The sequence below is a fragment of the Sinohyriopsis cumingii genome, chromosome 1, assembly GCF_028554795.1.
Source record: "Sinohyriopsis cumingii isolate HCF-2022 chromosome 1, ASM2855479v2, whole genome shotgun sequence".
NCBI classification, from domain to species: domain Eukaryota; kingdom Metazoa; phylum Mollusca; class Bivalvia; order Unionida; family Unionidae; genus Sinohyriopsis; species Sinohyriopsis cumingii.
Genome location: NC_142961.1, coordinates 145909108 through 146043343, shown reverse-complemented (window position 1 = coordinate 146043343; position 134236 = coordinate 145909108). Strand labels below are relative to the sequence as shown.

General features: G+C 35.4%; 1 protein-coding gene across 4 annotated transcripts; it reads left to right on the top strand.

Moving 5' to 3' along the window:
- Positions 1 to 38329: 38329 nt before the first annotated feature.
- LOC149808098 (zinc-regulated GTPase metalloprotein activator 1-like) lies at positions 38330 to 130141 on the top strand. Of its 4 annotated transcripts, none has more exons than XM_089973469.1 (15): positions 38330 to 38407; positions 39543 to 39635; positions 43438 to 43524; positions 49621 to 49717; positions 51298 to 51389; positions 54337 to 54396; positions 59299 to 59336; positions 60764 to 60810; positions 66043 to 66129; positions 78722 to 78766; positions 93967 to 94035; positions 103068 to 103131; positions 119377 to 119511; positions 123562 to 123688; positions 130055 to 130141. In XM_089973469.1, exons 2-15 carry the CDS (start codon positions 39548 to 39550, stop codon positions 130120 to 130122), a joined length of 1104 nt encoding a protein of 367 aa, XP_089829595.1. In that variant the 5' UTR covers positions 38330 to 38407; positions 39543 to 39547; the 3' UTR covers positions 130123 to 130141. The 4 variants fall into 4 exon arrangements, with proteins under 4 accessions (XP_089829595.1, XP_089829594.1, XP_089829596.1 ...); XM_089973468.1 differs by lacking the exon at positions 38330 to 38407 and adding an exon at positions 38414 to 38620; XM_089973470.1 differs by lacking the exon at positions 38330 to 38407 and adding an exon at positions 38637 to 39063.
- The last annotated feature ends 4095 nt before the right edge of the window (positions 130142 to 134236 follow it).

Genomic DNA, 134236 nt, shown 5'->3' with positions numbered 1-134236 from the left:
GTCTGAATACAAGTGTTTTTCTTTCATTTTGGCATTTTGTAGTTAGTCAAGACATCATATCTGTTGGATAAGTCCAGGAGTCCAGGATATATGACAGATTCCAGAGGCCAGCTTTGTATATAAGAAGTTTGTAGAATCTAAGAATGTGTTCCAAGCAGCTTATAAAATTTGTTTTGCTGTCTTCAAATAAATTGCTAAATGTTTAGATTTTTGATACTGGTACACTGTACTACTTTTGACAAAATTGTATTTGACTAAACATGCTTGAAAGCTAAGAAAACAAGTATATATAACACATAAGCACTGTTTAGGGTATCATTGTGTTTCATGAGAAGTATCTGCACCAAATCCTCACACTTATGAATTTGTTGGAGACAACAAAAATGATGAATTGGTTCAAGTACATTCTTATAGCTCTAAAATTTAATTAATATTTACAAAGAGACATGTCCATCTAACATGGACAGCAGAATATTTGGTTTGTATTCTTGATCTCACACATGTGAAAGGTCCCTCATGTTTCACTCCTAATATTGTGTGGTGCATTATATTGTTGCCATTGCCAACTCAGGTAAGAGATAGCTGTAGTTGCAGCTTAAAATCTCTGTGAACTTTTCCCAAGTTGCCAACAAAGTTCAGCTCTTTGTGGATTTTTTGTTCTTTGTGAAGTTAATTGCTGAAATTTCTGTAACCCTAATCTCATTTTGTTTTATATTTTTGCCGTCTTCCCTTTAATACAAATGAATATTGTTAAGTTACTTATTTAATTCCAGATGAATAAAGACCCATTTCAAGATGACAGGATATCACTTTCAGTACTGAGGTTATTGTTGGTTTCAGATGCAGTTATAAAAATAAAAATAGACTCCAAAATATGTCCTCTGTATGGAGCATTCAAAGACGACTTCACAGAGTTTTACAGAAGCTGCAGCTATTGTACAACTTGCAACAAAAGAGAGCTCAAAAACATTGGCATGGAGAAAATGTACTACTGAAAGAGTAAATGGAAATAAATGAAGAGATAAAGTAGATTGCACTGATACTTTAGAAATGCCAGTGAAAATTTCAGAATAATTAGCAAGACAATTTTATCCCCTCTGATAAAAAACTGACTGTTACTGTAGATGGCAAACTTCCAAGAATCTGAAGATGTCCGTGAAAGTGAATGAGACGTTAGTCATGTAATTCTGTGTGCCTTGTTTGATCACTCCTAACCGAGGTATGCAACATGTACAGTGAAAATAATAAAACATGATAAAATGGCAGCTGGTAAAGAGATTGATAAAATGTAACCCAGCAATTCAAGATGGCCAACTTCATTGCTGATGAGATTTTTTGGACAGTATTGTTTAATTTTTTTCTCTATAAACATCCTTAAATAGTAAAAAGCTACTACTGTAATGGCAACTGATGTATGTGGTTAAATGAAGCAATATCAGTAAAAAAATAACTTGTACATGTTAACAATTTTTCTAAATCTTATTTCTCAGTGTTTTTTTATATCATCTTCTTGAAATTTACATATTTTAACATTATCACACTAGTACTAGAACAGACAGAAGCATGGCTAGCTTAAATAACAAAGATACAATGAAATATCCAATTTTGTTTGAAATCATGTAGTCATCCGACAGTTCATTTTATAAAATTTCCAGGTTGTCATTGGCAGAATTTTACCATCAAGTGATGTCACAGTGTAAATTGCAATATCTAAAAATCATTAGAGCTTTTTGCATTGACAAATATTTAATACATCTTTATTAAAACTCTTTTCTCTTACATGTTTTCCAACTATTATTAGTCAAGCTTTCACTGCTTTTCTCGTTATATGTTAAATTTGCAACATGTATGTTCAGTTCTTGTTTGTTCTCATGTTTATGTTCAGGCAAAATTTCAGGACAAATAGATCTAATTTTACTTTTCATAAAACAGGAAGCATCACCTGAGGTGAATCCCAGTTCATTTTCCAACCATGACATCCGTTTTCTTGTTATTTAGAACAAAATAAATGGCTGCAGGTGGTAATGAAAGAACTTGAAAATCCTGAATATGAAGATGATGAGATGGTAGATACGCAGAATCGAACAGGAATTATTGAAACTGTAAATATTGTTTGAGACTTTGAAAACTAATATAGTGTAAATGTTAATCCTATAATAAAAAGCAAAAACAATTCATTTTGAAGTGACAATAAGGAAATTAAAGCTAAAATGTTTCATTGGTATATTTAACTATTTTTATTTCTACAGATAGTAATGGTGAACATTATTTAAATTTCATGGCAAAGTGGAGAACTTCCACCTGCAAAGAAAAGAGAATTAAGATGTGTGACCACTTTACAAGTTGTCTAATTAAAAATTAAGTTCACAATAAGGCAATATTGAAACATAAAAAAAGTGTATTAAAGAGCTAACAAACAATGAAATTAGCTAGGAAATAGATCCAAGCAAACAATCTGTTATCCATGAAAAGTTAAACTGTTCAAAGTAAACAAACCCATATAGTTAGACATATAACTGAGTTGGAGTGACATTTTAGAGAAACGATCAGAAAGCTCAAGTTTGAATAAGAAGGGGATTGTCAATGGGTGAAAGGCTGGAGCAATGTTTTAAAGAAAGGATGTAACAAGAGCAGCATTTGTTATAATGCTTGCAATGGCAATATCAACTGTTGCTCAATCTACAGCAGAAATTTGGCAAATTGTATTATTGTTCCTAATCCAGCTATCAAAACCACTGATTCCAAGGCATTTACTTTTTTAAATAATCAAAATAGGCTTGCAAAATGTAGCTAATTCTTTTGTTTGATTGAACCAAAAGTGCAGCATCAACGTTCCCTGAAATCATTGGCAGTAGTGATATACAGCTTGCATAGGAGTACTTGACATTTTGCTTCATTCCTTTCTGAACATATGATGTTACATGTCTTACCATTAAGTGGTTGCTTAATTTCATTATTGGTTAGCAGTATAAACATAATGACTAGGAGAATTAAAGATTCATAGCCTATTTCAAAATGCAAACCACAACAGTAAGTATCGAACTAAATGATCATTTATTTAATGGTTGCTGATGTGTGGGGAATTGTTTTCCTTTCTTTTGAGCATCAGATAATCAGACAGAGTTATCAAACATGATCAACAATGCCACAAACAATGCCACAAACAATGCCACAAGCAATGCCTTTTCAAGAAAGACCATCATCTTGCTTCTCTACAAAATTTTACTCATTTATCTTTGTGTTTGTCCTTTACAGTGTTCTTGCCGTTCTGTTTCTGGTTATAAAACAGCCATTGCAATACCACTTTTGGTTATCTCTATAGTAATAGTAGTGTATAAGCCCAGTTTAAAAGAGTCAATGGATTTATATAAATCATAACATTTAACTGTACTATTTTCATAACCATATCACTTGGTTACAAAACGATACTGCCATCTCCAAAAACATAGTCCAATTTACCATTTTGAATCTATTATGTACTGTTGGAATTCTACCATAAATGTTTTTATCTGTGTTGAAACCTTACTGTCCTCGAATTAGCAGCAGCATCAACTTTGTAACACTGTATAATAATGTTGAACCAGACTGTATATTAGGTGGTCAGTTTTGATCGATGGACGCAACATGCAGATTATGTTTGCTATGTTAGTTTGATTCAATCTAGATATTCTCTCATCTCTCAGTTTGTTACCATTTTCTTTTCCTGCCACATAATTAATTTCATCAACTGGCAATGTTCTCCAGTATTCAACAGTTCTGGCTCCATAGTCGTATTCACATTTTTAAGATGCTAACACAACAGCTGATATAGGTTTTCCAAAACCTTGGCGTATAGTTTTAAGTCCTGTGTCCAAGTATCAATTAAGTATCTCCAGTCATATCATGATGGAAATTTTAAATTGTTGCAAATTATTTGTCGTCTGGAATAAAAGAGAACTTGCTATCTGATTTGGTCAGATTTTTGTAGTATCTTTATATGTTTGTTGTTTTAAATCCTACAATCTGTTGTTGCCATACACACTGCCCAGTTTAGTTGACCCTGCCAACATTTCATATCAGACTGATTTTTTTTTCTTGTTACATATTTTCAAAATATCCTGGTTCATTGGAGAGTCAAACTGAGTTGCGGGACAAAGGTAAGGTGCTGTAATTGGTATTTTTAATAATTTTTTTGTTGTCTATTTTTGTTTTGCTTTTTGTTTTAAGCTGATGCCCATTATATAATAACAAGAAATTAGTGTCAAATTAGTTTATCTTGTAGAAATAAATCAATCTTCACATGTAATTCTGTTGTATTTTGATCATTTCCTCCAATTCGATATCACATTAACCTAGTTTGGTTTCCTTAATGGCAGCATTTCTGAAAAACTGTATTTTGTTGTTCCATTTCCCCCGCCAACTTTCTCTGTGTGATGTTTGTATCAAGTTACCAGTGTTGGTGCATTTGATTATTCTATTCATTTAAATGGCTAAATTTATGTTGTTTGAAATGTACAGGGCTTCTACAATTTATGTTAACTGAATAATGCTTCCTGTCTGCTCCCAACTATTATATGAACCATAAGCTCATCTCCATGTCCTAAATTCCTTTCCTTTCGTTCTTTTAGTCTTAAAAATCTGTTAAAGTTTGTACACGTCATGCTGTTTGTCATACATAAATAATTCTTGCTTATAAAATGTGCCCTCAGGATCCTCTCCCTTCAGGTCTTCCAGTTTGTAAACAACTAGATCGCCTTGCATTACTTACTTAATTCTGTATATACCCTTGGTGGATTAAGAAGGTAGCCCATTGCAAATATTGTTTTATATTTAGAAATTATGTTTCATCAAGTTTTAAATTTTAGATTTGCATATGCACTAGTTTTCTAATAAACAAACAGATTGATCCATACTTTTGATCTGTTTGTTTTTATGGTTTTTAATCCTCGCTTACTTCAAGTGGAGTCATATCTATTGGGGTGGCATGATTTATCCAAATACACCCAAATACTACCCAGATACACCCAAATACTACCAAATCACCAAATACAACCAAATATATCCAAATACTCGGGTTTCCCTGTGGTGGATGCAAATCTAACTGTTCAAATGACTGTGACCACTCCGGTGGCCTAGTAGTTAGAGCGTCCTCCTCGGATGCGGGAGGTCATGGGTTCGATCCCTGGCCAAGTCATACCAAAGACTTACAAAAAGGGAAAATAAATTTTGCCAGACTTAGACAATACCGGCTTCTGAAAGTGCAATGAATGAATTACCTAATAGATAAAATGTAAGAAAAGTTATTGGCTCTTTTTTTATACAATTTACCTCTGATGTTCAGGAAGTGAAAATGACCAAGCGGAGCTAGCACTTTTTTGAAAGGTGCACATGTGGAGTAAGGCCAAGCTGTATACTCTATAACCCATATTACACCCATCAATCAACCGCTCCGGTGGCCTAGTGGTTAGAGCGTCCGCCTCGGAAGCGGGAGGTCGTGGGTTCGAACCACGGCCGAGTCATGCCAAAGACTTACAAAAATGGTACTAACAACTGCCTCGCTTGGCGCTCAGCATTAAGAGGTTAGCGTTAGGTCGGCCTGGTGTCAGGATAATGTCACTGGGTGGGACATCATGCTACATGTCTGCGGCATGATGCCCCAGTGCTAGACAACACTATTAACTGCCACACTGCAGACATTGTAGCAATATGACTGAAATTGTTTTTTTAAAGCTACGTTGAAAAATTTAAATCACACACACACACACACACACTTAAATGAATGTGTTAATAGTTCATTGTGTACAAACTGATATCATTGCAAATGTCAAGAAATTTCAGATGATGAATAGAAAATGTGGGGAAACATTGATCTGGAATAAGTGTGTTCAGTGTTGTACATTGGATGGTAAAGAGTTTGACTACCTGACTGCCATGCATCATCTGCAGAATGTAAGTATCAGCATTTACTTTAAGATTTGTAAATAAATATATTACTTAGGGTAGCACACTCAAAGACTACTTTCTTTATTCAAAGCCTTTTTGGTATAGACCTCTAATTATATATGTATTTCTCTCATGGATTTTAGAACCGATTCAATGACCATTATTATCTAAGAAAAAATGCAGCCGATGCACAAATTTAAATTATTTAATCTTGAATTTATATATATTACTTTTCTTTATTTTTAACAATGTGTTGCTTTATACTTTGCATTTTAATTGATTATATCTTTTAACATTTACGCATAGAAATAGAACGAAAAAAGATAAAAGAGATTCTTTCTATCTAAATACAATACATATGCAACTTATATACAAACCAGTCCACAAATGTGCGCTGCGCCGTCCTAAGGATTTGGGAGTTAACATCATAACTTTTGAACGAGTCTTTTGGTTAGGCTTTATAGCAAGACGATTTTGCCAACTAAACAGCATGAGACAACTTAAAATTGACATATTTGTAGTTGATATCATTTGAAACTGTCTTTGTAGCACCGCGATGTTAACTGAGATAACGCGTATGTACTCGACCACTTGTGATTGTAACACGCGATGACACGTGTCAATCTGATTACAGTTTACTATCCTATACCTTAAATGTTGTATCAACAGTAAATATTTTGTATTGATATAAATTAGATATCTTTGCGTGTCCTATTTATTCACTCAACACTTAACTAGATATGTTTAGAATGTTACATGAGGACATTTCATGGTCAATAAGACAAAAGGAGAGAGAAGTAATTTTCACATTTTAAAATATTTAAATAAGCAAAGAAAAGAACCATAACGATCAACATTATAAATAAATCAAACATTTCTAAGTCTTAATTTTATATCAACTGTAAATATTTTCTAGTATCATAAGTATATAACATCTTTGCACCCTCTTTGCGCATTTAGTATTTCTAGTACTTACCGTATGTATATATAAAATAAATACGCATGAGGAACTTTCTGCAGTTGTTTTAAATGATATAAAATACTTTACAAATAATGGTGATCTTCCATTGTTTTGACGAACTGCTTCGTTGAATAGTTGACATAATTCATTACAACGATGGATGTAAATATGTGTTTAAAGAAAACAGCGAATATATTATGTCAGTTTAAATTTTCTGTGTAGTCTTTGCCTGTCTTTTTGCGTTATTCATGACCTAATTTGTATGTTACCAATGCTTGAACAAACTCAAAATCTGCATTAATTCCGGTATTTATCAACCATTTTAATGTCGTTTTCTTTTCTCTCCAGGTGGCTGTATCAAAGAACTTGGACAAACTAAAGGAGGCTGTTCGGTTAGAGCTATGTTCAAAGTGAAATTACCAATTCCAGAATAGCCAACATCTTATTTGCCAGACGTTGATCCAGTCGCTCCTAAGGTGATGAACAGTTACGTCGACACCATAACTGGAAACCCCCTGATGACAAGCAGTGATGGAGACTGCCTTTTCAACGCCGTCTCTGTCTTGATTTGTGGTAACGAAACCATGTCAGTGAAAGTAAGGTACCACACGTGTATGAAACTTGTTAGCAACTGGGAACAATACATGTTGCATCCAAAGAGACATAGAATACAATTGCTTTCTAGTAATTACGCAGTCTTGTCTGGACTCTGCCATCATCGGAAAATTCTCTAATGCGTGAACCATTATAGCTTTGGCAGATGCGGTTAACATGAAAATAAGAGTGATATAATAATAATAATAATAATAATAATAATGAGGACTTTGTATAGCGCCCAATCTGTAGAAGCTTTAAGCGCTTTACAACATTAGACAACACCTATAAGATAAAAACATATATAATGATATGATTACAAAAACAAACACCATGAAATTAGAAAACATTAAAAAACATGCTGAGAATATTTAAGGTAGGAAACATTATTAGGTCTTTAAGTTTGTTCTTGCAGTAGAAATAAGTGAATTTTGAGAGCACTCTTGAATGGGATCACTGTGTCTTTGTGTCTAAGTTGAGTGGGCAATTCGTTCCAAGTTACTAGGCCCTGGTATGCAAAAGAACGCTGTCCATATGACTTTGTTTTCATAGTGGGAATAATGAGTATACGATTGTCAGAAGAGGAGCGTAAGTATCTTGCTGGTGATACGCATGGGTGAGGTTGGATAGGTATGTTGGACTAGAGTCCGACAGTGAAACGTAGCACAGAGAACAAATTTTGTGTTTGATTCTGGATCGAATGGATAGCCAGTGTAGGGTACAGAGCAGCGGAGAGGTGTGCTCTGATCGTCAGATTGTTACATACTCAAACGGGAAAAACTATATCGCCTACAAAACTTTGAACACCGAACTCCAACCATCAACAGATTCTGAGAACGGACGGCAGCTATCAATCTTTTGGTACAAGAGTGGAGACGTACCAACACCAGGACCGGGAAAATGATACGCGATCAACCATTTCGTAGCCGTTATTGATGTGGTTCATATGGTAACTCTCCATCAACGGGTGACAATACTGTTGAATATGGTGCTATTCACAAACGCAGACTTTCCCCTTCCACTTCAGTGGCTTCTACATGAGTTTAGCCCCTAAGAAGCGTTGCTCTAATGTATCCTTAATGTCACTGGAAAGATAATTGTCGTCATCGAACTATTTCGATATTCTTCAAGAGGTAATTGGTGCGGACAGTAATAATGAGGCAGATATCTCTTTTACCAAAGAAAAAGACCAGTCCATTGCCCTTGTACCTCTAAGTATCGAGCGCTAACAAATTAAGGAAAATCCAGGAAACATGATCTTTCTGGATAATGGCGAACTATTTAAAACGTTTTTAAGAGAAGATGCGCCAGCAGAAAGAGTACATTTGGGACCCAGAAGCAATGTTCACGTTGTAGTGAGGCATCAACAGATTGAAAGGGGAAAATACAACGACTTTCCCGATGACTGGAGGCATGGGACTCAAACTCAGACACCGCTGTAAACCAGGTATTAAACGTAACTAAGGACAACAAGTTTTTAAAAAAAGTTTTAAAGAAAAATGGTTGCTTTTGCATGAAAATGATCGTGGAAAAAAGGTAACATATGTTTCAATGGATCCTCAACCCACATATATATTAACTCTTCATCACTACTACACTAAGCTAAAAGATGACGAGAGCTACAGGAAGAGAGTTACTACTGTAACTGAAGCACCTGAATGGCATAGCCATTTAAAAACCCTCGCAATGATTGAGTATGTAGGTGTAAAGAATTAGAATTCAAATCATCCGCATGGAAACTCAAAAAGTGGTAAATCGTACACAAGAACGGATCAACGTATCCTCCACATGGCATACGAAAAGATGGGGATGAAGAAGGTGACAGAAGTCGTCAGCAGGATGTCTGATAGTTTCATGGCTCCTAAATCAAGCCGCCAACTACAGGATAAAATTTACACTGAAAACAAGAAGAAAATACCTCAGAGGGTGCCTGGAAACAATATTGCGGACAAGATATTGACAATAATTGGAGAGCTACATGACAACCCTTTCGTCCAGGGAGTTATCATGACAAAGCGAAACAACCAATTATAATTTTGTACACTGAAAAATCAAATATTAGACTTGAAGAAAAATTGTTTAGGGGAGGAAGGTTGTGTGATTGGCATCGACAGAACTTTTAATCTTGGTAAAGTGTTTGTAACAAAAATGTGTTATAAGAAGAGAAGTGTGATTAGCAGAAAATCTAACCAGCATGCAATTTTTCTAGGACCTCTTTGTCTTCACTGAGATGATGAGCAGCGTACTTATCAAAATTTCCTTTCATATATTACAGAAAAACTAGACTCACAAAATTTGACATTTGAAACCGATGATGAGAAAGCAATCAGAATTATTTAACAATTTCCCCAAAGCAAATTATCTGCTGTGTACCAAGAAAATCTGAAAGATAACATTAGGCATTTTCTTCAAACAACTGGTTCTGATGATAAAGAGAGGGAGAAGATTAAAAATATAATCTTCAGTGAAGACAAAGACGGCTTAGCTTTTAGTAAGGACAACATCGAGTTTTCAAAGTGAGAAGACAATCTCGCTGTATATTTCGATAAATATCCGAGATTTAAAATGTTTTATGAAACATATTTTAAAAGTAAAATGTTAAAACATGTTTACCAACCATTAAAAGCAAAAATCATTTATACGTTATGGACCAATAACAATGCAGAGTCCATGAACAATCACTTAAGACAAGCCACATAGTGGAAACAGCCACATAGTGGAAACAGCTAAAATTCCCAGTACTTGTTCACAGATGTCTTCCTTTCCAAAAACACAGTTCATAGACCTAAGCCGAGCCACAGGAGTCTGACGTTTTATCAATAAAAGTACGATGAAATCTCTTAAAACACGAATCACCATATCGGTACTATGAATTAAAATGAAATTAGTCGAACTTTGAATGGTGCTGGCAACTACATGCTTTTGGTCAGTCGCTTTTATTACTTTTGGACAAACAAACCTGGCACTCAAAGAGTGTAACGGAGAAAGAAAAACATTTCAAGAAATTTCTTGCTGCTCCAATCGCCACAGTAGCTGCGTCCAGCTATGTCCATTCATCAGATGGAACGAATAATTGCAAGCGACCGAAACAAACTGCCGGACGAAAACCGGGCCAACGGAAAAACCAAGAGCCGAACCGACAACAGATATAAAGCACCGTTAGTTCTTAAACATTTTCTTACATGTATATATACCTAATTAATTAATGCATTGTTAAAATAAAGTATAAAAGGTTGTAACTGTTTGTATTGCTAGCTGTATGACAGATAAATCTATATTTGGGAAATAATTGATATTTTAATGTATTTCGCTCCTTTATTAAAAGATAAAACATAACATTTTTAATTCTAATTTGAGCTTTACATTTGAACCTGTACATGAATGTAATCGCCTCTACAATGTCAAAATTTACCAAAAAGGCACAGTATTGTGCTTTAATAATACAATTACTTATCCGTCACGACATAAAACTTGAAAACACCAAGGATGATGTCATCAACTCCGCCTATGACTGTCAATTATCAGATAATGACTTCACATGACGATTTGAACAACATAAAGGTTTGATAATTCCACCCCTTGATCAATCAAGTTAACGATTTTTTCAGGTATTAGAAATGGACAACATTAATGTTTAACATGCAATAATTAGCACGAATTAAAGTTATTTAAATTGTCTGATATTTCATTAAATACATGGATCGTCAGAGTATATATCTGTTTTAAGAGAAATAAACATCAAATAACTAAAATAAACAATTTGACCACACAAAGGCCAGGCTAGACACAAAAACAGTAGAGCAAACAAAACATTATAGCATCTACATAGCAAACATGAACAGTAGGAAGCTCGTTGGCCACGATCACTGGAAATAGGGATCATGTTATGTAATTATCCACAGACAAATATGTCAATGGGTGATAGTACAAAACATATAACAAGTTATTAATTTTATAGAATAAAACTATCAAGTATTGGAAGAGGAGGAAATAAGGGGCCTGAATATACAGGAACCTCAGAGTACGACTCCTCCAAAAATGTAGAAAATTAAGAGAAACCCCGCAAGAAAAACGATCCTTTAATTACATTTTTTCTCTCGAACTTCTTTGATTTTTTTTACGGAAACAACATCATATAAATATCTAATGGTGGGAAGACGAACATATCAAAGCCTTTGAATGTTTCGAACAAAGAGTCGTGAGGGTGGACACACTCGAGGCCAATAGCTAATCATAGCTAAAGATCGAAGGTGTGCCCACAAATAAAAAATAACATTCTTCTAGAATATAGATATCTGCAATTATTTATGCAAATTAAAGACATATCTATTGTCCTGGACTCTGTCGATAATTTGCGAGCAAATGGTAATTGGAGATGTTCGTTGTGTTTCGTAGAAAGAATTTATAATTGCTTTTGTAATTGAACGTATTTCATTTTACCCAGAACTTGACTTTGCAATGTATTCAAAAATTTATTTAGTTATAAATGTATTACCTGCTTGTTTCTGGACATTATTTGGGAGCAATTAGGTGTATTTGGGTAAATCATGCCGCCATATCTATTGATGGTTGGTAGTTGTTATTGTATCTCTTAACTAGTTCCGCTGAAAGATTAACCCATTTTCTTCTTTCGTTTTGTGTGAATTACTTCCACATTCAGAGTTCTGTTCATTCTTTTAACTATTGATACTTTTTGGTCTGCGTAGGCTGAACAGTAGTCGCAGTTGACCTTGTCCAACAAATCTTTGACTATGTTATTGTAAAACTCTTTTCCCTAATCAAACTGTACCTTTTCAGACTCTGTTTGAAGATATCCTTAAAAAAAATCGTGTATGTCATCCCGCATTTTTGTTTTTGCTCTCTGAATCCCTGCGTATTTTATGATTTTTCTGTCGTTGTCAACATGTATTTGTAGCCATCCTTGCGTGTTTGATTTGCTTGCATGTCAGTAATATCTCCTTGCCACTGGTCATCCAGGTGACTAACATCAAAAATATGGGGAAAATCTTTTTCTTCTTGACTGTTCAATGTGCATGTGGGATGTTTGGTGACCCATTCTTTCAATTCAGCGTATATTTGTTTTCTTTTTGTCATGTTTAGTTTGTTATCACAACTGACCGATGGTTATGCAAACAAGTCCAATTTCAAGAGCATAGCAGAGTGCCTTAAATACAACCATTCTCATCCATTTTGAAGATATAATGATATCCTGACTGTATTTGCAGTATTAGTAAAGTTCGTATGATATCGAATACAGTTTGTACGATATCGAATACAGTTTGTACGATATCGAATACAGTTTGTACGATATCGAATACAGTTTGTACGATATCTTATTCATTATATAGTTCAAATGTTATGGTTTTTAAGAGATATCATAAAGCTTATGAGATATCTATTTTTTTAGGAATAAATATATATCACGATTCAATGGTCATTTGGATAGAATGGTCAAATTACATGTACATATACATCTAGTACAATTTTAAATTTAAGTAAAATTTAAAAATGTGCATTAAAGAATTAAGCCAAGATAATTAAATCAGAATTTTTGCTGGTTACAGTTTGTAATCAGATTTAAGATGTTGTACAGAGACAGAGACCACTTTTATTTATGGTCGGAATTTCATTTTCATATTTAGAAACATTAGCTCATTGAAGCCATTTTAGAGACTATGAACAACAGTATAACAATTGCCTGAAACAATCAGGCCTACTTGCATGAAAAGTTCTTAGTTTTGTAACTAGTTATTAAAATCACGTTTCTATGCTAAATATCCATGCCCACCCACTCCACCACCACACCAACAAAAATTATAATTTAAAACAAATTACATCAAGAGACATCAGTTCACATGAATATATTCTACTCTACAATTAAACTATACATGCGAAATTATTGTCCAATACACACTAGTAGTATCAAACAAGAGGGTTTGCCCCACTGGCCCAACCTTTCTTCCCGCCCTCCTTTGGCAATGCTGGAATCAAAGCAGACATTGTTCTTAGTGCCTCTATGGTTATGCCACTTAGTCGTGACAAGGATGGATTTAAAACTACTATAATGTGGATTCATAGTGGTGCTCGTTTGATCCTGAACCGCAAAGACATTAGCGTTATATAAGATGAAATTGGTAGAGGCATTCAAAAGATTCTCGAAACGCTGGATAAACACATCAATGCAGGTTTGGGATGGACTCTCGAAAGATGTGAACTGGTCGAGATACATCTGTCACCGTATCACCTGTTTCATTGAACTAGTGACATAGCAACACCAAACTGAATCCCACCAAGGTCAGTTGTCACCGTGAAGAATTTTGACAACATATGTTTTGAATGAGCAATTTTGTCTGTGCTATATCCGGCTGATGATCACCAAGATATGCCTCGAAAATATCAGTAACATCTGGGTGAACTCGGTTTTGGTGATATCCATTTTCCAGTCTAAGTGACCAAGGCCACCATAAATAAATTTGAAACATTTAACCCAGGTATCGCTATCAATCTGTTCAATTATGATAACGGATAAACGTTTGGTCAAGCCAAATCACGATTGATTGATATCCATAGATATCCGCTAGTGCAAGGCATCAACGTTCCAACACATATCCTGGTAACAGTTCCGTATGTTCTGGAACGACTTGTAATGTCTCTCGCACAATGCACGGCTGGCGACCAGGTGATGACGGCCCCAAACGGTAACGTGTTGGTTGTCCTGGAGTATCATTCCTTTCATAAACCGTGGATACATCCACGATCCATACTGGGTCAGTTGCACCACATTGTTGTCCACCTTTACACTCTTTAGGTGCATACAAATACCGAACAAACTTGTCTCCGAGTGGTTGTAACGGTACTGGATGTGAAATCACTTTCTGATTAACAGTGATGGTCCTTTGTCGAATCGCAGTGGCTTGTTTTAATCCAGTCTCGGATGTGACTTCATTACTCAAAGCTATTATGACGAATGAAAGTATGTTTACCCATTTCTGAGACCGTTCTGGTGTCATCAACAATTCCACTGCGTACTGATGACCGAACAACCGTTCTACAAGAGTGCGATTAAATCGTCCCATTTTAGTTTGGTCACGATGTACACTAACATGCCCTACACGATTTGCCTATGGAGTTTGGCCAGCATCACAGCCAAAGATCTGAGAAATTCCTGCCAGGATCCACTTGTAATAATCGTGGCTATATGAGCGGACCGCGTGCCTAAATACGCTCGAGTGCACCCACAACACCTTCAGAACCGTTTGATATCAACTACTCCGCTTCTTTATATCTGCTAACCACATCGAGTGAGCATTTATTTGTAGGTGCGTAATCGGCCTTATTGATCACGACACGATCGTGAGGAAGAAATAGCAAATCCGACTGACGAACGTCATTCGGTGCTAGGACATCAAACCAACACCGTGATATAGGTTCTAGTACTTGTAAATAAATTTGCCACAGGGCTTGTTTGGCCAATCATGTTCGAGCAATCACATGAGTGACCTTTTCTGCGCTGGCTATTTTGGATAATGTTTGGCTTTTTGTGTCCTCTGTTTGTATGTTTATTACTGGTATAATTTTTACTTCTAGTGAGTGCGACTCAGGGCAATCTTGGCTTTCATACCTACTATGACGACCCCTCGTGCAATTCGTTCTCCAAGTGTTGTATTAGTTGCATTCAAGTCATGCATCATATCCACATCATTAGATGCTCGGTATGCAAGATCATGTTGGTAGCACGCAACATGGACGCGATTGATAGGTGCTTCACCAGACCTTGTTTGGTTGTTAGAATCAAGCCGTGTACCAAGTCTACGATAATTATAGCCAGAAAGGTGCTTTTCAGCCTGATATTTATTCCATGGTGTCCAAGGTAACTTTGTTAATGCAATCGGGATATCACTGCCGCCGGTGAGATTTTTAACCGTTTGTAGCTTTCCTACTAAATGTAACTTCTTCGCTCGACATCAAGCACAGGTACCAGTAAGCGCTTTTCGTCCATTATGTGTTTGATCTTGATTTGGATATCTGGTACGTTTTTTCTTTTCGCGTTACATCTCACACACTATGAAGTTGTGGTTGTATTATACGACATAAAATTACTCAATGGAAGCATGAAAAGAAAATTCGAAGATTCACTTGGCAAGAGCAAAGACTTTTGCGTCAGCGATTTATCCGCACAATCAGCACCGAAAACCGTCCAAGCACGGTGACGAAACCATGTTTCCAAACTTAGTTCGTGCACGAATCATTGGCCTTGCTGGATCCGGAAAAAAAACCCACAACTGTTGCTGAATATTCTTTTGCTATGGTTAACCTGGGATCGTTTGTACGTGATTGCACCATCGGCCGATGATCAACCGTGCTATACTGTTTAAAAGATTTTCAAAAAGACTTGAGTAGCAAAAGTTCGTTGAGAAGTGGCAACTACGCTAAGACAACTTTGTCAACCACGGAAGTGGAGCTTCCGTCGATTTCGTTTCCACTATTGACGAAGCTCCTACCATTAACGAGTTTGGTGCAAACAGGAACAATATGGTCGTGTACAATGATGTAATACTTGAAAATCAAGTCAGTCCCGTACAAATATTTTCACAATCTAGCAACGAAAACACTGACGTTATCTATTTGACGCAACGATACACCCATTTGTCAAACGTGATTTCGCGACAACTGTAATATGCTGCTGTATTTCGTGGCGTTGACGCGCATTGTCTTGGGAATTTTCATTGGACGTAGTGTGTCATTTCGTGACACTAGAGCGTTCATCAGTCCTGCAAACACTTCTTGATTTAACATTAAAGTGCATGTGATATTATACAACAATGTGTATTAACACTGACGAACGTTACTCAGCTCGACAACACGGTGTTGATGTGGATCTGAGCCGATATGCCACTAAAGTGGATTTTACTGAGTTGCCAGTAAGCTTGCTGATGTCCATCCGGGTGACCTTGTGATTTTTGAAGATCACAACGGCAAACTGAAGACGTCTATCGTGGACATTCAACATATTATTGCCAAGTTCAAAGGCGGCTTTTGTGGTAAAGAATTTGGTTGAGTTCATTGACAACGGTGGAATCAGAAACAGTGGTGTGTCGGTTGACTTTATTAAAAAGTATGTTGATGATAAGTAATGCAGCAACAAAATCACGCGTGGATCAACAAATCGCCTACCACCACCACGTGTAATAACTTCATAGCGCCAATTTCGTGGAATACTAGTCAAGGAAGGACAAGAACAAACTTATGTTTTTACCTTAGCATGTGGTCGACTTATGTTCACTTTTGATAGAAGTGGTTTTGATGGGCCTAAGAGTAGCATCTTCAATATGCGCTAGTGTGGATCATACATGTTCATCATAACTGGGACAAAAGTAGATGGGGTTTGATGACAATGTTGATAAATGATCAGCTGCATATTGATTATGATTTTTTGCCAGGAGTAATATTTTATAATCCAAACAGTAACAATAGAATTTTGTACACAGATCCATTATCAACATCATTAGTTACCGGAGATGAAACACAATTCGAAGCTCTCAACGTTTACCCTCACGGGTACTTAACAGTCTATGGTGTTTGTGTTTATTATTAGATTTTATAATTATTATATAAGTAATGGAATCTGGCCGCGGTGATGGGATTGCAGAATTTACCTACGAGGTACTGGTTTACCTAACAAAGGATGTAAACATCGATGCTGGTTTCGTTTCATTTGTAAATGAATATCTACGTCTAAGCGGTGTTAGCAGATCTATTAAGCACTAAAATATAGTTTTGTTAAGGGTCAAATAGAAATCATCTATTGGAACCACCCAGATATACATAACCAACTCGAGGCCAGCTTGGAATCGTCGCCTAGGCAAACGCCCAAAAATTAACTACAGCAGCAGAATGTAAAACCTCTCCGGGATTGCTTCTACAATGGTGGAGTAGCATGTACTGATGTATCCACCCCAGAAAAGAAAGGTCTCGACTTTTATTCAACAAGGACGCACTTGTATGGGTAACAGTTACTGGGAAAAGACGATCATTAGATGTAAAAGGTTCGGGCGTAATCGATGTGTTAAACCACCAGAACGCAAAATTGCTGTAGATATTTTTTGTTTCTTACTTAATAATTGTAACTGTGTTTAACAATTGTGCCAGTAAAATAGAGGGTAATTGGATTGAAGTGCGTCTGCGTATTGCGCATGCGTGTGGTGATTAGATTGGACAAGGTCTACCTTTTGTACAATTAAAATGCATGATTGTATTAAGAACTATGACGGACACTCAGTTTTACCTGAGTGAAAAAATAATCGAAGCGGAACAACATATGCGTCATGAAATTACCAACAGAACCCCGCTTCTCACGAAATACAAACGCTCATGTTTGGTCGTAGGTGCGATTTGGGTTCTTGTGGAAACAGCAACTGTCGGTCTTGGTGTGACTGAATCACGACAACATTGACTATTGTAGGTGCACCAAATGGTATTATTATCGGAGTTTATCGATGGTAACTGTTTTCTCTGGTGTGAATTAATTTCAATGCAACTACATTCACGAACACGCGTCTATTCCGAATTACTTTCAGCTGCACAGTGCTATCTCAATAAGATCAGTAGGTTATTCTCGGTAGAAATCGAAGATAAAATAAACAGTGCGGCCGAGTTTGAAACTATACTGGCAGGAATGGAAAATGACAGTCACGAGCACAAATAAGAAACAGCGTAGATCTACAGTAAAAACAAGTCAAATAAAAAAAGCAATCTTCATGCAGTGCGTATATTAACCGCTATTATAAGCTTGCCTGTTTGAGTAATTCCCTCTGCAGGGTTTTCTTTCATTTATATAATCCCTGCAGACTAGAATAAGTAGTATTAAAGGCCAGTGTTTGTCCCCACTGGACCACTTTGTGGACACTTAAGTTCCGAATGAAATTATACCTACCATGTCTTAATATCGTGGGTGCTTGTGTGTGTATAGTCAAAATTAAAAGTGAAGAAGAGACGATGCTCACATAGGGGCTGAAATGTCATGGTGGGTATAGACGAGGATGGATGGAAAGGCCACAAAGTGGGCCAGTGGGGCGAAACCCGTAGTTTCATACTATTACTCTTTCAGCGTTTACTGATCGTGTGACGATGGATGTAGTTGTCAAATGAAATATAGTTCAAACATGCAGTTGAATCTGTGTGCACTGATTTCACAACTTAATAACTTTTTCTATTTTTTTTTTGCATGCTAATAATTAAGATCATCTTTATGTTTATCAATATTCATTTCATTACACACTTGCATCAAAGTTGTATTGTTGTGATGTGTGTATGCATGTTTATCAAGTATTTTCTTAGCCAAGTGTTAAGATTCCTGGACTTCTCGGCCCTTAGCAGAGTCTGCCCATTAACATTCTCGGTCTCTCTAAAACTACCACCATTAAGAATAAAGAGTCACAAGTAGAAATTAAGATTTCACTAGGTAAGGTAAGGTTGGCATCCACTAGTCTCCAGAGACGATGAAAGTGCGCTCATGAGAGATGTCCCGGTTGGTGGTAGTGCAGTGTCTGTTATGGCGATTTAGCCCAACACGGGAGTGGCAGTCCTTGCTGTACTTCCTGCACTTGGCGGTTGAGTCTGGTGTGGGTTGGTGCTGCTTCGTCTTCCTCTGCGATCGCTTTTCATCGGCTAGCAAACGTAGCTTGTCCTCACCGGCCTTCATACCGGTGATCAGAGCATGTCGCCAGCTGAACCTGTCTGGAGCAAGCTTTTCTCAGGTGCTGATATCGATGTCATGGGCTTTCATGTCGCGCTTACAGACATCCCTGAAGCGGAGATGTGGCCGTCCGATCGACCTTTTGCCAGAGGCAAGTTTCGAATAAAGAATATCTTTGGGGATCCGTCCGTCATCCATCCGACGTACATGGCCCAGTCATCTGATGCGATGTAGGCGGAGGAGTGTGACCATGCTGGGAATCTTGGCATGTTCAAGAACCTCATTGTAAAGGGCTTTCATGTCGCGCTTGCAGACATCCCTCAAGCGGAGATGTGGCCGTCCGATTGGCCTTTTGCCAGAGGCAAGTTCCGAACAAAGAATGTCTTTGGGGATCCGTCCGTCATCCATCCGACGCACATGGCCCAGCCATATGATGCGTCGTAGGAGGAGGAGTGCCATCATTCACGTTGGCATGTTCAAGCACCTCGTGGTTTGTTACTCGATCTCCCCAGGTGATCCCGAGTATGCGTCGGAGGCATCGCATGTAAAAGGCGCTCAGTCTTTTCTCTTGTGAGGCGTACAAGAATCCAGGTTTCACTGGTGTACTCGAGAGTGCTTAGCACGCAGGCACGGTACACAGAGGTCTTAGTGTTCAGGGTTAGCATGCTGTTTTTCCTTACTCTCTGCAACAACCTGGAGAGAGTTGTTGATGCCTTTCCAATCCGCTTATTGAACTCAGCATCGAGCGAGAAGTTGTTGGTGATGGTAGAACCGAGGTACGTGAACTGACTGACTACCTCAAGTTCGTAGTTGTTGATGATGATGCTTGGGGAGTCTGCGTCCTGAGCCATCACGTTTGTTTTCTTTAGGCTGATGGTCAGCCCAAACTCATCGCATGCTTTAGCAAAGCGGTCCATCAGGAACTGTAGCTCAGCTTTTGTGTGAGTGGCTAGAGTAGCATCGTCTGCGAAGAGCATGTTCCTGATGGTAGCTTCACTCACTTTGCTCTTTTCATTCAGTCGTGCCAGGTTGAACAGTCTAATCGCGTAAGCAGGTAGATCCCTGCTGTGGACGTCCCAAAGACGTGCTTGAGTAGGACAGCGAAGAAGAAGCTAAAGAGTGTGGGGGCAAGGACGCAGCCCTGTTTCACTCCGCTGCGGATGTCAAAGGGGTCTGACGTTGAGCCATCATACTGCACTGTGCCTTTCATGTCATCACGGAAGGATTGGGTCATGCTTAGCAGCTTTGGATGACATCCAATATTCGCCAGGATTATGAAGAGTCCGTCTCTGCTGACCTTATCGAACGCATTGGTGAGGTCTATAAAGGTCAGGAAGAGGGTCTGTGTTGTTCTCTGCATTTCTTCTGCAGTTGCCTGATGGAGAAGATCATGTCGATTGTGGACCTCTCTGTGCGGAACCCGCACTGCGACTGTGGATACACCCTGTCAGCAAACGTCTGCAGTCTTTTCAGGATGATGTGTACGAAGACTTTACTCACGATGCTGAGAAGGGTTATGCCCCTGTAATTCTTGCAGTTGCTTCTGTTGCCATTGATCTTGTACAGGGTTACGAGGCTGGCGTCTCTCACGTCATGAGGCACTGCACCCTCATCGCAGCACTGACAGAGGAGGTCGTGCAGGTGTGTGATCAGCACGCTGTAGCCGCACTTGATGACTTCTGCCAGGATGTCATCCTTCCCTGGGGCTTTACCTAAGGACAGTTTCCCTAAGGCCTTCTTTAGTTCGGTTACAGTAGGTTTCTCGTTCAGTTCAGCCATGAGAGGGAGGTTTTCAATGGCGTTGAGGACATTGTTGGTCATATGGTTCTCTCTGGAGTACAGTTTAGAGTAGTACTCCACCCAACGCTCAATCAGCTTGTGGAAGGTATCGCCTGCGGCCGACTTCAGTGGTGCTGTCACTTTCTTCGTTGGACCCATTGCTTTCTTTATGCCATCGTACATGCCTCTGATGTTACCGATATCTGCTACTGACTAGATGCTCTGACAGAGCTGAAACCATCATTTATTGGCACACTGCCTTGCTAACTTCTGCACTTTGCTTCTGGTAGACCTATATTCCTGTAGCGTCTTCTGGCGGGGGGCGTTTGTATTCCAGGTGAGCACTGCGACGCTCTTCTATGGGTGGCATGAGTGTGACGACGTTTGCCTCAAACCAGTCATTGTTCTTTGACTGCTTCTTACCAAAGATCCGTGTTCTTCAGCCTTGTCTGGATATTACATTTTGCTCACATGAATGCGTGGTTTACCCTCTTGCCTGGAGCTGTGGATCTTCTTTGGCTAAAGCTTCATTTTGCAGCACACCAGCGAGTGGTTGGTTTCTCAGTCAGCGCTGTGGAAGGTACGGGTAAGAAGCACACACTTCATGGAAGACCGTCTCGTAATGATCAAGTTTAGCTGGTGGCAGTGTTTGGACCGGGGATGCCTCCAATACACTTGATGCTGTGACTTTTTCTGAAAGAAATAATTGGTGATGCTGAGGTCGTGGTACGAGCACATCTCTAGGAGACGCTGTCCGTCCTCATTCAGCTTCTCAAACTTGTCGGCACCTGCTCTTGAAGTTCTCTTCCTGATGAATTTTGTTGATGAGCGAGTCTAACTCGTCGTAGAACTCATCCTTGGTATCTGTGGTGGCGCTTAGTGTGGGAACGTAAACGCTGATCAAGTTGACAGACCCGGTTGTGGTGTAGAGGCGGAGGGATAGTAATCTTCCGTTTCCTTGTTGGCAGGGTTCTTTCATCCCCTGCAGAGTGTTCCTGATGACGAATCCAAATCAACCTCTTTGGCTTCGTCGGATCTCTTTCCTTGCCAGAAGATCGTGTAGTTCTTTTCTCTTAGGGACCCGGAATCTAGAAGCCGTGTCTCCTGTAGTGAGGCGATGTCGACCTGGAATCTTGTTAGTTCGTTGTTGATGACTGAAGTCTTTCGAACGTCGCTGATTGTCTGGAGATCACCTGAGAGCCTAATCAGCATGATACGGACATTCCAGGAACCTAGCCTATGGATTGGAGGTTTCCTTGTTGGTTTTCTTTTGTTATTGCTGTGTGAACTGATTTCACAACTTAGTACCTTTTTCTACTTTTCTACATGTTAATAATTAATATCTTCTTTATGTTCATCAATATTCATTTCATTTCACAATGGCATCAAAGTTGTATTGTTTTGTGTGTGTGTGTGTGTGTGTGTGTGTGTGTGTGTATTTGTCAAGTACTTTCTTAGCCAAGTGTTTTAAAAGATTCCTGGACTACTCGGCCCTTAGCAGAGTCTGCCCATTAACATTCTCTATCTCTCCAGAATTATTTTTGCTAATTATTACAAAAACTTTATAACTACCACCATTAAGAATAAAGAGTCACAAGTAGAAATTAAGATTTCACTAAGACTACTGTAATAATCATTACAAAAATGTTCCATGAAAGTTTGGGTATTCACCCAAACAACTACCTCTTAATTCAATTAACTATAGAAATATGTCATTAATTGTATAATGAACAGATGTCCAAAATAGCGTGAAGTCAACTTATTTCCTTAGACATGTACTCATAACTAAGAACATATGATTCGCGAATATTTTTTTTTTTGTTTTTGTGTTTTTATTTCTGTAATTTTAATGATGCTTTAAGCAGCAGGGAGGGCGAACAGACCGAAACTAAAAGTAGAATAAATAGATAAAAACAGTTTCACAAATACAGGAGGGCCAAACACACAAAAAACAGTTCCCTGGCGATGCTAGCATCGCTCGCGGGGTCCGTCATTGAAAAATCCATGATCGGTCCCCCCCCCCCCGCTGTGAGAAGTGCTTCGACGCCAAGGAAAAACATTTTTATGTTAACGGAATTAAATCATTGATAAATAAATAATGGCAAATATCGGAGAAGCACTCACAACTAGATTGGCACGACAACGACTAGCCGCGATTAAAAAATTTCTTCCGGTTCGTGATTCCGTCAAAGAAAAATTAAAAGCAAGACAAGAAGCGCGAGTTGAGTTTGCAACATCTGCGGAGGAATTATTTAAGCCTATTACAGCAGCTACTGGTGAGGTTAAAACTGCAATTGTAGGAAAACCTGATCCTGCTGACCCTACCAAATCAAAACGAGGGCTACTTCAAGCAATAGAAGAACTTAAACAGCAACAGGCAGATGCAGGTGCCGCAGCTGATCCAGGTGCCGCCGGAGTAGTGACAGTTGCTAAGGAAACATTTATTAATAAATTTACCGAAGATGGTATTACTGAAATAAAAAATATTCCGCTTACTAACGTAGATGAACTTAGGGAATTTTCTACTTGGATTGTCTTAAATTATCCTAACCGGCAAGATTTTCTAAAACCAGGAGCTGCCTCGGGTATGACTCAAGGTGAGTGGCGGGATTATGTTTACAAAATAAACCGAGACATTCCTCGAATAGCTAACAATGATGATACCTATAATTTTATAAAAACTGGGGTAATCGGGGTTAATAAGGAACTAAGAGACCAAAAAAAGGAGGCAAAGGAAAAGGAAAAGCAGGCAAAAATACAGGAAAGAGAAATGAAAAAGCAGGCAAAAATACAGGAAATGGAAATGAAAAAGCAGGCAAAAATACCGGCGAAGAAAACACAAGCTCTAAAACAGACCCCGCAAATGACACTGCCCGATCCAGTGTCTGAATTTTTATCGCCTGAACAAATGGGCGCTAGTGCTCCCGATGATGATGATGATTTTACCACTCCTGTTTCGTCGCTCATTCCGCCGCCCGAACAAATAGGAGAATTAATCATGAAAAAAGATAAACTGATAAGGGAACAGTTCGATCTTTTAATAAATAAACAAAAAACAGAGAAACTGGACCAAAGCAATCCGAAAAATAAGGCTAAGCACGAAGCCGCAATTGCTGCATATGATAGAAATAAAAAAGAAGTTAACATAATATACAAAAAAATTGCTGAATTAAAACAACAAGAAAAAGAGAAAACAGGCAGCGGATACGACCACATCTGTCCTGATAGCGTCGTCAACGATGTGTCCAGACTAGAAGTTCTCATCGGAGGAAGACGTGCCGGAAACAACTCTCCGGAAATAATAAACGAAGCCGCAGATATCTGTCAACGACTATTTCAGCGTGGCATCATGGATATCAGCATCTACCGGGGGCTCATTGATGAACTCACGGATGGTTACTACAGCGACTAGTAAATTTAGTTAGAGAAACAATAATTAAATAAAATGATACTACACGATTCTTTTCGCAGACCAAGAAGTGTCAGAGTAGTAAACTCACGATTACCAGTATACGAGGTTGTTTACGGAGATGGAGTCGGTGATGTTGTTAGGGATTTAGTCACAAGAATCGCTCCGAAAGCTGGACCGTTAGCAAAACAATTCGCGATGAAAGCCGCTGATGTTGTCAAGGATAAAGCCATTGGCACTGTTGGTAGTCTTGCCGGAAAAGCATTTCAATCAATCAAGGATCGACTAGCACAGCTGATACAAAAAAAAACCCCAGTCAAGAGGTTGGCGCCAGTAAAACTACCATCCACTGAAGCTATGCCGGCAAATGTTAGTAGCGTAGTAAATAAGGCCGTAAATCAGAAATTAGCTGAGATCGCAACAGCGGGAATTACCTCCAAAGCGTTGCAAGATAGTGTAACTGCTAATTTGATAGCTGGTAGTGGTTTCCGGTGACGATAACATTTTAATTAGACCATCACGAATAATAATAATGTTTGTACGAAAATCCAATGACGCGTTTGATATGTCCAAACCAGTACTTAAAGATGATTCTGTACGTGATTTTCAATATTATTCTTATGAAGCACGTAATCCTAACCAACGGGGAAGAATTGAACTACAGGTCCAGGATACAAGTAGATACTTCTTGCCCGCTGAGGCCTTCATCGAAGTTGAAGGTAGGCTTTTAAAGAATGATAACACTAACTACGGAATCGGCGACCGAGTTGGATTTGTTAACAACGGCATCATGGCGTTATTTAAATCCGCTATTTATATGATAGATGGAAAAGAAATTGAAACAATTCATGATAACGTCGACGTTGCCACAACAATTCTCGGGTTGGCGAGATACTCGGATGATTACACCAGATCAGCCGGACCATCAATGATGTTTGCAAAGGATATAACCGACAGCCCCGAGAACAGGAATGTAACAATGAATGCTGGCGGTGACGCAGTTGCATCGATGAACGAAAATTTTAATTTGGGTTTTGCAACACGTAGATCGATGTTAAGTGGAGATGAAGAGTTCTCAGGTGTGATTCCATTGTCTCACATCTTTGGATTTTGCAGAGATGTCCACAAGGTCATATTCGGTGCCAAACACACAGTTGTACTTGTGCGAAAACCTGATGATAATGACGCTATCTGGCGAGATGCTGCTGTTGCCGCTGGTCAAATAATACTAACTAAACTGTGGTTGTGGATGCCAGTGTTGTCTCCGTCAATCACCGAAGAACAACGACTGTTGTCTTTTATGGACACGGGCGGTAAATCACTGCTATCCTGGAAAACAACAACCACAGACGTTATTCAAGGTGATCACGGCGGGTTGTTTACATGGCATATATCATCGCAACAAGGAGTATCAGCACCACGACATATTTTCATTGCATTTCAATACCGTGCTAGAATAGATAATCAGGAAAGAAATCCAATGGTATTTGATACACTTGGAGTTTCTGAAGTTTCGTTGAGAATAAATGGGCATCAGGAGCCATCTGAGGATATATTAATAGATTTCGAACATCATCGTGTCGCACGCGCGTATCATCGTCTGATGTCATTTATGGGGCGCGACCTTAATGTAGACACTGGCCTGCAAATATCACAGCGAGACTTTATGAGTTTATATCCGATTTATTACTTTTCGCTGGAACATCTTGATCTGGTTAAACAATCTGTTGTCGACCTACATTTCCGAGCTCGTGTAGGTGCTCCTGCTGGTGGTTACAGAGCGATTGCGGTTATACTCTCCGATAAAGCAATGCTGCTTGAAGGTGTTGGCGGACGAATGAGAGTTATTGACGCTCCAGTAGAAAACATGTGATGTTTTCCAAAAACATGTAACAATTAGATTAGTTTCTGAAATATAATGTCATACAGTCACGTTAACGTCACCTTGACTTCCGGTCAAGCAAAGAAATTGCAATCAAAGAACGCAAGCACGTGCGGGACATCAATAACACTAAAACGAGATCAACTTGTTGGTGGTCCAGACAAGCTGTCGTTGACTAATACTCAGATTAAACATTTTAATAAGGCACTAACAGCAAAAACCGGTGTCCGACTTAATTTCTCTGCTGCAGCTATCAAGGACATGACTAAAACCGGTGGAATATTTCCTCTTCTCGCAGCAATACCGGCGTTGATTGCCGCGGCAGCACCAGCCGTAGCAAAAGCCGCAGCACTCGGTGCAGTTGGAACAGCGGCCGGAATGGCACTAAAGAAAGCAACCGGACACGGGTACAAAAAAAAGGGGAGATCCGCTCGCGGATCAGGGCTAAGACTACCAGGAACTCCGGCATCATGGTACCCAAAACGGGTTTAAAAACGCTTCGTGAGACGCAGTCTCCAATGAGCAATTTTGATTTATTAGATGCTGTTAAAAAATTGCGTATAAAACATTTCAGAGGTGTATTTATGCGAGATCAATTACCGCAACGACCAAATAATCCAGAAACTGGCATTATCAATCTCGACAACAAAGACGGTCCTGGAACTCACTGGGTTGCTTACGCGATCGATCCACGTGGAATTATCTATTTTGATTCGTACGGTTTAGCACCGCCAGTTGAGTTTCTCAGGTATGTCCGCGGAGTGCCTCGCACTCTCAACAGCAGATTTTATAATGTTCCAGTGTGGCAGTCGACGTTACCAACACAAACATTAGTTGATCCGCCCATTTGCGGAAACGAGGTTTTAAATGTTCTTGATGCAATCTCAAAAAATCTGGCAACGTCTCCGCATCGAGTAGTGCATGAATATACCGCATCGAGAAACGCTAGCGTTTCCAATGCTAGGCATTTTCATGCTCGCATTTGAAAAACAGCAATAAGAATAATGGTGGATATTTACGGAAGACCTTTCACAAGAAAAGTCAAACCAAGCACAGATGCTGATCTCTCAAAATATGCGACCCGAGATGAAGTCGATAATCTTTTGAATATAGCTGGAGTTGACCCAGATGAAGTTGCTATTTTCCAAGACAGGCAAGGAAAACTAAGAACGAGCAACATTAAGTGGAATGATATAATTCGCAGAGTTCTTGGAGCTACCAAGGATAACTTCGTCGCATTTAGTGATGGCGGCCGGATCAAGGACTCGAATATATCAATCGCAAGCATCAAAGACAGTATTGATAAAGGTGTTGACAAGTGCGTGAAAAAAGACGGTGACACGATGACAAGAGAACTCAGCATGAATGGAAACAAAATAACCGTACTCAGAGATCCAGCCTCGAACGACGATGCAGCAACAAACAGTATGTGGACACAGCCGACAGCGTCATAGATACCAAATTATCCACGTTACGAGCTGAGTATGATGTTCATGTGACCCAGTTTGGAAGACTTCGCAGAAACGTTCTTAACACCGTAGATGAGTTCTTCGGGAAACCTAATGCCGTCAGTATGAAACTCACCGAAATTAAGGAAACATTAGATAACGTAGTAAATGGAATTCCGCAGATAATGGAAAAATTTAATTTAATTAAAATTCCTGCCGGAGTAACCCCAAAAAACCTTGTGTGTACGATAAAATCAGGAAGGGAAACATGGTCACAACAAAACAAGACTATTACACATACTGCAGATGTTACTGGAATATACAGACTGACAGTACTCTCTGCTGTAGAATTTAAGATATCTACCAGACATGATTTAACTAGCAAGTTTTCCCGAGTTGCGTCTGTGGTGATAAACAAAAGAACCGAAGAAACTTTTACGCTGGAAGCCGAAAATCCGGAAGGATTAGCCACAGTCAATTACTGGTATTGTCTGGAATTTGTCACCGAAACACCTTAATTGGTCACCGGGTAAAGTAATAATGGAAGCATCCGCGTATAGATACAATCAAGTCCGTGAGTGGCAATCTGAGTTAAAAACTGTCATCGAAGTAACCAGTCAAAAAGTAAAAAAATACCGCAGACGCTTAACAGTGTTAGACGTTATGGTTTATTCAGTATCCGCCGTTGTTGCATCCGCGGGAGTAATACTATCAGCGGTCACTCCGGTAACAGCAGTAGTCGCTGCCACGATCTGTGTTTGTACGACCACTACCGCGGCAGGAGTTTTCGGCATCATAGCAAAAAAAATATCCTCGTGTGCTAACACAAAATTACACGATTACACGACAAAATTAAATACAGCCACGACCGCATATCAGAAATTATCATCGCTGATATCATCATCGTTAGACGTGCAAAGTAGCGATGCTGCGTTGATATCAGATTCTGAATTTAAACTAATGTCAGATGCGTACAATGACTATTTGAAAACTAAACAAATAAATAATGTCAGCGGAACTTCTTCAACAAATAGTCACAAACACAACACCGGTAAGGACCACAATGATCTCAGCGTCCTCGACTAAACCAGAATTTGGTATTAATTTTCGAACTCCAATTCGTGTGAACGAAATCGCGTTGGCAAAGCTTAGTGTGTATCACAGCTGGCCCAATATCAGGTCGGAATCATTTGGCGGTTTGCAGCCGAATAATTCGTTTGTGTTCGGGAGACCCAGCGCGGACCCACAACAACGTGAACTTGAATGGGATACAATTACGCTACCCACTGGGAGTTATCAGATCGAAGAAATCAACAATGAGATACAACGCCAAATAAAACGAATCACCGGCAAGGAAGCCAAAATATCTGTGACCGCGCACGAACCAACGCTGTCTGCGGTCATTGAAATCTCAACACCGGGATACGCCGTGGATATTTATAAAAGCTCAATCAGGTCCGTATTAGGATGGCCACGAGAACGACCCGAGGTCGAACCGGATCTACCAAAACCTGAAAAATCGGATTTCGAGACCACGAAGGAAGGACTACACGACCTCGTGTACAGCAATTATTTATTTCCAGATCAATTACAATCAGGAGAAGCCTGGTTTATAACAAGACCCCCCGTGGATATAATACCCCTGGAAATAATAGAGGTAGCTTTCAGCGGCGGGGAATACCGTCTTTACTCTCCAGAAGATATAGAAGCTCATTTTTTTTAATCCGATCAAACAAGCACATAAACAACAGCTAGAACTGTTGCGAGTATATTTTCAAGATTATATTTCTGATATAACAAGACCACGCGGGGACATTATCACAACCATAGAAAAACTAAACAAACTCGCATCCGCGATGGAAATTATAAATCAAAAATTAGTTCAGAATCTACTGGATTACAAAGGCGATTATGGAGACAAAAAAAGATCGAATTTTGCATCCCGATTTGGTATTTCCGAGGCGGGTATTCCAGATTTTAAATTTCCTGGATATAACGCGCGCACGCTACGAAAATCAGTCCAGGATCTCATCGATGAATCTTTCGAAGATATTTCTGCCACGTACACGCGAACAAAACCGCAGCCGGTTATTCTCAAGCACGACAACAGTACATCCGCCGATGGCAGACACATCTCACCCGGGATCGTAAATATCACAGATGTTATCGCGGTCAATCTTGTATGTGACGTCATCGACGGTAGCTACAGCGCTGGCAGCGCTAGCGCTGACACTACGGCGACGCAGGGGTTTATCCTGTATACGTTCACACCAAAAGATCCGCCCGGGTTTCTGATTGTGCAAGAACCAATCAATCCCGTCTATCTACGGTGTAATAATCCGTGGTTGTCAACGATAAATTTCAAACTCACCGACCAACGGGGCAATTTGTTGGACCTGCGTGGCGAGACTGTCTCCGTGAACTTACTGGTGAAATCCTGAAAATGCGCAAAGCACATTTTGGAAATGCTCCCCGAGCGTGGAAACTCAAAGAGTTTCTCATGCTAGCATCGCCAGGTGGTTATCATCGTTGGAAACTCAAAGAGTTTCTCCTCGAAGAGTTTCTCGCACGCATTTAAAAAAAAACGGTTGTATATAATGTATCAATGTGAATACATTCACGCACGAGTTCATATTCATGATAAGCAAATTCTTTACGAGGCAATAAAAACCGCATTTGGAAACTCAAAGAGTCAGCCCCGGGAACAGTATTTCCCCGTTAAAATAATCGTTGACGTGTATGGCAACGAAGACTTCTTGTTAACTCCGTCACAATTAACAGAGCTACAGCAAAATCATATGATCACAGCTTGGTGTCAACGAGAACAGATTATGAACTATTCTCATTGTTGTATTGATGCGCCCGCGCTCGAGCAAATCCTGAAAATGTAAAACATTTCGAAAACTCTTTGAGTTTCACACTCTGAAATTGGAAACGCTAGCGTTTCTCTGGCGATGCTAGCATCGCTCACGCAAAAAAAAAATAATACACTTTTTTTTTACCCGGGAAATGTCAAGTACGCTGTCACTTTCACACTTCTTCGGGGTCACAAATACTAGCAGGCATTTCCGCGTCCTTTATATAACCTCGCAACAGTCTCACCCTGGTGTTAATTAATTTTCGAGTCTCATACTCGTGTGACAATTCAAGACGAATCTTCTCAACTGCACGACATAGTGGAATAAATTCAGATACCTGATTGGACGTTATCGTGGCAAGTGATTTGTAAATGCGATCTTGCAAACCCTTAATGAACCTATATCTGGCAGGGAGATTGTTCTTCCCGGACCGTGATAGCTCATTCAGGGATTCAAAATCTGACATAATTGTTTCAGTGTCTAGTAAAATATTAAAACCACGATGTTGTAATTTTTTAATTTCAACAAGTATGGTATTTATATTTTCGTGATTCATATTATTATATATTTTCATATTTTTAAATGCGTGAAAACGCTAGCGTTTCTCAGGAAATTCTTTGCATGAGCGATGCTTTGCATTTCCAGAGAGAAACTTTAACGTTTCTGGCGATGTCAACATCGCTCATGCTTTTGTTTTTTTTTGTAAACTCGAAGAGTTCTATCTGGGTTACAACATCGGCGGAGTTATATAACAGAATGAAATCTTCTGTTTGAGCTTCTTGGAAAATGCTGTTTTGTAGATCCCATCTGCGACATGCTGTACAGCAGGTGGACAAATATCGAAATGCTTACTGGCGGCGTTTATTGACTGGAATTCATTTTCTTCACCTGTAATTGTGTTTGTGGATTTGATAGCTCTTCTTGCAACTGTTTTACAACGCCCTGTGTTACCCAGTAGGCAGTTCCTTCTCTGAGTGACCACGCGAAGATCGTTTATAGAGTTATCAAGTATATTACCGTTAATGTGATCAATGACAAAACCCTTAGGGATCACTCCAAAGAAACATTCATAGACGAAACGATGACATAAATACCTCTTTGAGCACGTGACAGTAAATCTTAGATAACCACAATTATCAGCTCCACCAACTGGTCGTCTTCGCGTGCAGTGTCGCACCGTGCCATCTCGTGACGCTTCATAATTTGGAATAGTTGGATGTGGAACAAATTCTTGTTCGGGGACGAATTCTTGATTCATTATAATATAAGCAAAATTATTTGTCTAATTCATAATTTGCCTGAAAACTTATTTATGTAATCATACTCGGAGAGAGTGTTATCACAGTTTGGATATTTTTTATCATAATACCGTTTTAGTTCTCGATAGCGTTTTCCACCACACGCTGAACATAATTGCGTTTTTCCTCGTACTCCAATGCCGCATCTGATACACGGCATCGGTCCTAGACTCCCACCGCGGACCTGTTGAGCATGTTGTCCACAGTATTCGTGTCTGCATGGTTTGCTACACGGCGCTGATGAATTTAGTTTGATCCACTTGCACTGGTTCATTATATATAATATTTTTGCCTATTTAAATACTTGTCTTAATTATAATATGGAGGAATTTGAAAGACTATCCAGAATAAAACCCGTATCAGGTTCTCGATTCGATCTTGACCGGTTAACCGCTGATCCACGACGAAGAAGGTTAAAGGAACTGCTTGGTGTTATCAAGAACGCCAAGGAAGAGTTTCGTCGTGATGGTGCCGCACACACGTGGTCTTCGTATAAAATTATCCCCGAAACTCAAGGAGTTTTTGGCGATGCTAGCATCGCTCGTGGCCGTATCATTGATGCTACCATGAACGATACAATCGCGCGTAACATAATTGGGTATCTCGACGATAGAAGATATTTCATACAGATAAAATTTATTGTTAAAGACGACGAAACGTGGATTATCAGAGACAAACTAGACCCTGTTCTTGATGCCAGGCGGGGGAAAACCGTTCTGTTAAGTAAAGACTCAAACCCGGGAGTACTTGTTGGGATTGATATACCATATTATGCCAGAGCGTATCCTGTGACCGCAGTCATTTATGGAATTTATCCGATGAAGAAACCACGCGTTGATAAACTCAAACCGATGAAGGTGTCAGAGTCAAGGATGAATTGTGTAGCTGAGCGAGTAATAGAACATTTTAAAAATGCAATGCGAGGAAACGGCCTAACACCGCTAAGACAAACTAAAATAACAGCGTGGGCGACACGAGTAGCGGATAAAGGAGCGTCAATAAATGATGTTGCTGAGCTAGAGCGATTACTAAAATTTCCTATAACGGTTTCATCGTTAACCGGTGAGGTATTGTATGCGTGTAAATATGATTCCCGTGGAGCACCAATAACTATTATCGATCATAACAGTCACGCCTGGACTGACTCGGTTAGGATATTCCCGCGAGACCGTGTTGTGAAGTATTATCCGGAATTGCAAAACGGAACCGCTAACGGTTCTATGTTTGATTTTATTTATCAGATAAGTAAAACCGATCCGGTGTCTGTGTGGTTATTCAGAAGTAGCGAAGATGGAGAATATGATCAGTTTGTGAGACCCGACGGGGAAATATACAGAACAATGGCGTTACAGCACGAAATGAAAAAACTCGCAGAAAAATATCATGCGACGGACATTGATACGTTACTGACACACTGTTTTACTGTCCCCGGTGTTGCCGCACATGTAGCCCGGGAACGAAATTCATGGAGACCAACTCCGAAAAGTTTTCTTGGGGATATCCAACAGAGCTGTGTCGAATACGGACACGGCGGTTTGTGGAATACTCGATATGATTACCGCGGTATGATATCCGTGGACATGACGGCGTGTTATCCAGGAAGTTTCCTTGGGCGTGGAGAATGCAGCGAATATTTTAAACGGTTTGGCCACGTTACAAACTCGATGACAAGAGTTGCTGTAAACGGACCATTGCCTGATTTTGACCTGACCGGATTTGCTTGTGTGTCGTCGTTTAAATTCGCTAAGGATTTACATCCTGTGTGTTATGTTTGGTTTGGCAGACATTTCGTTGAGAAGCGATGGGCACCGATAGTGTTATTGCGATACATGCTTGACAGTCGAATACTGTTGTCGCTGACGGTCAGCGAAGCGATTATATGTTATTGTCGTCAAACCGAAGTTTGGTTGCCAACTCCAACGCGGGTTACGTTAGAAGAAGTCATCGAAGATTGGTCACGAGAACATCCAGAAACTTCTATCGACGCTATCATCAAGAAAGCTCCTGAAGTACTTAAAAGCAAACTCAGAAATGACGAAAGCACAGCAAAAGATCTAGGACGAAGAATAATAGGGAAATTCACTCAAGGTGGAGCGTATGATCATAAACAACATCACAGTCGATTAATCATGGACAAGGCTGAATTGGATCTTGTTGTCGCTGATGCAGCCACGAACAACATACTCTGTAACCGCGAAGATGTGTTTCTGTCAAACGGGGAAAAATTAGGGACTGTTTTTAGTTATATCGACGGAGAATCATCTCAGTACACACATTTGAGATCTTCGATGCTAGCTTATGTATCCATAAATTTGTTGTCGATGATTAATAGATTCCCTGTTATCGCAGTGAGAGTTGCAACGGATTCATTTTATATCGATAAAAAACACTTAGCGGTGTTGGATAATGTTATATCGGATGATCCATCGTGGGGCTCGTGGAGAATAAAGAATGAAATGTTACAAGGATATTGTGAATCAGCTGACGTTGAAATCAAGGATGAGTATCGCAGCGCAGAAATGTCTTCGACGGTTTCGTTGTCTCCGCCGGTGCACGATCCTGTTACAAGACACAAAACAGTTTATCTGAACGGGCCTGGTGGTTCTGGTAAGACAACTCGGGCGATTGAATTATTTCGCGGTTCTGACCTGGTCGTGCTGACTCCCACACACAGACTTGCCAGGGAGATGAGGCAACGGGATGTTAACGCGTGCACGTATCACAGTTTTTTCAAATACAGCGGCGGCACGTGGACACCTGAACGAATGGGTACGAAATATATTCCCGAGAAAATAATCTGGGATGAGATAGACACTGTGCCGTTAGATATATTAAAACAGTTTCTGGATTGGTTGCTAAAGAAAAATACCGCAGTGGTGATGTGCGGCGATCATGGTCAACCACCGCCATTTACAGGTGAATCTCCACACACGTGGCTGAAAACTTTTGTAGATTATTATGAGGAAATAACTAACGATCACAGATCACTCGATGAAACGCTGAAAGAGTTTAAGGCGTTGATCAGGCTACAAACCAATAAAGTCCAGTGTGAGATAATGCGTGAAATAATTTCAGAGACTTCGCTGAGCGACTTTTGGGAAACGTGGAAACCAGGTGATTTAATTGTGGCAAGTAGAAAGATAGTCAGGGACACACTTCAGCAGCGGTTATTTCAGTTACATCAGAAGAAATTTCCCATGCTGGCAGTGCCGTTGTGTTATAGACCAGCTGATACGCGATTGCAGAATATTGATGTTGATATTCCAGGGCGCCTGACTGCGTCGGGGGTGGAGAAACAGAATTTAGTATTGAATGATATTGTCACAGTTGATGTTGATGCTGTCGAACAGGCACTGAAAATGAGCAAATCCCCGTGGACGCTAGGATACGCTATGACCATCCACAGTTCGCAGGGACTAACTATTTCAGATACAACAGTTTGGATTGTTGATGATCGCATCGAGTGGTCAAATTTAGTTTATTTAGCCGTGTCAAGAGTAAGAAGGATAGCTCAGTTACAAAGAATTGTATTAGATGATGTTGTCAACGACAGCATCAACAGATCAATCGCTGATGATACAATAAGAAAGAAATTAGCCGGTTACAAACAGAGCGACAAAAAAAATGGTAGAGAGTTTGATCTCGACGAAACACTCATTATACAATTACAACAACAGCAGAATAATCACTGTGCGAGTTGTAATTGTTTATTGCTGTGGCAGTATTCGAAAAACGACCCAAGACAATTTACCGTAGATAGAATAGATAGCAGTCGTGGTCATACACGTGAAAATGTGATGTTGACCTGTCTTGAGTGTAACCGACGCAGAGGTGTTGCTGCAGTTATTTAAGTGATCGGGGTGGTAATTGTGTATCCGTGGGAATCACCTGAAGTTGCTCGCGTGTGAATCCACGCTGAGGAGCAGTCGAATCTAATCTGTAGATTGCGTTTCTCCCAGTTGATCTTGTTATGCTGGATATCTTATGTGTAGTAACACTCCATGTGGGATCGGTTGCTCTTTTTTTTCCTCCTTCTAGTTCGCCTGGTTCGTATAAATACCTAACGGTGACATTACCCAGCAACGGGGACGCTAGCGTCCGTGGCTGCGTTGAAATATGTCCACGTTCGACGCCGGGTATATATTTTTTTGTGATTGCATTTACAGGTCTCATGTTTGTTGTTCTGGTAATTTCATTATTCAGCGCGGCTATCACGTTTGGCAGTCTTGCAACCCATTCACGAGATCTCGTATCGTAAATGAATTCCCTCGCGTACTGGTATCCGAATAATCTCTCAGCGAGTGTTCTATTAAATCGCTCAACAATTGCCTGATCCCGATGAATTTCAGTATGCCCTCGTCGTATGGTAACTTTATGCTGCTTTGTCAGTGATGATACCGCGCCCTGAAATTCTTTACCAGGATCAACTTGTAATAATCGGGGCCAGCTTAGAGGTCCTCGCTGATAAATTCGTTTAAACGCAGAGGCGACTTCGGACGCTGTTTTAGTCGCTAACGGTTCTGCTTCTTTGTATCTACTAGCAACATCAACTACTGTTAGCGCGTATTTGTATGTTTTTCTACGGACAGTATCATGAGGCAGGAATAGTATGTCAGCCTGATGAACTTCATTGGGGGTACTAACATCAAAATGTGCAAAATTGATTTGTCGAGGTGGTGGTAGGTAGATTTGCCATATTGCTTGTTTTGATAGCCAATTTTTGGCAACCTTGCGTGTTACTTTTGCTGCGCTGGCGAGTTTATTAATTGCTGAGTTACCTCTCCAGTATCCGGCCGGGGAATAATAAATCGCTTCCATTGTTATTAATTATCCAGCACCTAATGCTAATTTAGATTTCATCGCTGATCTTATTAACCAGTTGGCGAGTGACTCCTTAAATGATTTATTTTTTATGGCGCTTAGTGCATGAATTAATTTCACATCCGCGATATGCCTGTCTTGTAGATCTTTACTTCGATAAGCAACATCATGTATGTGACACGCTGCGTCGATAGCGTTTATCGGATACTCTCCCGGTTTTGGTTTAGATTGTTCATCAAGTCTGATATCTAGTCGGGTCCCTGGACCGCAGTAATTGTATCCCGGAAGATGTTTTTCTCCGGGATATTTAGCCCAAGGGGTACCTGGAAGTCGTCCGAGGGTTGCTGCGATGTCACCTCCGCTGACTTTGTCAGGCTTTTTTTTTGAAATCTAAATTTTTTTGTGCCACATCGCGTACACGTACCAGAGAGTGCTTGTCTGTTATTTTTTGTTGTAATGGTTGTTATGTCGTTTGTAGGGGTTCGTGCCTTACACTTTACACAATATAAATCCATAATTATTATTCCTTATATACAAATGGAAATTACAGATTTTTCTGCGACGCGAAGGAAAGAACCAGTCAAGCATAATTCCGTGCTACCAAATTCTATCAGAATGATCATCATAGGACCGTCAGGATCAGGTAAAACGCAACTGCTACTGAACATGATAATGAAGTGGATGAAATGGGACAAACTATACTTGATAGCTCCGTCTGTGGATGATCAACGTTGTTATGATGTTATAAAAGATTTTAATGAGAGTGCAAAAGCGCTGAGTGAAGACGGCGAGGATGTAGTTGAATTTATCACTGATATTGAAGAAGCTCCGTCCGTGGAAGACCTTAACGGGGAAATAAATAACCTAGTAGTGTATGATGATGTGATGCTGGACAAGCAAAAAAATCCTGCAAGAATATTTTCACGAGGTCGTCATAAAAACACTGATGTGATTTATGTTACTCAGCGTTATACACAAATACCAAAAGTAATCAGGGATAACTGTAATCTTCTTGCGGTGTTTAATGGAGTTGATGTTCACACGCTGAGAAACATTCATCAGACATGGTGTAGCGGCGATATGGATATTAATAAGTTTAAGAATTTCTTTAGTCGCGCTCAAAGAACCCCGCACGGATTTGTGACAATAAATTTACACGACCCGCGGACACGATACCGTATCGGACTTGATACATTGTATGGTTAACATAAAAATGTTTCCTTGGCGTCGAAGCATTTCTCACAGCGGGGGCCGGACCGATCATGGATTTTTCAATGACGGACCCCGCGAGCGATGCTAGCATCGCCAGGGAACTGTTTTTTGTGTGTTTGGCCCTCCTGTATTTGTGAAACTGTTTTTATCTATTTATTCTACTTTTAGTTTCGGTCTGTTCGCCCTCCCTGCTGCTCTTTAACATAACTTCATCAAAAGAAAAAAGAAAATTCAATCAAAACGTGCATTAAGATGTCATTATTATTCTTATTGCTGACCTTATGTTGGTTTTGGGGGTGGGCTGGTTTATTAATTGTTTTGTTTTTCTTTCTACGCTGTCCCTGTACGATATTCAAGGATCATCCCAACAAAGAGCCGGAAAATATAGCCTGTGTATTTTCGGAAGATTCCGGATTAGAGCTGGTGTGCTTCCTTCTATGTTAGATAACGGAGCTGGTTAAGTTTGTAGATATAATACTTAAGTTCCTGTATGACTTGGAGCTGGAATTTGTGAACTTTTTTTTAACCGTTCGTGACCTTTTTAAAAACAAAACAAAAACAAACCACAAAAAAAATCAACTAATTTAAATATAATAGCTTTACATGTATTTTGAACGTATATGGGAGTTAACACAATAGGAAATGTATAATTTGTATTTATGTCACAAGGATTTGTAAATGTCGGTATATTCCAGCTCTTAATTATGGTTAAGTGTGAAGAAACATTTCTGTAACAAGCGAGTAATTATTAATATTGTATCCACAAAAAATTGATTATATTTACGCAATCGTATCTGTGTTTATTAGTGTTGTAGTTACTCAGAATTATTTTTTTTAGATAGTAGATTAGATTGCACTATACCCTATTTTCAACAGGTAGGATGTGTAACTTCCTCCGTTATCATGGACTATACATTCTTAGGAAAACATGCAGTGCCACAAAAAAGCTATTTCTAACACTGTTGTGTATTATTTTTCTTTTTAAAATCCAGCCGTGAATGGCGAAATAAGCTAGTGCCCGAAGATCTTTTCTCACTAAATTGTTTACTTGATTTATGAACATTGCAAAATTGTCAGGTACTTATTTATGTAAGCAGTAGGACAGACTGACAGAAGGAATTTAAAGAAGAGAAATTATAGTCAAATCAAAGGTTCCAGCTAACCATTCAGATGATATTGCTCTGGTGTGGCCCACTGATTTTGTGACCACATATTTGGATTTTTCCAAATTATGCAAAATGTTTTTATTATGTTTGTGAAAATGAATGCATTTGGATAATTCGAAAGTGTAGTTTAAAAAAATTGATATAACGTTGTGTAAATTTCATATTTCTTTCAAAATCTTGAATATATGACAATGTTTTAAAATATTTCAGTAATCAAAACAAGTCCTAGTTGAGATGAAATTCTGAAAAATACCATAAAAAGTGAATAATATATTGATTGTTTCAGCTATTTCTGCTGTGTTCCTTGTAATTTTCTAGAAATATCAATTGTCTTCCATAACTTAAAAGTGTGAATGTTTACAAAATAAATGTTGTGAGCCTCCCTCGTCTGACAGATTTACTGAACATTTTTGTCCTCCAGATTTTTCTATACTTTAAGACACATGGTTTTACGTCAAAACTGTTATTTTCCTAGCTTTTGGTGTTTTTTTTTACAGTCAGTATGTCAGATGAAGAAGATGTGGACCAAATTCCAGACTTGGTTCCAGCCAACAAAAAAGTTCCCATTACCATCATTACTGGTTTCCTTGGTAAGATATCTTAGATATTATGGTAAGATCTATTAAGTCTCAGAACTTAAAGATAAACTATATTTAAAACATTTAGATATTCTTATATTTTAAACACTTATTCTGTTGGAGTATGTTCAGTTTCTATGAGATTTGTTTCCTTTGTCAAATTCATCTCCTTTGTTAAAAATATGACATGCATAAAACAGGGTCGCAACAGGTACCAATTTCAGAATTCTATCAAGGTGGCTTTTTGCACCATTCAGTATTTTTGTGCAGTTGGTGCAGAAATGTAATTGATGGCCTACTCATTTATGAAAGACACATACACATGGTGCAGTGTCAAAATAATCAGTGCAAACTTTGTGTCTTCCCACCTGCCATGTTACAGGTTGTAAATTCTGGTCTATACACCCTGTAGATGAACATTTGACTTTCAGGGTCTAATGGGGGAGGAAGGGTAGCCAGACTTGTTTCCTTGTTACCAACTTCATATTTAACAAAAGAGTTCTCACCAAGAATTTATGATAACATCTAGATAAGCGTACTACAGCAAAAGAAAATCTTTTAAAATGTGCATTATCAGCATAAAAGTATAAAATAAAATGAAATATACAAGAAAGTAAACATATTTACATAATATTCTTTTTTCTCAAGATAATAATGTGTTCATCCCCAAACATGTGACAGTCTTTGAATTTATTTAATATCTATCTTTTCTTCACTTACCCATACCAGTTTTTGCTGCCACTTCTTCCATTCAGTGTTGAACCATTCCATTACTTTTGTTTGTTTGGATCTCTCTTTTCCTACATGGGAAAAATCCTGCCTTTTGATTCTGAATCCCCAAATTCTACAAACTAATCTTATTAGCCAGGTCAACATGGGGCTAGCCAAGCAATGGGTACTTTTGATGTTTTTTATGGTGGTGTGACCATGTTACTTAATGAGCACTAATGATTTATGATGATGGCGAGAACATTGTCAGAGTCAGAATTTGTATCTGTCTCATGAAGATGTGCTTTACAGACCTAATTGGATGGAACAGTTGGTTTGTTTAAAGTAATTCAATTACTTATGAGATAACTATTATAAATTGGAGTGAAAGCTTTTAAATAGCACATTAATGAACCGAAGAAGTAACAAGGCTTGATAAATATTTAGACTTCAGTGAGATTTGGAACCACTGACTGCTCAGAAAGTATGAATGTTGTTGAGGCAGGGTGAAATTGTTCATGGAGATGCAGAAATGTTAAGACACTGATATTTAAGACGGTGGATAAAACTGCTATAAAAAAAAAGAGTTGTCCACAAAATGTATATGATTAATAAATCACAATCACTCCCAACCACAAAGCAATGATTATCCTAAAAACTCCAGTATATCCATCTGTCTTATATAAAATATTACTGCTGAAAATGTTTACATGTAAAAAGCTGAACACTCTAATTCTGTCTTTGTGAAACATACTTCCACTTTTTGACATCCACATCAAATGTTGGCCTCTTGGGTAGGCCTCAGAAGGTGAAGTGTGTTCCAAGGACTAAAATTAATATATGCGCATTTGTCTTATGTTCAGTAAGTATGTAAATGGCTTTCAAGCTTTGACCCAAGGGCTAAATCCTCGGAAGGGGAAGATTATCCCCAATGTCAGATGCATTTTTAAATTATTCTTTTAATTCCCAGTACATGTATATAGTTTTCAGGTTCTGAACCAAGATCTAACTCCATGAAGGGGTAGCGTTGGACCCTTTGATCAATATTATTTGCATATGTAAATTTGTCTTTTGATACCCATGCTTATAAGGTCAGGATTTGAAAAGTTTCCAAGTTATGATCCAGGAGCTAAGCCCCTGGGGTTAGGGATAAACCCCAGGGTCAATATCAGTTATATTTATTAGTTTTCTTTTTATGCCCAAAATGTTTATGTATGGTTATTATGTGGGAATCTCAATGGTTTCTATGTTATGACCTGGGGCTAAGGCCATTGGGTTTGGGAAGGACACCAGAGCATCTGCAGTGGGGTCACAGTCTGACATTTTTGACAGTTGGGTCATTGATCACACATATCAAGTCTCAAACATGTGAGTTATTGTAAATTTTCACAAAATCACCTCTATTCCCACCCTCAAGAGCATGTCGATCTGTATTCCAAATATGTTGATGCAACCTTCACCCATAGAACTATCATTGACCCACATTTCATGTGTCTAACTTTGATGTTTGGAAGAACATTACTGTAACACACACACACACACCTCTGTATATAGTTATGGATTGATGGAGTATATCACAGCATCCCTCTGTGTGGATAATAAACAGTTTTAATTTTAAGTTAGTTTTGTTGGTTATGGTATAAAAATAAGTATCTCTCAGTCGATTGATCTGGGAGATGGTACTTACAGGTTCAAAAAAGGGAATGTCCAAATTCCTACCTAAAGGAATGTCCAAATTCCTACCTAAGGGAATGTCCAAATTCCTACCTAAGAAGTCCTGGCATCCAGTTTTTGAAAATTATTGGGAGCTTTGCTTATTCCACGTTTGCTTCTTGATAGAGGTCCGTTGACAACATGTCTATGCTCTTATGTAAAACTATTCTTAGAAATTCCGCTCATGATAGACAGGATGAATTGACATAAGATTTGTTTCAAAGATTTATTTCATTTTCCAAGGTTATGTCCAATTTCCAAGACTGTCTGTTACCAGTGATGTTTAACATTCCTAATAAGAAGTGTTTCACTTAGACTTTGGTTCTGCAAGATGAGCTGTTGAAATGTTTCCTATTACTATGTGAAGTCTTGATGCATTTGAGCTAGTGTGTATGTGCTTTATTTTTTCAAAAATATTTTTGTTTCAGTTAAAATCTTGAAGTGGCATTCATTAGTTACAGCATTCATGTGGCTTTACTTGAATAATGTACATGATATACTTTTACTTTAGGTAAAATCTCAAGACCAGCGATAAGAAAAGGAATGTCATTTGTGGTTTTGTTTAATTTGCTGTGAAGTTTGAAATAATCTTTTGAAGCATTGCTGATATATTACTTTACAAAAAGTTTCATTGAATGTATTTGGCCACAAAAGCAATATAATTAACACCTTATTACATGATCGTGATGACTAACTTTATAATTGCCACCTTATTACGTAATCATGATGACTAACTTTATAATTAACACCTTATTACATGATGGTGATGACTAACTTTATAATTAACACCTTATTACATGATGGTGATGACTAACTTTATAATTAACACCTTATTACATGATGGTGATGACTAACTTTATAATTGCCACCTTATTACATGATGGTGATGACTAACTTTATAATTAACACCTTATTACATGATGGTGATGACTAACTTTATAATTGCCACCTTATTACATGATGGTGATGACTAACTTTATAATTGCCACCTTATTACATGATGGTGATGACTAACTTTATAATTGCCACCTTATTACATGATGGTGACGACTAACTTTATAATTGCCACCTTATTACATGATGGTGATGACTAACTTTATAATTAACACCTTATTACATGATGGTGACGACTAACTTTATAATTGCCACCTTATTACATGATGGTGATGACTAACTTTAAAATTAACACCTTATTGCATGATGGTGATGACTAACTTTATAATTAACACCTTATTACATGATGGTGATGACTAACTTTATAATTAACACCTTATTAATTCTGAAACTAAGGTCAGTTGATGTGCATGTCAGATTCATATTCAAATTGTCAGCAAGAGTACTGTACCCAAATGTATTGATACATGTACAAGGGATTTAACATTTTCTTACACAGGATCAGGGAAGACAACTCTTCTGAACTACATCTTGTCAAAGCAGCATGGGAAAAGGATTGCCGTTATCATGAATGAGTTTGGAGAAGGTATGATACATGAATGTTATGGATGTTAAGAAAAATTGTTCCTGTCCTTAGTTCTTAATTGCATTTCTATTATGGTTATAATTTGGGATAAAGACACTACATCCTAAAAGTATGGAAATTAAAACGATATGTGGTGTAGTTTATTTGGTATCCATACTTTGTATGTATTTAAGAAAAATACTTTTTATTTTAGAAAAGTTGGTTGCATGACTCAAACATTCGGTTCTGCCATGCTGCCGGGTACCATATTTTTCTGCCCTTGGTGTAATGATTCATGTTTTAAGCAATAGATTTTATGCTGTATGATTCAATCCTTCAAGTACTGACTCTCTGGTTGAGATAAAAGTTTTTGGAAGGTGCTAAGGTTTTTTCTTTCTTTTCTTTTCTAAAAGAGACTTCATCCACAATCATTTGGCCCAAGAAGAATAAAAGTTTGATTTCCTGTAATTGATTGTTCTCTAAAAGTTACAAAATTATTCCTTTTTAAAATCATTAAAAGTGAGTGGCTAAGAAGTTAAAGTATTAAAACTTTGCCAAAATAATATTTTACTTGACCCAAACCAAAATATATGTTTACTTGACTCTCTTCAATATGTTCGTTAATGAAAGCTCCCAAAGCTTTATATCTTCATTTCTATTCCAAAATATGACCACTCCAGTGGCCTAAGTGGTTAGAGTTTCTGCCTCGGAAGTGGGAGGTTGCGGGTTTAAGCACTGGCCAAGTCATACCAAAGACTTTTAAAAAATAGTACTAGCAGCTGCCTCACTTAGCACTCAACATTATAAGGTTAGTGTTAGGACTGGTTGGCCTGGTTTCAGGATAATGTGACTGGGTGAGACATGATGCTACATGTCTGTGGCATGATGGCCCAGTGCAAGACATCTAAATAAACTACCACACTGCATACATCATAGCGATATGACTGGAAAATTGTTAACACTACGTTCAAAATCCAAACCACACACACACACACAGACACACACACACACACTTTTCCAAAACACCATCATTAACACAAATTTAATTATGCCCACTATACTATGGTTTGATATATTATGCTATTCTCAGAATATTGTTCTGTACATATTGTGTCTCAGTATAATAATGCTTTGCAGATCACTCACACATAGCATTGCTGTCCACAAAAATATGAGTTTTAGCTCACCCAACATGGGTGTCCGAGAAAATTTTGCCAGTGGGTTAGTAGCTTCCTTTGGGTTAGTAGCTTCCTGTTGGTTAGTAGCTTCCAGTAAGTTAGTAGCTTCGTGCAGGTTAGTAGCTTCCAGTACATTAGTAGCTTCCTGCAGGTCAGTAGCTTCCCGTAGGTTAGTAGCTTCCTGTGGGTTAGTAGCTTCCTATGGGTCAGTAGCTTCCAGTGGGTTAGTAGCTTCCAGTAGATTAGTAGCTTCCTGTGGATTAGTAGCTGCCAGTGGGTTAGTAGCTTCCCGTGGGTTAGTAGCTTCCTGTAGGTTAGTTGCTTCCAGTAGGTTAGTAGCTTCCAGTAGATTAGTAGCTTCCTGTGGATTAGTAGCTGCCAGTGGGTTAGTAGCTTCCCGTGGGTTAGTAGCTTCCTGTAGGTTAGTAGCTTCCTGTGGGTTACTAACTTCCCGTGGGTTAGTAGCTTCCTGCAGGTTAGTAGCTTCCTGTGGGTTAGTAGCTTCCTGTAGGTTAGTAGCTTCCTGTGGGTTAGTAGCTTCCAGTAGATTAGTAGATTCTTGTAGGTTAGTAGCTTCCAGTAGGTTAGTAGATTCTTGTGGGTTAGTAGCTTCCCGTGGGTTAGTAGCTTCCTGCAGGTTAGTAGCTTCCAGCTGGTTAGTAGCTTCCTGTCAGCTAGTAGCTTCCTGTGGGATTGTGGTTCTGGGGTTCTTCCTCCACTAAATATACTGGATGATATGCATAGCCTGTCATGTACTGAAATCTGGCATTAAACCCCACAAAACCAAACCAACCTTTTGTATACTGATGAAAGTTGATATCATTTTTGGCATAAAATTACTATCACAGGTATATCACACAAGGTCACACATGGGAATCATCAAAAGCAATATTATAGTAACATTTCTAAGGATCAAATTGAGTCTTTACATAGTCTAATGAATGACGATACTATTATGATTAAAAAGCTGATAAATCAAACTCTATTATTATTATGAATCAGGAAGATTATGTTAAGGAAGTTGAACGTCAATTCAATGATGACAAATACTTCAAACAAATTAACAGAGACCTGTCATTATAAATTAAATCAAAAATTTCCACATGCATTAATGGGATCGCAAAAAATAATAATTCTGTATATAAAGAAATTGATACTTTCCCTCTTAAAATATGCACACCTCAATTCTAAATATTACCCAAACTCATAAAAAGTATGACTATAATTTACCTTTAAATTATCTAGGATGACCCATCATATCAGGTTGTAATTCATATACTGAAAACCTATCCAAATTGAGGGCCCCGAGTGGCCGAGTGGTCTAAAGTGCTCTCCTTTACAGATCACTGCCATCTCACCTCAGCGTGGGTTCGAGTCTAGGATTCGGCCAATGTGGGTATGTGAGAAAGCTTGCCAGTAGCTTCTTGTGGGTCGGTGGTTCTTCCCGGTGTTTTCCCGGGTTCTTCCTACACCATTTATACTGGCTGCCATGCATAGCCTATTGTGTGCTGAAAAATTGTGTTAAACCCAACAACAACCTATCCAAATGTATTGATAGTGTTTTAGAACCTTTAATGAAATCACTTCCTTCATACATTAAAGGTACTACTGATTTCATTAAAAAGTTGAAGTCTATTCCACAGCTATCTGATAATTCAGTCCTGGTATCATTAGATGTAACATCACTGTATACCAGCATTCTGCATACAGATGGTATTGAAGCATGTAAATATTTTCTTGATAACAATCCTAATAATATCACACTATCTAGTGAAAGATATTTGTAAAATAATAAAACTTATCTTGGAAAATAATTATTTCCAATTTAGTAATCCAAATTAAATAAATAATGGGTATGGCAATGGGTAGTCCTATGGTTCCTTCATATGCTTCTTTTTCATGGGTAAATTAGAAGAAAAACATAATCCAGCTGTTTGGTTTACATTTTTAGATGATGTATTTATGATCTGGAACCATTCAGAAGAAGAACTGAAAAAATTCATTGATTGCCTAATTCGTTTTCACTCGATGGGATGTAAATGCAATAAAAATATTGAAGATACTATCTCTACAAATGTTCATATCAAGGAAACTAATACCCACCAACTTGTGGAATATTCATATTGATGATACTGTCTCTACAAATGTTCATATCAAGGAAATGGAATATTCTTATTGATGATACTGTCTCTACAAATGTTCATATCAAGGAAACTAATACCCACCAATCTGTGGAATATTCTTATTGATGATACTGTCTCTACAAATGTTCATATCAAGGAAACTAATACCCACCAATTTGTGGAATATTCATATTGATGATACTGTCTCTACAAATGTTCATATCAAGGAAACTAATACCCACCAGTTTGTGGAATATTCATATTGATGATACTGTCTCTACAAATGTTCATATCAAGGAAACTAATACCCACCAATATGTGGAATATTCATATTGATGATACTGTCTCTACAAATGTTCCTATCAAGGAAACTAATACCCACCAATATGTGGAATATTCATATTGATGATACTGTCTCTACAAATGTTCCTATCAAGGAAACTAATACCCACCAATTTGTGGAATATTCTTATTGATGATACTGTCTCTACAAATGTTCATATCAAGGAAACTAATACCCACCAATTTGTGGAATATTCATATTGATGATACTGTCTCTACAAATGTTCATATCAAGGAAACTAATACCCACCAATATGTGGAATATTCATATTGATGATACTGTCTCTACAAATGTTCCTATCAAGGAAACTAATACCCACCAATATGTGGAATATTCTTATTGATGATACTGTCTCTACAAATGTTCCTATCAAGGAAACTAATACCCACCAATTTGTGGAATATTCTTATTGATGATACTGTCTCTACAAATGTTCCTATCAAGGAAACTAATACCCACCAATTTGTGGAATATTCATATTGATGATACTGTCTCAACAAATGTTCATATCAAGGAAACTAATACCCACCGATATGTGGAATATTCATATTGATGATACTGTCTCTGCAAATGTTCATATCAAGGAAACTAATACCCACCGATATGTGGAATATTCATATTGATGATACTGTCTCTGCAAATGTTCATATCAAGGAAACTAATACCCACCGTAATGTGGAATATTCTTATTGATGATACTGTCTCTGCAAATGTTCATATCAAGGAAACTAATACCCACCGATATGTGGAATATTCTTATTGATGATACTGTCTCTGCAAATGTTCATATCAAGGAAACTAATACCCACCAATTTGTGGAATATTCTTATTGATGATACTGTCTCTACAAATGTTCATATCAAGGAAACTAATACCCACCAATTTGTGGAATATTCTTATTGATGATACTGTCTCTACAAATGTTCATATTAAGGAAACTAATACCCACCAATTTGTGGAATATTCTTATTGATGATACTGTCTCTACAAATGTTCATATTAAGGAAACTAATACCCACCAATTTGTGGAATATTCTTATTGATGATACTGTCTCTACAAATGTTCATATCAAGGAAACTAATACCCACCAATTTGTGGAATATTCTTATTGATGATACTGTCTCTACAAATGTTCATATTAAGGAAACTAATACCCACCAATATGTGGAATATTCTTCATATCATATCATATCACCAGGCCAAAAGATACCAACAGATTGTTACAAATGATTGTCAATTACAAAATTCATTGAATGAATTAAAAACGTATTTACAGAATAGAAAATCATCCTGCACATATAAATGATTCTTTGCTGAACAAAACCCAAATTTTACTCAGCATGAAGCTTTAAACACTACAAAATATACAGTAGTGAAAAATTTAATTCCTTTCACAATGCAATATAATCCTTCACTACCTAATGAAGGCCTTGTAATTATAAAATATTGGAATCTCCTTAATTTATCAAATAAAAACAGTGTAAAAACACATTTCAAAAATAAACCAGTTCTGGCTTAGAGAAGACCCAAGAATTTGCAATATTTATTATTAGAACTATACTGGTAGAAAATAAAAAAATATATTTTTCATCATCTAAGTGTAACAGACATCAGTGCTCTCAAAGTACAACTATAAGAGAAAGTACTTATTTTAGTAGCTCCAGTACAAAAGAAGTATTCTCTCTGTGTTATAACACTAACTGCATATCAACTGACGTGATTTATTTGATAACCAGTGAAAAATGTAACATGCAATATGTTGGACAAACACTTCAACAAGTTTCTAAAGGAATGAATAATCATCACTTTGTGTAAAAAAATTTATAGAGATCTTCAGTTCTCCTCTAATATTTCAATACTTTTTAGTACCAATAATCACTCTCGATCTTTCTTTCAAGCCAATAGATATAGTGCATGGAGACATGAATAAACTGATAAAGGAAAGTTATTGGATTCATAAAGTAGATACTTTGTATCATAATGGCCTTGATACCAAGTTGATATGTTGTATATCCTTTATAAATATATAATTGTATGTTTGTCTCTGTTTTATTATTTTACTGATTCAGTTTTCCTTATCTTTAAAATTGTTATGATGAGAGATATCATTTATGTCAATGACGTAATTGTTATTTTAAAATGTAAAAGACATCATTCGTTTTTTTCAAAACATTTTGTGCCTGAAGAAGCATACAGAAAATGCAAAACTAGTTGCACAAAATGATGAGCATTTTTTATTATCCCTATTCAAATGTCACAGGTATAAATATACATAGACTTTTTCACTGCAATTTTTTAAAATTTTCATAATAGATCTTTGAAATTATTAAAAGATCAGGCTGTTATCATAAGGGTTACTTTTTGGCACAAACAATTGTGAGTACTTCTTGTTTAAACTGATTTTTATATTGGATGACATTTAAGTAAGATGCAACAAATGGTTGGTTACTGTAACCTATATATTTGTTCCAGGTGACTCAGTTGAGAAGTCCATGTCTGTGGGGTCAGCTGGAGAGCTCTTTGAGGAATGGCTGGAACTCAGGAACGGCTGTCTCTGCTGTTCCGTCAAGTAAGATGAAGATGTCCTTATCACCACATGCACCCACTTGGACAGCTCCAAATAAAATTACTTTAGTATAATACTTTTTAATCATATCTGCTTTATTGACAACCTACTGATAACAACCACCTGTGTATTAAGATCTAATACAAAGGTCCCATTTATATAATAAGCCTAGTTTATCAAGATGCAGTAAGAACCTACCTGTTTTTAATGATTGCTTAGGCTGGTCCCCATCATTAGATGTTTTACGGGTTCAACTGACATCCATTGATTTGTAAATTTGAATTAGGTAAAACAATACTTTAGCACCATGGTTCTTAACCCGTGGGTTGTGACCCAAAATTTGATTGCAGTGCTGTTTTGAGTGGTTCAACAACAGTAACTGAAATAATTTGAAATTTCCTACCCAAGCGTTTTTTTGGCATTTGATAGGTGGCAGGGCTAACACCACAAACCTAATCTGGGTTGCCACAAAAAAAGGGTCAGAACCACTGCTTTATCTCATCATTTGAAATTAATGCTAATCAGTTAACTGATGGTGATTGACTTTGCCTATGGATCACTAAAACCCCAGACATCACTAATCTGCTGGAACAGTGGAAATTACTGCTGGTCTTTATCATAAATTAAATATTAATAAGGTTTGTGTCAGCTGTATCAAATAAAATGTGGGTTGACATTCCCTTTAATGGTAATTAATCTGTTTATTGTGTTAATTGCATACTGGCCAACATCCAGTACTTGATGAAGCACAATAAATGCTAGTCAACATGTATTAAACCACTTAATAACTTATTAAGTAATTTACAGTAATTATTGTATTCACACACATGTAATTATCCTACTGCAAGTACTGACTTTATTACTGACATTAACAAAATTATTGACCAATCAGAAAAGGTCACATTCACCAACTCAACAACTAATCCACCAATCAGAAACGGTCATGTTCACCAACTCAAAAACTAGTCCAGAATTATACAGAACAATGTGTTTTGGTATTTATATTGTTGTAGATAAAAATATTGAATGCATTGTGCAGTGAGAGTTGTAAACATGTGGAAATATTTGCAAGGTGCACCACTGCTGTGAAATTGCAAAAATTAGATGATGACAAGAAAGAACATGTAGACAAATGTGATCAAATGAAGAAACTAAGAAATGAATACAAATGAATGAAGAATGGCCCAGGAAAGGTTGCAGTGTGCTCTTTCTGCAGTGAATATTCAGAGAAACACAAAAGTGTACAAGGTACCTCATTCATTGCATAACAGCTTTAAAAGATCGTCCTTGAATTGTCATCATCCAGATTCCCTTCACATAAATGCAGAATGATACATGAAATCAAAACAGAAATTTGGTTCCACAGAGGCAGAGCAAATTGTGGCATCTTTGAACAAGAGCTTCAGGGAAAATTGATATCAAATTTGATCTTGAAGTCAAAAGCTTAGATCACTGGTTTATGGGTTTGATAGGTAAAAATTTGTTGTACACTAGGATTAAAGTTTCAAGGTTTAAATACTGGTTTAGATTTTTTTGGGTAGTTTTAAATATTGATATTATTGTTTATTTCTCCTTCATTATAGAGATAATGGCGTTAAGGCAATTGAAAACTTGATGACCAAGAAGGGAAAGTTTGATTACATTCTTCTAGAGACAACAGGCCTTGCTGATCCAGGTAATAGATGTGGACACTAATATACACAAAGGTGGATGGAGGCACTTGTGTTTTGCATCAGAAGAAGGGGGTATAAATTAGGCCATTAGTGTACACTTGATTGACCAGCACAATGTTATGTGATTTATGCATTTTTTTAAAAATTTTATTACTAAACATTGACCATTGACCTTTTGTTTCTTGATGTCTGATAGATCCTGACATATTAGTCTTTTTATCAGATTCAGATTATTTAGAAGTATAGAATCTGAAATTTCTGATACAGTGGTGTTGTCAGAGTAGGATGCACTACAAGTAACTTCTCAGTCATATTCCTCAGCCATATTATAGCATTTCCATGGTATGAAAGGTCACGATTTTGTATTTATTTGCCTTTTACCAACTTATTAAACTAGTGAGTCAAGCTATGTTCACTAAGCTAGTTAACTTTTTAACATGTATTCGCATATCCCACACAGCCTGCATAATTTTCTAGAGGAATAAACTTTGCCCAGATTCCTTTTCTTACTATAGATATGCTTAGAAATGCTTTGAGAACTTAGCTGTGGAATTAGCTGTGGTGGGGAACATAGCTGTGGTGGAGAACTTAGCTGTGCAATTAGCTATGGTGGAGAACTTAGCTGTGTAAATCGGAGAGAACATAGCTTTAGGAGAATATATCTGGGAAGTTTCTTAGAGAACTTTAATGTGGAGAATCTAGTTGTGAAGTTTGCTAGAGAACTTAGCTATGGTGTTGCTTAGAGAACTTAGCTATGGTGTTGCTTAGAGAACATAGCAATAGAGAACTTAGCTATGGTGTTGCTTAGAGAACATAGCAATAGAGAACTTAGCTATGGTGTTGCTTAGAGAACATAGCAATAGAGAACTTAGCTATGGTGTTGCTTAGAGAACTTAGCTATGGTGTTGCTTAGAGAACATAGCAATAGAGAACTTAGCTATGGTGTTGCTTAGAGAACTTAGCTATGGTGTTGCTTAGAGAACATAGCAATAGAGAACTTAGCTATGGTGTTGCTTAGAGAACATAGCAATAGAGAACTTAGCTATGGTGTTGCTTAGAGAACTTAGCTATGGTGTTGCTTAGAGAACATAGCAATAGAGAACTTAGCTATGGTGTTGCTTAGAGAACTTAGCTATGGTGTTGCTTAGAGAACTTAGCTATGGTGTTGCTTAGAGAACATAGCAATAGAGAACTTAGCTATGGTGTTGCTTAGAGAACATAGCAATAGAGAACTTAGCTATGGTGTTGCTTAGAGAACATAGCAATAGAGAACTTAACTGCATTGTTTCTTAGAGAACTTAGCTATGGTGTTGCTTAGAGAACATAGCAATAGAGAACTTAACTGCATTGTTTCTTAGAAAACTTAGCTATGGTGTTGCTTAGAGAACATAGCAATAGAGAACTTAACTATGGTGTTGCTTAGAGAACATAGCAGTAGAGAACTTAACTGCATTGTTTCTTAGAAAACTTAACTATGGTGTTGCTTAGAGAACATAGCAATAGAGAACTTAACTATGGTGTTGCTTAGAGAACATAGCAGTAGAGAACTTAACTGCATTGTTTCTTAGAGAACTTAGCTATGGTGTTGCTTAGAGAACATAGCAATAGAGAACTTAACTGCATTGTTTCTTAGAAAACTTAGCTATGGTGTTGCTTAGAGAACATAGCAGTAGAGAACTTAACTGCATTGTTTCTTAGAAAACTTAGCTATGGTGTTGCTTAGAGAACATAGCAATAGAGAACTTAACTGCATTGTTTCTTAGAAAACTTAGCTTTTGTGTTTCTTGGAGAACTTAACTGTGTAGTTTAATGGAGAACAAACTGTGGAGTTTCTTGGACAACTTAGCAGTGGTGTTTCTTGGAGAATTTAGCTGGGGTGTTTCTTAGAGAACATAGCTGTGTTGATTTGTAGTGAAGTTTATTGGAAAACTTAACTATGGAGTTTAATGGAGAACTTCATTGTTCAAGTTTCTTGGAGAACTTAGCTATGGAGTTTAATTTAGAACTTTACTGTGTAGTTTCTTGGAGAATTTAACTATAAAGTTTAGTGGAGAACACGACTGTGGAGTTTCTTAGAGAACTTAACTGTGGAGTTTCTTGGAGAACTAAACTGTGGAGTTTCTTAGAGAACTTAAATGTGGAGTTTCTTAGAGAACTTAACTGTGGAGTTTCTTAGAGAACTTAACTGTGGAGTTTCTTAGAGAACTTAACTGTGGAGTTTCTTAGAGAACTTAACTGTGGAGTTTCTTAGAGAACTTAACTGTGGAGTTTAATGGAGAACACGACTGTGGAGTTTAATGGAGAACTTGGCTTGGTGCATCTTGGAGAAGTCAACTGTGGAGTGTCCTGGTGGTGCATCTTGGAGAACTCAACTGTGGAGTGTTCTGGTGGTGCATCTTGGAGAACTCAACTGTGGAGTGTCCTGGTGGTGCATCTGCATGATCAGGAGTCTTCTAAAACTATGTAACAGACCTTAGTTCTGATTGTGATAGCTCCATATTATCCTCAGCAGTCTTAAAGGTCATGAATCTGTCTGTAAAATAGCCATATTTTCAGTGTCTCATGCACCAAATATTTAGTATAGAAACCTTCAAACATACTACCTGTATTGAGAGACTATTTTGTCAGTTCCCATTGTTTGCTCCATAAGACAGATTTGTTAGTATTTCAATGATCCCATATCATTAATCACCTAATATGTATTATCACATACTTTCCTCTCTATGTGTACCACTCTTACAGCTGGGTCATGGGGTCGAGAATGAGGACATTTGATTTTTGTTTTCATCACTTTAACTGTGATAAATCCCCTGTGCAGTTAACTACATCAGTTAAATATTACATTATCTTATACTTCCTTATATATTTTTGCTTTGTGATACTTATTGCATTTTGATTGAGTCAGGCTTTTCTTAAACATAGGTATATATTGATTTTTATAAATTTCAGGTCCTATTGCCTCCATTTTCTGGATTGATGAAGAGCTTTGTTCTGATATATATTTAGATGGTAAGTTATTCTGCACCGTATTCAAGCTAATGCATTTTTAAATAAGTGTTATCGTGTTTTAAAGATATATATCTTACAAATAAATTTTAAAATTTGAATGGACTGTGATTTGACCATGTATACTTCAATTTCAGTGTTACATATGTGCACTGTATTTCTAAGTGACCAAAAGAAAGCTTTCCTGATATTTTTTTTACTGCAGAAAATTCTATCTCACATTAGTATAATTTACTTGTGGTTCCATATATTCTTTTTTTGTATATGGATTACGGTACCCGGTATGCTATTAAAATTGCTTTATAATCGGCATAATTGGAAACATGTCACATAGAAATACAAATTCTTGTTAAATTACTGTCAATAAATTGTTTTAAACTAATATGACCACGTTTATATTTATAAGTATTGTCATTATTTAGTTTGAATTTTGCATGTATTTTCTCATTTCTCAAACACGAAATAAAAGATAAGAATTACTGGTATAAAAAATTCACCAGGCCGCATAGCACACTTACCATCTGTACTCTGTAGTGTACTGTACTAATTCAAAACATAATCTTTGTTCCTAAAAAGGATATGAAATAATTTTGTTTTCTTAATCCTTTTTAACCATACCTCATTCTTCCTAATCACATTTTAGCAACTGGTCCATTGACATTTGATTTTCCAGTATACTGTTGGTCACACGTGAACGATTACTGGAATAGCTTTTTCATTGATCTAATTGATCCTACAAAGGGATGTAATCCATATTAACTTGAGCATTCTATGATTATTTATTAAATACCGTAGATTATGCTTTCTACTGAATCCCCTAAATCATATGTTTATAATTGTATTTGACAAAGTTTCTCAAATAAATATGTTTTAAATAAACTACCGTATTTCATGTAATTTTTTGCACACGAAAAAATAATTATTAATTTCAGTGTACAAAATATTATATGTAAAATGAATAATTATGATTTTGCTGTTCCAAAAAATAAAGAGATCATACCTGAACAAAGTCTATGGAACACATGCTACTCAACAAACTAACAGTACAAATGTACAGACTAAACATATATTTTCTGTCTCATGCTGCTCTCAACTCAAGAATCTAATTACAATAAAAATAAAAGTTCTCTAAAAGAAATTTATTATTAGTGAATGAGAGAGAGAGAGAGAGAGAGGATAATCTCTCATTGTGCAGGCTCATCTGCATTGAGAGCATATGTAGCTGTTATGTTGTGTAATGTTGGCAAAATGATAGTCCTACATGTAAGATATATCACATGTTATTATGTTTTAGTGTGCACAAAAGTCAAAACATAAATATCATCGTCGAGGTCTTACATGTAGGACTAGCAAAATGATTAAGATGGTTTGAACTTGTATTAGTTAAGGGTATTATTTATTGATAAATTGTATGCAATGATACGAGTCCACATTGTCAAGAAATTAAGTGCAACTTGTATTTTTACAGCAGCAATAATCTCATTATCAAATTTCAATAAAAAAGTAAAAATCTTGAAATCGCATTTTTGTTAATATGCATGAGCGCGTGCACATGTGTGTGTGCACATGTGAGAGAGAGATGAAAAAAAATTCTGTGTACAAGACCATATTCAGGGCGGTTTTTATTTGTAGCTTTTGCAAAGAGAAAAAAGAGTGTATTTTGAGTTACCTGACAATTGTGATAATCCTCCTATATTACAATCCTACTATATTCCATTATCAACAAACACCGCTAAATCAACAATTCATTCTTGTTTTAATTACGATGTACATTGTCACAACAAACAAATGGCTATGCAGTGTTATTTACATGGTAATTAAACATGCTTAGTGCTTTGGTTATTCCAGTTGAAACCAGACTGAGGGCAAGAATCTACAGAATAGGTTAAATCAGTGAGACTGCCAGTAGGGAAATGAGGCTCTCTTTAGGGAAATGAAAATCTGTCAGTGTGCTATTGAAGCCATTGTCCATACAGAATTTATTATAAGGACAAGCGATCATACACATTACTTGTTATTTAAACTCAGCAATGAAGATAATAGAGGTGTATATTGTTGAATAGATTTGCAATTAAATGTTAATTATATCAAAGTCAAAACAGAATAAACACTTAAAAAATAGTATATGTATATATCCAAATCAATTTAATGGAGTCTGTGATTTTCAAATTTATGATAGAAAATGACAAGGTTTTTATATTTTACATTTATATGACTATAATGAAACAATAAGACTAGTTGACCAAGGGTCTGTGGTCTTCAATTTAGCATGTACTGAGATGTAATGTTTGTTGTATAAGAAAACATCAAAGGGCTTCCAAAATCATTTTAAAATGCATGTGGTGTTTTGTTACGGTGACAGACTTTATAAGGAGAACTAATTAATGATAATATTTAAAGGTATAGAAAATGTATAGTTTCTGTCTAGTATAAACAACAGCTCTTCCCTGTTACGACATACTTTGTTATAACTTAATTCAGGATAAAACATGGTAATTCTATTTGCCCTATGACCAGAAGTGTAAAGATGAAAGGAAGTATCTGTTAATTTTTGTATAATTTTGAACAACCATCAGTTGGAAACTTTACATCAAACCATTGTAAATGATTTGGACATTGCCAGTACATGTTTGTACGATCTGCCTTTGGCTTTAATTAGCCCATTATATTCAGTCTGTCTCAGAGATTGTTATTTCTTCACCCAGACACACATACACACATTACATTCAGTCTGTCTCAGAGATTGTTATTCCTTCACCCTGAAACACATACACACATTATATTCAGTCTGTCTCAGAGATGGTTATTTTTTCACCCTGACACACATACACACATTATATTCAGTCTGTCTCAGAGATTGTTATTTCTTCACCCAGACACACATACACACATTATATTCAGTCTGTCTCAGAGATTGTTATTACTTCACCCTGACACACATACACACATTATATTCAGTCTGTCTCAGAAATTGTTATTTCTTCACCCTGGCACACATACACACATTATATTCAGTTTGTCTTAGAGATTGTTATTTCTCCACCTTGGCACACATACACACATTATATTCAGTTTGTCTCAGAGATTGTTATTTCTTCACCCTGGCACACATACACACATTATATTCAGTTTGTCTCAGAGATTGTTATTTCTTCACCCAGACACACATACACACATTACATTCAGTCTGTCTCAGAGATTGTTATTTCTTCACCCTGAAACACATACACACATTATATTCAGTCTGTCTCAGAGATGGTTATTTTTTCACCCTGACACACATACACACATTATATTCAGTCTGTCTCAGAGATTGTTATTTCTTCACCCAGACACACATACACACATTATATTCAGTCTGTCTCAGAGATTGTTATTACTTCACCCTGACACACATACACACATTATATTCAGTCTGTCTCAGAGATTGTTATTTCTTCACCCTGGCACACATACACACATTATATTCAGTTTGTCTCAGAGATTGTTATTTCTCCACCTTGGCACACATACACACATTATATTCAGTTTGTCTCAGAGATTGTTATTTCTTCACCCTGGCACACATACACACATTATATTCAGTTTGTCTCAGAGATTGTTATTTCTTCACCCTGGCACACATACACACATTATATTCAGTTTGTCTCAGAGATCGTTATTTCTTCACTCTGACACACATACATTATATTCAGTCTGTCTCAGAGATTGTTATTACTTCACCCTGACACACATACACACATTATATTCAGTCTGTCTCAGATATTGTTATTTCTTCACCCTGACACACATACACACATTCAACAAATTTTCTATCATTCTCTCTGTGTTGCAGTTTGGTACACACTACAGTCAACATATATGGATCCTGAATACCACATTTTAATACAGGAGAGCTGTATATGCAGTTTTGTAATTAACGATAGGAATCCACAGTTATAGATACTTGTTTGCAAGTAACTGTGCTATTTTTTCTTTTCTTGCCTAGTAAGAAAATATTTCTTGTAAAAACATGTCTAAGTGATTAATTTATTTGCATAGAATTGTTTGTAAAATATTGGGCACATTTGAAATCCTTAATTATTTGGGAGCAAGTTTAATATGTCTGGTGAAAAAGAGTTTGTTGCTTGGATTAACATGATAAAATGCCTGAAACATTTCCCATCTGTGTATCACATTTATTCATTATTATTTTATATCATTTTATATATTTGATGCCATTACTCAAAAGAGTAATGAAATTTTTTGTTTTGTATGTTTTATCTTTCAGTAAAAAAAATATGTCCCAACATGCTCTTCACGTCAGAAACATACTGATGTCAAAACCAAGAGGAAAGACTTTAGCTTTAAAAAAACTCAATTATAATTTCAGTTTGTGTGAGAAACATATGACACTGTTGACCACAAATTAAAGTTTTACCTGTAAACTTCACTTTTCTAAATTTGGATCACTTCGATTTTGAGCATGAGGCAATGCATTTTAATTGTACTTTAATCTTTGGAATAATTTTGATCACACCTTAGAGAGGCAGGTACAGTCAGTGTGATATAAAGTTTGGAAAATAGTTCATGTAGGTTGTGTTAATATAATACTACATAAGCCTGTTTAGTGAAACAGTAAATGGTTATGTAAGCCAGATGAACAATATCATCCCACTAGGAGTATCTTGTTACTAATTCAACAATAGAATTCCCTTCTAACTGATATCAACAAAATGTTGTATTTTCATTTAGTAAATACTGTTGAAACGTCACTACACATGCTGCAAATCCATGTGACTTCAATGGTATAAAATCTTTGTTGTTTTGGAGAAAATTACTTTTTTATTGATTTGTACCCCACAAAAATAGTAAATTTACAGTGTTCATTTACATGATAAACTCAACTGGTTATTATATTTTCAGGAATAATCACAATGATTGATGCCAAAAATTGTCCACAGGTATGTAAAATTCTATAATTGTCTTTTGTTAGTGGTTTGTAGTGGTTGAATTACCAAATCTACATGTTGTTTCTATTCCATATCCATACCTGACATCCAGGTTTCATCTATACTGATAAATATAGGTTTGACCATGAGCACTCAAAAATTTTAAATTTGAATTTTTAATATCATGGTGTTTGCTTAGGTTTACTACAGGAAGTGAATTAGTACCGTGAATCCAAGAAGAAGCATGCTTGCAAAACGTGGCATCCCAAGTTGTTGAGAGAGACCTTGACACGAAAAGTTTAGATAAATTTAAAAAAAAAACGTATGGAAATGGGAATGGCTGGAGCAAAAAGTTGACGGAAATTTAGTTGGTCAGTTTATAAGAAAACTGAACACTAGAGGACTGGCATTTTGTGACCTCTGCAATAAAGATCTGAATTACGGTAATCATGGTTGGAAGAATTTGGAACAGCACCTACAAAAAAAGCTGTATACAGAAAAATTGAAGCTCAGAAGGCGTCTGGAAAAAGTGCAGTTAATTACTATAAGAAGAAAGATTTCTTGCATGAGAGAACAGATGTAGCCCCTTTTCAAAATATGTGTATTGCATGTCACCAATACAAGCACCAGCTTGAAAGGAAAAAGGCTCTCATGGAGAAGGAAAAGAAACAATTGCACATTGAGCAAAAAAAGTCAGTGGTGACAAAAAAGAAGGCTAAAGAAATCTTTGCCAAAGCCGCCAAATGAGCTCGACTAGCATATCAACAGGTTGTGTCCATTGGAGAAAAAGACAAGTGAATGTATGGGATTATTTGTATATAGTTGATATACTTTGGTGTTTATTTTACAGATTTGTTATGAAAAGAAAGTGGTATAATATATTTGCTTCAAAAATTGAGAAATTATTGTGACTTAATTATGATGTGAACACTGACATGTGCATGAAATAACTTCATGTGACTATAAATGTTGTGAAATTATTGAACTGAAGTTGAACATTTTTAGTAAGTTTATTAGTTTTTCTAATGATTATTTTGGTTTATTTTATGATCATAAGTTGCACCAGGAGCAGTTTTTTATGAGTGTAAAATATGTTGTTTGCCTTTGACCCTCTGGACCCCGGATATTACCAGTGGCTAGGATTTTTATGCAGATATTAAAAAATTTGAGCCACAGAATAGCAGTGAGATAGTCTAAGTTATTTATATGAATTATTGCAATGCATTTTAGTCTTCAGGTCCATAGTCAATATTGTTTTTAGCAGTTGAAGCCACTTGCTGAATTTTACATTCAATTTTAATGTCAAGAATACAGTTTAAATATATCCACAAAGATAATGTAAACAAACATTGATCATAATTTTATTAGGTGTTGTTTCTGTTATTTATTTCATTGAACCACACAGACATACACAGGAAATCTTTTTATTTGAAATATAGCAATTGCAAGAAAAGAAGAAAGACTATTCAGTTAATGAAGCTACAAGGTAAGTCATGGTCTGAAATCTAAACATTTTTGAAAACCAATTTGTAAAAAAAACTTGTTTAAACCACGCCTTTTTGCTTCCACTGCTAGCATTTTGATGTGAAGTGAGGTGGATCTTGATTTGGGTCTTTCTGTCTGAACATCCAAATACCTGCCAACCATTATGATTTTGGTGTGGTCATTATGATTTCATATTATGTTCAGCTGTTTAGATTTCTCTTTTAGGTGCAATGATCAAAATAAAATGAAAGAAAGCAAACAAAATCTGTGTTTGTTCTGTTTAAAACTCATGTTACTCTTAAACATTTGTATGTGAGAAAATATTCTAGAACAGAAGACGACTACACATTGCCAGCAAAGTGCTTGCATAGTGCCTGCAAAGTGCTTACATAGTCCCAGCAAAGTGTTTGCATAGTGCATGCAAAGTGCTTGCATATTGTCAGCAAAGTACTTGCATAGTGCATGCAAAGTGCTTACATATTTGAAGGAGTACATTGTTACAGCAGTTGTAGATGATGAATTTTATACAAAACAGACTGGTTTCTTCTATTTGAAACATGTATCTCACATTTCTTATTTTGATAAAGTGAATTTGTCAGCTAACTAGTCAGTACTGTAAAAAGAATAGTAAAAAATGCCAGTTAAAGTTGTATTCATGGATGTGACTCAATGTTAAACAACTGAAAAGATTTAGAGGAGAGGGATCTTTTTTAATTTTTAAACATGTCGGGTCAAAAAAATCAGGAGTACTTTAGAAAAAGGAATGGGTATGTGATTCAATACAGTTCTCAAGTTCATGACATCACCATGCTTGTTGCAAGATTGAGGATTTGTGGAGTTGACTCAAAGTGGAGAGTTAGACATTGGATTAGATATGGTGTGAGTTGTACATAAACTTTGGATATATGATTTGTGTTTTAATTCATGTGCTAATCTGCTTAATCTTTGCCAATCTTCGACAAAAAATTAAACAGCTACAGATTAAAATTATTCTCAATCCGTTTGATTTACAGATGGAAATTTGACATTTCATCCATATAAAAAGATCTAAAGTTGTTGTTGTAGGGTTGAATGCCATTTTTCAACACACGATAGGCTATACATGGCGGCCAGTATTAACACATTAACCCCTGGAGGTTTTTGTCATTTTCACCTGAAAATTGAGTAGGAAACACATTTTGAAAGCTATTTTGGAATAGATCCGAAAACACCAAATCCCTGGTGATCTTTCAATAACATACTGCTTAGTTGTGTTAGAAACATCGTTTTTCATTGGCTATTTGACTCGCACATGAGCAGAAGGGTAAAAAAAATATAAAATATTTTAATATTTTTTTTATTTTTGTTTTGTTTGCTAAACGGAGACATTATTTTTGTATCAAGACCACTTATTATTCCAAATGCCCATCTTATCCTACTTTTTGCAAAGGCTCATCTGTCTGTTTGCAGTTCATACTGGTTTGCCTTATCTGAGACCAAAAAGTCTAAAATCCAAACACAAAATCAGATTCTGACCACAGGCGAATTTTGGGTAGAAAAAAGTCGGGTCCAAAATATGAATTTTTTTAATCTGTATTTTGTAGTGCAGCTAGATATTCCAGATTATTTGGTATCATTGTAGAGCTACATCTGTCTACCTTTCTATAATACCACCCACTTTAGTGTATCATGCATGACCGTGACGCTACAGAGCTCGGCAGTAGGCTACTACCTCCTGCCACGTTAACTTGTCGCTAGGGGTTAATGTGTTAATGGTGGAGGAAGAACCCTGGGAAACCCAAGGAAAGAACCACCGACCCATGAGAGTAAAGTTATGAAAGCAATAAATTCCTGTATATATTATATATATATATATATACATACATATATATATATATATATATATATATATATATATATATATATATATATATATATATATATACCAGAAGAAGAACAAATTTTTCATTAATAGGAAATGAGGCTTGCCAAGTTTCCTTTTAATGAAAAATTTATACAAGTATCTTCTTTTTTTCTCATTCCACATAACTTCCTCTTATTCTCCCCCTAATGCATGAGGGGGAAGCAGAGGATTTTGAGGAAATTCTGCACCATAATCATTCATTTAGAAGACAAGGATTACTAATATTGTTTTCGTTTTTTTTTTATTGCAACACTAATGATTATTCAGTGGAAATTCATCACAGATTTAGAAAATATAGAAGCAACATCCTACTGTTGAAATATAACATAATGTTGAAACAGTATTTATATATGCATAATAATGTACCATAGGTGGATCACATTGCTTTATTCCAACACTTTAAAACCCATGCTATTTTTAATGTATGTAGTAAAAATATACATATGTCATGTTCCTGTATTCATATCCAGCAAAATGAGGGTTGCTGTAACATGTCATGCACCAGCATTTATAACCTGTAGCTTGTGGATTCCTGTAACACGCCATGCACCAGTATTTATAACCTGTAGCCTGTGGATTCCTATAACATGTCATCCACCAGTATTTATAACCTGTAGCCTGTGGATTCCTTTAAGATGTCATGCACCAGTATTTATAACCTGTAGCCTGTGGATTCCTATAAGATGTCATGCACCAGCATTTATAACCTGTAGCCTGTGGATTCCCACAGCATGTCATGCACCAGTATTTATAACCTGTAGCCTGTGGATTCCTATAACATGTCATGTACCAGTATTTATAACTAATTTATTACCTGCAGCATGATGGTTCCTGTAACATGTCATACACCTGTATTTATAACCTGTAGCATGTACAGGACACACGGTACTAATGGTATGGAAAAATGGGAACCAGCCTGGAAATGGGTGAACATCAAATAGAGTATATATGGGTTTGACTGACCAGGATTGGTTAATAATGTAAGTTATGTTTTAGGAAAAAGAATCTTTTGAAAGCTTATCCTAGTTGTAAGTGGAAACAAATAGAGACATTGTTTTATTGATGGAATTTCAGTCCTTAAACAGTGTTGAGTTTAGAACACTCATTAGTAAAATTAGCACCTGACTCTTTGGTGCGGAATTGAAAGCACATGTTTCAAACACATGCAGATCCAGAAAATGCTGCAACTCATATCCTTTCCTCTACACAGAAGTTGACATCCAGGTTTCATCTATACTGATAAATATAGGTTTGATTATAAGCACTCAAAAATTTTAAGTTATTGAATTTTTAATATCATGGCGTTTGCATAGGTTTACTATGGGAACTGAATTAGTACCGTGAGTCCTACAAGTATTTATAACCTGTAGCATGAGGGTTGGTGTAACATGTTGTACACCAGTATTTATAACATGTAGCATGAGGGTTGGTATAACATGTCATGTTCCAGTATTTATAACATGTAGAATGAGGGTTGGTATAACATGTCATGTTCCAGTATTTATAACATGTAGCATGAGGGTTGGTATAACATGTCATGTTCCAGTATTTATAACATGTAGAATGAGGGTTGGTATAACATGTCATGTTCCAGTATTTATAACATGTAGAATGAGGGTTGGTATAACATCTCATGTTCCAGTATTTATAACCTGTAGCATGAGGGTTGGTATAACATGTTGTACACCAGTATTTATAACATGTAGCATGAGGGTTGGTATAACATGTCATGTTCCAGTATTTATAACATGTAGAATGAGGGTTGGTATAACATGTCATGTTCCAGTATTTATAACATGTAGCATGAGGGTTGGTATAACATGTCATGTTCCAGTATTTATAACATGTAGAATGAGGGTTGGTATAACATGTCATGTTCCAGTATTTATAACATGTAGAATGAGGGTTGGTATAACATCTCATGTTCCAGTATTTATAACCTGTAGCATGAGGGTTGGTATAACATGTCATGTTCCAGTATTTATAACCTGTAGCATGAGGGTTGGTATAACATGTCATGTTCCAGTATTTATAACCTGTAGCATGAGGGTTGGTATAACATGTTATGTTCCAGTATTTATAACCTGTAGCATGAGGGTTGGTATAACATGTCATGTTCCAGTATTTATAACATGTAGAATGAGGGTTGGTATAACATGTCATGTTCCAGTATTTATAACATGTAGAATGAGGGTTGGTATAACATCTCATGTTCCAGTATTTATAACCTGTAGCATGAGGGTTGGTATAACATGTCATGTTCCAGTATTTATAACATGTAGAATGAGGGTTGGTATAACATCTCATGTTCCAGTATTTATAACCTGTAGCATGAGGGTTGGTATAACATGTCATGTTCCAGTATTTATAACATGTAGAATGAGGGTTGCATTAACATATGGGTTATATGGGATTCATATTATTCATGTATGTAACTCCAGTGTGAACAGCTTAATTGATTCCAGACAATAAGGTTTTTCAATAACATTTTGCATATGTGGAGTTTTAATATCAAAATATTTAATTTGTTATTTCATCAAAAATAGGTTTTCAGGGTAGCTCTAAATTATGTTTGATTTTAAGACTTTCTTGATTAAAAGTCTGTACAAGGTTAGAAACAATTTAGCAAAATAGCTATTAAAAAATACCTCATGATTTTGTCACAGCACCTATGTGACTTTATAAATAGGTACAGTTTCACTGAAAAATAAATGTTGCCTGCCATGAAAACATGTGCAGTAAGAACTTGAAATTATCTTCATTTTTAAGAAGTACATGTACGCTGAATCATATCAGAACCTATACCTCAGTTTAGTGAAGTCCCTTTAAGACCAGTTTTGTTTCTTGTTTCAAATTTGTCTTTCTTCATTCTCAATAAACTTTGACTCAGTCAAGGAAAACTCTTTTACTCTGATAACCAAATATAAATTTGGGTCCCAAGTGTCAGTTTTACACTAAAATGAACCCCATTAAAAAAAATCAAAACTTAATCAGAGCACATGACCATCAGATGGTTTTGTAATGGTGGATAAATCAGCTTAATTTGTGCATTTCATTAAGAGTTGTCTCCCTTAAATCATTTTTTGATGTCTCTTTCAGTATCATATACATATTAGATAAAAGTGATAAATAAAGTGATGAATAAATCAATCAGAATTCAGGTTTTAGCTGTTATTCATTTATATTTCAGACAGATAACCCAGTCAGACATCACTGTTATTTTTTTTGTGTTTCAGGCAGATTGCCCAGTCAGACATCATTGTTATTCATTTATATTTCAGACAGATAACCCAGTCAGACATCATTGTTATTTTTTCATTTGTGTTTCAGGCAGATTGCCCTGTCAGACATCATTGTTATCAACAAGACAGATCTGGTTAGCAAGACAGAACTCGAACAACTCAGAACTGACATAAGGTCTGTTTGGCAACAAAGGAGTGTATTTTTCTAACAGTGGTTAACTATAAGGCTAAATTTTGCAAACCTTAAAAATTAACTTTCTATTGCAATATTTAACTCGTCAGACTTTAAATTTGTGGTTTTGCTGTTAAATTTGTTTATTTTTTCTTTAGACCAGTAGTTTCTAGTTTCAAAAATTTTGTTAAAAAAAAATTCTTTATGCCTTGAATTCCAATTTTTGGGTATCAGTTTCATTGGTCTTTAAGTTTTCAATGGGTATCAGTTTTCAGGGGGTATCTGTGTTCTAGGGGTTTCTGTTTTCAAGGGGCTTCAGTGTTCTAGGGCATTGGTGTTAAAGAGGTATCAATTTTATGAAGTTGAAATGTTCAAGGGATATATCAGGGTTCAGTGGGTCTCAATGTTCAAGAATATCAATTTTCAAGGGTATTATTATTCTAGGGGTATCTGTGTTCTAGGGGTATCAGATTCCATGGGTATCACTGTTCAAGGGTGCAGTGTTCTGGGGGTATCAGTGTTCTAGTAGTATCAGTTTTCAAGTGGTATCAATGTTCTTGGGGTATCAATATTCTAGGTGTATCAGTGTTCAAGGGGTATCAATTTCCATGGGTATCACTATTCAAGGGTATCAGTGTTCTAGTGGTATCAGTGTTCTAGTGGTATCAGTGTTCAAGGGTATCTGTTCAGGGAGTATCAATTATCAAGGATTTCATGGTTGCTATGACAATGAATTTTGAGAGCTTTGCAAACAATGGTCCTTCTTTGGACTCCTGCAGTTCTTAAATAGAAGTACCATACAAATTTCATTGTTCATAATACCACAAAAATAAATTCATTGGCCATTTAATTTTGCCTTCAAATTTCTTGAATCTATAAAATTAAAAGATGTTTGTCACATCACTAATGGCTAGATGATCTGTAGTTTTATTTACTAGTACATAGCATAAATACTGGCACAAAAGTAGGAACTGCAAACAGCATAGACCCTGATCTGCCATCGCATAATGCACTGGCAGATCTGGGTCTTTGCAGTTTGTTATGATTAATAAGTAGAACAAACAGCATAGACCCTGTCCTGCCAGTGCATTATGGGATGGCAGATCAGAGTCTATGTTGTTTGCAGTTGGATGTGACTTAAAGGCAAGTACATATGGTAAATAGATTTATGAATTTATATTTATTGTGGTATGTGATTGGGTAAGGTTTTGAGACCTTGGACTGCATAGCCCTGTTGAAACTACCATGGAGTTATCTCCCCCAGACACACCAGTGATGCTGCATGATGGGTATTTCCAGTAAACTTCATGACAGGAAAAATGGGACAAATCTAATGAGTCATACATATCCAGATTAGTAAATATTTTGTGTCCCTTGGTATGACCTGGATAGAATTTGAAACCTTTAAAGTGCTTCACTTGAACTGCGATAACAGCCAAGATTAATTTCAGCTGCTTCAGTCAAATAGTCATTCAGAGTAATTGAGTGCAAATGAAAAATGTATTGAACTCATTAAAAAAATGATTCAAGATGAGTTTATAATTAAGTTTTTTCATTAATAAATTTGTCAGAAAAATGCAGTGTCTAATTAGTAAGTGCTTTCACTGAATTCTGTCTGCTCTGTTTTGCTCGTGTACATGTAAATATTCATATTTTTATTTTGTTTTTGTATTAAGTTTATGTTTATGCATGGCTAGAGTTATGTCTTCCCATTCCAAATGTGGGAGACATCTTGAATTTGTGCTGTATGTACATCCATCCTTCTGTCATCTTCTTTCCATCTATCCATCACACTTTCTTATAAGCAAGATAGCAATAAAACTTTTCGCCCAAACCAGATGAAATTTGATATTTAGATAACCTTGAGTGGGTCATATGATAAGATGAGGTTCCAGAGACTGGCCTTATGTTTCCATGTTTTAAACACATTTTTGGGCTTGGGCATTCTTTTCACTTGTATTTTAATACCAGATATTAACGAATGGGATGTGGATAACCTAGTTAGATTTTCAGGTCATTGTAGCAATATTTCCTCTTTACTGTACAGACTTTTTAAATTTTTGGAATGTAAAAATTTTAATTACAAAATAAATTGTATTGTTATGACAAAATTTTGTAAACATGATTATGTAAAAGTCACTTGAGATAGAAAAATTAAATTTTGTTGGCCTTATTGTATTAATATGTAGATGAACATAGTCGATTTTACTTGAAACTAAAGACATTGTTCCTTTATTTCCATGTTGTTTTAACTTTTTGGAATTAGACTTTTTGGAATTAGACATTTGTGGATTGCATGATTAAGCAAAAACCACCTGAGATAGGTGTGAAATTTTTGATGACCTATTTTTTTATTTATGTGTATATATCCTGGCTAGACCTTTTGGGCATTTTGGTTTTTGTTCTTGGGGTTTTTGTCTTGTTTTTTTTTAAACATATTTTTGAACTTTTTGGAGTTTAACTTTTTTCAGCAAAGATCTTGTTACCACAATTTAGCAAAAACTAGGTAGAGAAATGAAATTTGGCATTCATGTTTCTTGGAATATGTAGATGACTTGATTAGATTTTCACACCATTATAATAATGTTTCAGATGTTTTTATACATTTTAAAAATATTTAGACATGGATTTTTTTTATGTGCAATAAAATTTGTAAAAATAAAAATATTGTTTGGAAGGGGGTTATGGATTCAGCCTCTTTGCCCCCTCTTTACTAAAATGACAAACTAAGTTTTACAAAGCTGATGGTTTCTATGTGATACTTATATGGACTAATCTGTTTTGATTTTACAAAAGGAAGACTAAATTCCATATCTAAAGAAAAAAAGAAAAAACCATCTTCACCTTGCCAAATTTCCCCTTCCTTCTGTCATACCATTTGTCCTTTTTGGAGGTAAGGAGACATGATTTAGCTTTCAAAAATATATCCATTTTAGTATTGAACTTGGGTACATAGTGGTGCCTGAATTGAAAGGTTAAACAGGATGAAACTTGGTGGGGATGGATCTGCAAAGACACATAACACAAGCATGAGTTTATGTTTTAAATTTGTATACTTTGTGTGAATTACACAATGTCATGTATAACTTGATATTAAGAATTTAGTTGACATCATGCAACCTTGGAGGTGGAGGAATTATGAAACCTGGTTTGGAAACCCAGTACTATTGCATATGTTAGAACTGAGGATCAAACCCAGGACTGCAAAGTTAGAAAGTGAGGACACACTGTTAAAGGAAATCATATAATTGTGTTATATGAGAGGTTATCCTATAATTGGGTACATAAATACAGAGTACATTGGTTCCTCACTATGATGTTCATTAAAGGGAGTCATACAGGTGTACTGTGTTATATGTGAGGTCACCTTATAATGGGGTACATTATACAGAGTACAGTGGTTCCTGACTATGGTGTTCATTAAAGGGAGTCATACAGGTGTACTGTGTTATATGTGAGGCCACCTTATAATGGGGTACATTATACATAGTACAGTGGTTCTTCACTATGATGTTCATTAAAGAGAGTCATACAGGTGTACCGTGTTATATGTGAGGCCACCTTATATTTTGAATCTACCAACAAAACAAGAAAACTATTTTGGAAGTTGCAGATTTTAAAAAACAGATTTTTGTAATTTTAAAATTACGTCATACATGGAGTTGCCTATATTTATGTTTATTAGAAATAAAAGTAGTGAATTCATTAACAGAGATCTTTCTAATTAAAGCAGCTTATTCATTGTGTTCTAGAAACTTAATACCTGCTGTTGAGTGAACAAGGGAAGATAGGTAAATCTGTCAATGTACCCCATTTTTGTGATTAGTTTCTTGGAAATTACATTGCCCAGTTCCTTTGATTTCATGGATTTTACGTGGCTTTTACCTTTTCTGTATATCATTTAAAGAATTATAACATTGTTTTCCTTTTATCTTCAATCTTGTAGGGGTGTGTTTTTACTTTTGTTTTGAAGATATAATCTTGCTAATGATTGTAGAAATTTTTAAATCTGTATTTTTAGATATAGACAAGATTGTGTTTATTTGCCATTATACCAAATAGAGACATACATTTTCTTTTATCTATCTGATTAAATACTGGCAAAAAATGACGTATCCTAGTGGAGTGCATGAAACTTCTAAAAACAATGAAATAGATGAAGGCCTGTATCAAAATAACAGTTAATTACAGGATTTAAAAGAATAATTAACAGATCTACTACATCATGAACATATATCTTACGTATCTACACAATGCTATGCAAGAATTTCAAATGAAGTATGAGGATGATTGATACTAGGCTCATTCTGTATAAATTCCATAGTGTATATATAGATCTCTCACCACATGGTGTTTCTGTCCTTTTTTCATAACTTAGAATTAGGTCAAAACATACCGGTTCACCAAATGATAGACACAATAACCTGCTTGTCTATTATTTTTGCACAACTTTATATCATTATATCTCTTGTTATAAATTGCCCCTAGTGATTCTAATTTGTAAGAGTCCAGATTTTATTTTGTAGATTTTGTGTTAAGTGTTTGTTTTGTATATTTAAGTTGTTTCTTCCGCTAATGAATATCTTGTTTACATCGAAACACAAGGAAACCATTTTGAATTTGTGTCAGTATCTCATGTGTGTGTGTTGTGTCTGCGTTTGTCTCTTTGTCTGTGTCTGTGTTTGTGCTGTCTACAGTTTCAATAGGTGAAATGGATGCATACCACCTACCTGGGTTCTAATATACCAACAGCACCACATATGAGGGGTATGTATATGTATGCAGGTGATATGTACCTTCATTTCTCACCTATATAATCCAGGCAGGTGAAATGGACCTGCATTTCTCACCAATATAATCCAGGTAGGTGATATGTACCTTCATTTCTCACCTATATAATCCAGGCAGGTGAAATGTACCTGCATTTCTCACCAATATAATCCAGGTAGGTGATATGTACCTTCATTTCTCATATATAATCTAGTCAGGTGATATGTACGTGCATTTCTTGCCTATATAATCCAGGCAGGTCATCTGTACATTCAGTTCTCACCTGTATAATCCAGGCAGGTGATATGACCTGCATTTTTCACCTATCTTCCAGTTTGATGACTCTCTCATGTTGCAGAACCATCTTTCTTCAGATCTAAAAGTACTTGGCATTCCTTTGTGTACTGCATGCAGTCATGACCTATGAGACAGAAATAACAATAATTATACCTGCTTGTTAAATGTTTCCTTAAACATAATTTTCAGAATTTTCAGTCAAAATTCCAGCACTAGAATACTGTATATCCCAGAAATCTAAAACTTTTTTTATAAAGATGTGGAGTGAAACGAAGTATTTATTCAATACATGATCACTGCCATTAATACATTATATACATTGTTTGCATTTGGAATACCGGTTGTGTTTCTGTGATGTCACATCATCCAGCATGAAATTAAGGTCACAGTGATCTACCTTGGAAGAATTGCTGCACTTATGTATGTATGTGGAATATATAGTGTTCATCTGTATTTGGCTATATGCAGGAGAGTGCACTGGGACTAGTCTGTATTCCCAAGCATGTAATTCAGGTTGCCTCACTTTATTAGACGATGCATCCCATCACCCAGTTTTAGTACCCTGACATAAAAAGCATCTGGGGAATCCACATTAACAAATTGGTTTTCCAAAATTATGATAGCTTATTATAAAGGTCACAGTGATCTACTTGTATATTTTGGTGCATTTCATACAAATATTTGTGTCCTTAACGTGTTTTATTATCCAGTGACAAATTAAAAAATGGACTTTAAACCTCATTGGTACACAATCAGTATATTTTACTTCTTAATTGAAGGGAGTTAAATGAGTACACAGTTAAATGTGATCACAAACATGATATCTTATTCAGCTGAAACCATATATGTACACATCTTTTTCATTAACTATTTATTTATAAGGCATCCTCAAGTATTCAGTTTAGTAATAGAATCTGCTGTATTGTCAAACAATTCTTTGTTTTAGAAAAAGTGATTATCACCCTAATTTAACTTAATTTACTCAAGTGCAATGGTTTTGCAAATGTGTAGCAATAAGTACACTTTAGTTTCCCTCTATTCCCTAACATTGTCGACGTTATTAGGCAAACATATAACTTCCAAGTATCTCATATAATCTCGTATCAAAGCATCCAACTCTTCCCAGATACTGTCAAATATGGATAACAAGTATGTTTATTAAGTAAGCTTATATACACTTCTTATGCGCTTGAACACAGTGAAATACATAAAAATGCAATGATTATTTACCATATATACCCCCTTTTAATTAGGTCTAACTGCCAACAACATAAATCCATACCTGCCAGTGCATAATGTTATGGCAGATCTGGGTCTGTATTGTTTGTCCTACTGATTACTGCTAACAAACTGCATAGATCTGTATCTGCCAGTGTATAATGCAATGGTACATTTGGGTCTGTTTTGTTTGTTCTATAGAACACTGCTAACAAACTGCATAGATCCGTATCTACTAGTGCATTATGTGATGGTACATCTGGGGCTGTATTATTTGTTCTATTGATTACTGCTAACAAAACTGCATAGATCCATATCTACTAGTGCATTATGTGATGGTACATCTGGGGCTGTATTATTTGTTCTGTTGATTACTGCTAACAAAAAAACTGCATAGATCCATATCTACTAGTGCATTATGTGATGGTACATCTGGGGCTGTATTATTTGTTCTATTGATTACTGCTAACAAAACTGCATAGATCCGTATCTACTAGTGCATTATGTGATGGTACATCTGGGGCTGTATTATTTGTTCTATTGATTACTGTTAACAAACTGCATAGATCCATATCTACTAGTGCATTATGTGATGGTACATCTGGGGCTGTATTATTTGTTCTATTGATTACTGTTAACAAACTGCATAGATCCGTATCTACTAGTGCATTATGTGATGGTACATCTGGGGCTGTATTATTTGTTCTATTGATTACTGTTAACAAACTGCATAGATCCATATCTACTAGTGCGTTATGTGATGGTACATCTGGGGCTGTATTATTTGTTCTATTGATTACTGCTAACAAAACTGCATAGATCCGTATCTACTAGTGCATTATGTGATGGTACATCTGGGGCTGTATTATTTGTTCTATTGATTACTGTTAACAAACTGCATAGATCCGTATCTACTAGTGCATTATGTGATGGTACATCTGGGGCTGTATTATTTGTTCTATTGATTACTGTTAACAAACTGCATAGATCCATATCTACTAGTGCATTATGTGATGGTACATCTGGGGCTGTATTATTTGTTCTGTTGATTACTGCTAACAAAAAAACTGCATAGATCCATATCTACTAGTGCATTATGTGATGGTACATCTGGGGCTGTATTATTTGTTCTATTGATTACTGCTAACAAAACTGCATAGATCCGTATCTACTAGTGCATTATGTGATGGTACATCTGGGGCTGTATTATTTGTTCTATTGATTACTGTTAACAAACTGCATAGATCCATATCTTCCGGTGTATAATGTGAGGTACATCTGGGGCTGTATTATTTGTTCTGTTGATTACTGCTAACAAAACTGCATAGATCTATATCTACTAGTGCATTATGTGATGGTACATCTGGGGCTGTATTATTTGTTCTATTGATTACTGCTAACAAAACTGCATAGATCTATATCTACTAGTGCATTATGTGATGGTACATCTGGGGCTGTATTATTTGTTCTATTGATTACTGTTAACAAACTGCATAGATCCGTATCTACTAGTGCATTATGTGATGGTACATCTGGGGCTGTATTATTTGTTCTATTGATTACTGCTAACAAAACTGCATAGATCCATATCTGCCAGTGTATAATGTGAGGTACATCTGGGGCTTTATTATTTGTTCTATTGATTACTGTTAACAAACTGCATTGATCCGTATCTACTAGTGCATTATGTGATGGTACATCTGGGGCTGTATTATTTGTTCTATTGATTACTGTTAACAAACTGCATAGATCCATATCTACTAGTGCATTATGTGATGGCACATCTGGGTCTGTATAATTTGTTCTATTGATTACTGCTATCAAACTGCACAGTTGTATATTTTTACTAGTTCACCCATGATGTCAATGAAAATTTCCAAGCAATAATTCAAGCCATGCCCATGGTACCTGGCAGAACATTACCCATGATGACTTGCACAAAATGGTCAATTTGTATGATAATTTCTGCATCTACCATCATCTGCCTTAAATTATACTTCTAAATGAAAATTGACCATGTTCTGTAGGTTTATACTTAATGTTTTTAACTTGATTGAATATTTGTTCAGACTACTCATGGCAAATAGTATACATGTATTTATTAGACCATATTTAAAGGGACTTCAGTTACAAAGAATAATCATCAGATGTTTTGTGTTTTAAACTTAGCTTTTTGTGTACACACCTTTGCACTTTTTTCCATATTTGCTTATTTTCAGATGCGTACTTATTATTCAAATTTGGCATTATTCTCTATTCCACATGAGTAGTTTGTCCATCAAATTGATGAGGACCACTTTAGTCATCCAGTGTTTTATCAGGAACAAATGGTCTGTGGGCATGTAGGTGGCCAATGAGGCCAGTGTGCACCCTGAATCTTCTGTGGCATTGTGGACATGGGATAGTAGCAACGCTGATCATGGGGTTACTGGCTCAGGATTTCCTGGCCTGCCTCCATTGTTCTACCATGGCTATCCTGTTTGCCTTGCAAGCTGCAATACCTTCAGTGATGGAAGAGTGCCACACGACTCTGTCCTGGGCAGTCTGCTCCCACATGTCATAGCTAATGTCAAAGTTCTTCAATGACGTCTTCATGGTGTCCTTGTATAATTTGTTCTGGCCTCCCTTGTTGCGTTTTCCTTGTTCAAGCTTGCCATAAAAGAATTTTTTGGAATCCAGTGGTCTGGCATGCGAGCTACGTGGCCTGCCCATCACAACTGTGATTGCATCAAGATGGTGTAGATACTGGGAAGGCTTGCTTGTGCAAGGACCTCAGTATCCGGGGTCCTGTCTTGCCACTTGCTGTTTAGGAGTCTTCTGAGGCAGGTAGTGTGGAAGTGGTTCAACTTCTTTGCATGGTGCTGGTACACTGTCCAGGTTTTGCAGGCATATAATAACACAGGGAGTACTATTGCTCTGTACACCTTCAAGTTTGTCTGAGGACTAATTAATGCCTCTGCTGTTCCAAACCTTAACATGTTGTCTACTGACTGCTACACTGGCCTTTGCAATCCTGGCATTAACTTCATCATATATTACGACATTCTGGGACAGAGTGCTGCCAAGATTGGTGAACCTGTTCTCTGCACTCAGTTTGTAGCTGTTGACTGATTTTTGGCTCAGCATACAGTTTTCCTGGGGCTGGCTGATACATTATTTCAGTCTTCTTTGTGTTGATTGTAAGGCCAAAATTATGCAAGCATCAGAGAACTTGTCGATGCTGCTTTGCATGTCAGCTTCAGAGCCAGAGTTGAGGGTGCAGTCGTCAGCAAATAGAAAGTCTCTGATGATGTCTGTTGTGACCCTAGTTTTTGCTTGAAGCCTTCTGAGGTTGAACAGTTTGCTATCAATTCAGTATCTGATGCTGATTCCCATGTCACCATCTCTGAAGGCATCAGTGAGCATGGCTTAGAAAATGAGACTGAAAAGTGTTGGCACCAGTACACAGCCCTGCTTCACTCTGTTTGAGACAGGAAAGGATCTCATGTCTTACCATTGTTCTGGACTCTAGTTTCCATACCATCGTGAAATTGCTGCACCTTGGTGATACATTTGTTTGGGCATCTGTACTTGGCCATGATCTTCCACAGGCCCAATCTGCTAACAGTGTCAAAGGCCTTGGTCAGGTCAACATAAGTAGAGAAAAGGTAAGTATTCTGCTCTTGGCTTTTCTCTTGCAACTGCCTAGCAGTGAACACCATGTCGATGGTTCCATGCTCCTTTTCAGAATCCACACTGGCTTTCTGGTAGGAGTCCATAGTCAAGGTGTGATGTGAGATGGTTGAGGAGAATCCTGTTGAGTATCTTGTCTGTGATGGAGAGCAAAGAGATACCTCAGTAGTTGTCAGAAGCCTGAAGATTTCCTTTGCGCTTATACAGGTGTGTAATAGTAGCATCATTGAATTCCTGTGGGATCATCTCTTTTTGCCACATGAGATGAAACAACTGATGAAGCATTTTAGTCAGAGCTGCACCGCCTTCCTTGTATATCTCAGCTGGGATTGAGTCTGAACCAGGAGATTTGCCACTAGAGAGCAGACATATTGCTTTCTGGGTTTCTAACATGGTTTATGGGTCATCCAGTGACTGGCACTTGTGGCAGCCAATCAGTGGCTTCATCATTGATGGATGTTGAGTTGTTCAGGACACAATTGAAGTGCTCAGCCCATCTTTTGAAGATCTTTGTGATCAGTGTGTTCCCATCTACACTGAGAAGAGGGATGATCCTGATGATAATGGGCAATAGACTTCATCATAAAACCTCTTCATATCATGCTTGGCTTTGGATCTCATCAGCTTTGTTACTCAGCCAGGAGTATTGCTTCTGCTAAAGTTTCTGTTGAACAGTCCTGCAGATGTTATTAAAGAAATCTTTTTTGAAGTGGACTTTGGATCATTTAGGTATGCTTTGTGTTTTTCTGTCCAAAAGTGTGCGCAGGTTCCATGCACAGAGGGTGAGAGGAACGATTTTCATATTTTTCTTTGCAGTGTTTCCACCGCTGATGTAGGGTCCCCTCCAGCTGCAGTTAGCTGGCTAGGGAAGGATGGTGCAGACAATTTTTATGGCACCTTTTCTAGCCCCTTCCTCATGCCATGGAGGTTAGCAATGCGAATCCAAAAAAAAGCGCCTGAGTCACTCAGGGGGCTGCCTAACTCCACTGCTGCTCCATGTCAGTGAATAACGACCATATGGCCAGAGCTGTCTGTGTGCAGATTTGTGGCTATGGCTGCCAGTGTTCCCACACCTGCCGCTTTGTTGCTCATCCATCAACACTGTACTTTGGGGAGAAGGATGACCAAGTGACTTGAGCATTAACTTGGTTTAAAGTGAGGAAGAGTTGCACATCGTTGACCTCACTCTCGTCCAAGACTATCTGGATCCAGTGGCAAGAAAAGGTCAAAATGGCTTGAGATAGAATCAGATGCAACGGATGAGAAGACTACCTACATGCCTCATCCTGATCTTTGCGCTCTACAGCACATTGCTGGGAATCGCCTTTCTGCCCGTTGAACTAGTTGTTGGTTTCTTCCATGCAGTCTGCCGAATCCAGTCTTCACGTGCTTGGGTAGGCAAGACCTGACTCACTGAAGGTTTAAAACCCATTGGCTACCCTCACCTGGTTTAGCCCACCAGTTGAAGTAGTTTACCGGGGTGTGGCCACATTGCATGTTACAGCTTCTTGGAGCCACAGGTAAGAGCTGGTGCATGTGGGGACCAAAGGTGAGAGAGCTATCCCAAAGAAGACACGACTGTTCCCTCACCAGAGGTGCTACTCCTCCAATACACTCCCATACATCCCTATTCCACATAATGTTACTAGATTGCCCCCAGGTCATCACATTCCATATAATGTTACTAGATTGCCCCCATGTCATCACATTCCATATAATGTTACTAGATTGCCCCCAGGTCATTACACTCCATATAATGTTGCAAAAAAGCCCCCACTGGTCATCACATTCCATATAATGTTACTAGATTGCCCCCAGGTCATTACTCTACAAATAATGTTGCAAAAAAGCCCCCACTAGTCATCACATTCCATATAATGTTACTAGATTGCCCCCATGTCATCACATTCCATATAATGTTACTAGATTGCCCCCAGGTCATTACACTCCATATAATGTTGCAAAAAAGCCCCCACTGGTCATCACATTCCATATAATGTTACTAGATTGCCCCCAGGTCATCACATTCCATATAATGTTACTAGATTGCCCCCATGTCATCACATTCCATATAATGTTACTAGATTGCCCCCAGGTCATTACACTACAAATAATGTTGCAAAAAAGCCCCCACTGGTCATCACATTCCATATAATGTTACTAGATTGCCCCCAGGTCATCACACTCCATATAATGTTACTAGATTGCCCCCATGTCATCACATTCCATATAATGTTACTAGATTGCCCCAAGGTCATTACACTACAAATAATGTTGCAAAAAAGCCCCCACTGGTCATCACATTCCATATGTTATTAAATTGCTTCCAGGTCATCACATTCCATATATCTTACTAAATTGTCCCCAGGTCATCACTATCCACATAATGTTGCTCAATTGCCTGCAGGTCATCACATTCCACATATTATTAAATATCTCCCTGGTCATCACAATGACATCGATAGAAATAATAATAGCAGTAATGACAAATTTTTACATCAAATATATTCTTAGTATTGAGATATTTCATTATTTAAATATTTTACAGTCATTTTTACACAATAAAGTTTAGAATGATTATTCAGTTTTGTGTGAGTCTCATCCACATATTTGTTTTGTATTTTATTTACTCTTTCAGAAGAATCAACAGTTTTTCACAGCTAATTGAAACCACACAATCAAGGTTTGTATCTGTATCTGCACAGCTTTCCTTGAAACTTTCAGGCATCTTGGAACATAAGCAGTTATGTGGTCTGGGCTGCAAATTATTCATTTTCACACATGATTGTTTTGGAGATTAAACCCAGAATCTCTTAACAGCAATGTATAGTTCTTTGTGTTACAGCCAAAGCTTTCAGACCGTGGTAATGCATGTATATGATAACCGTGTATCATAACAGAGATTTCTTTCCCCTAGTGACATATTTTGAAAATCCAGATCTATTTTATCAACAAGTAACATGCCCAATCTTTCTAATACCTTTTGGTCATGAAATTCAAGATAAAGAACTAAAATCTGTCATGACATGTATATAGTCATCATTGTTGTTGTTAGTGTAGTGTCATTTTTTATTAAACAGTAGACATACATTGCAGCCAGTATAATGGATTAAGGAATAACCCATGAAAACCCCAGAAAGAACCACTAACTCATGGGAACCTACTGGAGGCTTTCTCACATACCCACATTTGCTGAGCCTGAGACTTGAACCCATGCAGACAGAGGTGAGATGGCAGTGATTGGTAAAGGCAAGAGCTTTAGACCATTTGGCCTATAGTCTTTATCTTTTTATACCCATGCAGACAGAGGTGAGATGGCAGCAATTGGTAAAGGCAAGAGCTTTAGACTACTTGGCCTATAGTCTTTATCTTTTTATACCCATGTAATCTAGGATGAACATTTGATGGAGTTGCTTTTGGGGTTTTCATTCTTCACACCATGATGTCAACAGCTAAGGCCACATTGAGTTGGCTACTACCAGATCATTACCTAACATTACTAAGTCTAATTAATTATGCATTCCTAGATCTTTGACTGTGGTGTATTAAGCAATAAAGATTGACATTTAAATTGATGATATTTTTCATTAAACTTTAAACTACACTTAAAGATCTTTAAAATGTCTCTTTTCTGCTAAATTTTACATTGTAAAATAACAAATTTATGAAATGCTTACTCTTGAGAGAAGGTAGATAAAATGTCTATATGAGTCCAGTTCACATTTTCAGATTAAGGTTGCACTATGAAAATGGTTCAAATATTATATTTTTCAATTCATTTTGCTATAAGACACTGATAATTAATATGCTGAATGTAGCATTTATATTTATCTCACCATAAATTAATATGCAGAATGTAGCTTATATATTTATCTCACCATAAATTAATATGCAGAATGTAGCATTTATATTTATCTCACCATAAATTAATATGCAGAATGTTGCATTTATATTTATCTCACCATAAATTAATATGCAGAAGGCTGCATTTATATTTATCTCACCATAAATAATATGCAGAAGGCTGCATTTATATTTATTTTACCATAAATTAATATGCAGAAGGCTGCATTTATATTTATCTCACCATAAATAATATGCAGAATGTTGCATTTATATTTATCTCACCATAAATTAATATACAAAATATTGCATTTATTTTTTATATTTATCTCACCATAAATAATATGCAGAATGTTGCATTCATATTTATCTTGTGATAATTAATATGCAGAATGTAGCATTTATATTAATCTCACCATAAATAATATGCAGAATGTTGCATTTATTTTTTATATTTATCTTACCATAATTAATATGCAGAATATAGCATTTATATTTATCTCACCATAAATAATATGCAGAATGTTGCATTTTTATTTATCTCACCATATGCAAAATGTTGCATTTAAATTTATCTGACCATAATTAATATGCAGAATATTGCATTTACCATTTTGTCATACCATATTTAATATACAGAATGTTACATCTGATTTTATCTCACACCATAATTAATAAGCAGAATGTTGCATTTAAATATTTATCTCATCATAACTAATATAATTTATGGGGGCCCAGAGTGGCCAAGTGGTCTAAAGTGCTCTCCATTACAGATCACTGCCATTTCATCTCTGTCTGTGTGGGTTTGAGTCTCAGATTCAGCCAATGTGGGTATGTAGGAAAGCTTGCCAGTAGCTTCTCGTGAGTCAGTGGTTCTTTCCGGGGTTTTCCCGGGTTCTTCCTCCACCATTAATACTGGCCGCCATGTATAGCCTATCCTGTGCTGAAAAATTATGTTAAACCCTACAACAACAACAAATATAGTTTATTCTTCAAGAGTACATAACATATCTTATTATGCACAGGAATATTTAATTTTGGCATATCAAAGTTGTTTTGTAAGAATTATAAATTAGACAATAAAAAAATAATACAATTGAGGTAGGTCTACTTTGAAGCTTTTATTTCAGTACTATACTTAAAAGGGGTGAAATACACAAAATTGCCATTTCACTTTGATAATGAAGAAAGATCCATTGCTTAAATTAATTAGTGGAGTATTTTAAATAGTTGCTATGTTGTATATGCATGGTTTATACTTAACCTTGTACCTAATTAAATTGCTGTTTATGCCTGCAATTTTGATTTTGGTCAGCAAGGTGTTTCCAGGAATTCACAGATCAGTTTCTGTGAACTGATTACAGTACTCTAGGAATTCACACAATAGTTTCTGTGAACTGACTGACATATTCCAGGAATTCACACATCAGTTTCTGTGAACTGATTGACATATTCCAGGAACTCACACGTCCATTATTGTGAACTGATAGATGTACTCCAAGAATTCACACATCAATTATTGTGAAGTGACTGACATATTCCAGGAATTCACACATCAATTTCTGTGAATTGATTGACATATTCCAGTAATTCACACATCAGTTTCTGTTAACTTAATGGCATATTCCAGGAATTCATGCATCAATTTCTGTGAACTGATTGACATATTCTAGGAACTCACATCAGTTATTGTGAACTGATAGATGTACTCCAAGAATTCACACATCAATTTCTGTGAACTGATTGACTTATTCTAGTAATTCACACATCAATTTCTGTGAACCGATTGACATACTCCAGGGTGGTGTATGATGGTTTAGTAGCAGTAGAAGCAGCAAATATCTATATAAACTTTCTTATATTAAGTATTTTTGAAGAAAAATCTATTGTAAAGGATCTGTCATGAGGTACGGGATTTGATTTGAAAAATCTCATAGCCAAGTCTAAATAGCTAGATCATTATTTTCCATGTCAGTATATTGTATTTACAATAACCTTGCTGATTCAGAATAAAAATATACAGTCATCAACCAGAAGAGCTTACTAGATGACCTGACCTCATCTGGCACAAATTTGATATCACTGCTCTGCCTAAAGTCCTGGGACAATTGCTATGAATTTTACAAATTCATCCTAAGGTCTAGTTGGTTCTAAATGAAAATGGCACCCACCTGACAAATATGGCCCCCTTTTTTGGCAGCCATGTTGAAAATCTTGTTACTCCTACTCCTGTGATCAGAGATGACCATGTTACATGGGGTTTTCACTAAAAAAGCTTCTTATTATGTAAGGTTACTTCTAAATTAAAGTGTGTGTGCGTGTGATTTGGATTTTTAATATAGCTTTAACAATTTTTCAGTCATATCACTATGATGTCTGCAGTGTGGCAGTTTATAGTGATGTCAAGCACTGGGACTTCATGCCGCAGACATGTAACATGATCTCCCACCCAGTCACCAGGTCGACCAATCCTAACACTAAGCTCTTAATGCTGAGCACCAAGCGAGGCAGCTGTTAGTACCATTTTTTTTTATAAGTGCATCCCAAACACATAATGTGGCCACTATGGTGGGCATCACGACAATTTGTATTATAATTCCTAACTGAATGGTGGATTGTATCAATATGGGATTTTCAGTGAAAGGCTTATGATATCTCCTAGTTATTAATGAAGATGGTGCAAGTCTGACTTCCAGCATTACCAACAAATCTTGTGATCACTAAATTGATCTTATGAGACAGGAAAGTGTCTTTATAAGAGGGGTGGCATTTCTAGAGAGAGACCACAGATCTGAGTAATGATTCATATAAAATAACTAATTTTTAATGTCAGATATTTTCATTTTGTTTAAAATTCAGGCATGCTATGCAGTTATTGTGGTAAAACTTAATGTTATTTCTTTTTAAAAATTGAATGATCATCAGACTTGATACAAAACTACATTGTCATTACAATCATCTGGCTGTAACTGGCATCTGATCCATTCCTCACTGCCTTGTTGCAACAAATTCTTTATTGGCAATTTGAAGTTGAATCCAAATGCATATGGTTTACAAAGGAAGTGAGCTTGTTACTGATTTTAGTTTGGTACTCATTCCAAAAAATTTCATTATCTAGGAGACGTTTGCAGCTTTAACATCAATCCAATGGATCATACTTCAAAGAAAATAGCGAAGGTGGTTCAAATGTCTAGCAGAGATAAGCCACCATGGCTAACATACGATTTCTGTTTTATGGCAACTGGATGCCATGCTGACTTCAGCTGAAGTCAGTGGTTAGGTTTCATCACTTGATAATTGTCAATTGACAGTCATCATCTAAATGGCAAAATCTAATATGTAAGGAACACACTGCAGTAAGGATAATCCAGTTAGATACCTCTTTGTATGGATTAAAGTTAGGTACTTTATCAATATGTTGGAATAAATGTCAGTTTATGGAATCTAGGGATCATCAATTTATTCCTGAAATTTATGTCTGTAAACCCCATTATGTGCCTACTTGTGGGGAGTAAATTTTGCAGCTTTCATGCGAATACACCAGACGATGGACTTGTTGGAAGGGTGTATCTCCTAGATCAGTTCTTTTGAACAAAATATCATGCCAAGGGATTCTGACAGTATTGAATGAGTGACTGCTGGTGGAGGGGCATTAGGAAGGAAACCACTGTATTTTCTGGATTTTTTTATCATTTTACATTGTTTTTGGATATTTGTGAAGATCACTTTGAATGATATAACTTCAGTAAGTTTGAGTTTTTTCCAACATAATTCCTTACAGACTTAACTTAGTATGTGATTGTTCTTCTTCAAATATGTTACCCAGTCATAATACCTTAGGAGAACTACCACTACTACAAAATTTCAGCCTTCATAGGCCTTTCCTGCAGGTAACATTGTCTTACAATTGATTTTATAGCATCCACTTTATAAGTATCAATAATGACACTTCAGTGCAATTTTATGGGCATGTATGGTGTGTACTATAGAAAACTCAATTATATTGTTGTATTGTTTCCACCGCAGTTGTATATATAAAGGTAAGTTTTTTTACACATTATTTAGCCATAGCTATTACAAGAGGCATTTTGGTGATTTTACTGGTAGAGGCAGCCAGTTGACCTTTCCTACAGGTAACATTTATTAGAATGATTTTTACTGTCCACTTTGAAAGTATTAATAGTGATTTGCAAGGCAATCAGCAAAATACTGTCAGTTCTCCCAAACAGTAAAAACATACTTTCCCAGCCTCTCCACAGTTACATTCATATAGAGAGCATGCCTTCTGCCCCAGTAGTAACTGAAGAATTCATGGGAGTTGGTGCCAATCCCTGTATCAAGGGGAAATCACTCTGACTACCACCTAGTTGACCAGGTAACTGATAGCGTTTTAGCTAAATAGTTTTAGCCTGGAAGGGCTAAATTTGCAAGGTATTAGAAAAAATTTATTTCTTGACATTGGCTGAGACAAATAGTCATCTTCTGTTTGTGATATCAGGTTCATTGTCAAAAGCCATGACAAAGAACTTTGTGCTGTACTTACATGCATATAAAAAATAGTTTTGTTACCAATTTTGAATCTCTTGTTTTCAACATTCAAAGAGGGTTTCTTTCGTTTCAGGTGTTTTAAATTTTCATCTTTTCACTCAATGACTACTAATAGCAAGTCTGAAGGATCAATGAGATTACACAGTTGTCTCAACAACAACAACAACAATACCATCAGCTGTAACAGTTGTTTTATTGTACTTACTAGTGGTTTGATCGAAAATACTCAGTTATCTTTATTATGTATTATTATTATAGTCTTATTTACAACAAGATAAATAAAACTCATGAAATATTTTTACAAATTTTTCTATTGCTGAGGTTGCTGAAAGTTTTCTTTACTGAAATTAGTTTCATAAATTTCATATGAAATTGCCAAGTATGTGAAAAATTAATAATAATAATAATAATAATAATAATAACAGTACTAGTAGTAGAACAATATCTTACAGCAAGGGAATACTCCCTACCTGTCACCTGATACAGTGTAATAAGTTACTTAAGGGGGGCTGACTGGTGGATTGTTACATATTACATAACCAAACATGTGATATGTGGATAGCAGAGATAGGGAAAGACTTGTACATATGATATGGCATTTGTTTACTTTGATTAGAATAAAGGCTCATGTTAACAGTCTGCTTAATTATGTAAGTAGTGAAAAACTGTATCCCAGTGTCAAGAATCTGATCCTGATTTATCATGCAGTTATTATTTTTGGGACTATGGAAATTTGGCAGCAGCCTGAAGTATAAGAAAATAGATTTTCTAATTTATTTTGTTTTCATTTATCATTCATCTTTCTGCATTTTATATTTCTATTTTCTTAAATTACATTTATTTCATTTGCATTCATTCTGCATCCCATTTTCATTTCACTGGTAAAATTACCTATTTCAGGGGGCCCTGAGTGGCCGAGTGGTCTAAAGCACTCTCCATTACGGATCACTGCCATCTCACCTCTGCGTGGGTTTGAGTCTCTGATTCAGCCAATGCGGGTATGTGAGAAAGCTTGCCAGTAGCTTCTTGTGGGTCGATGGTTCTTTCCAGGGTTTTCCTGGGTTCTTTCTCCAGCATTAATACCAGCCGCCATGTATAGCCTATCATGTGCTGAAAAATGGCGTTAAACCCTACAACAACAACAACAACAACAACAACCTATTGCAGGGTCCATATCATTTTTCAGAGATTGTAATTCCTTACATTTTTTTAATTTTGACATAATTTAAAGCCTGATATTACAAAGGCTTTATCTTCCTCTCGCAAGGCACATGTAAGACACACGGTACTAATGGTATGGAAAAATGGGAACCAGCCTGGAAATGGGTGAACATAATATAGTGTATATATGGGTTTGTCTGACCAGGAGTGGTTAATAATATAAGTTATGTTGTAGGAAAAAAGAATCCTTTGAGAGCTTATCCTAGTTGTAAGTGAAAAAAAATAGAGACATTGTTTTATTGATGGAATTTCAGTCCTTTAACAGTCTTGAGTTTGGAACACTCATTACTAAAATTAGCACCTGACTCTTTGGTGCAGAATTGAAAGTACATGTTTCAAACACATGCAGGTCTTTCTTCTACACAGAAGTTGACATCCAGGTTTCATCTATACTGATAAATATAGATTTGATCATGAGCACTCAAAAATGTTAAGTTATTGAATTTTTAATATCATGGTGTTTGCATAGGTTTACTATGGGAACTGAATTAGTACCATGAGTCCTGTACAGCACATCCATTTAAGCATGTAAAGTTCCCTATGTATTATCTCCCCTGAGCTGACTGGTTTTCCAATTATCTTGCAGAGAATCCATCAAAGGAAACCAGCTCATTCTGAATAGTATAAAGATGTTTTCCTTCCTACTAGCTAACTGGTAAAACAGTTTAAATGTTTACTATTATTTGAGTAATTACCCACAAATTGCTTGTGCAATTTCACAAACATTTTGCATATTTCTCCAGCAGCTTTTGCCACTGTTAAAGTCATTGTAGGGTATTATTAAGACATAAATGATGTATGGGCCACAAGGAAATAGCATTCAACATGCCTGTCGGTGGTTCAGAACTTATAAAGGTTCTTACATTATTGGCAGCTCCACTGCTAATGTTTTTGGAATATTTGACCCAAGAAGAAATAACATTAGCTTGTGATAGAGGGTAATGGTGTGGAAAATTGGGTAAGTCTGTAAAGAAGTTTGCCAAGATCTTTTACATGACAAGGGCATATGTACAAACTGTTTCCCCTTGTCTTAGAAAAAACAAATCACTTGTTAAGTAACTTGTAACAGAATTTTAAAAATTACATAATCGTTTATATTCTCTAACATCTGTGCCAAATTGGTAATTAGTAATGGGGAACTTGTTTCATTTTTTTAAATTAATTTTCAGACAAAGAAAGGCAGTAGATCTTTTCCTTTGAATCCTTTTTTAAACCAGATATTATTTCCATAACATTAAACATTGTAAAAAAGATTTTTTAAAAAGAAGTTAAATGGGTACAAAAGCATTTAGAATGCATTTACGGAAAGAATACTGGCTTTGTTTGCTCACCTATATATATTTTATAATGAAACTGATCGTGATCCTAAAATAAAGTTTCAATTTTCATTACAAATATGGAAAATATTACTGTTTTTTTCTGTATGTTTTGCATATTCCTAAACAGTAAAAATAGTATTTTCATGTCACTTAAATTTTCATATAAAGAATATATTATCAGAAAGTTGCACATATTGTAATTTTGCTAAAAGTATTATTAATGTTTGTCCAATAACTTATTCTGTACATTAAAGTGTACAACAAATTTATTTATCACTTCTGTTCAAATTTGTAAACTTTATTTTAGTTTTTGTTTTTTGTGTGTCCATATGTAATGTTAGGATATATTTTATTACACCATCTCTCAGTTAGAACACAATTACTTTCATTACTCCATTGAACAGTGTCATAAAGAGTTCAAGAGGGAGCACTCTGTATAGTTTTAACAATAATAAGTTAAGAGATATCATAATACCCATCCTACGGTTGAGAAATGGGGAGGTGGACAGTGCAGTGAGAACTATAATGCAGCACTTCTGTGTGAAAAGGATGGCTACCGTCATATTAGATATTAGAACATGGGAGAGAAAAGGTTGTATTTTCTTGATGAAATCTTAAATTATCAGGTAGCATTGTGTAGAAAAAGGAGTTAGGTTGCACCGTTTTGGGCACTGTGTTGAAAATCAGCAATATTTGCAATTGTTTGGAATGCAACACAAGAGGCAGAACTATTTTAATTTGGGCTCAAAAGCTTCATGAAGGACAATGGGAAACCATATTCCATGGTTAGAATAAGGAAAGTTGGATTAAGGTGAAAAAAGATCAGGCCCAGAGATAAAAAGAATAGTTAGACATGTCCCCCTCCCTACCCCCTATCCTCCAGTAAAGGCCTTTTTTTCAGTTCTTATTGACTTGAACACTGGTTGTCTCACATCAGTAAGAATGATAGCTTGACACTGAGCTTGATTACAATTGTCTTATATTCTCCACAAGCTTCAAAGACTGGCTAGGCTTCTGGGAAAGCAATTACCTCAGAAAATCAACAATGTAGAAGAAATATTGCTTGGCCAAGAAAATGTTTACTGAGAATTGTATTTTGTTCATTCTTGAGATGCCCGGCTTACATCAGATTTTCACTCTGTTTGTTTGTAATATTGCTTTGTGGAGAGTTGTCTGGCTGCAGCTATTTGCAAAGCTGTCATTACATTGTAATTATCAGGCAAATGGCTTTTTGGTGCCATTAAAGGGCTATCAGCTGGGGTTACAGAACAATAATCACACATGTGCCTGTAGGACTAATTGTCTGTTTAACAATTTAAAAAAAAGACACCAAGAGTCTGTTGTACCAAGTGTTTGATACAGCACTTCATAATTGATTTGGACTGGTATATCTATCTTTTACACTAGTTAAATCAAGTATTGGAAAGGTTCTGTGTACCTGTATGTATTTACCAGTTAACGGTCTTGAACAAATGATAATTTGATTGATTTCTTGAGCATTTGGTAAGTATGTAGAAATATATCAGTTTTTGCTGTTGGAGTAGTTAATAATAGGAATTTAAAAAATAGCTGATTCAAGGCCAAAAACATTATTGTGTTGTATCTATTTCCATATTGTTGGAATGTTGCTGCAAATCATGGCCTTCATTTGCTTTTTTCCCCATTTTTTGTTTGTATCACATATAGAATCAGAACTACTCTGTGAAGTGAAAATAAGTTGGTGGGTTTGAGATGGTACTTTTAATATATGTTAGGCTTATCGATAGGAGCCAAGTGCCTTTCCTCAGGACACATGAAGACATCCGACCCAGGCTGGCTGTGGTGGGTATAGACATTATGCTTAATACACTATCTTATTTAGAAACACTTTTTAAAATGAATATTCTTCTTAAAGTTGTCATGGTTTTGTTTTCAATTATGATGTCCTTTATTTTTAGCACTATGGTCATCGGCCAGAATAGTCTATGGGATGGGATGTTTTCTGTCATCAGTCATTTGACTGTTAGTACAAGTTTGTTATCTCTTCCAAAACTATTTGTAGGATTATCTTGAAACTTTACACACACATTCATCCCATGGTCTACTTGTTCCAAAATGAAAACAATGATGTTCAGACACCCATCAACCATTTGATTCAATAACCAGCAGAACTTGAAAATCTTATCACTACTACTAAATGGATAGCCATATCAATAAGAGTTTTTCGTTATGAGACTTCTTATGGTGTCTCATTGGTCCTAAATTAAAATGGTGCCAATCTGATGTCCATATAGCCAACATGGTTGCCATCTTGAAAATTGTATTATTGTAATATCAGCAAGGGGTTTTCATAAAAAGATTTCATTTGATGTCTACTAGTTGGTGCTAAATGAAAATTATGCCAGTCTGATTTTCAATATGGCCACCACAGCAATCATCTTCAAACTCATGTTATTGTTGTTCCTCTTAAATGGATAGTCATACCAACTAGAATGTTTTCCTAAAAATCTTCATATGAAGTTGGTGCTAAATAAAATGAGATGACAATCTGACTTCCTATATGGCCACCTTGGTAGCCATCTTCAAAATCTTATCACAAATCTACTTGAACAGAAAGTCTTATTATTGTAGGGTTATTTTCAGGAGATTCTTATGATGTCCAGTTGGTCTTAAAATGGTACCAATCTGACATCCAGTATGGCCACCACAATAGCCATCTTGAAAATATGGAAAGTCATATCTTGAAAACATTGTTTTCTCTTTTCTTCAAATAGACTGCTATGTCAGCAAAGGGTTTTCAGCAATAGACTTCTTATCATACCTAGTTGGTCCTAAATAAAAAAAGGTGCTATTCAAACATCCAGTATAGCTGCCATAGCAACTGTCTTGGTAATCTTATTGCCACTATTCCCTCCAAATTGATGATCATTATGACATGTGGTTTTCCCCAAAAGCCTTCCAATGATGTCCACTTTGTTTTAATGAAAATCCTACTAAGCTGATGTAGAATATATGTACCACAGCAGCTAATTTGAAAATCTTGTTTTTACTGAAGAATATCAAAAATGGATTCAACACTCAACAGTTAAAATGAAGTATTGGTCTTATCTTGAATTCTGGGATGTTCTTTTTGTCCAGTAGAGCATTAGACCCTTCAAGGGACTCTTGTTTAATTCTGCAGGTTATAGCCTAGAATATGTTATTTGATGGCCGTTTCATAGTCAATGTATTACCCAGTATTACAAGTTTGTTGTTGCTACTTTTTAAACTAATAGGAGGATTGTCATGAAACTTTATATACACATTAATCTCAAGGTCTAGTTGGCCCTAAATGAAATGGTGCTCTTTTGTCATCCACATTGGTGGCCATATTGAAAATATTTTTATTCCTTATCATTGGTGGCACTCTACAGTTTCGTATTTTGCATAGGGTTAGGATTTTAAAGAAAAATAATTTCCCCGGCTTTCCTCACTGGTTATACTGGCTATTTAAAAAAGACCTTGTATATCTTAGGTATAGTTCAAAGAACCTTTAATTCCTTTTATTTTGGTATATTATTGATGGGTGTAATATGGGTTATAGAGTATACAGCTTGGCCTTACTCCAGATGTGCACCTTTCAAAAGAGTGCTAGCTCCACCTGGTCATTTTCACTTCCTGAACTTCAGAGGTAAATTGTATAAAAAAGAGGCGATAACTTTTTTTAAATTTTATATATTTGGTAATTCATTCATTGCCCTTTCAGAAGTTGGTATTGTGTAGTCTGGCAAAATTAATTTTCCCTATTTTAATAGCTGCTTTGGATAGTGTACTTTAGTCAAATTCAGGCTGATTTTTTAGCACAAGGGAGCATTCATTTTAGTTAACAGTGTGTTTAAATCATGTACAATTTCCAAAAGTACAATATCCAAAGAAATATCATCCACATTACATTAATGTAGCATAGAGGTATGCCACCATTCTCTCCATTGTGCATGTTTTAAATGCAAACAGCTTCACTTTACATACGTCACTCTCTCAAAAGTACATAACTGGTGAGCGCCCCCATTCTAAATGGATTGTCATATGATCATGTGGTTTTCACTGAAAGACTTCTTACAATGTCATGTTGGTCCTAAAGAAAAATTATGCAGATCTGGTACTCAGGATGGTTGCCACTGCAATGGCCTTGAAAATTTTGCAATTACTTCCCCCCCACCTAAATAGTCATCTTTATATAGTTCTAAGTGTAAAAGGTGTACCCCAGACTCCATAATGCTACCATTATGGGGTTTTCACTAAAAGACTTCATATGATGTCTTTTTGGTCCTGAATGAAAAGTGTGCTGATCTCAAATCCATGATGACTATCTTGATAATCTTTTCACTCTGCACCAGTATGGATGGTGTATCAAAATTGGGTTTTCACACACAAAAAAATCTTATGATCTCTAGTTGGTTCCAAATGAAAATTATACTGATCTGACATCCAACATGGCTACCATGGTAAATATGTTGAAAATGGTGTTTTTGCTGCTCCTAAACAGATGGTTTTACATGGGGTTTCACTGCAAGTCTTTTGTGATGTGCAGATGGTTCTAAATTTAAGTGGTGACCTGCGCACAGCCAGTATGGCCATCACAGTGACTATGTTAAAAATTTTGTTTTAACTACTCTTAAATTTATGGTTACATCTTACTGCGGGATTTCTGAACATACCTCGATACTTACCATGGTATACCACAGTTATATTAAGGACCAATCATATAATGTTCTGAAGCAGAGGCCGAACACATATTTATAAGAAATTTCCATGCCAAAAGCTATAAAAATATCTTGTACTGATATATAGCTTTATTTTTTTAAAACCCACTATGTTATATTCATTACATTATTTGAAGAAAACATAATAAATTACCTTGTGATAGAAGGATAAAATAAAATATCTCAGCACAAAAAAAAATGAAAGCCTCTTCCCACCTCCCCGTGTAAATTAAAAAGCTCATTGATGAATTTGCTGTATGTTAAAATTTGTACAAGTTGTAATCTAAACACTGTAACTAAAGTGCGATGAATAAGTTACACTATAGCGAAACCTAATGAAAGACATTGTGCTTGCTGACATTGGAGAGCTTGTTGATAGAACTAGAAAGTGTTGACACTGAAGCCTACACTTTACTAACCACACTATTGATATAATAGGTGGGGAATCTTCGAGAGGGATTCAAACACATGGGCACGGTATTTATCAGACAGGGCCAGTAAACACGAAACATACTTATACAACAAATGAGGAAATATCTAGTCAACTTTTTAGAAATTTTGAACTATTCAAACAGAAAAGAAGTGCTATCCTGAAAATCATAGGATGATTCACATTCTTACAAAGGAATACATGTAGTTAACACAGTCTTACAAAGGAATACATGTAGTTAACACAGCCTTACAAAGGAATACATGTAGTTAACACAGTCTTACAAAGGAATACATGTAGTTAACACAGTCTTACAAAGGAATACATGTAGTTAACACAGTCTTACAAAGGAATACATGTAGTTAACACATTAACATATGTCAGTAAATAATTAAAAATGACTTTTCTTTTCTTTTTAATCTGAAATTTTTCCAAAAGTCGGATTGATCCAAATATCTTTCACAACATCCCATTGGCAACCACATTGGCATACATGACATGTGTCAAACCTATAATTTAAAGATCATAAATGTAATATTCAAAATTAATTTGAGACAAATACAGTTGCTTTATACTAAAAATAATATTTTTTTTAAATATTTGTAATGATTAATGAAAAACATGCACTTAATATCATTAATTTGTAACAAGATTACTTGGGAATTCTGTACATTTCTTACTGATGGAAACTACTGTGTACTGGTACAATGAAAAAGTACTACGGTACATACCACTGGAAGAAAAGGTGATAAACTGATATACCAGTAATACCATGCACAACTGGCCATATCAATATGCAGCTTTCTTCTATTTGCTTTGTACTATCTATCCTCAAACAATGACTCCAGATTTTTTATCGCTGGTTATGGTACTAGACGATAATCATTTAATTCAATTATGAGTGTATCTGAAGATTATCACTTCAGTAAACTTTTTTTTGTTTCCAGAAGATACTGGGAGCCAAAGTAACTCAGTGTTTGGCATATTGGACTCAAGATCGAAAGAGTGCATGTTTGAATCACACCATCACAACAGCCTGGATCATCAGCTGTGGTGTGTCTTTTCGGCAAGGCACTTTACTCCAGTTGCCTTAGCGCTAAATATCCTACATGTGTTGCTGTCTTTTTAATCTCCAAAACAAACCAAAAGATATTACTTCCATATATTTAACCAAACTTACCCTGTGGTTACATCTTGGCACTGTCTGAGACAAGTTCAGTGAACTTTTAACTATGATATCAGGTTCAGGGTAATTAATTGTGTACCTACAGGTATCTTGTGATCATGTTAATTCAAGCACAAGAAGATAAAAATTGTTACCGGATTTGGTGTGTTGAAGGTTCTCAAGAATATCGGCTTAAGTACAAGTCCTTAGCAGAAGAAATTGAGTTTTCATGAATTTCAGAAAATTCACTTTGATCAGTAGATCATTGTTCCATTTGAGAGAGTCTTATTTAAGGCAAATTTTTATTTCAGTTTTGTATTGACATTTTTAGTGGAACATGTTTCTAAATATTACAAAATTTGAATGCAGAAATTTTTTTTTTTTTAGCCCAAAATATTATTTTTAAAAATAAGCTTTTCTAGAATTGCATACTGATTGCTCAACCATCAGTCACTTAAAAACAAGGATTGCTAATATGAATTGTTCAGTCCATATGGGAAGCTCTCTTTGTTATCCTTTTATAGTCAAAATAATCTATGCCGACTTAAAAAAATTAGAACACCGAAACAAAAAGGACACTTATTTAAGCATCACATGGTTCATTAGTATTTGAGTCTTCATTGATACATATTTCAGAGTAGACCTGGATGTGATACTTGACCTGAATGCATATAGCAATGCCAACAGCAGCAGTGGTAGTAGTGGGTATGTGTAATTATTATTTAATTGACCTGAATTATTATAGAAAGTCCAACAGCTTCTGCATGTTGTAATGCCAACAGCATCTGTATTTACAATGCCAACAGCATCTGTATTTACAATGCCAACAGCAGCAGCAGTAATAGTATGTGTATTTATTCCCAACTTCACCTGAATGTCCATAGTAGTGTTACTTGACAATGCATGTAGTAATGCCAACAGCAGTATTAGTGGGTATGTGTGTTAATTCCTACTTGACCTGAATTCATGTAGTAATGCGAACAGCAGTAGTAGTGGGTATGTGTGTTAATTCCTACTTGACCTGAATTCATGTAGTAATGCCAACATCAGTAGTAGTGGGTATGTGTGTTAATTCCTTACTTTACATGAATGCATGTACCAATGCCAACAGCAGTAGTAGTAGGTATGTGTGTTAATTCCTACTTGACCTGAATGCATGTAGCAATGCCAACAACAGTAGTAGTGGGTATGTGTGTTAATCCCTACTTTACCTGAATTCATGTAGTAATGCTAACTGCAGTAGTAGTGGGTATGTGTGTTAATCCCTACTTGACCTGAATGCATGTAGTAATGCTAACTGCAGTAGTAGTGGGTATGTGTGTTAATTCCTACTTGACCTGAATGCATGTAGCAATGCCAACAGCAGTAGTAGTGGGTATGTGTGTTAATTCCTACTTGACCTGAATTCATGTAGTAATGCTAACTGCAGTAGTAGTGGGTATGTGTGTTAATCCCTACTTGACCTGAATGCATGTACCAATGCTAACTGCAGTAGTAGTGGGTATGTGTGTTAATTCCTACTTGACCTGCATGCATGTAGCAATGCCAACAACAGTAGTAGTGGGTATGTGTATTAATTCCTTACTTTACATGAATGCATGTAGCATTGCCAACAACAGTAGTAGTGGGTATGTGTGTTAATCCCTACTTTACCTGAATGCATGTAGTAATGCTAACTGCAGTAGTAATGGGTATGTGTGTTAATTCCTACTTGACCTGAATTCATGTAGTAATGCCAACATCAGTAGTAGTGGGTATGTGTGTTAATTCCTACTTGACCTGAATGCATGTAGCAATGCTAACTGCAGTAGTAGTGGTTATGTGTGTTAATTCCCTACTTGACCTGAATTCATGTAGCAATGCCAACGACAGTAGTAGTGGGTATGTGTGTTAATCCCTACTTGACCTGAATGCATGTAGTAATGCCAACATCAGTAGTAGTGGGTATGTGTGTTAATTCCTACTTGACCTGAATTCATGTAGTAATGCTAACTGCAGTAGTAGTGGGTATGTGTGTTAATTCCTACTTGACCTGAATTCATGTAGTAATGCTAACTGCAGTAGTAGTGGGTATGTGTGTTAATTCCTACTTGACCTGAATGCATGTAGTAATGCCAACATCAGTAGTAGTGGGTATGTGTGTTAATTCCTACTTGACCTGCATGCATGTAGCAATGCTAACTGCAGTAGTAGTGGGTATGTGTGTTAATTCCTTACTTTACCTGCATGCATGTAGCAATGCTAACTGCAGTAGTAGTGGGTATGTGTGTTAATCCCTACTTGACCTGAATGCATGTAGTAATGCCAACATCAGTGATAGTGGGTATGTGTGTTAATTCCTACTTGACCTGCATGCATGTAGCAATGCTAACTGCAGTAGTAGTGGGTATGTGTGTTAATTCCTACTTGACCTGCATGCATGTAGCAATGCTAACTGCAGTAGTAGTGGGTATGTGTGTTAATTCCTACTTGACCTGAATTCATGTAGTAATGCCAACATCAGTAATAGTGGGTATGTGTGTTAATTCCTACTTGACCTGCATGCATGTAGCAATGCTAACTGCAGTAGTAGTGGGTATGTGTGTTAATTCCTTACTTTACCTGAAAGCATGTAGTAATGCCAACAGCAGTAGTAGTGGGTATGTGTGTTAATTCCTACTTGACCTGAATTCATGTAGTAATGCTAACTGCAGTAGTAGTGGGTATGTGTGTTAATTCCTTACTTTACCTGAAAGCATGTAGTAATGCCAACAACAGTAGTAGTGGGTATGTATGTTAATCCCTACTTGACCTGAATGCATGTAGCAATGCTAACTGCAGTAGTAGTGGGTATGTGTGTTAATCCCTACTTGACCTGAATGCATGTAGCAATGCTAACTGCAGTAGTAGTGGGTATGTGTGTTAATTCCTACTTGACCTGCATGCATGTAGAAATGCCAACAACAGTAGTAGTGGGTATGTGTGTTAATTCCTACTTGACCTGAATGCGTGTAGTAATGCCAACAACAGTAGTAGTGGGTATGTGTGTTAATTCGTACTTGACCTGCATGCATGTAGAAATGCCAACAACAGTAGTAGTGGGTATGTGTGTTAACTCCTACTTGACCTGAATGCATGTAGCAATGCCAACAACAGTAGTAGTGGGTATGTGTGTTAATTCCTACTTGACCTGAATGCATGTAGCAATGCTAACTGCAGTAGCAGTGGGTATGTGTGTTAATTCCTTACTTTACCTGAATGCATGTAACAATGCTAACTGCAGTAGTAGTGGGTATGTGTGTTAATTCCTACTTGATCTGAATGCATGTAGCAATGCTAACTGCAGTAGTAGTGGGTATGTGTGTTAATTCCTTACTTTACCTGAATGCATGTAACAATGCTAACTGCAGTAGTAGTGGGTATGTGTGTTAATTCCTACTTGACCTGAATTCATGTAGTAATGCTAACTGCAGTAGTAGTGGGTATGTGTGTTAATTCCTACTTGACCTGCATGCATGTAGCAATGCTAACTGCAGTAGTAGTGGGTATGTGTGTTAATTCCTTACTTTACCTGAAAGCATGTAGTAATGCCAACAGCAGTAGTAGTGGGTATGTGTGTTAATTCCTACTTGACCTGAATGCATGTAGCAATGCCAACAACAGTAGTAGTGGGTATGTGTGTTAATTCCTACTTGACCTGAATGCATGTAGCAATGCTAACTGCAGTAGTAGTGGGTATGTGTGTTAATTCCTACTTGACCTGAATTCATGTAGCAGTGCCAACAACAGTAGTAGTGGGTATGTGTATTAATTCCTACTTGACCTGAATGCATGTAGTAATGCCAACATCAGTAGTAATTGGTAACATGCAATCAGAGCGAGGAGGACTATACTGTCCACCTGAAATCATTAGTAAATCAAACAGCATAGACAATAGTCTGTCAATGCATTGCATAAATTGTGATTCCATTTAAAGTATATAAAGTACCTCAGTATAACACTGTTCCTTCTATAACAAAGATGTAATCATGGATTTCATTATAAAGTATTTAATATAACACTATTCCTGACATAACACAGGTATAATCATGGATCTCATTAAGCATTTCAGTATAACACAGTTCCTTCTATAACACAGGTATAATAATGGATTTCATTATAAAGTATTTAATATAACACTATTCCTGACATAACACAGGCATAATCCTGAATGTCATAAAGCATTTAAATATAACACTTTCCTTCATTAACACAGATATAATCATGGATCTAATTATTAAATATCTCAGTAGAACACTGTTCCTTCTATAACACAAGTATAATCATGGATCTCATTATAAAATATCTCATTATAACACTATTCCTTCTATAACACAAGTATAATCATGGATCTCATTATAAAATATCTCATTATAACACTATTCCTTCTATAACACAAGTATAATCATGGATCTCGTTATAAAATATCTCATTATAACACTATTCCTTCTATAACACAAGTACACTCATGGATCTCATAAAGTGTTTAAATAGAACACTGTTCCTTCAATAACACTGGTATAGTCATGGATCAAATTATAAAGTTTCTCAATATAACACTCTTCCTGATATAATACATAATGTTTAAACATTATGAACATATAATTTCTTGTCTTTAAAGAAAAATTCAAGATTACAGCATATGTGCCATTGTAATTAAATCTTTAAGCTTTAACTAGTTTGAAATACACTAAAATCTTGAAAATATGATGGTCTTGATAATAAGTCACCAGTTTCTTACAGCTAAAAATAACTTGTAAATAAGACAAGTATTGAAAATAAGATGCTATTTTTAGGAATGAGTTTCAGCTTAATGCACACAGAGACATGAGAAATCATGAAACCATACATGTGACAGAACCAGGACATCAAATCAGTAGATTTTACAATTTTCATAATTCGATTGGCTTTTAAATTGGTCGGATATTTTTTAAATTTTACACATTTTAAGGGGTTTGAAAACTAACAAGTGCATTTTAACCGTAAAATTTAGTTTCTTCATATTATAATAAAACAACAAGTTTTCAGCATGAATCCGGTTCTGATGACAAATGTTACCATAGAAAATAAGTACTGTTAGTCAGGGTATTGTTAATTAAATGAAAAAGTTATATTTCTTATAATTCACCGCAAAAATTGTTTTTGGAACTCACAACAATCTTTAGTTTCCTTCACAAGTTGATCATTGATGACATTCATACTCAGCTGCACCCACTTTAACTCGGATTTCCAAGCAATGTTGAACTTGTAATATTCCTTCGTGTGTTTGCGCTGGTGGAACAGTTTCCTTGTAGACTGGTTCTGACTGGTTTCTGTTTCTGTAATGTGTAGATAGGATGCATAAAGGGGGGGAGTGCAATTTGTGTCCCAAAGAAATCATTTAATTTATTAAAAAAATAGTTGATTTCAGCTTTAAAATGACGTGTAGCACAGGGCCTTTAAAAACGATAGAATCCCAAGTGAAACAGGTTTGCTTGATGTTTCATTGTGTAACTCCCCAATTGATCAAACAGGTTTGGATTTTTATCATACAGAGTTACAACATTGGCACTACAATTTATTATCCAAGTATTGTTAACAGTATAAAAACACGTTGCCTTAATTAAAATGGGGAAGGGAGACAACTCTAATCTCCTTGCATCCAAAAATACTTGAAAATACTGTTCTCTTGAAAATAAGTCAGGATTTAAAATTAGCCTTCTGAAATTAGACCTAGTTAAAAATTAAACTTTTTCAAACTGGGGATTTCAGTATTGTCAAGGGAACATGAAAATTAATGATGCATCCATTTCTTATTTAGAATAGAGAGAAACAAGCTATTGTATTCAGATATATGGACTAAAAAAGCCAACCCTTGTTGTCAGAAGTTGTGAACACAATAAAGTCACAAAGAGTGATCTTTCCAGTGCTTTTTAGACATTGTTAATGTTTTAGGGATGGTAAGTTACTAGAATAATTTTTTTGCCTTTTTCTCTTGCAACTTTTGCCTGCAAACGTTTCACTCAATGCTTATTTTTATTAATATTCATAAATCGTAACATCTTATTATATGATATGGGATTCACAGTTTATGATGTCAGTACCACACCAGATTTTGTCCATAATGTGAGAACAATATTACTCCTAACGTTTTGTTAAGTGATATAGTTGATAAGGACTAGAGAGTTATGTCTAAAGAGGAGATGGGGTGGCTCTTAAAGAGTTATGTCTAAAGAGGAGATGGGGTGGCTGTTAGAGAGTTATGTCTAAAGAGGAGATGGGGTGGCTTTTATAGAGTTTGTCTAAAGAGGAGATGGGGTGGCTGTTTGATTAGTGTACCAGGCTCATGAAAAATAGGGTGCAGGTTTAAATCCTACCATCAGATCAGCCTAGATTGGATACCATGGTTTGTCCTAGTGCAAGGCAGTTTGCCCCAATTGCCTCAGTACTAAATACTCTTGTGGTGTAGCTAAACCATAAAACATCCAACCAGATCTGTCAAAAGATCATATGAGTTACAGCTAAGTGTATGTATGTCTTCAATGTAGCACAATCCAGAAACAACAGCAAACAAGATCCCAGTGGTAAAGTCTTCGACCTCATTTTCCTACCTTATTCACTTAATATATACTTTAGTATCAGTAATTTTTGTGGGGTACCACTTTTCATAGCTTTCTTTGTTGGCTCAAACCACAAATTTAAACCTCCAACAAAAAATTAGCCATTTGTGATAAGGCTCCCCTAATTTTCTTACTATTTCATTTGTAGAGATCTGCAATGTTAATTTTAAAAAATCAAGGTACCTCGGTAATCTGGTTATAAAATGTTAGCATTTATATACATTTGTTTTATTTTAATCCACTAGAAATAGAATTATAATCATTTTATACAGTATCATCAGTGCACATGTATCTATTTAGTGTCCAGTAGCTGTAATTTCTACTCACTGCCATAAATGGTTTTGTTGTAATATAAGTAAGGATAGAGAGAAACAAAAAAATACTTAATCCCCGCAATAAATACCTTGACTGTATAGTCTTATGTTACTTGTTTAGGCTCTAATAAACAGGAACAAATGAAAGAGTAAAAACAACAAACTTTGAAAATTTTAACAAATAATTAATTTCCCTGGAAAAAAACAATGTAAAAATGAAAAAATAAGAACTTACGGTTTTAAGAATCAAATCCCAAAATAATCCAAAAATAATCCACGAAATAAATTTTAGAAGTCCTAATAATGAAATGAAATAATGAATTCAAGTTTGAGTCCCGATGAAAATTCCAAAATGGAAGGCGATGACATATACTGTAGCTAGAATTGTGCTGTTGTGTCTACAGTTCTTTGTTGTTTCTTGAACATTATTCCGGTGTTTGAATTTCCAAATAGAATTTAAATAAATGTCTTTGTCCAAGAATTCTGTATGAGCACTCAAATATTTCCAGGAAGAAGAATTAATCTTTTAGAATCCAGATAATTTAAATAAAAATTAAAATTTAACTCCAAACTGTCACAACAAAAAGAACATCTTTACGTCCCAGTGTTTAAAAGCCCAACTGAATAATTTCTCTATAAACAAAGGTTATACAGTATCTTGAGACACAAAACAGATTCCCAGATGAGGGTCATGTGGTCACATTCTAGAACAGTTTAGAAGGTATCTACAAGTCTAATGGCACGTAGTCCAGTACAGTCTTGATTTCACTATTATCATTCACACATTAAAAATGAATTTAAGAAAAAAGTTGGTTACTTGATTCTCAATCAAGGCCAGGAACTTGGTCAGCATAAGATACAATTTTCAGTGTTTACAACTGAACAGTTAGATCAAACTAATTATTGGAAAATATCATATTCCTAGTAAACAAAATTACATTACTTTGACATATAATGAAATTAAAAATAATTTTTTTTAAAGTTACAAACATTTAAATTAAATCAAATATAAATTAAATCAAATATACATAACAGTGATGACATTATCCAAACCAGTGGGGATCTAAGTTGAATTTTACTGCTCATAAGCCAGTGTGTTAGTTTGATAGTGGTCAAAAAGTAATGGATGGTACAACTTTATTAAAAATATTTTAAGGATGAAATGATACACATGGACTTTAATAACCAGTTAGCTTAGTGTTGTTGGTTGCATCAGCATCCTTTGATGTTGAGTGTAGTGATTAATATTGACAGGTGTTTGAGTTGTGCTCGTACAGGTATTGCTTTAGAAGTGACAGTAGTTTGTTGTCAGCATAGTTTTGTTTTGTATCCAGGGTATTTGTAGAGGTTAGTCCAGAAATAAATGTACCTACAGACTTGAAAACTTGGAAAGGCAAAACCATAAATTTACGTACTCATGAAAATGTCTTATTTTGACAAAACCATTAAAATTTAGACCCACAAAAATAAATGATAATGTAGTATATAACTATCCACTGTCAGTGATGAAAGTGGTAAATGATGTTTGCATTTTCCGGTGTATCCATGTATACCTGTGTGTTAATTCACATGCGTAATCTCGTACAGCCCCTTGTGCAGCATAGAATACAGAGACTTTGAACCTTTGATATGATTGTCAGAGGTTTGTACATTTGAATTATCAGAGGTTTGTATGTGTGTATTATCAGAGGTTTTTCTACATTGTATTGTCAGAGATTTGAACATTTAAATTGTCAGAGGTTTGTACATGTGTATTGTCTGAGGTTTGTACATGTGTATTGTCTGAGGTTTGTACATGTGTATTGTCAGGTTTGTATGTGTGATTTGTCTGAGGTATGTACATATGTATTGTCTGAGATTTGTACATGTGGATTGTCTGAGGTTTGTATTCATGTATTGTCTGAGATTTGTACATGTGTATTGTCTGAGGTTTGTTTGCATGTATTGTCTGAGGTTTGTACATGTGTATTGTCTGAGGTCTGTGTCAAAGGTTTGTATTTGTGATTTGTCTGAGGTTTGTACATACGTATTATCTGAGATTTGCACATGTGTATTGTCTGAGGTTTGCATGCATGTCTCATGTCTGAGGTTTGTACATGTGTATAATGTTCAAGCTAATATCGTAATCATTGTCACAAGTATGAAAAATGAATAAATCAGAAGAAAAGATGTTTGCATATTGCAAAACACCTTTAAACCAATAATACCCATAAACAAGTGTTGCAGTTGCACTATTTTTAATGGAGATTCCATCATTGTTTTGAACCACAGATTTATAGACCCAATTAAAATAAACCACATAGTGATGCAGACCCCCCTCCCCACTCTATCTGCTTTGGTTTCTTACTGATACAATCCTTTTAATTAACAATGCTCAGCTATTTGATAATTCAGCTTAATAAAATATTACCTTTTACAAGTGTCTTATTTGAACCCATTTTGAAAAGCAAAAATTCAGTGTGTATGAATGCATACATTATCCAGAAACAGTATATTGCACTCACTGCTTTAAATTGATATATGTTGTGAGATTAATATTGATAGAGAGAAAAGAGATAGAACATGAGTATTTAATTACTAATATTACCAAAATTGAACAGAAAGAAAGATTAATGAAATCATGTACAAAAATTGATTTAATACTTATTTACATTGATGTTTCTTTTAAGTGAAACTCTGTCAAAACAACTTGTTTGACAGGTTATTGACTGCAGTTCTCTTTGATTTCAGATTTATCCACAGTTTTGATTGATCCGAATGAATAAACTAAATATTTAAATATTTTCCTAAATTTTTTACCTTTCAGTCTGGAAGATGTTTTTCGACAGAGAGGATTCAGACCTGAGGAGCACCAGCATGTTATTGACCAGGTTCGGATAACTTCTTTGTTTGCCTTCTAATTTCAGTGCCTTCTGGATATTGTGATAAAGTGCATCACTATGTACTTGTAATGTCTTTGAACTCTTCCTATACCAGTGGTTCCCAACCTTTGGGCTGCAGGGTTATTCCAAAGGGACCTAAAAGTACATTTGTTAGCATGTAGCAGTCCATGAAATTTTGTTTGAAGTTAATAAGGGGGCTCATAATAGAAAAGGTTGGGACCACTGTCCTATACCATTACACATGAAACCAGGGTCGGTCATAACCCTATGGGTGTAGATTGTGCCAATTCTTTTTGACTTTTTATGGGTATGGATGATTTTACATCAGTTTAATAGAACTCGAAACTAGTTTGTCTCGCGTGTCTTAGAATTAGCTTGTGTGATAAATGACCAAAGTATGAACACGTTAGAATGGGACCTCTAGGCAAATGCTTACACCCACACACGTCAGAATGGGACCTCTGGGCAAATGCTTACACCCACACACGTCATAATGGGACCTCAAGGCAACTGCTTACACCCACATACATTTGCCATGTGGTTTTTAACCCATGGAACTAATCAAAAACATCCAAATTTAAACAGGAGAGCATTGGTACATGTTCTGCAAACATAATTTTAATGTGTCTGTTTTCTGAACTCGGGTTACTTCATCTGGACAAATAAGTCTGTATTTCTTCATAGGTAACAATAAACATGTTATGAGCCCAGTAGACCTGGGACATATTCATGAAACGTCCCAACTTGTGTGTACACTCAAACTGGAAAGAAAGGAATTTCAAAGTACATGTAGCAGTAGAAAGATATATCTGTTAAATATGTATTGTTTAGTTTAACAGATAAAAGACTTATAACAAGGTAATTCGAGTTTGAGTGAGGACTCAGGTTCAGGAGTTTGATGGCAGATAATCAGGGTCTATGCTCGTAATTTTAAATTAGTGGAATGAAGATGACAGACCCCAGTCAGCTAGTACATTATGTAATGTCAGATCACAGCCTATGTTGTGGACATGAAATCATTAGTAGAATGATAATCATAGACCCCAGTCAGCCAGTACATTATGTAATGTCAGATCACAGCCTATGCTGTGGACTTGAAATCATTAGTAGAATGATAATCATAGACCCAAATCAGCTAGTACATTATGTAATGTGAGATCATGGACTATGCTGTGGACTTGAAATTGTTAGTAGATTGAAGATCAGATACCTTGATCTGCCAGTGAATTATGTACTGTCAGATTGGGGCCTATGCTGTGGACTTAAAATGATTAGTAGATATTATGCACACTCGTTGCCTGCAGTTCAGGGTGTATAAAACCCAAACCTGTGATATGTACCTGTATTACTCATCCATCCACCAACATAAGTAATTGGGTTCAATAACTGCAGATTACATTATGCACAAAGCAGTGTTATAGTGTGAATTATAAGAAAAGGTATGAATGCACTTGTGTATCTAAGGATTGAGTGGGATAAACAAATGCCAATCCAATGTTTATTAATAATTTTACTGCCTGCCAATTTATATAACAATTAAGATTAAGCCCCATTCCCAATGACAATTAATCCTTACTGTGTACAAATATTAATTTATGATCTGTAAGCTATAGGTTTCTGAAACTTTATTTTTATCAGTTCATTAGCTTGGCCATTGTTTTGACTACTGTCAGGAAATAAGCGACATCTAAAGCAAAAAATTATGAAGTCATGATGCAGCTGTGTTACATGGTGTAGCTTATCGTAGCTGGGATCCCCAGTATGCGATAAATGTATATAATATAGGCACAGTATTAACTTTTCTTGGCTTTTGCCACTGATTCAAGAAAACACCCAACCTGCAGGAAAAAAAATAGTCATTATCCAAGAGGGAAACGAGTAGATGTAGAAAACCTTGAAAAAGAATGATTTATGAACAGCAAGCATTATTAATGGTTCATTAAGATGTCAAACTTCTGAAACGAATTTATTTTGGCCACTAGAGCTGTCAAACCCTACAACAATTCCACATATGTTTAACGGGTGCTAAATAGCCCATACATAATTTTTAGCAGCCAATCATGTCAGCTTTTATTGCTTTTTCTCTTAAAATGCTTGTTTGCCCATTTTTCCCATGTTTATGGAGGTTGTGAAAATTGTTAGTTTGCTAGGGCTATAGCATTAAAGACACCCTCATACCTATCTCAAAACAGGCAATACAATATTAATTTGGTTGGAGGGATGTTCCTACCATACATCCCAAAATATTTGTTCACAAGTAATTTCCTTGATAATGTTCTCAAGGCACAGTTCTTATTGGGGTTGGGGGGTTCCAATGAAGGACAAATCAGACACATATCAGTTTTGGTTATTACTCCTTGTAAAATACTGTGCAGTTAAATTCTTGTGGAATTTTCATTTTTTTAAATGATGTATTGAATAGTGTCAGGGAATATGGGAGATCTAAAACAAAAATTGGGAGGCAAGACACAGTCTTTTAATATCCAGATTTATGTTATGGTGGAGCATGTGGTGTACGTATGTTGTCCTGATTTGGCATTTGTTGAAACTTTGTCATTTAGATAGTGCACTCGATTAGTGTATTTCCTTTCAGATGACTGAATACAAAGTCTTGCAAAATATCTCCATAATATCTGATAGGCGCTAATAATAATAATACTTATTAAGTGTGGCATTTCATTGTTAGCTCACCTTGCTGTAAAAGCATGTCAGCTTATGGCATGATGCTGCAACCATAATGTGCCTTGCAATATCCTTCATGTATCAACAATTGCTATCTGAAACGTCTAATGAAAAAACACTAGACAGAATTTGGCCAAATTTGGCACAAAGCAGCCTGTTATGAAGATATTTAAAACTGATATAAACCATGCCAGTCCGACAGAAAGCATCCTTGCAGGAAGAACTTTGAATTTTCTCAAATGATGCAGATCAATCTGCTTTAAAATTTGGCCATTATTGTTAAAAATAGAAAAGGCACTGTTGCAAAAAAATAGAAGCTTAAAAACTGTAAACAAAGATTATGCAAATCCACAATGAACTATGGCCATCATTATTAAAAAATGGTTAAACACCCTTTAAATTATTTTTCAAAAACTACAGAACAGTTTCATCAAATTTGACAGAAAGCATCCTGGCAGGATTTCAAATTTGACAGAAAGCATCCTGGCAGGATTTCAAATTTGTACAAATGAACTGATCCACCATTAGTATAGCCATCAGTACTAAAAATAGAAAAATCTTTAAACAACTTTTTCTCCTGAGCTGATGAATAGAATTTGATCATGCTATAGAGAAAACACCCTGATGTCAAGATTTTTCATTGCTGTGCAGCTGATGCCAATCTAAATTCCAAAATGGTCTCTGTTGCTAAGTATAGAGAATTCTATAAAATGACTTATTTAAAACTGCTTGACAAAATTGAACCTAATTTCTGATGAATCTTGCTGGCATAGGGTGGTTTCAGACTGATACAAATGATCTGACATCAAATATAGGTACCATTACTAAACTGGAAATAATATTGTAGCTGCTTGTTTGTCCATTAGCTTATGATGAGGGGGATTGAGAATCACAGCCTTGTCATGACGCTGAGTTCCCCCCCTTGCAGAAAAACAAAAATTGATATAAAAAATAAAAATATTAGAGGATTAATTAATTTCGCTAAAACAAGTGCTTTGAATTATCAAAATAATACACCTTAGGGATTAAATTGAATAATCTATCATTTTTAGCAGAAGAACTGTATTAAATGGAAATATAACAAGTAATACTCTAAGTAGAAGAAATCAAATGTTGATCAGATTAGTTGAGGAAATAATAAAGTGTTTGCAGTTTAATCGTCTGCATTGTGTACATTAGCATGAGATCTTACTAATTTCCCAACAAAAACTAACCAGTTGCGCTAAATACCTTAAACAGGTATTACCATATTAAAAATTGGAAATATTAGTTGTTGTTGTTATTTTTTATGACATTTCGTATATTACTGTGGTAAAGGCTTTTAATCTGTTATTATTTTAAATTTACAGTTTGTATTTTTATTTTTAGCTTTTAATAAAAGACCAAAACGTAACCCAATATCATTTCTTTGTAAGACTTTGCATTTTTTAATTATAAATGTTGTGTCCATATTCCATTTCATTTAATTCATGAGTGACAGTATTCGACAGCAAGTTCATTATGATACTTATTATTTTTTCTAATATTTCTCAGCACCTGCTTGACATAGACTGGAAAGCATGATTCAGTAATGGCTACCTTGCCATGCTGTTTACTCGTTATGGTTGGTTCAAATTAACAGCAAGTTATATCAAATGCCAAATATTTAAATAATTATATGAAAAGTCCATATCTTCCTTTTTTTATAACATCATGTTGTTGAGTATACTGACACAATCTTTTCTCAAAGGAATAAAACTGGGTCACACAACTGAGGATCAGTTTCAGTAAAAAGATGGGAAGATTAATGAAAAACAAATCTTAATTTTACTAACCTGTCCATTGGGGGGGGGATTAAACCAAAAACATGCATATTATTCTTTTATGTCTTATATACAATAGAGAAATAAATCATGCAAACATTTCTTTTTGCTACTCAGTTTCAGTTCATGTGTGAATTCGCTTTCATAACCTTACACATGTCATTTGCCAGGTGAGCAGCATCAGGCCCACTTGGGCCATTTGTTCAACAAGTAACATTATCTGTTATATGTTGTTTTTTACTTCAAAAAAGGGACCTAACAAACTGAGCTGAGACAATGCCTTGCTCAGTGGCACTGTGGTTTGAACTTGAAAATCCACTGACTGCAAGTTGAATACTCTACTGATTGAATATTTCCGCCCCTCTGCTAACTTTTAAAAAGACAAACCACCATTATGGTTTATTCCATTTTAAATGGTGCATGCAGTTGTGCAGAGTTTTTTTTTTCTTCTCAGGAGTATAGAATTGTGACTGCTGTTGACAAATCATGTGTTAATTATGTTGGGCAGTTTGACAGGACAGTCTATAAACATAGTAATTAAAAATAAACAATAACAAGAATGGTGAAGCAGTCTATAGACCTATCAACAGTCACAGGCCTAAATACTACCATGGATACTTGTCCATAGGTCTCATCATTTGTAAACTATGAAGACCCAGATATGCTAACAGTTAATGCACTAGAAGATGGAGGTGTATGCTGAATAATTTAGATTATCTGACACCTGCATACCAACATCATATTTTGATGCCAGTACATTATGTAAGTGCCAGTGTGGGTCTATGCTGGTCACAGCCAGATATGACACACAGACTGGTATATAGAATACAGTAGTCTGTTTCAGTGTTGGAAAGTAGAACTTCACTGCAAATAAATGACCATTAGCACCCTGATTTATTGACTCTGGCAGTGGGATGGTGGCAATTAAAGTCTAATAGACAATCATATATCCATCAGTAATTGGGATGGAGAAACTATAGGCAAGCTGGTCAAGATAATAGTGCCAATAATTTTATTAGCTGTTGAAGCTAAGAGGGTTGCTTGTTTGAAATAAGATGGGGATTATGCTCATATTTTAGTGCTACATAAGTTCATCAGAGGCAGCCATTTTCTACCTAAAAATACACAAAGACTAAGAAGACCCACACATACACACACAAAAATGCCAACAGAAATGTACACTCCCAAAATATAGAGAGAGAACTTTATCCCACCTCCCCCCAAATACCATTAAAAATATTTTCATCCCTAATACTCCAGTATAAATTTTGTCCTTGGCTCCTAATATAAATTACAAATTATATAAGAGCAAAGATTATTTTGCAGAGTGCCACTTGCACATAAGACTGTATATTCTTAAGGGAATATCCATGACAGTTTTCACTCTCCATTATTTTGCGATTTTATCTTCATAAATGTAGAAAATGTAAATGAACTTTAGAAAACTCATAGTTATGGAAAAAATTTCAACTTGTGAAAGTCATAAAAATATGCCTTGTGTTTGACACATCCATATTGTACAGATGAAATGTATGAATGAACTGAAAGCATTAGAGGATCTCCAAATGTTTTCTTATATGACACCCTGAAAGCATTAGAGGATCGCCAAATGTTTTCTTATATGACACCCTGAAAGCATTAGAGGATCTTCAAATGTTTTCTTATATGACACAGTCAGTTTGTGTTCACTGCAGTGCACTGTGTAATGCAGAAATAGAATGGTCATGGGAAATATTTTCATAAAATCACAAATTTAACCACACAAATCCTCAGGTTATATTGCTTTAATTCACTTGTGCCATTTATTTTTACATCAAGGATTTGAGTTATTGGTGACTTTTTACCTATGTGAAATTAAAAAGACAGTGCTGTGTATGATCTTTTGTACCATCACTTCGATCGAAAATAAAAACATCAGTTGGGCTGAAATTTAAACCATCAGTTGGGCCAAACATTAAAACCATTGATTCCTATTTTAGCTTGAGCATCAAGAAAGCCTCAGTGGTAAGAAAATAGTTTGGGATGGAAATATTTTAAGCAGGAGTTTCAACAGCATAATTTAGCCATTGTAAACACAAACCTGACTTTATGACAGGACAGGCTGTTTCTATTGGCAGCCAACACTGACAGGGATAAAACTGTACTTTCAAGCAATTTATGTTTTAGAAATAGAAACCATTTTTCATTCTGATATGGAGATGATGTCAAATATGTCTCATTCATGCTATGGACCACAAAATATAGGTCAGTGTGACTTATAATGCATAGTAAAAAAATTGTTAGGAAAAGGAAACCATGCCTGTTATCTTATTAGAAATCAAACCAATGAATTTATCTGTTAAAGAGCTGACATAATGTAATTCATGTAGACATTTTTTAAAATACTAAACCTGCATTTTTATAAGCATATGCAAAGAAAAATCCAAAAACCTCAAACTGAGACCTTTCTTTGCTCAGGATAATATTATTACAGTAAGGTTTCATGTCTGGTTCTATTAATACATACCATATATACTCACTTATAAGACAAATCCAACTGCAAACTGCACAGACCCAGATCTGCCATCACATAATGCATTGGCAGATCTGTGTCTGTGCAGTATGTTATGAGCACTTAATAGCACAAACAACATAGACCCTGATCTGCAGGTGCATTTTGCTGTGGCACATCTGGATCTTTGTTGTTTGCAGTTTGACTTGACTTATAAGGGAGTATATATGGTAGTGACAATAGACTTAAATTACCACTGCATGACAGCTTTACTGCCCTGTATTTGTATGAGATATCTAATGTTTTCATAGCATGATTATTGTATAACTATTAGTCTAAGATACATTTGTGTTACATACTGTTCCAATTGCTGTATAGAGTTGAAACTGGTATTATAGACATTGTATTGGGAGACTCTAAATAAATACTTAACTTTCAAGAATTACCAAAGAGCAGTGCCAATGTTTTCATAAAACGTAAAATGTATAAAAGTAATTTCACTCCCCCCGTCATCACCACCACCACCACCACCATGGATACATTGATGGCTATCTCCATGCATTCTGTGAAACGGTTTCCAGGTTCTTTTAACAACACAGGATTGGTTGGTTGTTAGGGGTTTAATGCCATTTTTAAGCACATGATAGGCAATACATGGCACCCAGTATATTTTCGTGGAGGAAGAAACTGGGAACAACAACCGACCCATGAGAAGCAACTTGCAGACTTTCTCACATACTCACATTGGCCTAGCCGGAGACTCAATTCCATGTGGACAGATGTGAGATGTCAGTGATCTGTATAGGCGAGCACCTTAGACCACTCAGCCACCCAGTGCCTTAGACCACTCAGCCACCCAGATCCTTAGACCATTCAGCCACCCAGTGCCTTAGACCACTCAGCCACCCCGGGCCTTAGACCACTAAGCCACCCAGGGCCTTAGACCACTCAGCCACCCAGGGCCTTAGACCACTCAGCCACCCAGTGCCTTAGACCACTAAGCCACCCAGGGCCTTAGACCACTCAGCCACCCAAAGCCCCAACAACATGGGATAAAAACAGTATAGCTATAAAATCTTTAATGTGACATCTCTGATTCTACAATCCAAAATGCTTAGGTTTCACACAAGCACTTGTTTTAACTGGGAATAAAATTAACCAGATATTAATTAGCAGACTGACATGAGATCCAAAGATCTTGGTGTCAGTTTTTGGTGTAAATGAGAATTTTGGCACTAAAATAAACATTCAGCCCACACAGCCCAGACATGATGGCAGTAGGCTGACCCTAGGTCAGGCATGACCAAGTCTAGAAGCATGTATTGTTATTATTGTGTTATAATAATCCTCTAATAATAACATTTTAACAGAAACATGGACATCAGGTGCATATAGGCATGTATGGTTGGATACAAACCGATAAACTTAATTTTTCTCATCCTAGGATAAACTTAATTTTTCTTATCCTCCAGAAATTGTCCCAGTGAAAAATGTGGAATTAACCCCGCATCAAAAAGAATCAATGTAGAATATTTAATTGTTTCACCTAGTACTGAAATTCATACACTTTTTTCTTCAAATAAAAATGTGACGAAAATTAGGACTAATAAATACATTATTAGAATTCCTAGTTAAAATTGTGCACACAAATTTTTTTTAGTTAATTGAAAAGCACCACAGTTGTATGTCTCCAGAAGTTGACCTGTTTTTAATAAATATTAGCTGATCTTGGTGTGTTTGGTAATTACCTTTCTTGGCAAGAATGCAGTTCTGGCTTATGAGTTAATGAGGTTGCTCTGTCCAGCTGTCTGAATCATCTCAACACTGGGGTTGCATTGAGGTCATTTAGTCAGTATTCACACAAGTTTGTATTTAGATGTGTCATGTGGAGTACTGCATAATGAGGTCACTGTGACCTATCTTTTGTGGTTGATTGATTTTGGTTAACATTTTATTTTCTGGCACTATTGCCTATAGAGTGATAAAAATTGATTTGTAATTACATTATGAGGAGCATTAAAGACACTGAGGAAAATTAGGTCACTAATGACCATATTTCATGTTCATTCATTCGTGTTTAGAGGAATTTTCCTCAAGCTTTTTGGGCTGTGAATTCAACCCCGTATCTACAAAATGTGCACATTTTCCCAATAGGAACCTGAAAATTCCCAGCTTTAGGTGAGCTGTGAGATTCAAGCATCAAGCAAACAGCAGAACTTTTGTCTCTTCTTGCCTGTTGGAGGGAGAAGGGAGTTATAACTAATAAAAAGGGAACAAAAATTAATTCTTAATTATTTTCTGGTAAGTTCCACAACAGTAGCCTATTTGACAACAATGGTCAATAATTACTTTTATGTGGCAGTGGCTTCTTTACGACATTTTTTAAAGACTTCACTAATACACTTTTAAAGAAAGAAGTATTTACACTGAGGGGATTAGAATCTTATGGTTTTAAAAAGATAATTTTATTTTTCCAACTGTGCTGCCAAATTTTTAAATCTGTTGACCACAGTTACGTCATAAAACAACATGTATTTTCCATGATCTAACTGTATTGCCTTATGTGAAAAGGACAAAAGTTGAAGGTTAGACCTGGAAAATGATATGGATTGTTCTGGCATGGGCTGTTTTTGCATAAATAGGGAGGAATCATATGTTGCCAACATGTTTTCCTTGGCTTCATCAGGTGATTTACTATGCACTGCACTATCCTCAGCAGTGATAGAACCAACCATCAGGATGGCTTTTTAGTACTAGGCTGACTTTGGATCACATGGATGCTTTTGCCAGTGTGCAATGAAGGATCAGAGAGCCTGACTGATGCAGATCCTGCTATTGTTGTCAGTGTAGTCAGACACCAGAGAAACAAAACAGATGAAATTTTTAAGACACTGAGTGTTTAATTGTTTCCAGTTTAGCTTGTGTATGCAATGCTTTCCAATTCCTTGAATCCTGGGTCCCACTTCAAAGTGGTAGCTAAACCCTGACTATTGCCTTCGGATCAGTTTCTTTAGGGTATGGTTTGCATACAGGTTAGTCTGCTCCATTGGCCTAGTGGTTAGAGCTTCCACCTCAAGGTGCAGGAGGTCACAGGTTCAAACCCTGGCTGAGTCATGAGACTTTAAAAAATGTTACTTACAAATATCTAGCATGGTGGTCAGCATTAAGAGGTTAGTGCTAGGACTGGTCAGCCTGGTGTCAGGATAATATGACTGGGTGGAACATGATACCACATGTCTGCAGCATGATGCCCCAGTTCTGGACATCACTATAAACAGACACACTGCATACATCATAGTGATATGACTGGAAAATTGTTAAAGCTATGTTAAAAATCCAAATCACACACACACACAGAGGTCATTTTCTCAAAGACTATTTCTTATAGTCTCTGTTGATATTTAAATAACGATATAGGTACTTCATTTTTCAGTGAAATGTAGGCAATTATTACCCACATGGCTTGGTTCAGTGATCTAATTTACATTTTGTACTGAGCTAATTTTCTGAGCTAATGTTGCCATAAAAGTCACATAACTCGGTATGCGATTGCATCATAATTTGTACTACAGCCATCAGTAAAAAGTGAGTCACTTTGACAAATATTCTATGTTTCAGGCAGTGAGCACACTATCTCTAGGTTAGGGTTGGCATTTTGGTTGTATATTTAGACACTCTTACTCATTCAACAACTTAAGTTAGTACATGTATTTAGATGTGTCATGAGGTATACTGTACTTTTCAGTGAAAAATTATTCAGTATATTTCAGAGTTCACTGAATTTTGCTTTCCCTTGTGCCAAGCACACTTTCTCTATTCTAGGGCTTCCATGTACCTCATTTTCTCAGACCATTGACTATTGTTTATAGTCACATAAGATGGTATTTTGATATTTTATTCTTTGCTTTAAATAAACCGAAAATTCTAAAACAAACTTAGTACTAAATGAAAATAAAGTACTCATTGTTTTGCATCCAGCCATACCATTAGCAGTTTTATTGTTTCCATTACCTTTTTAGAATCATATTAACAAGTCAACATTCTTATTTTCATTTTGAAGCATCAATTCTAATTTGACAAAACAGTATGAAATGGCAGTTTTTTTCAATGAGTTTCCATTCTTTCTAGTACTTGATCCATTGACTAGATGTTCAGACAAGTGCTCATGGCATTAAATAAATATCCCTCAGATCCACCATGCAATGTAAATGATGTAATGTTTGGAATCATGTCCCATAGATCCATCATACCATGTAATGTTTGGAATCATGTCCCATAGATCCATCATACCATGTAATGTTTGGAATCATGTCCCATAGATCCATCATACCATGTAATGTTTGGAATCATGTCCCTCAGATCCATCATACAAGTAATGTTTGGAATCATGTCCCTCAGATCCATCATACAATGTAATGTTTGTAATCATGTCCCTCAGATGCATCATACAAAGTAATGTTTGGAATCATGTCCCTCAGATCCATCATACAATGTAATGTTTGTAATCATGTTCCTCAGATCCATCATACAAGTAATGTTTGGAATCATGTCCCTCAGATCCATCATACAATGTAATGTTTGGAATCATGTCCCTCAGAGCCATCATATAATGTAAACATTTGGAATCATGTCCCTCAGATCCATCATACAATGTAATGTTTGGAATCATGTCCCTCAGATCCATCATACAATGTAAATATTTGGAATCATGTCCCTCAGATCCATCATACAGTGTAAATGTTTGGAATCATGTCCCTCAGATCCATCATACAATGTAAATGTTTGGAATCATGTCCCTCAGATCCATCATACAAAGTAATGTTTGGAATCATGTCATTCAGAGCCATTATACAAAGTAATATTTGGAATCAAGTCCTTCAGATCCATCATACAAAGTAATGTTTGGAATCATGTCCCTCAGATCTGTCATACATTGTAAATGCTTGGAATCATGTCCGTCAGATCCATCATACAATGTAATGTTTGGAATCATGTCCCTCAGATCCATCATACATTGTAAATGTTTGGAATCAAGTCCCTCAGATCCATCATACAATGTAAATGTTTGGAATCATGTCCCTCAGATCCATCATACAATGTAATGTTTGGAATCATATCCCTCAGATCCATCATACAATGTAAATGTTTGGAATCATGTCCCTCAGATCCATCATACAATGTAATGTTTGGAATCATTTCCCACAGATCCATCATACAATGTAAATGTTTGGAATCATATCCCTCAGATCCATCATTCAATGTAATGTTTGGAATCATGTCCCTCAGATCCATCATACAAAGTAATGTTTGGAATCATGACCCTCTGATCCATCATACAATGTAATGTTTGGAATCATGTCCCTTAGATCCATCATACAAAGTAATATTTGGAATCATGTCCCTCAGATCCATCATACAATGTAATGTTTGGAATCATATCCCTCAGATCCATCATACACTGCAAATGGTCAGCATAATCTCCCTCAGGTCCCTCATACAAAGTAGTGTTTGGAATCGTGTCGTTCAGATCCCTCATACAAAGGTTCAGAATCATGTCACTCAAACCCATCATACACTTAATGTAATTGGTCAGTTTGATATAGATAGTCACTGCAGTACTGTACTTATAATGTTGTTCAGGTAAACGTACAGTGATTGAAAAATACATTTCCCAGGAGCCCTGGACTACTAAAACTTATTAACAGGTACATTTTTACCAATCTGAAAGTCATTCAGGCAACCAAAAAATATATTTAAAATGATAATATAAAAAATATGTATTGTGGTTACAAACATTTTGATTATTAAATCAACATCCAGCACCTTGATATATTGCATAGTGCCCAAATTGTCTTTTTATAATCTGTTGTTGAGTGTTGTGTAATTTCTGCTGATAGGAGGCCACAAATAATCCACATATATCAGCTACATGGTATCTGATTAAATAGTCACAGTTAACATTACTCAGTATCTCATTAAATACTCATAGTTATTACTTTTCAGTATATGATAAATAATCACAGTTAATACTAATTGGTATATAATTAAATAATCACAGTTATTACTATTCAGTGTTAACACTAATTGGTACATGATTAAGTAATCACAGTTATTACTATTCAGTATATGATTAAGTAATCACAGTTATTACTACTTGTTATATGATTAAATAATTACAGTTATTACTATTCATTGTGTGATTAAGTAACCACAGTTATTACTGTTCAGTATATGATTAAGTAATCACAATTGACACTAATTGGTACGTGATTAAGTAATCACAGTTAACACTTATTGGTTCATGATTAAATAATCACAGATTACTATTCAGTATATGATTAAGTAATCACAGTTAACACTACTCAGAATATAATTGAAGTAATCACAGCTAATACTATTCAGTATATGATTAAGTAGTCACAGCTAATACTATTCAGTATATGATTAAGTAATCACAGTTAATACTATATGGCATATGATTAAGTAATCAAAGTTAATACCCTTCAGTATATGATTAAGTAATGACACTTAACACTACTCAGTATATGATTAAGTAATCACAGTTAATACTATTTGGTATATGATTAAGTAATCACAGTTAATACTATTTGGTATATGATTAAGTAGTCACAGTTAATACTATGTGGTGTATGATTTAAGTAATCACAGTTAATACAATTTGGTGTATGATTAAGTAGTCACAGTTAATACTACTTGGTACATGATTAAGTAATCACAGTTAATACTGTTTGGTGTATGATTAAGTAGTCACAGTTAATACTACTTGGTATATGATTAAGTAATCACAGTTAATAGTATTCAGTTTATTATTAAGTAATCACAGTTAATACTATTCAGAATATGATTAAGTAATCACAGTTAATACTATTCAAAATATGATTAAAATGTTAATACTACTCATTAACAGGGTGAATCCTTAAACACCACCCAAAGACAAAGCTATCTCTTTCATCTTTGGCCTGACACATGTATACCTAGAATCTGTTATTATACTTTCTCATTGGTCTGTTGAAGAAATATCCATTTCACTGTAGAGTATGTAAAGTTCCTGTTGGTGGACTTTTACCTAAGGGAATATGACAAGTTTGAAGAATCAAACCAGTCATTGTTGTTGTTGCATACTATATTGGCTTGTGGCATAAGTATTACTTTATACACAGAATTCACTAGTTGAAAGTTTATAGTTACTTAACAGTATTGGCACTGGCTTAATTGTATTGGATTAACAATAGCATGAGCTGTAATGGTGTAAACTCAGATAAACATAAAAATATGGATACGGTTTCTTGTTGGGATGGCCCAACATCATGAAAACTGATCACAATTTAAGTTTATAGGCTTATGCGACATTTTTGATTAGCAGGACAGTCGGCTAATTGTTCGGTTTATTGAATCTACATTGTGTGCTTTGCTTTTGTCCATGATTGTAAGTTGTATTTCAGATTATGGTCACTCATAAACACAAAGTTTACATAGCATTTGAATTTAAGTCGTCTTATTTACAATTAGATGTTTTTTCCCATTTGAATGCTTCACATCTTGTTATGATGTAGGTCAAGCAAAAAGGTATAAATAACAAATAACTAATTCCTGTTTTAGATCAGTCAATGGGAATCCATTTGTGATCAGAGTTTACAGTTGTTGAAATCAGATATAATTTTGAGAGGAGTTTTTATAAAAAATATTCATTGGAGTTATTAAAGCACTCATTAACTTTTGGATTAATACATTACTTTTTCTTGTAGAGAAATAAATTACTTGTTAATTTTGCATAAGTTGATGGTTTCACTTTCTTTCTGTTACTCATTTTAAGACGTAGAATTCTAACACAGATTGTGTGGAATTAGGACTTCCTGTTGATTGTCATTACGTTGAAGAGCTACTACTGTGTAGACTTGTAACACATTTTCTGTTAGCAAGAATGATGATCACTTTACAAGTAATACCAGTGTGATAATTTGAACTTTTTTATTCCTGTGGATTTTATTTGTACAGTTTTAGATTTCTCTCAGTGTGAAGACTCATGTTGGATTTTTAATTACCAGGACAACAATATCAGTTTACAGTTGCTTTTCTGATTATTCCAGTGAAATTTCAATAACAAAATCATTTTCATTGAAAGAATCGATCTTAATTTTTTCTGTGGAGATTGTACTTAAGAGTTTTTTCTTCTGTCAAAGACGTGATCAATAAAACTTAGACACACATGTACAAAGATACACACATGTATAAACAGACACAAACAAATGTATACCATTAATACAAGTACAAGAAAAGAGAGAAAAAAAAACATTTATTGTTCTGTTGACAAAAACAAGGAAGCTGCATTCTAAAAGGGCAGTTTTGTCTTGAACCAGAAAACACAGAAGCTTTGTTATTAAAGGGTAGTTTCTGTCTTAAATCAAAAACACAGAAACTGTATTCATAAAGATTAGTTTTGTATTGAATCAAAAACAGAAACTGTATTATTAAAGAGTATAGGTTTTGTCTTGAATCAAAAATTTAGAAGCTGTGTGCATAAAGGGTAGTTTTGTATTTGATCATACACCTTACCATAAATATAAATTTAATAAAATTTATTTGTCAAGTAAATGGATTTATTTACATACAATAAGGTACATTACATTGTATGATGATTTAGTTATAATCAATGCAAATCTTTAAATGTATTTACATAATTAATATATTAAGGGGAAAAGGTTAATTGTACTATCATATCAATTACATTGGAATCTTTATCTGGCAAATTAATGGTTAACTCTGAATAACTGTAGAATTATAGAATTTCTATCTACAGTTAACAAATGCTGGTTTATATCCAACAAATTTTACTGGTACTGTGGGCTTCTAGGGTCTATTCTAAAACTGAAACATTGGTGTGGGGATTCACCCTCCATTTGGAAAAAGATTGAATTTTCTGAATATAGAAGGGATTTACTGAAGAAGTAGAGGTAGAGATTGAAATATAACATGAGATTTTCATGCATTCTGGTGATTTGTTGGCATCGTTTTGTTCAGAAATTTGGCATGAATCATGCCTCCTAACTCCTAAAACAGCTTGGGTCTTTATCATTAGCTGATAATCTACCGCATTGCGGTTTTTTAATCCCATGCCATTTCTTGTACATCATTGTTGCAAAAAGCATGTTTTATATGATTAAATGAAGGTTCCTGTGGTAAGAAAATGCTGTAAAATAAGGGGTCTTATGCTTTCTTTGTTTTTTTTCTCTCATGCAGACTGTAAGTACATTTACACTTGAAAAGCCAGGATGTATTGACAAGGTCTTACTAGACGAGTTTCTACAAGATCTTCTATGGGAGAAAAAATTCAAAAATTCAGAAGGTCAAACAATAGAAATCTTGAGGCTAAAGGTATTGTTTTACTTTCTATTTTTATCACATTGCCAAATTTTTATTGTCTAGTTTTTATGGGTTTATTTTTCATGCAAAATATACTCAGATAAGTGTTACTTTTTACTGTAGAACCTGTTTTGAAAGATCACCCCCTCTGGTAAATAAATAATAATTGTCTCACAAGACAGGTGGTCCCTCCTAATAGGTGATAACACTATATAATCAATAAATCTTTGCATTTAGAACCTGGTCTCTCCAGACAGATGGCCTCTAACAGAAGTGGTCTCAAGGCAGGTTTTACTGTACTAGCATTCTGGTTGTAAAAATTTATATTCTAAAATGGATCTAAATCTACAAGGAAAAAGAAACTAAACTTACAGAGAAAATAGATTTGTAGGAGACACGATTCTTGTGAAGACCTTGATAAGGCAAAACCACTGTTGCTATTTCTATTTTTCGAGCACATGATTGGAGAGTGATTCTAAGATACAGAAAGTGGTAATAAACTGCTTTAGTATATTCATCTTTATATTTGTTGAAATTTGTTGACAATTTCTTCCAAATATGATAGTGTTCAAGACACTGAGTTTAACCTATTAGCAGTGTATCCCCTTGGGGTGCAAGACTGAGAGTCAAAAATCTACTTGATGTCAAAACTGGGGGTCAGACTGAGTAAAAAACATACTTTAGTAGCAAAACTGGGAGTCAAATTAAAAATCTGAGGGTCTCTGAAGCGCAAATGAGGGTAAAGGGAAACACTGACCTATACATTTCGTAAAATTTGACCCTTCAGTTTGGGGGATACATAAGTTCAGAATCAAGTAATAATTAACTTACCTATGGTCAGTTGTCTAAGTGTCTAATGTTTTGCAGTTAATTATGTTCTATCAGCAGATACTGCTGACATGTGATTGGTCATTTCTAAAATGTGGCAGGTGGGTTGGTGTGGTGATGGTAGGGTCAGTTAATGGTTATAGAGTGAAACTTGCAAGAAATACTTTAAGTGATGGCATAATTACAACATACCCAAGAATGTCATGGTTTATTGTCTCACATGCAGTTTGGTATATAATTGATGGGGGGGGGGGGTGAATACATCATAGCTTTGACATAGGTGAGACACAGGGCTCCAAAAAAACACTAGTACTTTTTTCTGTAGGAATATTATTCCAGCAATATTGTAACCAAGAAAATTTTGAACACCTGAATTTTCAAATTTTCACCTGAAAGCTTTATTTTTCTCTCCATATCATTTTACCTCTTCCAAAGAATTTTGAATACTAATTTACATTTGGCATTTAACTGCTTGAAAGGACATTTCCAAAGGAGGTTATCATTACTTTATTAAAAGATTGCAATTTAGCTCACATGCTGTAAGACGACATGAGATTATTGTCATGTTTTATTTGTCTTCTGTTCATCAACAATTGCTATTTTTCCCTTTTTAACATTTTTCTTTTACTACAACCAATTTTAACCAGACTGTGCAGGCAGCATCCTGCCAGGAAGGCCTTTCATGTTTGTATGAATGATGCCAAGTCACCATCAAACATGGCCACTGTTGTTGAAAGAAATGCTTTAAAGGACTTCTACTCAAAACATGCTCAACAGATTTTTTAAATTTTAGAGAAAGCCTGCTGACAGGAAGTACATTCTGGTGTCAGTCTGCCTTCAGTTATGGTTACTGTTATTAAAAATAGAAAACTTTGTAGTGACTTTTTCACACTCAACAGAATTTGATAAAATTTAACGGCATCCTGGAATGAAGGGCTTTCAAATTCATACACATTGTACTGAGCAGCTATCAAGTATGATCAACATTATTAAAAATAGAAAAACCTTAAATGACCTTTTCTCAAAAAATGTTGAAAAGAATTTAACTAAACTTGATAGAAGGATCTAGCTTGAAGACTTTGTAAGACTTTCTTTAAATATGGCCACTGTTACTAAGAGTAGAAAAACCTCAAGATGACTTTTTTTAAAAACCACTCAACAGAGTGTGTTACCAAAATTAGCATAAAGCATCATGGTATGAAGGTATTTCAAGCTGTACCAAACATGGCAGAAAGCATCTAGGGTTTACAAATTATGCCAATCTGCCTTTAAATATGACCACGGTTACTAAAAATAGAAAAACCTCAAGATGACTTCTTAAAAACCACTCAACAGACCAGTGATGTAGGTCTGTCATCAACTATGGCCAATGGTACTAAAATGGTACTAAAATAATGGTACGAATTTGTTCAAACGATTTCTTAGAATTAGACCAAATTTTAAAGAAGGCATTGGGGCATGACAGTGTTTAAAATTTATACAAATAATACAAATCCAGTCCAGTTTGGGCACCATTACTAATAAATATAGAAATGTTTAAACTATTTCATTTCTAAAGCAGCATGACATAAATTGACTAAATTTGACAATATCAGGTGCTATAAAGTTTGTATAACTCTTGCCACTCAGTCATCCAATATGACCACCATTACTAAAAATATAAATGCCTGTGGAAAACTTTATCTCAATAAGTCACATATTCTGAAAATAGAGTACAGTTGTTTTTGTTGCATGTGTCATGAAAAGGGTTGGATTGGTTTGGTTTGGTACTTTGTGGCATAATGTTCATAATAGGCTATTTAGGGCCCAGGCAGTTGGAGTACAGTCCCTTGCCCAGGGACACACCATTGTAGCTGACCCGGGCTGATTTGAACCTGCACCCATTTGGTCATGAGCCCAGCATGCTAATCACTGAGCAATTGCAGCTTCCACCAGCATTGGAAGAAATCTATGTGCAGCATGCATCCTGCTGGCCCAGTTTTCTAGGCCAACTGCTCTTGTATTGGACCATTAGGCAGATGCATAGGCCAACTGCTCTTGTATTTGACCATTAGGCAGATGCATAGGCCAACTGCTCTTGTATTTGACCATTAGGCAGATGCATAGGCCAACTGCTCTTGTATTTGACCATTAGGCAGATGCATAGGCCAACTGCTCTTGTATTTGACCATTAGGCAGATGCATAGGCCAACTGCTCTTGTATTGGACCATTAGGCAGATGCATAGGCCAACTGCTCTTGTATTGGACCATTAGGCAGATGCATAGGCCAACTGCTATTGTATTTGACCATTAGGCAGATGCATAGGCCAACTGCTCTTGTATTTGACCATTAGGCAGATGCACACTAAGTGAGCAACCTCATGCCCACTTGAACTTGTTTATTCCCCATATTAATTGGCATATATTATATATGGTACGCACATACAAAACAACATCACAAATTTGTAATATGGATTTAGATAGCACTTTATGAGGTTAACAAATACTTATGTGCAAAGTTGAAAGTTTTGTGAAGAGAATGCTACCTTTTTACTTTGGTACAATAAATTTTGCCATTGCTTTGTATATTTTGAAAAAGAACATTATGAACTCTCTCTCTCTCTCTCTCTCTCTCTCTCTCTCTCTCTATATATATATATATATATATATATATATATATATATATATATATATATATATATATATAGTCATGTATATTTAATTTGCATTGTTTGTTACTTTGTTTTTTTTATTATTTGTTCATATTTCATTATATGCAATGGAAAATTGTATATTGGACTTAAACTTGTCCAACATCAAGTTCATTTTCTATTTGACCTGAATCATTTTTTTTCTTCAGGTAGACACTTGATCCATAGCAAATAGGTTTCTATGAGTATGGGTTAACCATTAGGATATTATCTTGGCTTCAGTCAAGGACATTTTGTTAAGCACATTTTATATTCTATTTATAACTTAGATTTTATTTTGTAAATATTAGGAACCTTCTAGGTTATTTACCTATTAGGTAATAGTTTTTTTTAGAAAGTTCTAACTGGAAATAGTTTTTTTTAGAAAGTTCTAATTGTAAATAGTTTTTTTTTATTTAGAAAATGTTAATTTTGACCTGAGGTCAAGTAGAGGACTGTGTAATCTTGTTTTTCTAGAAATTATTCATTTGTGCTTCAAGATCTGACAGAATTTATTGCATTATTGTTGTGTCCAGTAGTTCATTTGGGCTTGAATTTAAACAGGGAGTTTTGTCCTTGACCTCTGATGACAACCACCATGTGTTGCAGGCTGTGTATGAACTGTATGATTATCATACAACCACACCCTGGTCTGTTAATGAGAAGAGACAGAATACACTAGTTTTCATAGGTACATACATCTCTCTCTCTCTCTCTCTCTCTCTCTCTCTCTCTCTCTCATCAAGCCACCACCCAGTCATCTGTGTGCATTTCATTTTTGTATTTTCATGCATTGTGATGTGGCTGGATTCCCAAGAAAACTGTGTATGTCACTTTTCATTATAAAGTCAAGAATTGTGAATGTGTTGAGGCCATGATAGCTCAATTTGCAGAGCTTCAGATATGCAAGGGTAACATGTTCAAGGTAAAAGGCATTTAGTTCCCATTTCCTCAGTACAGCATGTTACAGTCAGCAATGTTCTCAAAGTGCCAAAATAAGCCAAAGGACCACCCTGAATGAATTTGTTCATTAGCACATTTAGTTATACCACACAGTTATGGCCCTTTTTCTAGAAAATGTAGCAGAAAAGAAGTATGTACCTGTTGAAGGCAAACTGATTTGAACAATGTGAGCATTCATTTCTCTTTTGATGGAATATCTATTATATATTGAAGCTGTTGCCATTATATTACCTGAATTTTCCACCAGTATAATGCCTGAAACCACTGCCATTATATTACCTGGAATCACTGCCATTATGTTACCTGATGACTGCCATTTATTACCTAAAACCATTGCCATTGTAATACCTGAAACCACTGCCATTCATTTAGCTGTAACCACTGTCATTGTATTACCTGAAACCATTGCCATTTTACTACCTGAAGCCATTGCCATTGCAATACCTGAAACCACTGTCATTTTATTACCTGAAGCCATTGCCATTGCAATACCTGAAACCACTGCCATTGTACTACCTGAAGCCATTACCATTGCAATACCTGAAACCACTGTCATTTTATTACCTGAAGCCATTGCCTTTGCAATACCTGAAACCACTGTCATTTTATTACCTGAAGCCATTGCTATTGCAATACCAGAAACCATTGCCATTGTATTACCTGAAACCATTGCCATTGTATTACCTGAAACCATTGCAATTGCAATACCTGAAACCACTGCCATTTTACTACCTGAACTCATTGCCATTGTATATCCAGAAGCCACTGCTATTGTATTACCTGAAATCATTGCCATTGTATTGCCTGTAGCTACTGCTATTGTATTACCAGAAGTCATTACCATTGTATTGCCTGTAGTTACTGCCATTACATTACTTGAGGCCAATGCCATTATATTACATGGAGTCATTGACATTGTATTCCCTGAAGCCATTGTCACTGTATTACTTGAAGTCATTGTCACTGTATTACTTGAAGCCACGGCTATTATATTACCCGAAGCCACTTTAATTATATTCCATGAAGCCACTGCTCTTGTATTACCTGAAGGCACTGCCATTGTATTACATGAAGTCACTTCTGTAGTATTACTTGAAGCCATTCCCATTGTTTAGAAAGACATGAATGCATTTAAAGACTTAATACATTTAAAAACATTATACATTTATTTAGAGACATAATGCTTTTACTGACATTGTATATTTAAAGACATAATGCACTTAAAACACATAATAAATTTAAAGACAATACATCTAAAGACACATTTAAAGACAATGCATCTAAAGATATAAATGCATCTAAAGACATGAATGTATTCAAAAGACATAATACATATAGAGACGTATATTTGAAGACATAAAACATTTAAAGATAAAAATGCATCTAAAGACATGAATGTATTCAAAAGACATAACACATATAGAGACATATATTTAAAGACATAATACATTTAAAGACATAATACATTTAAGGGCAATACATTTAAAGACGTAACACATTTAAAGACATAATACATTTAAAGACATTATCAATTTAAAGACACATTTAAAGACATAATGCATTTAAAGATATAATGCAGTAGAAAATGCGAATGCACTTAAAGAGATAGTACATTTAAAGGCATAATACATTTAAAGACGTAATACATTTAAAGACATAATACATTTAAAGATATAATAAATATATAAATACGTAATCCATATAACGACATAATACATTTACAGACCTAATACATTTAAAGACTTAATGCATTTAAAGACATACTACATTTCAAGACATGAAAATAGTTAAAGAATAATACATTTAAATACATTATATATTTAAGAATGTAATACATTTAAGGAAACACATTTAAAGACCTGGATGTATTTAAAGACATTATACATTTAAAGACATAATACTTTTAAAGACATAATACTTTTAAAGACATAATACATTTAAAGACATAATACATTTAAAGACATAATCCATTTAAAGACATGAATATATTTAAAGACATAATACATTTAAAGACATAAATGTATTTAAAGATATAATACTTTTAAAGACATAATACTTTTAAAGACATAATACATTTTAAGACATAATACATTTAAAGACATAATCCATTTAAAGACATGAATGTATTTAAAGACATAATCCATTTAAAGACATGAATGTATTTAAAGACATAATCCATTTAAAGACATGAATGTATTCAAAGACATAATCCATTTAAAGACATGAATGTATTTAAAGACATAATCCATTTAAAGACATAAATGTATTTAAAGATATAATACTTTTAAAGACATAATACATTTAAAGACATAATCCATTTAAAGACATGAATGTATTTAAAGACATAATACATTTAAGGACATAATGCATTTAAAGACATAATACTTTTAAAGACATAATACTTTTAAAGACATAATACATTTAAAGACATAATACATTTTAAGACATAATACTTTTAAAGACATAATCCATTTAAAGACATAAATGTATTTAAAGACATAATACTTTTAAAGACATAATACATTTAAAGACATAATACATTTTAAGACATAATACATGTAAAGACATAATCCATTTAAAGACATGAATGTATTTAAAGACATAATACATTTAAGGACATAATGCATTTAAAGACATAATACTTTTAAAGACATAATACTTTTAAAGACATAATACATTTAAAGACATAATACATTTTAAGACATAATACATTTAAAGACATAATCCATTTAAAGACATGAATGTATTTAAAGACATAATACATTTAAGGACATAATGCATTTAAAGACATAATGCATTTAAAGACATAATACATTTAAAGACATTACACATTTAAAGACATACATTTATAGACATAATATATTTAAAGACATAATACATTTAAAGACATACATTTGAAGACAGTATACATTTCAAGACATAATGCATTTAAAGACATAATACATTTAAGGACAATACATTTAAAGACATAATACATTTTAAAGATAGAATACATTTAAAGATAGAATACATTTAAAGACATAATGCATTTAATTTCAAGACATAATACATTTAAACACACAAAACATTTAAAGACATAATAACTTTAAAGACATAATACATTTAAAGACATACATTTAAAGACATAACATATTTAAAGACATTATACATTTAAAGACATAAAACATTTAAAGACATTATACATTTAAAGACATAATACATTTAAAGACATAATGCATTTAAAGACATAATACATTTAAAAACATACATTTGAAGACATAATGCATTTAAAGACATAATACATTTAAAAACACATTTGAAGACATAATGCATTTAAAGACATAATGCATTTAAAGACATAATACATTTAAAGATATAATACATTTAAAAACATACATTTGAAGACATAATGCATTTAAAGACAATACATTTAAAACATTATACATTTAAAGACACATTTAAAGACACAATACATTTAAAACATTATACATTTAAAAACATTATACATTTAAAGACATTATACATTTAAAGACATAATACATTTAATGACATTATACATTTAAAGACATGATGCATTTAAAGACATAATACATTTAAAGACATGATGTATTTAAAGACATGATACATTTAAGGACATACTTTTAAAGATAGAATACATATAAAGACATAGTACATTTAAAGACATAATGCATTTAATGACATTATACATTTAAAGACATACATTTAAAGATAGAATACATATAAAGACATAATGCATATAAAGACATAATGCATTTAATGACATAATACATTTAAAGACATACATTTAAAGATAGAATGCATGTAAAGACATAATGCATATAAAGACATAATACATTTAAAGACATAATGCATTAATGACATAATGCATTTAATGACATAATGCATTTAAAGACATACATTTAAAGATAGACTACATATAAAGACATAATACATGTAAAGACATAATACATTTAAAGACATAATGCATTTAATGACATAATGCATTTAATGACATTATACATTTAAAGACATACATTTAAAGATAGAATACATATAAAGACATAATACATTTAAAGACATAATACATTTAAAGACATACATTTAAAGACATATTTTAAAGACATAATGCATTTAAAGACATAATACATTTAAAGACATAATACGTTTAAAGACGTAATGCATTTAAAGACATAATACATTTAAAGACATAATACATTTAATGACATTATACATTTAAAGACATATTTTAAAGACATAATGCATTTAAAGACATAATACATTTAAAGACATAATACGTTTAAAGACATGATGCATTTAAAGACATTGTACATTTAAAGATAGAATACATATAAAGACATAATACATTTAAAACATTATACATTTAAAGACATAATACATTTAAAGACATAATGCATTTAAAGACATAATGCATTTAAAACATTATACATTTAAAGACATAATACATTTAAAGACATAATACATTTAATGACATTATACATTTAAAGACATATTTTAAAGACATAATGCATTTAAAGACATAATACATTTAAAGACATGATACGTTTAAAGGCATGATGCATTTAAAGACATTGTACATTTAAAGATAGAATACATATAAAGACATAATACATTTAAAACATTATACATTTAAAGACATAATACATTTAAAGACATAATGCATTTAAAGACATAATGCATTTAAAACATTATACATTTAAAGACATGATACATTTAAAGACATAATACATTTAATGACATTATACATTTAAAAACATACATTTGAAGACATAATGCATTTAAAGACATAATGCATTTAAAACATTATACATTTAAAGACATAATACATTTAAAGACATAATACATTTAATGACATTATACATTTAAAGACATATTTTAAAGACATAATGCATTTAAAGACATAATGCATTTAAAGACATAATACATTTAAAGACATTGTACATTTAAAGATAGAATACATATAAAGACATAATACATTTAAGAACATACATTTGAAGACATAATGCATTTAAAGATATAATGCATTTAAAACATTATACATTTAAAGACATTATACATTTAAAGACATAATGCATTTAAAGACATTATACATTTAAAGACAATACATTTAAAGATATAATACATTTAAAAACATTCATTTAAAGACATAATACATTTAAAGACAGAATAGATTTAAAGATATAATGCATTTAAAGACATCAATGTATATAAAGACAATACATTTAAAGACATAATACATTTAAAGACAAAATACATTTAAAGACATGAATGTATTTAAAGGCATGAATGTATTGAAAGATATACATTTAAAGACAATACATTTAAAGATATAATACATTTAAAGATATAATACATTTAAGTACATAATACATTTAAAGACAATACATTTAAAGATATAATACATTTAAGTACATAATACATTTAAAGACAATACATTTAAAGACATAATACATTTAAAGACACGAATGTATTTAAAGACATAATCATTTAAAGACATAATACATTTAAAGACATAATACATTTAAAGATATAATGCATTTAAGTACATAATACATTTAAAGACATAATACATTTAAAGACACGAATGTATTTAAAGACATGAATGTATTGAAAGACATAATACATTTAAAGACATAATACATTTAAAGACAATACATTTAAAGACAATACATTTAAAGACATGAATGTATTTAAAGACATAATACATTTAAAGCCATAATACATTTAAAGACATTATACATTTAAAGACACGAATGTATTTAAAGACATAATACATTTAAAGACATGATAGATTTAAAGACATGAATGTATTGAAAGACATAATGCATTTAAAGACATACATTTAAAGACATGAATGTATTGAAAGACATAATGTATTTAATGACAATACATTTGAAATTCAATTGTTTGTAAGTGTATATTCAGGTAAAGTGGTGTTGTATTTTCTTCTTTTTGTTGTTGCCTCAGATATTCTTTTAAATAAATAGTTTCAGTATGAAAATAAGTAGCAAATATTAATAGTTTCAGCATGCTTATATATTAATGAGCTTTCCACAGTGAAAACAACTTACTTGCAATTCTCTTTTTTGTATTCCAGGTAGGAATATAGACAGAAAGGTTTTAGAGCATCAATTTTCCAAATGCTTACAGTCAAATTCTTCATAAATAAAATCACGTTCACTTTTGTGCTTTCTTTTTTGTCCACTAATTGCATTTAAATTTTTATAGATGGTAATTTCTGCTAAAAGACCATTCACACTAAGGGCTAAGTTCTTTGAGAGTGTTACTGTTGCGAAGAAAAATACAAGAGCAAAGCTAAAGTTACTGTTTGACTGAAACTGTACTGCAGACCTTTCAACTCTTATGATTTTCCGTAAGTCTTATGAAAATTACCCTTAAAATACAGTCTTATGGCATACTTGCAAAAACTATGGAAAAATGATCATTGTCGAAAAATCTGGATAATTGGTTCATCCGTGTTTTATTTGGATCCAGGTTTCATCTTAGAATTAGGTGGCGCTCCACAGTTTCGTATTTTGCATAGTGTTAGAATTTTAAAGAGAAAGGATTTCCCTGGGTTTTCTCACTGGTTATACTAGCTACTTAAAATAGACCTTGTATATCGTAGTTTTAGTTCAAAGAACCTTTAATTCCCTTTATTTTGGTGTATGATTGATGGGTGTAATATGGGTTATACAGTATACAGCTTGGCCTTACTCCAGATGTGCACCTTTCAAAAAAGTCATTTTCACTTCCTGAACATCAGAGGTAAATTGTATAAAAAAGAGCCAATAACTTTTCTTATATTTTATCTGTTTGGTAATTCACTCATTGCACTTTCAGAAGCTGGTACTGTCTAGTCTGGCAAAATTTATTTTCCCTATTTTAATATGTGCTACAGATAGTGTACTTTAATTCAGGCTGATTTGTTAGCACAAGAGAGCAGTTATTTTGGTTAGCAGTGTGCTTAGATCATGTACAGTATCCAAAAGTACAATATCCAAAGAAATATCATCCACATTACATTAATGTAGCATAGAGGTATGACAACATTCTCTCCATTGTGCATGTTTAAAATGCAAACAACTTCACCCTCCATACGTCATTCTCTCAAAAGTACATAATAACTGGTGAGCACCCCCATAATAATTTGTGAGTGCCCCATTAGTGAAATTAGTCAGGAACCAGACCAACTTTACCGCAGCACCCCAGATGCTTTAAACTGTGCCTATTTGTTCATACAAATCATCTGCATGATCAAACTGTTGATTATAGAATTTTTTTAAATGACATCCAGAAAGAAATGCATGTTTAAGACGGAAAGGGAAAATAAGCTTGTAGAAAAGTTTTAATAATCAACACAGAAGAATAAAAAGGAATATTCAGATTCTTGTGAATAAAAGCTGGAAAGGACAATTATATTTATTGGACATCACTTGCCAATTTGAGTTTGTTTTGTGGTGAGAGATATGATTGCTGTCGTCATGTGAAATGGAAAAGAATTTCCAAGAATTATGTCAAGTTGAGAGATAGCAACAAGCCATTGAGCCGCATAGGGTTTGGAACTAAAGTTTTTGCAACTGTACTAGTGATAAATAGTCTATGCATACTTTAAAAACTTTTCAGTTGAACATAATGTTTATTGTCGATGCATCAAACTTTTATTTGCGTTTTCCAGCTTTACAATAGCAGTTATTGATATTTTGGTACACCTTACTGAAAACTGGTCAAGCTTACGGAAAATAAATCAACTGCCTTACTGAGACTGACTCATCAGGGTTGGTGGGTACTGCATGAAGTCCCCTGTGTGCTATTGGTAGACATTGATGAGGAAAATTGTTATGTTTGTTTTGTTATTTATTTATTTATTCTGAAATGTGGTAGATATTAAAATAAGACCATTGAAGAAGAAATGTATGGTCACTACTGAGGCTGTTGTGAAAAAAATCATGTTACAGCTACTTTGAATGCATTGTCTTACCGACGTGTTCTTTTCTTTTCTTTTGTTTGTTTTTCTTAAAAGATAAACATATTTATGCAATTTATACATGTTCCAATAGTAAAATGATGCTGTTATTGTCTCAAAAATGGCAACATTGACAACACTTTTGAAAATCTCCATATTGTTACTTCTCCTGAATGGATGGTCAGATTGACATGGGGTCTTCACAACAACACTGTAGCAATATGTAACTAATTCTGAATGAAAATGGTGCTGCTTAGACCTCTCTAGTGTAGTGACAAACTTAAGACCCATGTGGGAATCCTATGTTAAAATGGGTCTCTGGATTATAGTGTCAAATGGAAAATTAACATTAGGCAACAAGGGAAATCTTATGTTAAAAATGATCTTGGCATTATTGAGCATAAAGATAATTTAATATGGAAATGGCATTATTGGACATAGGGAGAATTTAAAATGGGAATGGCATTATTGGGCATAAGGAGAATTTAATATGGGAGTTGCATTATGGGGCATAGGAAGAATTTAATATGGGAATTGCATTATGGGGCTTAGGGAGAATTTAACATGGGAATGGCATTAATGGGCATAAGGAGAATTTAATATGGGAGTTGCATTATGGGGCATAGGAATTTAATATGGGAATTGCATTATGGGGCTTAGGGAGAATTTAACATGGGAATGGCATTAATGGGCATAAGGAGAATTTAATATGGGAATGGCATTATGAGGCATAGGAAGAATTTAACATGGGAATGGCATTATTGGGCATAAGGAGAATTTAATATGGGAATTGCATTATGGGGCATAAGGAGAATTTAACCTGGGAATGGCATTGTGGGGCATATGGAGAATTTAACCTGGGAATGGCATTATGGGGCATCGGGAGAATTTAACATGGGAATGACATTATTGGGCATAAGGAGGATTTAATGTGGATATGGCATTGTGGGGCATATGGAGAATTTAAGATAGGAATGTCATTGTGGGCCATAGGGAGAATTTAAGATGGGAATGGCATTATGGGGCATAAGGAAAATTTAACCTGGGAATGGCATTGTGGGGCATATGGAGCATTTAAGACGGGAATGTCATTTGGGGGCATAAAGAGAATTGAATGTGGGAATGGCATTATGGGGCATAAGGAGAATAATTATGGGAATTGCATCATGGGGCATAAGGGGAATTTAGCATGGGAATGACATTATGGGGCATATTGAGAATTTAAGATGGAAATGGCATTATGGAGCATAGAGAGAATTTAAAATGTGAATGGCATTATGGAGCATAGAGAGAATTTAACATGGGAATAGCAGTCTGGAATCTAATGGGATATTAGCATTGATTTTGTTATTTTTGTATGAAAAATGGAACTTTATGGCCTATAATGGGTATTAACAATGTGCTGTATGTTTAAATTGTATGGTCTATAATGGGTATTAACAATGTGCTGTATGTTTAAATTGTATGGTCTATAATGGGTATTAACATTGTGCTCTATGTTTAAAATGTATGGGTCTCTATGGCCTATAATGGGTATTAACATTCTGATGTATGTTTTAAATGTATGGAGCTCTATGTCCTATAATGGGTATTAACATTCTGATGTATGTTTTAAATGTATGGAGCTCTATGGCCTATAATGGGTATTAACATTCTGATGTATGTTTTAAATGTATGGAGCTCTATGTCCTATAATGGGTATTAATATTATGTATGTTTAAAATGAGTGGGTCTCTATGGCCTATAATGGGTATTAACTTTGTGCTGCATGTTTAAAATGACTGGGTCTCTATGGGCTGTAATGGGTATTAACTTTGTGCTGTATGTTTAAAATATGTGGGTCTCAGTGGCCTATAATGGATATTAACTGTGTGATGTATGTTTAAAATGAGTGGGTCTCTATGGGCTGTAATGGGTACTAGCATTATGGTGTATGTTTAAAATGTTGGGGGTCTCTATGGGCTATAATGGGTATTAACATAGTGCTGTACGTTTAAAAAGTGTGGGTCTTTATGGGCTATAATGGGTATTAACATAGTGCTGTACGTTTAAAATGAGTGGGTCTCTATGGCTGTAATGGGTATTAACATTGTGCTCTATGTTTATAATGTTGTGGGTCTCTATTGGGCTGTAATGGGTATTAACATTGTGCTTATGTTTAAAATGAGTGGGTCTCTATGGGCTGTAATGGGTATTAACTTTGTGCTGTATGTTTAAAATTTGTGGGTCTCTATGGCCTATAATGAAAATGGAATTTTAAAACTACAGCTACTATCTAACATGCCAGTAGGATAACCTAAAACACTTATCTAT

Coding starts and splice junctions, on each gene's coding strand:
- LOC149808098 (XM_089973469.1), top strand. CDS start 39,548: ATGTCAGATGAAGAAGATGTGGACCAAATTCCAGACTTGGTTCCAGCC. Junction 49,718..51,297: donor TGTCTCTGCTGTTCCGTCAA/GTAAGATGAAGA, acceptor CCTTCATTATAG/AGATAATGGCGTTAAGGCAA. Junction 51,390..54,336: donor AACAGGCCTTGCTGATCCAG/GTAATAGATGTG, acceptor TATAAATTTCAG/GTCCTATTGCCTCCATTTTC.